General features: G+C 39.9%; 3 protein-coding genes across 3 annotated transcripts; 1 reads left to right on the forward strand and 2 right to left on the reverse strand.

Annotated features, from left to right (window-relative positions):
• Nucleotides 1-5,157: 5,157 nt before the first annotated feature.
• On the reverse strand, nucleotides 5,158-39,547 carry LOC149079426 (tRNA (34-2'-O)-methyltransferase regulator WDR6). Its single transcript, XM_089240148.1, has 24 exons — nucleotides 39,277-39,547; nucleotides 37,407-37,508; nucleotides 35,335-35,419; nucleotides 33,747-33,935; nucleotides 33,457-33,604; nucleotides 33,101-33,322; nucleotides 32,802-32,864; nucleotides 29,970-30,017; nucleotides 29,532-29,624; nucleotides 27,583-27,665; nucleotides 26,412-26,563; nucleotides 24,553-24,680; nucleotides 22,939-23,142; nucleotides 22,208-22,363; nucleotides 21,225-21,299; nucleotides 19,560-19,748; nucleotides 18,872-18,938; nucleotides 18,480-18,545; nucleotides 15,727-15,888; nucleotides 14,764-14,956; nucleotides 12,330-12,643; nucleotides 8,225-8,356; nucleotides 7,909-8,071; nucleotides 5,158-5,334 (listed from the first exon to the last, which is right to left on the reverse strand). Exons 1-24 carry the CDS (start codon nucleotides 39,362-39,364, stop codon nucleotides 5,262-5,264), a joined length of 3,195 nt encoding a protein of 1,064 aa, XP_089096274.1. The 5' UTR covers nucleotides 39,365-39,547; the 3' UTR covers nucleotides 5,158-5,261.
• A 208-nt stretch (nucleotides 39,548-39,755) lies between these two features.
• Nucleotides 39,756-48,832, forward strand: LOC149079427 (ras-related protein Rab-28-like). The gene is made up of 7 exons (XM_089239966.1): nucleotides 39,756-40,022; nucleotides 42,809-42,941; nucleotides 43,281-43,377; nucleotides 45,219-45,307; nucleotides 46,486-46,615; nucleotides 48,150-48,253; nucleotides 48,434-48,832. Exons 2-7 carry the CDS (start codon nucleotides 42,867-42,869, stop codon nucleotides 48,614-48,616), a joined length of 678 nt encoding a protein of 225 aa, XP_089096092.1. The 5' UTR covers nucleotides 39,756-40,022; nucleotides 42,809-42,866; the 3' UTR covers nucleotides 48,617-48,832.
• Nucleotides 48,833-55,982: 7,150 nt separating this feature from the next.
• On the reverse strand, nucleotides 55,983-61,840 carry LOC149079428 (2-aminoethanethiol dioxygenase). The gene has a single exon (XM_089240150.1). The coding sequence runs from the start codon at nucleotides 61,817-61,819 to the stop codon at nucleotides 61,112-61,114; it is 708 nt and encodes a 235-aa protein (XP_089096276.1). The 5' UTR covers nucleotides 61,820-61,840; the 3' UTR covers nucleotides 55,983-61,111.
• Between the last annotated feature and the right edge of the window lie 82,339 nt (nucleotides 61,841-144,179).

Below are 144,179 nucleotides of genomic sequence, written 5' to 3' on the forward strand. Positions count from 1 at the left end.
AATTGAAAATTATTTCTACTTTACCACATGTTTCGGTTCAGAGACATCTATGTATTATTTTTTAAAAGCACATGTTTTCAACATGCTTAGTTTTTTATCAGTGTTGCAAAACATGTAAAAATGTCTTTCTCCTAGCATTAGATAACCAGAAGTAAGGTTTGATCATAAGTTAAAAGGGGGATAAAAAAAAAAGTCTGATTTTTCTCGGTTGCAATATTAAGCTGCAGTGATGTTTCATCTAAAGACTTTGCTTTGAGAGGGTATCTAGTGCTCTAGCAAAACAACGAATAATTACAAATCTGTTGTCCCTCCAAAAACGTAAAGGAAACAAAGAAATAAAAATGCAATTGACAAAAAAAAAGTTCAGAGTATCGGTGCTTGTCCAAGTTGAAAAATGAGATGCCAAAATAGATGGAACATGTTGCGATTGTCAATCATAAATATCAAATTAGTGATGAACTAGCCAAAATGTGCCTCATCAGTTTTTCCTCTCACTAAACATGGTTAAATTTTAATTAAATTTTTTACCATGATTTTTTAACAAACTTCATTGCTGACTATGTGTCATTTATTAGCAAGTGAAGAAGTGTCCCTAAGAATTTTTTTTTGACTTTTTGGTTGAAATTTTTATTTTTTTTTGTCCAATTTCGTGAGAATGACCAACACCATCTATAGCAGAAAGCCTTCGCACAAAGCTCGTGACGTCACCGAAGAAGGTCATCTTACCTATAGCCATTGGATATAGCAAGCTGATGCATGTGGCATCTTTACCCTTTTTTTGGAGTATATCCAATGGAAGTAGGTGACATGACCTTCCATGACATCACAAGCCTCGTGCTGAGGCCTATAGATGGTAACCCATGTGTGATCACTAAATCAGAACCTGAGGGCTGTAATTTTTTTTTTTTTTTTGGAATTCATGTTAATTTCCACTAATGGGAGAAATATGACAATAAGTTCCTAAAAAGTAAAGAAAAAAGTTTTTATAGTTTTTTTTTTTTTTTTTTTTTGCTTCAAGAAAAAGATTAAGCGCGAGCCAAATTTCTCAGGACCCAAATTTATTTTTTTTCGATTTGTCAAGCCCTGACCATAAATTGTTCCCTGGCGGAGGAATGATTTATGGCTTTTGAAACAAGATTCCTTTGAGGGAGGGAGGTTGTCCGTAGTACGAATGACAACTTTGTCAACATTTTTGCCATTTCAAAATGGACAGTGAAGACTAAGTGATCAGGAGATTACAATTTCCTGAAGCTCAAGTTTGGAATAATTTCAAAGCCTTCTTGTAACACTACATATTTTATTTCTCTATTGATTCACCAAGCTCTTTTTGTTGATTCCAAAAACGCATAGGGACTTATTCAATTTTATAACATTTCTGGAGCACCTTGAAAATACTTGAATCAAATATGTTCAGCAGTTCATTTCATATCCCAATCTCTCTAGTGAGTTTTATCAGAACTCTCTCTCTTTCTCTGACAGAACTTTGGGTGGGTCACCAATTCTGGCCTTGCACTGGGACAGAAACATGATGACAGGCAAGTATGCTGGAGACTGGGAGGCAAAAAAAAAAGAAGCAATCTTCTCTCCGGCCTTTTCCAGAGGTGGAGAAGGAATATTTGCTTATTAACTTTTTTTATTGACATTCTGTGCTCAAAAACCCAATTATAGAAAGTTGTTGCACTGTCTCTCCTGATGCCAACAAAGAAAATCCCATGTTTCTAAGTGTGACATTTGCTGAAATATTTGGATTAAAAAATCTGAGAAAAAGTTGGGGAAAAAATGGCATAAAGTAATGGGAAAATGCTTCCCCCCCAATCATGCCATTCTCTCCCTACTTTTGAATTCAAATATCTTTACAAATATTACACTTAGAAACGTGGAATTTCTTTCGTTGTCTTCAAGAGAGACAGGAAAACAACTTTCTAATTGGGTTTTTGAGCACAGGGTGTCTGTACTAATTATTTTATTTTAATACCTATACAGCCCTTTGCAGTATGAATGACATATCTGAGGTCCATACATTGTTTTGACCATCTTTCTAATTGGAAATATGCCTCTAAGATCAACGGTTTGCTAGTAATTTGCGGTGCAGTGTTAGTTGTGCATCCTGTATGATGAGGAGATGGTCTCTCTGGGCAGTCAGTGGTCATGTCTGTCTGTCTGTATAATGAGCATATATAGCCTATACAGCATGTGGACAGTCATAATTTTTGACATACTGGGAGCTGCCCACTAATGTCATTGTATCGCTGCTAGTGTTGCCACTATTTTCTTTCCAAACTTCGTATCAATAGAAAGCTGCCCTTAGAGTTGTGCGACAGATGCAGTTGCATAGGGGCCCCAAATGCTTTATCCGACCCAGCCAATATACAATAACTGATACCATTGTATCGACTTAAATATAATTTTAGTTATATAGTAAAAAAAAAACAAGAGGTGGCTGTGCTACCATCATGAAAATGTTACGAATATTCTAAATAATATTGAAAATTCACAAAGACTATTCATCCCACAAAGGGCCTCACATATAGAAAGGGCAGCCCTGCTGTCGACATCACAATTTTTTTTAGTAAGGAGGAAAAAATGGTAGGCGACTTAGTTTTCGATTCTATTTCTATGGACAATTTCTGTACAAACAGAACTGAGAGCAAAAGAAAGGAGCATTTGGACATGTTAAATATTGAGACCTTTAAAAAAATTATTCCAATTTATCGACGAGGTTGATTTTATATTAAACTTTGTGTGTGTGATTTTGTTTTTAAACTGATAGTGTTTAAATGATAGGTATTATAGTGTATATATTTGTTTATCATCAGAGTTACGTTTAATATTTCACAGGCTGGGAAGAAACCGTCAAAATGTAATAATTGGAAAAAAGGTAGAAAACGAGTAATTGATGCTGAAAGAATGATTTATATCAGTACCACAATTTCTAATATATATATATATATATATCATTTTTATACGAGAGGAGTTAATGAGAGTTACCCAACTATGCAATTTGAATGTGATGATTCTTGGAGCATTAAAAAGGAAGTTTACAGTTCATCAATGTTAGTATCTTTTATTTTGTACTGAGATAACCATTGGCAAGGGGGGAAAAATTGTGTTACCGTAAAATGGGGTAATAATGTGATACTTTTTTTAGGTTAAAGTAGGGCAATAGTAATTGGGCAATATTTTTAAAGAGGCTATAGTTTTTACTATAGTCTCTTTAAAAATTATCACATCAGGCCAAAAGTTTTAGGCAACGTTGTAGCATAACTTAGCTTTCACAGACAAATCATAGTTAAAGAAATTTTTTATCACATAAGGGAAAATGTTTTTGAACATTTCTTTCATCCAAGGTGGAGGTAATAACCTGCCACCTACTTTTTTTGAAGCAATACCCACTGAGTGACACTCCTGGTACATTTTTACCTCATCTAATAGAGCATGTTTTTTTTCGGAGGAAAAATAAATGGGGGGAAAAAACAATAGAAATTTTTTTTTAACACTTTACTGATCCTTTTAAACATCAGAAGAAAATTTGGTGGTTATCGCAAAAAATGTACATAGAATGCACTATAAATTCATTTTTTCAAAGACCATGAATTTCTCATTTCTAAATTTCACAGGGGTGGGGGCAATTGTATTCTTTATCTGAGTCTTTTTGCACTAAAGTTCATCTTCGGGGTTGGGCCAAATGCAAAACTGGCTTTTTCCGTTCATGGCATAGATACAAGCTTCCCCATAATCTCATTAAAATCTGTTATAATTTCACCTGGGTAAAGTCTCTTATATTCCACCAGGACAAAATCTCCTTTTGAGGGAGTTGCTGTGTTAATTGCTGGTTGAGTGACATCGCTTCCTTCTTCTGATATAAATTGTTTGTTTGTCAGTCATTGGCAGTAACTCATCTGCAGCCACCATCATTCCAGACTCGATGGCATTTGAAAAAAAAAAATTGAGTTCCAAAATTGGTGGCACATTAATACCCCCCCCCCCCAAAGTACACTTTATTTGAATTATCGTGCATAGATTATAAATAAAACACCACGGAAATGAGTATTTTGGCGTTATTTATCTTAGAGAGTATGATAAAGAAATAATATATTTATTTGTCCTAAATTATGTGGGCTTGGTCACAGAGGAAGGTTTGCCTAAATTTCGCACATGTAAATAAAGTATAATAATAAATAATTAAGTACATATAGTACATATTAACAATATGTACTTTAAATTTAAAAATTCTACAGATGTAAACAAAACTTAATGCAACTATAACCTCACATTCTGGCATCCCCTAACATAAGCACTAGTCAGTGAACACTCAACTTAGTGTCTAGTTCTACATCCTAGCCCGCAGGATGCACTGAAAGGCTACAAAGCTGAAGTGGCACATTAATACCCCATTTTTCTGTATCTATTTCATTCAAGAAAATGCCACAAGTGAAGTTCTTCCCCCCCCCCCCATATTAAATTGAGTGGAATTTGAGTGCATGTAGGCGCTAAACTTTTTTTATAAATAAAAATAGCATAATTTCAACATTTTCTTTTCACAATGCATACACAGGATGATTCAGAACACTGGTTTTGCCATCTATAGTCGTTTCCATAGTGGATTCCAGAAGGGGTGGCTGATTTCGCAGACACATCAATGATACATTCAAACCCTGTCTATAACAAGCAAAAAATTCCTGGGTCTTGTCCTATCTCATGTACCCTTGACCCTTTAAGCAGCAATGATGAGATATCTCGCCTCCATAAAAGTATCTTATTTTAGCATTGATAGGCCCAAATGTTCTGGAGGGGGAGTACTGTAGTATAGATGGCTCACGCTCCTGGTGATTGTGAAAAAGAACATCAGTTAAAATAGTACCACTGATTTGTTTAAACATGTGTTTTCCTTCTCGTTATATTTCTTTCATGTCGTTAAGTTTAATTAAATAGTTAAGTTTTGATTGTGTTTTATCTTGTCACTACAAGCATCGAATTAGTAAAAATGATTTCTCAATGGGAAAAACTTTCCTATATCCCTTAGTTTGCACCTGCTGAAAATCGAAAGAAAGCCTTAGGTATTTTTTTTAGGGGGGGGGGGGGGGATTTAGTTATTCCTACATTACAGCTTGAAGGGTTAATAGATTGAATATGAGTCAAATTTTCGGTTCCATGTAGTTCGTTGTAATTAGATTTGAATGTATATAAATTTATTTTTCTGTTCATAAAAATAAAAAGGTGCTAATGAGTTTATATCACAGATGAAATTCGAGCTTCACATCCTAAGCTCGTTTCAGGATAAAACTTTGTAGTCCTTCTCCACAAACAATGGCTTTCCACTCTTTTCTTGAATCCCTAGAATGACCAAAGACATTATCTTCAAAAAGTTTTCATAAAAATATGAAAATCTGAATAAACTTTGCAAATGTTATCCTACATAAACCATCACTTTTCAATTAAACACTGAAATGACGGGGTCTGTCCAGCCAAAATTTGGGACTCTTTACAAAATACAAATTAATGAAACCATAAATTTAAAATTTTTTATCTATTGTACAAAATTAACTAGATTGTTTCACATTTCTCATAAAAAATTTAATTTTCACAAAATTATGAATCATTTCCACAGAAGCAGCATCCCAAAAAAAAAGTCTGGACAGACCCCTGGAAATGTGTTGAAGCGCATGGTGGTGATGATTGGTCGATAGCTGTTTCACACACAATTCGCGCATCATAGATGCTACAAGGTTACTTGAAATGAAGCATACGAACTAAGAGCAAAACATTTTATAGTAATAATGAATCACTGATGGTTGCGCCTGTCTCCCCATGTATGTCGGTAATCCAAGTCAATGAGAGAGCGGAAAAATATTTTTATTTTTTTACTTTCTCTATTCGCCAGACAGTACCAGTGCAAGTTTATTACTTGCTGTGGTGGTCCAGTGATCATAGTGACAGACTGGCATCGTGAGGACCCGGGCTTGAACCCCACTGATGCCACAGTGGTGGTCGGCTGAAGTTGGTTTTCTGTGGTTTACAACTTTAAGGCACAATTTTGAGCCGATCTTCCAGTTAAAAGGTCTCGCCACAGAGAGCAACAGGCCTACGATGGTACAAATATTTAATCATCACACTTCACTCATGTTACTTCTGAAATATTGATGGCAGCACTGAAAAATCAGACACAACACTAGATATGCACTCCGACTGTTAGGTACACACATCTACACTTCCGGCACAATGCACTGGGTTGTAAATTGCCCATGGTGATAGACCTGAGTTGTGCTTGGTTTGAAAGAAAAGACAATATACCAGTACTGCCATCTGTTCTCAGGCTGGTTAACTTGATTGTGGTCTCTGCAGTGTAATAGAATAGCAGAAAATATTTTTATTGAACACATTTATGGGACTTGGTGGCTTCTTTCTGTGTTGATAGACAAAATCAGATAATTTTATGTTGTCCTCGGACTGTAATTTAGCAATTACACATAAAATTTCAAGCGCAGATTTTAGTATTTTAGTCATCATAGTGACCTAGAATACGTTCAGTCCTGAACACTGTGAATCTTGCTTTTATTACTGGAACTCGTAGCAGTTTGACATTGAACAGGATACATGACCAGTAAACTTTGGTATAACCATTTGCCTCTTTAGACTTGTTTAAGCAGGGTTCTTTTGTGATTGCTATGAAAGGGTTACTAGCGAAATCTGTTTGATCACTTCCATCACTTTTCCAGACGGAAAAGAAAATGCAATCCAAAATATTAACCTTCTAAATATAAGTTTCAGTTTCTCCCCTCACAGAATTTTCCTTTGACCTTTATCAAGTATTTTACATTCTCCCTGAATTTTTAGGTTGCTGGGAACCCTGTATGAACAAGCAACAACGACCAAGCATGGAAAATAAAATGAATGATATTGAAGAGCCTAATGGAAAGGATGAAAAATTTATTGTTAGACTAAACCTTCCATTCATAAATTCTTGCTCCTTCGGTAAATAGTTGAATGCCTAAAATATGGAGGAGTGATAATTCCTTTGCATGGTACTAACGTAATCATTGTTCTCTTCTTCATTGTTAATGCAGAATTGGTACATCATTATAGCACCACGAAAATTATTCATCAGCAGATTGCTGTTTATTAAATGCAGACATGTAACTGAATCATGTTGTTTATATCAGCACTTCTCAATCTGAGACCATACCCCCCCCCCCCCAGCAGGGCTGTCTTAAGAGCATCATGGGCCCCTGGGCCAAGTGATGTTTTTGAACACTTCTCTCATTTTTGTGAGGCCCTCTCTTCTTGGGGTCCCCCCAGACTGGGTGGACCCATGCGTTAAGATGGCACTGCGCCCCCCCCCAGACCTGGAATAAACTAGGATGGGGGGGGGGGGCTACAAAGAGCCATAAAAAAAAATACAGATGCAAAGAGTTAAAAAATTGTAAGTGAAATACAATAGAAAAAAATATGACTAGATTGTACTCTGGATGACCTAGTCATCCAGATACAGTCTAGAGATCTCATGTTAATGGGAGTGGGGGGCTAATTGATGAGATCTGATGCCATGATTTTCAAGAGTAAGTATAATATGTAAGCAGTAACTTCCAGCTATCGTCCACCTTCCCACTATGTAAGTGGGCTCCAGAACATAATTGCCTATCTGAGAGCTGATGATTTCAAGATGGTCCTGCATAGAACCCCCTCCTACAAGAAAGAAGCTCTCAGGACTCTCCTGATCCAGGAGTCTGAAGATTGATCTTATTTATAAAATTTTGTTCATTATAACTTCACTCAAAAATCAATTCAGTAAGTAGAAAGAGTCTTGTGTCTAGAAGAGGGGGGTCCTAGATAAAACAAAGGAGCCATGAGAAGAAAATAGTGTCCATAAGTGAAAAAACGTTAAGAAACACTGATTCAAATGATACTTACACTTGCATCCAAACTTCCATGTTGATAACATCGGGTATGCAGCAAACTTCTGAACACACAAGCGAAAACTCCATGTGAGCACCAAACCTTCTTAAAAGCCAAATGTTCACTCTTTGGTCTATGGAAACCGATACTACATAGTTATCTGTTAATATTCTGATTCCTGTGGACAGAATTTAGAGGCATTCAAAAGAATTGTATACAAATATAAGGCCAAAACACAGGTAAAAATGCCCAACGTGGTGGTCTTTTCCGTGCACTTTCAATATAAAGTTGTTTTTTTAATTTCTTGAAAAAAAACTGATGAAAGCTGTACCTGTTATCTGCGATGCATGAGCATTTTTTTCCATGCATTTAGTCACAGCCTTGATTCCCAGTTGATTTATACTGAGTAATACTGCAGAGAGTGCATTATCATCGCCACCGGAAGTTATCAACCACAAGTCACCTGAATAAAGAATAGCCATCAAAGTGATCATACAACATTCATTAACAGAAGTGTAATCAGAAACATGTGGAATTAATTGAAGGTTAAACAAGGGGAGGGGGGTAAATAATGTAAGTAGCAAAAAAAATTCAAACACTGTTTTTCACGTGAAAGTGTCAAATGCGCAATGCTTTATAATGTCGTCTACATGAAAAGTACCTGGTAGTCCTCTAAGTATTTCAAAAAAAGGGTGCAAAGAGGTCGCAAATGTGAACGTTTCTACAAATGCACAGTTTTTTTTGCGATTTCTCAATGTTCTCATTTTTAGCATTTACAACACATTTACCCCTTCCTTAAATTATCCTTCTAAATGATTGAAAAATTAGAATATTTTGCCCCCTTAAATAATGAAGAAAAAAGACAAATTTTCTTCATACACAGTGAAAATGCTACATAACGATACACACTATAATGATATTCAGCCACATCAGTGTTTCTTAACCTTTTTTAGCAAGTGACCCTCCTTTGGACAATATTTTATTCTAATGGCCCCTTGTCTTATCCACCCCAAACCTTATCCAGGAGCAAAATCCTTTTTACTTATTGAAATAAATTTAGTCAAACTAAATTTCTAATAAACAAAAATTTTAAGGTCAACCTGGGCCACAAGCGAATGCACAGGGAGCGAAAAATTGGTCTGCCCTATAAAATATGGGACAATAAAACAAGCTTTCATAATAAATCACCCTTCCCAACCTGGATTTGTTCCTACCCTGAGCTAGAATTCAGTTCCTTCTTCTGAGGGGTCTATGCAGGGTTGTCTCAATACCAGATGTTCCTGGGCAAAGTGTTGTTCTAGCATCCCATACTCGACAGGAAGTAACATACATCACTTGAAAGCTTACTTCCTCACAGCAGAATTTTTTTTTACAGCTCTCTGTGGTCCTTCTTAACTACCTTTCACGCATGGGTCTGTCAAGATTTTTTTTGTACGGTCCTGTTTGTGCGAAAATTTTCCTTATTTTTTAGGAAAAGGGTTATTAATTTTGTGAAAAATAAGTAACTTTGCGGGAAGCAAAATAAGTTAATTAATTACAAAAATGAAATGCCAAATTATGGTTTCATTAATTTGTAGTTTGTGAAGGATCCATTTTTCAGACTCAGAATTTTGTGAAGGGTCTGGGAAAACAGATCCAAATTTTAGCTGGACACACATGCCTGCTTTTGTGGTACCTGATTTTCACCTGCAGAATAACCTAGGACCATGGAGGGGACCCAGGTTAACCACACATCTGTATAATGATACTGTTCCCTGATTCTGATGCACTTTGCATAGTGTTAATATATTCCGTCAATTCCTTTCCACACATTTTATGTTCTTTATCTTAAGTCACTTTTTTTTTTCATTTTAAATCTACCACATTTTTTTCCCACCCCGAAAAGGATGAAAATAATATTACTCATATCATTACCATCATCGAGAAATGATTACAAAACTTTATTAATTCACAATCTTTTGAAAAATGAACTTTATCTTTGAACTCTCTTGAAGCTTTTTTAAAGAACTTGGATAGTTGTTTCAATTGTATAACTCAAATTGTAACTCATTTCAATTACAATTATTGGTTGAACAAATGTAATTTTTATTCCTTTCAATACAGGCCCGTCACCAGGGGCAATTATTACTGGAGCAATTTTGAATATAAAATTTATAAAAAAGTGTACTACAGTCAATACTACCCTATCTTATACTTTTGCAAAGTTCCACAATCTTGGAATGGAAGAAATTAAGATAAATAATAAAATAAAATTAATATAATTAACTTAATAAATTTCCAAGACAACTCATTTTGATAATGAAAAGTTGGTTTTATGGGAATAAATACATTGATTGGGGGGGGGGGGGGGGGAGGACAAGAAGTATATATTTTTTTGTGGGCATCTTCTTTCAGCCACCTCGTTGAGCATTTTCCCCATTGTGGCCTTAGTATTTGTATACATATGTTACTACCAAAGCCAGAATAGCAGCTATTTAGCGAATTGCCCGAGAGTTTTGGCTGAAGTCTGATTTGCAGAAATGATTCAGGCTTTGGGCAGCCAATTCACGAAGTGGTTGCAGATCCCTGACCAATGGTCGATGTGCTTATGCAAGATGGTCAGTCTGGGAAGACACCAAATCCCATTTTTTTTCATCGACTATGAGAGATACATTTATAGAAGCTATATTGGATTAGCTCCATGCATAGGCGGAGATTGACTTGGAAGTCTGGGGGGCAAGGTCATTATTGCTGGGGGGGGGGGGGCACGATAATGATGATGTCAATTCATCTATACATATATACATTAGATCAGTCGACTCCACGATTGACTCTGGGCAACTCCACGTTGCCCCCCACGCCCCCCGTATCTCCGCCCATGGCTCCATGTACCAAAAGAGAAATTTGTGAGAAAAACGATATTTTTTTTAATTGTATAGACATGGTTTTTTCTGTCTAATTAAAAAAAAATGATTACAGCATCGTGGCTGTGATTTGATAGGTTGTTATAGCTAACATGGACGTAATTGTCCCAAAAAATTGACAAATGGCAATGATTCCAAATCATGACTTTTCTTTTCTGACTTTGGCTAGGAATCTCCTGCCACTTTGTGAATTGGCTGGCCAAAGTCCAAATAGCAGACATTAGCCAAGTCAATTTACAACAAATTAGTTGCATTTGCAAACTGGCCACTTTTGGGCTTTGGCAGTAACATATACATTGATACCTCAGCCAACAAAGATTATTTGTTCCAGAGTCACGAAAAAAAAATAGCCAAAATCGTATCCAAATCACGTTCGGTAGCCAAAATCTGTGTTAGTTGAAACACAATTTCCCATTGGTTTCTGTGGAAAAATCATTTAATTTGTTCCAGATATAGCCCAAAATTTAAAGGTAAGTTTTTGAAAACCCCAGGAAGCACTATAAAAAAGACAGAAACTGATTTAAGGCAAAAATAAACATCTTAAAAATTGGATAAATGGCAATCTACAAGATCAGAGACTGAAGATCTTTTTATTTTAAAAACTATGTGCACAACCCACACCAGCTTCAGTCTATTAATGCTGGTGTTGGCACAACCTAGTTGCGTTCTTAGGTGTCTCTCTCCATTCATTTGAGTTTTGATCAGCACATCTGTGTCTCATATTTATGCAGATGGAAAAGATCATCTCCTAGAATGTTCAGACTGTTCAGTTTGATGCTAAGAGCCTTCCACTGGAAGAACTTATGCTCTGAAAACATAGGCTCCTTTCAAGGAAACAGATATTTTCTGGATTTCATGCCAAATATGTGTTTCCTTGATGTGTTGGGATGAAAAAAAAGCTATCTACCTCTATTGGCTCCTTTATTTTTCAACACTTCTTTAAATATATAACTGAACCCTTAATTTTAGATGGAATGATTCAAAAACTTTTAGAAACAGAAGTAGAGGTATACCTGGAAAAATATTTCGAAGAGGGCACGACTTGATCTGGTTACAGTGACAGTAATTCTGATGATGATTGGTACTAAAATACAGCTCATGACATGGCTGTTTTATGTTAATGTATGCATTCATATCAATGGAAATGTCCGTTAGCCGAGGCTGAAAAATCATTAAAAAATCTTTATCAGTTGAAAAAGTCGTAAGCTAAGGTATCACTGTATATAGGCTATGGCTTACTCCATTTATCAGGCCACTCTTCTTATGGGGGGTCACATTTTTGCTCGCCCAAAAGTAACCCATAAACAAAGTTTGACTGTACTAAAAGCTATTCAGAAGGGGTGTCAGAATGTAAATTAAAATATACTGTGGAGTGTTTTCCAGTAAGCAGGTTTATGAACCATTATTTTAAAACAAGTTTTCCTGAGAATTTTTGTTCATGAAATTATACAGCCAGAGTTTGACTTTTTTTTAAATAAAGTTAGAGTATGCTATAACAGTTTGAAATGCAGAAATTACAACTAAATAAATTACCTGTTAAATTTTTAGCGTCCAAAGCATTGACTCCAGATTGATGAATCTTAATGCATTTTAATGGCTGTTTAGGAGTTGGACAACCAGTAGTCATGTCACTTTTTTCTTTTCCTATCTGATATAATTTTACTGCGCCATACACATCGTATATCCTTATGCATCCATCATTAGCAGCAGTTGCAATGAACGATGCAGTATTCAATTCGCCACACAGTCGATGATCCAGATTGGATATTTTCAAAATGCAATGATCCCCATGCTTGATTGTAGCCATCAAGTGAATTTTTCGTGTCGTGATATCAAATGAATGAAGTCTGTAAAGAACAAGGAAAATCTATAATAACCGGTTTCATAATTTGATGAAAATATGTCTGATTTTAAATCTAAATGACTTCTACACAACACAAACGAATAATTCAATATCTTGTTGCATAGAGGTGTATGTATTTAATAAAAAGAATGTGACCTCAAAATATAACATAATTAGAGGGCACAATAGTGCCACAAACATGGAGTACTAAAATTATGTTCTTACACTGCAAAAATAATTGTAGAGCATAGGATCTCAGCCTGCCATCATGATATGTGAGATGCTGTTTAATTTGTCTCAGTAAGATCTACAAGTATGTCATAAAAGAAGAGTGAAGGATGAATGTTTGAGAAAATTATGGTGCAAATACACACAAAATTTTGATTTTCATTTCTTGGGTGGGTCAGGGCCACTTGTGAAGATTCAAAAAAGTCTAAAGTGATTAATGCTGAACGTTAAATGTGTAATTTGAAGCGTGTCTAAGGTGGGAATATATGATTTTTACTAACATTGACTCCAAGACCCATTTTGTTATAATATTACAATCGATGATAAAAGCAGTTGAAATATCAAAACTGAAAACATATGCAGCTGATTGAAACTACCAGGATCTTTCTCACTTGTGCGTCGGTGCAAGGGAACAAGGAAAAAAGATACATAAGTGAGAGAGGCATAGTGAATAGCATTATTTACTCATATCTTTGACCGGGAGTGCAGAAAATTGTCTTATAACTGAGAGGGTGCATAACCCCTTCAAACTCTGTTACCACAAGTGCATGGGTTGATTTTTCTTACTGTAAGAATTTTTTCTTTTGACTTCAAGGGGTTAAGCCAGTGTTTCTCAAAGTGTGCATTGCGGCTCCTAGGTGTATTGCTAATATTTGTCATAGCCATAAGTAAACTGGAAATATTGATTTGTGTTCCTATTTATGTTTGAAGTGTTCTTTTATATGTGAAAATATCTACTGAACTATTCTGGGGAGCCGTAGATGAATCAAGAATCGAGCAAGGGAGCTGCTGGTGATAAAAGATTGATAATCACTGGGTTAAGCCCTGACTTAAAAAGATTATGTAAGTTTTGAGTTAGAAATATGGTGAATATTTTAGGGGCTTTCATCGAAGAACAACATTTTAACTTTAGGTGCTGCCTAAAGTTAAACTTTCAGGAGGTTTTAAGATGGCTTCCAGGAGAAAGTGTCATTTATATTACATAAAATTTAGCAATAAAATTCTGGAAAAAGTTATAAGTAAAGATTAATATGCCCTGCATCATCTTGGCTGAAAAAATTTGAAGTGAATTATCTTTTCACAAAATTAATAATTTAAAAAAATTCAAAAAATAAAGATTTGCTGACATTTACGTCTTTAATGAATTTTTTGAGTATCAAAAATGCAAAAAAACACATTTTGAAAATTAAAAAAATTGAATGCTCGGGTCTGTAAGAAATAAGTGAGAGATCACTTATATTATCTTTCTTTGTCTGTTTCCATCAACCATAAACATGATGTATTCATGTTAAAAACTAGGTGGGCATGTCCCGACACAGTCTACATAAATTTTGTTTGTTTGTTCTGTAGCAATGAATTTCGCCATAGTCACGCAAAATTCATATACTTCAATTGAATGCTTAATTTAAAAATAAATTCAATGTGATTTAATAATATTAACAGATCAAGAATTTGGTGAAGAATATGTGATTGAATGCGATTTATAAAAACTTGCAGTATATGCTGAAATATGATTTGACTTGCAGAAAATTCTGTGAAAATTACACTCAGAGCAAAATTAAGTGGTACCTCATGAGTTACTCGTTCTTGAAATTAACAAGATAAAGGTCATATACTTAAAATCAAATTTTTCATATAAAAATAACGCAACCCTCTTAATTAGCTCATCACCATCGAATAGTTGCACAAAAATTATCTTAACGTGGCATGTTTTGCCATGCAATGTTTTTTCCCTTATGTTTCATGTTTGTTAGTGGCAATTTGCAGCATTTAAACACACTTAATGGTTCAGTTTTTCTCTCTCCCAAATTGTATCATTCATAAGTGGAGATGCTAGTAAATTGAGGTGCCACTATATATATAGCTTTCAATGTTTCACATATAAAAGCTTCATACCTTAGGAAACTATCTGAACTAGCTGATGCTATACAATGTGAACCTTCACTGCCATCTAACTGCCACACAGCGACGTCCATATATCGTGTCAGAGGATCCTCGACTGGTTCGAATGAATTCTTCCAAGGTTTTTTCATAGATTTATCAGCATTCCAGAGGAAATCACAGGCCATTTCTTCACTCACCAATTGAGCTAAATAATTGAAAGAATAGTCAGATAAAATGCATAAATCCTATTCACTGTCATTTTAACTATTAAAATTTTTTAAGCTAAAAATATAATGAGACTGCAGCACTATAAGGGCTAGAATTGTACAGGGTGTGCTTAATTGAAGTTTCCTTGCTTGGAGTCATCTACAGCTATATCTAGAAAACTATAAAACTTCTTAAATGTCTCAATAAAAGGATGGGAAAGAAATTGAGAGCAAAATAAATAAATAAATAAATATATATATATATATATATATATACGGACTCCCTTTCACCCACTAGAAGGGTTTTTTCCATGCAAATTGTAATGCATGTGCAAAACTTCTGCACGCATAGAAGACAAAACTGCTTTAGCTTCAAGGCATGGTATCTGAACATCTTCCCCAGAGCTATTTCATTCTAATTTATTCACTGATGAGTATGTTGCTGAATTTATGAGAAAATGCTTTGTTGGTGAATTTTTTTTTTCACTAACACTGTGTGATTCTGCAACAAAAGCAATGTTGAGAATTTTTTTCTTTAATGAGGCTTCGAAAGTTCTCTTCTTTAAAATGTTCCTAAATTTTTGTAATTTTTTGATGGGTAGTTAAAACTGTAGACAGCTCAGAACAGAACTTTATTCTGTAGAACAGTCTCCTAATTATCAATAATTTTTTGCACACTAGAACACACCTTTTGAATACTGTATTTCATGAAGTCAATTAAGCTCAAGCAGGTAAAAATATAGCATTAATATTACTGTACTTGCCACACCTTTTGCTTTATATATCTTCCAAATCATCATCTGTGCTCTTCCACCAACAGACACCATGAGTAAAGAGTCACTTTTGGGTATCTCACATTTAGAAATAGCTCTGATGCTCGATAGATGTCCAGAGATGTTATTCAACAACAGAAATGGTTTTGTGACGTCATCTTGAACAATGGTTAAAGCAAAAATATATAAATGTGCACAGTTTTATAACATTTATAGTTCTGCATAGGACCACACCATTGGCCGCAGCACTTCTGGTGCTGATACTGCATCTCATGTTGCATGGTGTTTTATAAAAGCATGCATTTCTATAATAATGGCTAAAAGTGTGGCTATAAATAATGGCTATAATGATGCAATAAAATTAAGATTTGTTCAATTATTTTTGTTTAAAAGATATTTCTACCAACTCACAACTTTTTTTACAATAAAATCTTACCAGAAAAAACATAAATGTTGGTCTCTTCAACTCTCCTTAAATTCAACAAACTTTGTGGTGATATTTGCAGTTGAGCTCAGATATAGCAAAGTTGAACGAGAACTTAAAAATATTTGTTATAACTGATACACTATAGATACTCAAGTTTAATGAGAGGAATTCACTTGAAACAGCATTTATCAACCTATTTCCATAGATAAATGCTGGAATATGGAAGAGTCTACAAACATGGGACAGACTTCAAACTTTAATTATAATTGAAAAATATGAAAATAATTCACATTCGTCACAAAAAAAACACCAATTAGGCTTGAATAAAGTATTGGACCCATATGCTGTAAGGCAGAGTGTATGCCACAGCTTCTAGGGGTATCACCAACCTGTCAGAGACAGGCTGTCAATACTAATGTGGGTCAGTTCAGTGCTTTGAAGCTGTTCTTTATCAGACTATTCTGGAGAGTTGTGCATAAATGTGCTGAGGCATGGGAGTCAAGGGTTGAAAAAGTTTGAGAACCACTGCCATAAATAAAAGTGGTTACGCTGACCCTCCTTAAGCTCACTGTTGTAGTATTCACATTAAGTTTCTGGAAGGCAAATTTCGATTTTATGGAACTTAATCCAATTTTAAAAAATTCAATTTTCTTCACAAACTGTACTACATCTGATTTTCATGAATATGACAGTTCATTATAAGCAGGGGTGGATCTGAAGCTCGCTGTCAGGAGGGATGATTTAACAAGCATCTTAAAAATTAGTTTCAGTATGTAGTGACCACACATCCCGTACATTCCATGACAGTCCCGTTTTTCTGTTTTTTTCTCCCATCTCGACTTTTCTCAAAAATGTTTCATTTTTTTAGTCAGTTTTCTTGAATTTGTTGTTGCAATACTATCATATAGGATTTCCGAAATTTTATGAATTACTGCTTTTCGCTTGGGAATAGATCTACCCCTGATTATAAGCTATTTATAAACATTATTTGGATATTTTAGATCTATAGATCTATAACATAACATAATTTATTTGTCCCCAGTCAATTTCAATAATACTATACAAATTAGAGTTTACAATTAAATTACATATTTTACAATATTTGACAGAAAATGCAAAAAAGAGAAAGAAAAAATGTTTGAATGGACACGGTAGAAAATAGTTAATTCATAATATGGTGAAGAAAGCTGGGAGAGGGAAGAGAGCAATAGCTAAAAGCTAGTAAAATGCTCTCGACCCTATGACATCTTTGCTCGTGCGATACACGTAAATCTTCTTATTTCTTTTGACCTGAAAGAAAGATAAAAAGAACGAAGTATATCGGCCAAATAGGTGCAAATATATTTATTTATTAAATTGAAAAATGAATTATGGCAACCCAAAGCTGATATAAGAGAATTTCATTCTACTTGGTTTTTTTTTCACTTTAATTCAATGGCAAATTTTTAATAATACAGAGAAAAAGCTAGACAAAAATAACAATTAAAATAAATAGCATCTACACTTGATGTTAACGATCCATATAACCAAATTGAATTATTGTTTCACTTAAATTTACCTGTCGAAATTATTTATTATTTGATATAGAAAGTTTGATATCAGGATAAATTAATTTTTCATTGCGTAATATTTGTTTAAATTTCATTTATTGTCTTCCCATTCATTAATGTGTTAATGTGACATTGCTATTGCAGTACTTTGTTAACCACAGTTAATGAAAAAGAAGGAAAGTTGCTTTCACCAACAAAGGAGTTTATCTGAGTTTCTGTGAAAAGTTCATACTTGTTTGTATAATTAGTTCAGAAGAAGGAGCCAGGAAAAAGAATTAATTTTTTAAGAAAGACCAAGAAAGTCACTTTACAAGGGTCGTTGATAGGGGGGGGGGGGAGATATTGCAAGTTCACTGAGACTGAAAGGGAATCATTATATGATTGATACTTTCTAATATCAAATTTCCTAATAAGGAAGTTCAACTGTTCTTAGAATTCAATTCAATGAAATATGCTAGATCATTATGCTTGTCACCTGGAGAAAATTTTTATTTCACTTGCCTGCAATAAGTAATTTATGCATTTTGTTCATTAATTATACATACATTGAAATTTTTATATAACGATATTCAAAGGACCAGTGAAAGGTATCGTTATAAAGGAGTTATCATCAGGGATGGGAATATATTAACACTATGAAAAGTGCATCAGGACCAGAGAGAATACCGTTTTATAGCTGATTATCATCACAGAAGGTATCATTATATACAATTTTCACTGTATTATTTATATATGTGTGCAATTATATAAAATAAATCTACTGAAAGGATACGACATGAATAGCCAATGAGTTTCAGAGACGGGTCTTCACCACCACAAGCTAAAATAGAGATATCTCCTGAAATAGTAGAAATAACATTAAGTTATTCGATTTGATTTCAATGAGTCAATAAAAAAACTATGGTGACATTAATACACATGTAGATTCTCTTATTCTCTTAAGGAATTTTTTTTTGAAAAGAACGTGTGTATGTTGTGTTGGTAGAATTTCAGCACACTTTAAAAGAGAGAAAAACCTACAGACACACATTTCTAAGAACATAAATGCATGAGGCCTTCTTTTATTCCTTTAGCAATTAAAATCATTCTTTTACATATTTAACTTGATAATGGCAGCATAAAAATATAGTTTTTAATGTAATGATAAAGCTTGAAATTCTTTACCATGTGTCTCATGATTCATGTTAAACAGAAAACATACACAGCAGAATGACATTCCTGAAATTCCATTCTGAAAAACAAAGAACAAGGAATAATTTAACAGTATGTTGTATTGGAAAATTATTGAATACATACATTATTATATGTATTCATTAATTTACCTATACAACATACACAGGTAAATAAAACTTCAGTATTTGATGTTAAGTTCAGAGCGCTAAGTTTTTATGAAGAAAATATATGTGAAGGTTTTTTTAAACAACAACTAGCTGTTGCGAAGATGATTTTTTTTTTGGAAAGAAAGAAAATTCAACTGCCTTTGCGAGGAATCGAGCCCACTTCCTTTCACTTTTCGGGTGAACATCCTAGACCACTAGACTACAAAGGCAATGAATATCTCAATATTTCCTCGGAGATTGTGTGCACTGAACGAGACTGTACAAGAATATATGTAACCGATCAACCTCAATCTGGCTGTATGGCTTGATAGATGAATAGTTGAAAGAAGCTCAGTTAATTGAGCTGTTAAATTCACTGTCATTATAGCTGGGAATATGATTGTCTTATCTTATCTTTACATGTATTAGCTATAGATCAATTACACATGGGTCATGCATGAGCTATAAAAACTCAAAAGCTACTGTTATTTTTTATCAATGCTAAGCATTTAACAGCAGGTGAAAAAACTTACTTGTACCATAGGCAATTTGCACAATGATGATATGCATGATTTGCTGATCATGATCTGCTTCTTCCTGATAGCAGCAAAGAAACAGGAGTTATCATTCAAAAAAGTGAAGTCCCACGATCTGTGTCCTCCACCACAATTAACAGTCATCACAGATCTTTCTTGCTTCTGGTTCCAAGCAACGAATTTTGCCTGACAAAACATATATTAATAAATTGATTTTTAATGGATTGAACAAACACGAACATACTTGAGCAACTGCAATAGACTAGATAATCCAGCCAAGCACTACTGGCCCGTCCAGTGATCTGGCATTTTTAGGTGGGTTTTCTTTGAGCATAGAAAATGTGTCACTGCATCACTTTATGCAGAAGTTTATATTATTTAAATGGAATTTTTCAATTGACTTCCAGTAATCTGGCATATGATATGTTAGATATAGATTAGCGAGAATCTACTGAAGTTTCTGAAATCAAAAATTCATAAATGAGGAAAACATTCAAAGAAATGGTGTATCATTTGGGACAGAGGACTAGTTCATAAAAATGTGTTGGTTCATAAAGTTATGTCTATCATACAAATTACAGTAATACACCAATCATTTGAGCTAATGAGGACCAAACTTACTTTCTATAACCAAAACCTTGGATAATCTGGATATTACAGAATTTTGTCATTAAATAAAATAAATAAAGCCATAAATAGTGGAAATTATTTTTACATAAAGGTAATTTTTAATTCAGAATGCATTAAAACAATTGAATTGATACACAACAGTATTAAGTTACATAAAACACTGAAACAACCCATGTTGCATCTGTAGCTTTACTGTCTCCTAATGCATTTTATCGAACCACCATCAAGGGGAGATTCACTACCTGACTCCACTATATTATTACTATTCAGACCTTCACTACCTGTAAAGCTCTTGTTTACACGATGGGCATTCTGTAAACTAGTTCATTGCCATGCTAAGACTTTTCACTGAACCTGATTTTTTAAAATGAATTTATAATAGTCACTTCGATAATTCGAAACTCTGTTAATACTACTGTATGCATAAACTGAACTTGCACGTAGTTTCCTATTGAGAAAGGGAATGATATTTTCTGTTTCATTCATCTCATACCAAAATAATTAAACTTTAGAAAAGAAAAATTATGAGTTAAGGAATATTTTTTCTTTATATATATATATATATTTTTTTTTTAAGGAATATTTTTTCTTTCGCCACGAAAATAATATTGAAGGGACAACATGAAAACATCAAATTAAACCTGTCATGAACTGACTGTATTTGTAATTGCAGTTGAAGCTTGTTATAATGACCCTCCTACCCAAAATATTTTAGTAAGTTACATCAGGTAGTCCTTATACTGAAAGGAAAAAAAATATAAGATAGTCGTTTTTGGGACGTATTGTACTGACTGTTGTACAGGAACAGTAGTTATAATGCAACATTCCAACATGTACCAATTTGTTAGAAGTTCCGCAAAGGAATATGGACGAGATGCATGTCTGGTTTAGTAGTAGTTATAATGCATGGATTGTTATAACAAGAGCCAACTGTATCATACACTTGTAATTCCTGAGATTGGAGATGAATAAGTGTGCATACATTAAAAAATAAACAATATTCACTGCAAAAAAAAAAAAAAAAAAACTCACAGCATGGAAACCCAACAGAATGAAGCTTTCTTCTCTGAGGATGATCCTTCCAAGCCATTCCAATTCTTTTGTGATCTATAGTGAAAATGAAAAGCTTAAACTCTGTCCTAAAGATGCTCTCAGCATCTGGGACTAGCTAATGATTGTATGTACGTGTAATATACCAACTACTACCAATAAATTAATCATTACTTCCTCAAGTTGCATAAAAATATTATTTATTTACAGGTATAACAAATATACATGAGAATATATTAAAATTAATATCTTTATGCAAGTAATCTCGTTGAGTGAGAGAGGGATAGCGAAAGCTATATGTAATACAAGGGTTCAAGACACCCTCTAGCTCTGATCATCTTAAGCTTCTCCATCTGATTCACAAGTATTTCCTCAGTCCTCAAAACTGGCACAGAAAAAAAAACAACCACTAATTCAAACCAAAATACCAATTATTTCTGCCCCCTTAAAATCAATGCTTCCTCGTTCTATTTTTTCCCTGCCTTCCCTAATTGCTTCCGTTCCCCAAAACATCACACCTCCACCCTCTTCAAATCCCATTCTAGAATCCCCAAATGGAATCTCACTGTCGTCCTGATGGCTACATTCTGATTAGCAAATCTGCCTGATATACCTTCTCAAGATACCACTACCCAAAGGGCAGGGTCAATTCTGAACACCCACACAAGGTGTTGCTTCCAACACCTTGTGCATAGGTGTCTTACCTATTTCTTAATACGGAATTTGCTCATTTCTGAATTCCCAACCTAATTCCCAGATTGTCTGGCGTCATAAATATAAATATTAAAAATATTCTGAAAAGCTTTTATTAAAATTAAGTGATTAAGGTGAATTAAATATTAATTAATAGTTCTACCAATTTTGTAATTAGCTAGCGAGTAGCTTGTTACAACTTGATTGTTATAAATATAAAATTAGCAGGTTTATAAGCAAACGAGTTTATTTTAATAAATAAACACACTGACCTTCACATGGTGCAGTTTATGTACTGTGCCTCGTGACACCTGGTAAGAAATCAACTTGCCATCTGTTCCAGAACTTAGCAGGAAGCCATTTTGAAATTTAAAATCCGATATTCCATTTTTTCTGTGAATGTTGAGGTATGTCTTGTCTGGCATTTGCTGAAAAAGTATTTGCCAATATAAAATAACGAAAAGGCATATCCTAAAGCATTAAAATTAACCACCAATAATGTGAATCACACTAGGTTTTTGCGCTGCATCATTCAAGGATCAGTGCTTTGTTGAAAGGCAGAAGTGGGTTTGAATTTTTACTCAACATTTCTTCATTTTCAGTTGATTAACATATCATCAAGCCAATTAATGATCTTCATCCACCAATTTAATAAAGAGGATTTTCATATTATATTAATATAAAACCTGAAAAAAACCTTAAGTAATCTTGTCGAGTAATAGATGTCCTAGAATTGAAATAGTTTGTGATTTCGGACATTTATCTAGATAGATGTTAGGTGTATGTGTGCATGATTCAGTAATACCATAGCATTAACACTAGATGAGCAACTATACTTATTATTTTGAGTTCTAATAATACAAGGTGTCTGCGGCTTTGGTAAATTTGTAAATGAGTGTGCAGGAAGTTTACTGAGTATGTGTATCAATACGTATATGATCTGATATACACACGCACATCCAAAGGGATGAATAGATAAAGTCAAGGAATAATAGTGAATTACCTTTCCGTTATGCTGTTCACTACTCGAGACGTTATAATAAAAGTGAGCGCTTCCACTTCTGTCTCCAACAACAAGAATATCTTCAGATTCAAGTAAGATGCTGACAGTAGACCACCAGTGTACCTTGGCTTTCAGCAAATAGAAGTCATACATCGGGGTAAAGCAAAAGTTACCTTCAGCGATTATCTCTATTTTCCATAGAACCTACCCTATGCAAAATAAAGCAGATTAAATCACACAAGACAGAAGAATATTAAAGGGTTACATTCTCTTGTTTTTATTAATGGGAATGATGAAGAAATCACAATTGAATGCTAAAAGATCTAATATGATTATTTAGTATTTATTGTCTTATCATTTATCAATTTTTCTAGGACCATAGTCATATGGCCGAGAAAATCTGTGGTTATTTTTATGTTCAAAGAAAGGAAAAAATCCTTCAAAGCAAATCTTGAGGGGCTTTTTTATTTTTTTCATGCGATAAAGTGTATAATTTTTCTTTCATTTTTATTTCCAAATGTGGCTGTTATTTGGAAGTTCTTGTTTGGAGGCTAACTTAATGTTAATCCAATGGGATGCATCCTGTTCCAAAAGACTGTTCAAGTATTACATCAGCAAACTTTTAGTCATTTTTGACCCCCCCCCCCCCGTTATCAGCAAAACTCTGATTCTCTTTCGCCACCTCTTGTGAACAAAATTTCGTAATCTCTTCTCCCTACCTCCTAACGTATATCCCCGAGATGTATGCGCGGGGGGGGGGGGGCATAGAGAGGTCCGTGTCCCCCCTCCCAGATGATGAAATTATTTTTTAATGCATAAAAATATATTTTTTTAAAATTAAAATTTCAAAAGGGAGTACCATTATATGTTATTATAATCAATTTCTGTTCATTTCAATGACCCACCCTCTAAGACACTGTATGGTAAATCCTTGGCCCACAGACCAAATGTGGCCTGCCCTCCAAATCTAATTTTGTACAAAATGAACTAAGTGGCACATTCACAGATGGTTTAAGTGACCCGTAGCATAATTCAAAAGCATTTAAGTAGCCCACAGCAGATTTTCAGATCACTCAAGTAGGCCAGAACACTCAAGTGATCCGTGGCACATTTAGAGATCCCCTGAGTGACATGCAGAACAGTTTTAGAGCACTAAAGCAGCCCTCCCCCAGTGCGATTCTACATCACTCAAGTTACCTACTACACATTCCCAGATAACTTAAAGTGATTCACAGCATAATTACGGATCATTTGAGTGATGCGTGACACAGTTCCAGAGCACTTTGATCCATGAAACATTTAGAGATCACTAAAGTGGCTCTGTAGGGCACTTATCAATAGGGAGAATGTTACTTCAAGTGCACAGAAACTATCAAAAGGTTTTTTCTCGTTTTCGGCACACCAAGTAAGATGTCATTAAGAATATTTCATATTTTTATAAAGGGTGGTAGATGACATAAACATTATTCTACTCCTTCCCCCTTGTCATCGAAAGTCAGAAAATCAGAAACCACCCCCTTCCGCTGCTGGCGTAACACTTGAATGACCCCCCCCCCCCCCAAGAAAATGTGACTGTTCAGAGATTACAGTTATGGGAGGTTTTAATGTACTTACCATGTCACCATGTAATCCACAAACTAGAAATTTATCAGCTTGATGACTAACCCAATGAATATTATTAATTTTTGAGTCACACACTTTTTCTCTCTTAAGAGGTACAAACTCAAACTTGTTTTCAAATCCTGGAAACAGACATGTATAACATTAGTAAATAATAACATCACAAAAAAGACGAGCCGTACAAAAGAGAAAAGAAAATGACACTGAAGGTACGAAAAATACATAAAATTACTTATTACAACTTATCTTTTCTGTTCAGAAAAATATTGTACACTTTTTGGTTCCTTCTTACAAAATAAATAGCCAAAATATTTAATTTGAGTGTGAGAGTACCTTTGTGGGGTAGTTCTCAATGGAAAAAGGATTTTATTGAATGTTTTCATAAAATTTGTACACATTTGATGGTGTTTGAAATTTTAAACTCTTGCGTAACTGTAGAGAATAAAAATTACATTCTTCAACCTACATACAAAGATGCAATAGTCACAAAAAAAGAACAATGTTCCCTCTAATTTTTATTTTACATGCCAGGTATGTTTGATAGGCAGAGATCAACTTGAAAGTCTGGGGGTGGGGGGGGGGGCATAGCAATGATTTAATCATCAAAGACGGAGCAGATACATCTAATGTATATGCATATATATGAGCTTACTTCACCAAACACCAACTCTGGCCATATCACAATATTGCAATTTGCTGCCATTAGTGAGATGGGTTGGAAGTGAAGGCACTGTCTATCGGATGCCGCCTCGAGTTCGTTAGGGAATATATATGAGCTGACATCATCATTATTGCTGCTCCCCCCAAAAACCATCATATCAGTATCTCCAGTATCTTTGCCCCTGCATGTTTTTTCTGAGTGCAGAATGGCACTACACTGTATTCATCTACAGCAGTGTTATTCAAAGTGTGTGTCACCTCGGGGGCATAACCAATCTTTTTCAAGGACGTCCAGAGGAGCTGGCAACAGTAATGTGAGCCTGCACAGTGCTTTGAAAAGGCCTCTTGTCTAGACTGCTCTGGAGAGCCACAGATAAATGATGTCTGGGCAAAGGAGCCATCAGTTGAAAAAGTTTGAGGACCACTGACTTATGGTGTATTTTGTGATTTTACATGCACAGAAGCATTTTTATCATGCATGGTCTCACACGTTAGCAGCTTAGAGGGAACTATGGTCAGAAGGTAGAGAAATCTAGGTGATTAATAGTGGCTGTGATAAGAAAAACCTCTCTCGGGAAAGAGGTCAGAGAGATCCAGAGCTTACATAATTACATTAGCAATACCATCATGAAGCATAAGAACACCTAGTAGAAGTGAGCTATTGCGATCAAGTGGTTTTTTTAATGACCAGTAGAAGTTATGCTATGTTATGCATATGAATTGATGTTCACAGACAAAATGGAATTCATTATTATACCAAAAGTCATACAAGATTGGGATTGGTACAAAAAAAAAAGAACAATGTTCCCTCTAATTTATATTTTACATGCCAGATATGTTTGCATAGGCAGAGATCAACTTGAAAGTCTGAGGGTGGGGGAGGGGCATGGCGATGATTTAAAATACAGCTCATCTTATGCACGCTCTCTTCTGTTAGATTTGTATAAAATGCCTCCAGAAATGCCAAATATATGTCAGTGTTGACTGTGAACGTGGAGGAACATTGAGCCAATGATATGTTTGACAAGAGACAGCGATAAGATAGAGTTTATCTACACTATGTTAGGAAAGTAAGGTATGCTGGGCTTTTTGTGTACAACATCTACTACAATGAAATAATTTATTCAATATTGTGCATAGTATAACTTAAATGAGTTGTTTTTGTTTCAATGAATCTGAACACCTTAACTTACTTATGGCATATAAGCATATAATGCCCTGTAGACTGCCAACAAGCAAGAAGTTATTACAATTGGAAAGAGCTGGAACACAGTAAGATTTGAATGCATCATCAAAATGTTCATACATTAGGGAATAGTCATTTCCATCATACATCAAAAACTTTCTGGAAAAAATATAAGGAATACTTCGTCAATGAGTCTAGCTGATTTGAAGTGATAAAATTTTTATGTATTCTGATGGGAAAAATCAATTAATTCAAACACAAAAATTATAAGCTAATTACTAGGGCTCGGGTTTTCATGCCCTAAAGATGAAAAATCATTGCTGATAGGTTAAAAAACCTTAATTTACCAATCAGCAATGATGTTTCATCTTTAGGGGCATAAAAATCCGAGCCCTACTAATTACATATAATGATGACCATCAAAACAAAATTTTTTTAACAAAATTTAGAAATGAACTAAAAATACAGTCATCAAACAGATCTTCAATATCTGATATGATCATCAACAATTTGACTATCAGAAAATTGGTTATACACAGTCTTTTTAAGATATTTATGAAATCAGAGAGAGAGATGTGTATCAAAATTCATTTATAACTAATTTTGGATGTTTCAGAGTCCAATTCTGGCAACTTTGGTAAGTAACAAGATAATGAATATTCAATTAAGAAAAATTTAATTTCTGATCAACTGAATTCTGGAGCAACTTGAGATAAAATCTCTACCATTGTAGCACCAATTTTTGACGGCCCTGCTCTTCCTCCACCAATTTATTCCCTTCTCGACAATCCTTTTAAAAATACTTTTTTTCTAATTGCTTCATTTTGATGCAGGTGAAGGAATAGCTGGATTTTATGCCATAATATAATTTCAAATTTTTATTGGCCTTTCATCTTAGATTTGCACCCTTCCCAGAAAGGACAGAAATCATTTTAACTGATTTTTTTTTGGTCAATAAGAATTTTTTTCACCCTTGCACCTCAGATTTGATGCCCTTACTAGAGCAGAAATAATTTTCCATAATTTTTTTGCCCTTTTAATTTGGTTTCGGTAACCCCCTCCCCCTTCCCGAAGTGGCACAGGTCACACAGCCCAAGAGCTAGTCCTGAATGAATTCCAAAAATGTTAAAACTCTGCAATATATATATAAAACTAATTAAAAAATTACTTGTACTCACCCCTCATCAGTGATCACAAACAAAATCAGGTGATTCTTCAGAGTTATGAACAAAAGATTGCGTGGAAAATCAACACAATGATCCTAAAGTAAAGAATGTGGTAGTTTGAATTCCTTTTCATGCGGAAAAATGTAATTAAAATAATACAGTAGAACCTCCTTATAACAGACTTTGCTTATAATGGGCAGTTGAAAAAAACGAATGGTAATAAAGGATGCTTATTTTCATCTGACAAGCTTGAAACTAATTCTGAGCACTTAAAAAGTATCATCTTGTTTAAAAAGCATCTCTAAGCAAGCAATCAAACATAGATCATTGTGTTTTTTTTGTGTGTAAACAGGATCCAGATTATACATATGGATATTCCAGATTCTATCACGTATAATACAAGATTATTGTGCGATTATCTACACAAGAACAATGGTACAATTATGGACTGATTAACTGTGGATGATTTACAATTACAATTTTCATCCCAGCTTTCTTATTGTATATACAGGGTGATTATAAAAAAACTATCCCGACATATGGGCCCCTAACTATCATACCATTCATAGAAACTGAATGAAATTTTGGCATAAGGTATTTTGATGTATGCGCTCAAGAATGATATGGAAAACAACAGTGTCACTCTAACAGTTATGGTTACAGTGAGAAAATTTCGAAAATATCAAATGGCAACGCCAAGTTATTTGTATTGGAATGTGATCTCCATTGTGAAAAACACTAAATAGCGTTGGAATGGCAACTGTAGCATGAAAATCACCGGCGGTAGATAGGCTAAAAGTGAGGACAACCAATAAGGACAGAGAAGCAGCATAAAATAAAGCATTTTATTGTGTTTCACAAATTTTCCACATGACCTTGTGGAGGACTAATCAGGCTGGGATCTCAGCCGAAGAAACGGTGTGACGAATGAAACGAACATTAATGCTCTGGTGCACGGCAAAGTCGTTTTTACTTTTTCCTTGCCTAGCTCCCTCCGGGGATTTTCATGCTACAGGTGCCATTCCAACGCTATTTAGTGTTTTTCAGTATGGAGATCGCATTCCAATACAAAAAACTTGGTGTTGCCATTTGTTATTTTCGAAATTTTCTCACTGTAACCGTAACTGTTAGAGTGACACTGTTGTTTTCCATATCATTCTTGAGCGCATACATCAAAATACCTTATGCCAAAATTTCATTCAGTTTCTGTGAATGGTATGATAGTTAGGGGCCCATATGTCGGGATAGTTTTTTTATAATCACCCCGTATATGTGTATATGACAAAAAAAAAAGAAGTTATTTTCATATAAATTAATAAATTTTCAGATGCACCCCCCCCCCCCCATCTTTCGGGAAAAAGCTTCAATATCTCTCTGAGATGGGAAGCTGGGTGTGTCTGGTCCTTCAATATTTAATGCATACACACAAGTAAGTCATTTTTATCCTGTCGGTCTATATTTCTTACAGGAGGACAGAGTGGTAGAGTGGTCATTGTAATGGATTTGCATTGCGAGAACCCAAGTATGAACCCTACTGGCACCACAGTGGTAGTCGGCTGAAGTTGGTTTTCTGTGGTTCCCAACTTCAAGGCGCATATGCGAGCCGATCTTCCCATTAAAAAGTCTTGCCACAGAGAACAACAGCCCTACAATGCTACACGCAGCCAATCACTTCACTCCCAATTTTAAATATAGATGACATCACTAAACATTCACAACACCACCATATACAGGCTCAGACTGTTTTGTATACACACTCACACTTCCGGTGCAACTCAATTAGTAGTAAATTGCCCATGACGATAGACTGGAGTTGCTCTTAGTTTGAAAGAAAGAAAAAAGTTCAGAATACATAATTTTTGAAGAGTGTGAATTTCTTAACTTTTGAGTGTATATAAAAGATTTGAATTTCACAAATAAAAACAAAGCAATATGTAATCATTCAGTTATACTATACACACCTTTTGGTCAATAGCTAATAGTTTAATGAAGCCATCTTGGAAGCATTCTTGGACACCCCAAAAAAGAACAGCAGAATCGCTACCTCCTGTAGCCTTGATGAAAACATAATATGAAAAATTAGACAAACTCTCCATAGCTTTGCGATTTACATCAAAACTTATATCTTTAATGCAGCAAAGCATAACATAATAAGTCATAATTTATAATAGGTGCAAGAAGTAGCATTCTAAGTTAATACACAATCAATTCAAATGATTACCTAGGTTTTTAATGCATTTCAAGCAATATTATTACAGTAAATTTTTTATAGTGTTGCGATAATGAAAAAAAAAAGGAAAATGAAAAATTTCAATGTATTGAGAAAATTCATAAGGGAAAAACTGTCAGTATAAAGACAGTAGTAATGTGAAAAATAATCAATTATAGAGAAAACTTACTGCCAATGTACCATCCTGATTGACGTCAATGCACCAAACACTGCCACCCTGAAATGTTAAAATAAAAATTGAACAAAGAAAACTGTATTTACCAATTACCAGGGAAAAAAACTGAGGAATTTTGATTAACAAGAGGGAATGAGTCTAGAGTCACCTCAGATATACACACACACAATCTTTGTTAAACACCCTTTTTTAACACAAACACTATATAGAGCTTTTCTCGGAAATGCTGGAATTTATTTATGGTGGCTTTAAGTGAGTGAAAGTAGAAGTGCTATGATGCAATACTGACATTGCCAAATCTATAAGGTGTAATGATTTTTCAATCAGAAGCAGCTAGTTTACAGCCCTTACGAGAGTGGGTGGAGGCTTGGTTAATGAAGGTTCTGCAGGGTTCAAACTCAAAAAATAGAAAAAATAAGACAGCGGGTGGTGCCCCCCTCCCACAAACAACATAATCACAGTGCAATAAAACAAATCACTCAAAAAAAAAATTTTCTCCATAGCACTATTTCAGTATCCTACTAAATTTACTCGAGCCTAAGCAGACAGAAATGACTTTGTAACAAAAACAGTTTCGGGCCAAAAACACATGCTAGCAACTACAGATAATTCTTTTCTGTCTCACCCCACAATACACAGCATTCTTCTTTTTTTCAAAGAGCCTCCCACAGCCCAGTCTGTCAACTCTATTTCTTGCAAATTATGAAGACATGTAAATTTTTTAAGAATGATACTCCTTCAAGACCATTTCCAAAAGCACAGTGCAAAATGTGTAAATTACAATGTCCAATTTAAATAAGTGAAGGTGAGCTGGATATTCAATTTTCATTAATAGCAGTAAATTGTAATATAGTGATATGGCCAGAGTTGGTGGTTGGTGAAATAGTTGCTGTACAATGAATAGTCCAAGACCATGAAGTAGTGAACACAAAAATTATTTTTTCTATCCAGACAGAAGTTTCTAATGACTACCCAAAACATTGACATAAAATGAGTTTTTGAACTCCTAAACTTTGCAAAAGAAAAATTAATAAACCAAAGGACCTACATAAACTTCCAAAATAATCTGAAAAAAAAAAAATGTTTGTTTTGGCAGGCAAAATCATTAATTGTAATTTAATACATTTGTATTATTTGGCAGTATTTCAATATGTGATTCCCTTTTCATTCACAAAAAAAATTACACAAATTTTGTAGACAGGATTTGGTAAAAAAAAAAAAGGAAAAGCAGGACAAAACCTAGACAGTAGGACAAAAATATGAAATTTTACTGAAAAGTATCTGCCACATACTAGAAATTTTTAAATTTTTTAAAAACAAAATTGAAGACTTCTAGGTAGGATTTGAATCGGGTGTATAGTCTTGTTAAAAAATATATATACTGTATATATTTGCGTATAAGCTGACCCCAGAACTTGAGAACCAACAAAATGGCAAAAATTAAAAACCTTTACATAAGCAAACTTGTTTAAAAATTGACACATTTTAGAGAGAAAAAAAATGTTTCTAAGATATAAAAGCTACAACGAAAAATAATCAAAACTTTGGGGTGTGGTAGCCCAGGTGGAAAAGATACTTGCCTAAAGTATCAAAGGATGTTTGGAGGTGTAGCCTGTTCAATACCCAGTTTGTCCTTGTCAGAAACTCCTGATACAGGGGTACAACAGAAATAGCAACATGACCACAGAAAAAGATTGCTACTGCAGGGAGTCCCCACAGCAGGAAGTTAGTACATCAACCTCTTGGTGAGTAAAACAAAAGTTGCTGTTCGGAATTGGCAATAAATTGTAGGTCCCGGTCTAATTAGTCCTTGCATGTAGAAAATTACAGTGATGCAACAAAAATGATAAAATCTTTGAAATATTTTTCTTCCTCCCATTTATTCAGCCAACACTTTAGGAGACAGAGATAATATGTCTTCTTCTATCATATTAATGATTACCACATCGGCAAGAAGGTATGGGTGTACAATATTTCATCCATGCCTCCTGCTATCCAGATATGCAAGATGGCTACAGTTGAAGGGCCATAAACTAGTGTACTAATCACATTTTGTGCATTGATACATTTTTGGAAATGTCTTTCATGCACAGCCATCTTAATGCCTGGGCTCACCTGAGTCCTGCTTAGGGCTCTTGGTGCATTATAAGTCTTAGATGACCTTGCATACCAATTACTGTCATATTTAGAGAGTGCATTGCTCTGGCCGGGGACCCCATAAGGCTGTGGGAATACAGTTCCATTTTTGTGGACCGGGTAGAACCCATTTTGCAGGCCCAAAGTAGTACATCCCTGCTGTAAGGGGAGAAGGGGTGTTGGTAAAACTTGGGTTGAATTTTTCTCCTGAAAACCTAACTTGTGTATAATATAGGTAGGCTGGCTGACCGCTCCCCTTCAAACAAATATAGAAACAAATTTTTGAACAAAAAAAGACTGATTCTTAAGTATATACAGTCGCTGATGTAAGTGGGAAAAGGGGGAAGGGCTGAGCCAAAATTTTTGTGCAGTGGAAAATTAGACCCCCCCCCCCCTTCCTTAGCTTGAGAAAATTCTGCATACACCTCTGTACACAGTATATAATATTTTTGCTCCTAGCACTTTTTTAGCGCTTCATCAAGCATTTTCTTCTAGTCATCAGATGCTGGGTTCAAATGAACAGAATATGTGTGCTCAAGCTACTTTTCAAGAAGTGAATGAACAGAAAGTCATGAATAAAGTTATGGCCAATATTGGGAAGAACAAGCTGCCACATGCATCACTAAGAGACTGATAATATATAGACAAACATTATCACAAATAACAAATGAAAATGATATTGATGTATACTTTATGACATTTCTCCTTCCGCACAAGTGATCCATCATTTCCCCAGAAACAAATACTGGAATCCTGAAATCATGCATCAGAAATATTAAAATTTTACAAAAGTAAAAAAGTAGAATATTAGTTCTATGATGCTACCAAACTATTAGGCTATACGTTTCCAAAAAGCAGACATTGAAGAGATATTAGGAGCGACAATGATCCAGTTATCTATATATCCATAATATTAAATCACTCTCAATCCTATATATTTCATTTATGTGAAGAGCAAACTTAGTATGAAGCAATAGAAAATTTACTACCTCGCCAACGCTTATTAAATTCTTCTCGAGGATCACAGATGTCCAAACACGAGCTTCATGGCCATAAAGGATATGAACAAGACTAAATTCTCCTTCTGTCCAATAACTAAGTGTAGTATCTGATACATCACCAGTGAATTTCCATACTCTCAAGCTACGATCATCAGAACTTGAACATAACAATTTGCGATTTTCATTGAATGTGATTGAAAAAATAACACCCTACATAGGAATAAAAAAAAAAAAAATCAAAATTACACACAAACGATAAAGATTAATAATGAGCAACCATCTTAAAATGCTGATAGCAATTTCATAGCGTGCCATGTGAATATTTAGATTATTTTCTAGACCACCTGGTGCCCAGTGAGTTGATGGAATGGCAGATTCCTTTCATCGATGCACGATGCTGAATTTGTAGACCAAACAAGAATTTCCTTGAATACTGTTCCGCATGCTACAACGAATACTTCCTTGAAACTACTGAGAATTTTGGCAGAATATCTGAATTATTGGTTAGAGATATTTTCATGATTATAAAGAATTTTTTTAAAGTTTCAACTAAAGTCAAGAGCATTGATTTTTTGAAAAAAAAAAGAAAAAAGATAAGCACTGACAATGAAAAAACACCATCGTAGAAGGATACAATATGCATTTTGAAGCACAATGGTACTCAGAAACTTTTTCCAGCGTCTTCCAGTTCCAAAAGATGACACAGTTATGAGCTGTAATAACAGCTATAAGATCTGTACTTTGGTAATGCGAATCTGATTCTAGAAAACATATGTCATGAATCCAGTCTCCTGTATTGATGACATCTGTGACTGGCCTGAATCTGAAATAAAAATATGCATTTTGATTTTATGACAAAAGATTGGCATGTGGCTAAATCAAGTGAAGTAAACTATTTTTGTTTAAAATTCCTGAATACAAAACACAATTGGGTTAAAAAATTGATGGAGGTTGCGAGCAAAATGTATTTGCAAAAACTGTTAATAGAGGAAAATTTCAAGCATGGAAAGATTCACAGTAAATCCTCGTTACATTATCCCTCATGTTAGAAGATGAAGGAAAAGTGAGATATACTAGAAGAACGATACTTCTGATGGCTTTATCTGGGTTCAAATGTTAATTTTTTACAGTAGTTCAAATACAAGGTGAGAAATATTTGAGTGTGTTATAACAAGGAGCTATTGCATTACAGTTCATAAAATTTGTAAATAAGCAGGTTCAAAAATTTTCATGAGTCATATACGGGGTGATTATAAAAAACTATCCCGACATATGGGCCCCTAACTATCATACCATTCACAGAAACTGAATGAAATTTTGACATAAGGTATTTTGAGGTATGCGCTCAAGAATGATATGGAAAACAACAGTGTCACTCTAACAGTTACGGTTACAGTGAGAAAATTTCAAAAATATCAAATGGCAACACCAAGTTTTTTGTATTGGAATGCGATCTCCATACTGAAAAACACTAAATAGCGTTGGAATGGCACCTGTAGCACAAATTTTTAAATCAAATATCTAAGCAAATATTTATTGTGCTTAGAAACATAGGATTTTTTTTTGTTGGCTTCAAGAAAGACAATACAACTGCTTCAAGGATCAATGGTTCCCAAGCTATTCCAGGATAAAAGGACTTTCCTATGCACCATGTATAGGCATTTCACTAAATATGAAATTGATTTCTGTAAATCTGTGTGTATTCTCAATACAGATCTATTATTTTAGACTGATCTCTGCCAGATTTTGTACATGCAGTTGAACACAGATTCAACAAATCAGATGAAACATAAATTTGTATTTGTTATAAATCAAGTAAAATCATGTTAAGATCAACATAAACATAAACACAGTTTGTTACGTTAGGGCAGAGGTCTTCAACCTTTTTCTAGTCGTGAGCACTGCCTTCACTCATGATCAAAAGAAGAACACCCTTACAGCAAGTTTGGCATACAAATGCATGAAATCAGGATGATTTCAATCCTTGGATGCAATGTGTAAAAAGTGTTTAATTGGAATTGTTGGAAGTGCTCGAGAGCATGAAATCGGACACAAGCATCGAGCACTGTGGTGCTTACGAGTAACAGGTTGAAGATGCCTGCTTTAGGGTCTGACTATATATGTCAGAACTGGAATTAAAGACTTGTTGATTATAAAAATAGAAAATATTTATTTTCTTGAGCTGTAATCTTCAATAAACATTAGGTGAAATCTCTACTCACTGAAAAGATGTTGAAGAAAAAAATTCATAAACCCTGAAGACTTTATCTCCATAAATAAGGATTTGACTGACTTCTTCTGTAGAAACTACAAGAAAATAAAATAAATTTCTTCAAGTACACTTTATTACACAGTATGCTGAATAAATAAGCAATTTTTTACTTGCATTTATTGAACATGACAGTTTCAAAATAAGCACAATGTTACCTTTGAACTTTGCATGTACATACATGCATTATATTCATTTATATTTAATATTATTTTATAACCTCGTATTATAAATTCCCATTAGACATCTGGCCATTGTGAGAATGGATAATTTAATAATGGATCAAATGAATAATACATAGCTGCCAACTTTGGAGAATGAGACCTACAGACTTTTTTGCATTGATCCAAATAACGTAAAAAATCCCAGATAAATATAAAAAAGGATTTTTTGAAAACCCCAGGCTGAGATTTTTCATTTTAAAAAGTGAAATAATAAATATTTTTTCTCTTTTTTTAAAATGTAATACCATGCTAGTCATTGCCAATTTGCACAAAGTCGCTATTTATCACCAAAAAATAGGTAAACTTACTTGGCATCACTATACACTCAAATCAAAATCACGGAATCAAAAATGTCATTTTAACCCCTTATTAGGCTGCATTGCTCTCAAGCAACACAAGTTTCTTATATTTTTTAAATAAAGGCATGTTACATTTTTGAGCTCATTTTGGCATTCATGCTTCTGAACAACTCCTAAACATTCAATTTTTACTTGTGAGCTGTTCGTGAAATTTCGATAATTACCAGTAGAATGGTTCAAAGGTACACGTGTCTCCTTTTTCTTGACAAGCCAAGCAAGAATGATTTTTGACCCTTGAATTTTAGAGGGAAATACCATGCATGGATGACACATATTGCTGTGCATGCCCCAACAATGATAGATAAATTGAAATAGCAAACAATAAATGACATTTTTATACTATTCAAATCTATGCATGAGTGCAGCTTTAATAGCAATACTCAATTCTATAACCCACTCTCCATCTCTCACACACACCTCTGACATATAGTGTGTTCTCCTGAATTGAAACATTCCATATTTTTTAAATATTGACAATAATGTTTTTTCTCATGTAATAGCATTCAGGGTACCTCATTTGTTTAATATAATCCCTCAAAATATTTTCCCTCTGGATATTTCAATGCTTACCAATTAAACAGCAAATGGTATATACATTAGGGTGCCAAACCAAACGTGAATCTAATTTGCAATCACCCAAATAGGTTATTACCAGAAGCGCATTTATGGTTTCGTCGCCTGTGGGCTGCAAGAAATTTGCTGCCCTTCTCCAATTCTATTCTAATTTCCTTGACAACACTTTCCCTGAATTTGCCAAGCTCTGCTGTATCCTGCTTGGCCTCTCCTCCCACTCCTGCAAGTACACCTATGTCTCCTCTTATGCTCACACACTCCCTAAGTCATGCTTTTAGTCATTCACATGCTTGCACACTTTTTTTTGGTCACCCACATACTTGCTATAGGAAGTTGCTCTTTTTTGGTTGCTCACTGACATGGTTCCTTGCTTTATTATAGGTCACTCTTTTGATATTTACACATTTACACATGCTCTATGTCACTCTTTTGGGCATTCACATGTTTGCTCATGCTCAAAGTCACTCTTTTGGGTATTCACATGTTTGCTCATGCTCAAAGTCACTCCTTCAGTCACTCACTTAGTCTCTTACTGTCTAAGACCAAGTGAATTTATTGAGGTTTATGTAAATTTTTCTGCCCTTCACCCATTCCAACTTTCTTGGCACTCATTCTTCAAATTTGCCACCCTTTCAAACTTGCCACCCTAAGCTATAGCCCCCCCCCCCCTGTAAATACACCACCATTATACATGTACACATTTATAATCTCCCCCCCCCCCCATTATGTACAACATATTGTATTTGCAATGATACTAGGCGCTGGATCACTTCTGAGAACATTCATTGTGAATGGTTACATAATGAGTTTAGCCCAATAAACACAAATACAGCTTTATGATTCAATGAGAAAGAAGAAAAAAAGATTACAATGTTTGATCCCATGTACAGAATGTATGCCTGAGAAAATTGTTTCAGTTCCTACATGCTTCTTCCGTTTCCAATCATAGCAATATATCATACTTCCTTGCCCTAAAATATATAATAAAAACATGGTACTATTAACTTAGCATTTGTTGTGAAAAAGAAATTCCTCAAGATGTAGAATCATTGCAAATTTGAAAACAAGAATTTATATGTACAGTAGAACTTCATTATAATGGACTAATAAGGGGAAAATTTAATCAGTTCTAACGATAATCTTTAGATTTGTTATAGTTTATAACAAAAAAATTCTTCTGGGGACGCAATATGCAATAAAATGTACATCTATGAAAGTTCAGTAGTTACATATATGGGGCGTGATATGACACTTTGCAATCATGTGAGAATCATGCTGGACTCTCAACATGAGGATCCAGGTTCAAACCTTGTTGCCCTGCAGTGGGGGTTAGCTGAAATTGGTTTTCAGCAGTTTTCCAACTTTGAGGCATGAAAATTTGAGTCAGTCTCTCATTAAAAAAAAGTCTCTCCGCAGAGAGCAGACAGACCTACAAGATCCACAACATAATAATAACATGAAAATTCAAGCATTTACCATATTTACTTCAAAATATGGAAGCTAGATGGAGGTACCAGCAACAACACAAAACAAGCACAATTCTGACAATATGAATATGTTAAGGCCACACATACACTCAGAATATAGGTTCTGACAGGTATAAATTCAAAGAAATTTCGTAGAGGAATATTTATGAGGGAGTTAAGTCACTAGTATATATGAATAGTGTCTATAATATATCAAATGGAAAGCAGCCTTCAACATAGGCTGAGATTGAAAAAAAAAGATGTGTACGTATACACTACTACTAAACCAGACATGCACCTTGTCTATATTCCTCTGCGGAACTTCTAACGAATTGGTACCTATTGGAATGTGAGTGTGTGCATGCATGTAGTGAAACTTCCGTGAAGTTTGTTTCTGTGTAATGTTTGTTATGTGTAGTGCTGCCATCTGATATAAATTTTTCTGAAAATGCATGAAGTGTGATGACCAAATAGTATACCATTATAGGCTTTTTTCTCTTTGCGACATGACCTCTTAATGGGAAGATCAGCTCACATCTTTGCCTCAAAGTTGGGAACCACAGAAAACCAACTGTGCCAACGTATATACACTGTATGAATCTTAATTTTTTTTCCCAGCTACTTTAGCGCATTTCCAACCAGTGAAGTTGAGTGGGAAATGAAGGTGCCATCTATCGGTGTTCGCTATGGGCTCAGTAGGTAAAGAACTTGTTTCTGATGTTCTGCCTTGGATTTGAACCCGTGGACCTTGATGGTAACCTTCACATTTTTCGGGCCGTTAAGTTTAGATTTGTTAGTTATCTGTTATAACAAGGTTCTACTGCATATCAAAAATGACAGTTTAGGTCACCAATTTTTTCTACAATCATCTACTATTGTCTTGTAGCAGTTACAGGAGATGCCCCTTCACAAGGAAAAGTGTGTATTATTGGCATGCACCCCCCCCCCTACAGCAAGGCCCAAAGGCTGAAATCTTCGGCAGGCTTTTGATAGTGAATTTGTAGTATAAAATTATGTCGGGGGGGGGGATAGGCACGAGCCCTGTAAGCCCCATCCTTGTAGAGGGGGACTGTAATAACGAATACCTGTTAAAGTGCTAGATGCCCTCTACGTTAAAGATCGCAGCCTATGGGTCAGGCTCTAGGATGTGGGAGCCTTTGGATAGCACGCGCAATCACAAACATTGGTACGACATATTGATCAATGAATTGTATATTAAATGTTGCATTATCTATAAATTTTATTTCCCTAACGTAAATTAAAATCCTCATACCTATGAGTAGAAAATCGGCAACAAACTTGACAGTTTTAACGTGAGTGCTCAAAGCAACTTGCTGCACCTCCCAGTTATAATTATCCATTACGAATTATCACAAAGCTAATTATTTATGATGAAAAATAATTATATAAAATGAACGAATAAAAAGCTAAATCATTTTGTTTACGCTTGTCTTGGATCATATTTAATTTGTAAGAGCCCCTAAAAATTGTACGAGCCTAATTGTTAATCACGTTTGTTTATTAACTAGCTCAAGAAAGTGTATAGTAAACAAAGAGAGCAAGGACTCCCTTCTCAAAGCAGGAATATTTGTTTCATTTTTTTTATATGATCATAAACATTGTGACCATACAACCTGATGGATTGACCATGGAACGTATTTTTTTACAACGAAATATGGTCAACTTTTAGCTCAGCCACTTTCCGAGAGAAACCGGCTCTATATAACGACTCATGAACGAATCGTATACCTGAATTCGTAACCATGGTAACCCTTAAAGTATGCCTTTATGTAAACAAATAAAAAGTTTATTTTTAAGTTGGTTGACGAGTTGACTCAAGCTTAGTGGTAAAAAGTGACTCAAACTTTAGAGCTTGATAGCTCATGAAGGAAAATAGTGAAGTTTTCGCATCTGATTTCAAAATTTGAGTTTAAAAATTCAATAAATTAAGAAAAATCACTTTTTTTTTTGTAAAAAATCTTGTATTGAATGTAAGTTTGAAACTGCGGTGATCGAAAGGTATGAAGTGTGCTCCTTACTATATTCTATCAATGTTTCATGTTATTCATGCCATTGCTTGTCATGTTTATTTTTTACTTGAATTCACAGATCATATTCAATTTCGTACAAGATATTACTTATTATAATGATCTTGTCGCTTTGAACAAGTTGTTAGGACTGACATTAGAACATCCTGAGATGTGAGAGGCTGGGAAGTGTTTGAATTATCTATCTTGTATGTTTTGTCCATTGTGTCAAATGGGCAAATTCCCATCTTTGATTTTGCACTTTTCCCAATGGAAAAGGTAACGACGAAAAAGATATGAGTCCTCAGACTCGATACTTCGAACCAACAAACAACGACAGCTTAACATCATTCCTGAAAATATGTGTAGAAACTTCAGCATTTAAAAAATACATACAACATCATGACTGCCAAAAAAAAGTAACAATTTCATGAACTGCAAAATCTATACAAGCTGTATAAAACAGCCTTTTTGAGACTACCTCTTTGAGAATATTTTCAGGAGAATGACATCAAATTGGTTGGTTCATGTTCTATTACCAGTAATGATGTTCGAAACCCCTTGCGAGAATAAATATTTTTTGGATCCTTGGCACATTTCTTAGTACTGTTTCATCCAAGTAGTCTTTTGGGCATCAGCGAGACCATCTTTTGGGCATAAAGACAATTTCCTTTACTGAAGGTTAGTGTGAAGGATCATGGAGAATGATCCTGTGAATTAATCCTCAGGTTCCTTCCCAATATCATGTAAGGGCTCCATAATGGCAAAGGCTTGTTCTGCAGCTCAAGTCTACAACATACTTGCCTACAGTATGAAAGAATGTTTGTGTTAGTCTGTGATACTCAATCAACCCGTGGCAGAATCTTTTGTTGCATAGAGGTACAACAGAAATGCCCCAGTAGCACAACGATATAGTACAATATCTGGACCATATCGTTATATATCGAAATGTCAGAGGAATATCAGATGTCATAACTATGATATAGAACGATCTTGTGCTATATGGTGCAAATTATTTATGATGTTAATTGATCAAGTCTTTAATTTTTCAGTCGAATATGTATTTGATTCCATGTGAATAATCTCTACTTTGAAGGACAACAACTTGGGACAATAAATTATTTTAATATAGTTTGAAAAACATAGATCTATATCATGAACCGGACAAAGATCTATATCAGATTCTCGATATAGACCTGATATAGATCTTTCAAAGAAGACATAGTTCTATATCCTCAACATGACATACATCTATATCGTGAACCTGACAAAGATATATATCAGATACACAATATGCTGATATATCAACATATTGTGTCCATTTAAATAAAAATATTGCCTTCAAATAAAAATTTGGAGAAAATTTAAAGTCGAGCGTACAATTTTTTGTTTGAATGGAAATTAAAAACGTTTGAATGAATAATTTTTCATAAGAAATTTTGATTTTAATAGGATTAATTATGTTGATATATAAAAATCATTTCATCAGTTATAATTGAATCCTTACTGTGTATGTTTTACATCGTAGATGTTGGTATTTTAGTAGGGAGCAACAACTTATCCACCGTAACTTTAATTGCCACTTTATAATTGCACATATTTTTTTAAGTTAGAAAAATTTGCTCTTGTTTTTGTTGTATATGTGTGTTTTTCTTAAAACTATTTATTATTTATTTTTTCACTTTGATGTGTTTTCATTTTTCACCATACTTTGAGAGTTTTAACTTTTTTGTGTTGCATATTTTTATTATGTTTTATTAGCATAAATTAATAATTTTAAATAAATAATTAATATACTACACAATACATTAATTTGTTTCTTGTGTTATAATTTCCTTATTTATAATATAATTTTTTCAATTATCTGCCTCAAAATGATAAATATATCTCACTATTTCTCTATTTTGTAATTTTTGAGTGCATACATATGAAAATGAATAAATTTAATTGAAAACACAAATAAAACAAACCATTACTTGTAAACTAATGTGATAATAACATCCTGTAGTCAGTTCTGTTGTGGTGGGTTGGTAAGATGCGGAGTTACAGATGGGAAGGGTTCAGGGTACATGGGTTCAAACCCACCCACCTACAGAAAAATACACCTTTTTTTTTCCTTCTGAAAGGGCGCCATCTATCGTCCAAAATTTGAAGTATTTGAATATATCATATTCACGATATAGATCTATTTATCTCTGACTATGCCTTTTTTAGCCAGAACGATATCGTGACCTGATATAGATCTATATTGGAAACTGAAATTTTACGATATAGATCTATATCTTTGTGCTACTTGGGTGGTGAAACTAATTGAAAAAGCCTTTTTTTCACCCTTTAAACTCAGATTTGGTGCCCCTTCTGGAGTGGAGCCTAGTATGGCAAAGGTCAAGAGCCTCCCCTGCTTGGTATATATAATATGCATAGAGAGATACAGAAAAGAAGGGACAATACCTCAATATCAAAGATGTGCACCGGTGACCTAAATAAATATATATACACATTAACATAATCATCGTGTGCCCTCTCAGACATTGAAAAGTCTATTTGCACCTATAATCTTGACACTAACCCTCTTGATTCAAGTCTGGAGGAAGGTTTCAAAAGGTATGTTTAATGCTCAAAAGGACTCCTCTTCTTGCCCCTGAATTCCTTATCACGCTAACACTTTCTAGATTTACAGCACCCAAATCTCAGTCACCTTCGCATCATTTGTTCATTTATTGATGTGTGATATCATATGTTATATTATATATTTTTATCACATTTTATCTCATTCAGGTCTGAATAGACATATCCAGGTATGCTTCGATGATTCTGGATTACATTTCTCACTCCAATGGCTTCGGATCATCATCATACTGGTGATAGACAATTCAAGTTTGTGCTTATCGGAGATCCATGTACCGGCAAGGTCATTCAATCTTTTGAATATTGATTACTGATTGAACTGCATATGCTTTTTTCAGTGAATTGAATATTGATTAAATCCCCAACCGACGGGACCCGATACAACATGCAATGTGGGGTTAGATTGGTAGGAGGGAATGCAATGGGATAGAAGCATTCTCTGAGATACAGTGTGATGAAGCAAATATGGTTGGGAGACTTTGATTTAGATAATTTATAATGTGTGAGCATAAACAGAGACAGAAACCACTGCAATGCGGTTACATTACAGTGGATTCTGTCTGTTTAAAAAACTTGAAATCAGTCATACATTAACAGTATTGTGCATTTATATGTTTTTCAGACATCCATAGCTCAAAGATTTAGTCAAGATACATTTGATAAACAATATCGTCAAACTGCTGGCGTGGATTTCTTTCTTAAGCGTGTCACTTTGCCAGGTAAATGGACATATTGCTTCTCTCTCAAGTGATGCCTAATTTATTTACTATTGACTTTATGCATCCCCCAATCTAGGAGCACACAGCAAAGAAGAATTATTCAGTAGTGTTTGGAGTGAAATGCAATGTCATGACCTACTTCTGTAAGAGGTAGCTGGCTGTAAATCATCGGAAGATGATACACCAGGGCTGTGGTCGTTGGTTATGGGAATTTGACATACCAGTCTTATCAGCATCATGGACCCTGGTTTCCACACCATTTTATAAATGAATGAAAAAACAATTTTAAAATCAATAAAAATTCAAAGTGATTTCAGAAGTGATAGAAAAATTCATAGTTATCAGAATCAATAAAAAATTCAGAATTAATAAAAAGATAATTTCGAAATTAATAAAAAAATAATAATGCCAGAAATATTTAAAATCATAATGCTAGAGAAAAAAAAAGTAATTTGAGAATTAATAAAAATTCATAATAAACAAAGAAACAATTTAAGAATTTATAAAAAAAAGTAATTTGTTAGAATATTATTTAAAAGTAATGAGTGTAAGGCTAGGATTTCTATGCTCTAAAAATTTCTAAGATATGCTCTATAAAAGAAAAGAAATAATTTTGGAATTATTTCTTATTTCTTTCAATTTTTTGCATTTATGCTTTTAAAAATGGTAATTATGCCCTATAAAATGATAAATATGTCCTAAAAAATTTTTCATTCCTATCTCAAATAATATTACTTTTGGCAAAATGATGACAATACTTCTAACTAAACTATAAACTATTTTGAACCATTATTTATTGAATGAAAAAATATTCATTTCAAGCAAAAATTTCCCTATTGTGTAAGTTTTACCCCTACTAATTCAGAATTAATATACTGCCATCTATAGTTAAAAATACCTAGCCAAGTACTGTATTTAGCTTTAGAAAAGCATTGCACAAAATTAAAAAAAAAAATGTTTAGATAATTCTTTTTATTTGATAAAACTCTGTATCTGATAAAATTCCCACAAATGTTAAAAAGTCCCCCCACCTCCATTTATCAAATTTTTAGCCAGTTTTTCCCACGAGTCACCATCATCAGATGATTAATTTATTTACAGCCACACACCAGTGTCGTTGAGGGGCTAGTATTTTTACGCTGTAAAAATTCAATGTCATCGCTGATTGATTGAAGAACCTGAATTTTGGGGTTTTTTTTACCAATCAGCAACAACGTTTAGTTTTAAGTGCATAAAAATCCTAGCCCTAAGAGCTCTTACCAAAGGCGGGAATCGAAAAAACCAGTCTGAATCGGGATTGGAATACCGAGGAAATAATTTACCTTCTATCGAAAATTATGAAATATGCAAAATATGGCTTAAAATTTTGTAAATGCATTATCAGGTAAAAATAGCGAAATATACAAAAAAATAAAAATATGCAAAGAAGAAATTCGAGCCCTGGAAATGAGGAATATAATTTTAATTACCAAAAAAGTAATGTCAGAATTAATGAAAAATAAAATGCTAGAATTAATGAAAAATAAAATGCTAGAATTAATGAAAAATAAAATGCTAGAATTAATGAAAAAATGTCAGAACTAAATTAAAGAAATAATTTCAAAATTAATGAAAGTCTCAATAATGGTTTTTGTGGCCCACCTATTAAGAAACTGTTGGAGATGTTATTGAAGATGAACATTTCAACTAAACCATTTGTGATATTATCAACCATAATATGAGATTGTAGAATTTGTCTTTGAATTTTATTTGTTGATTCCTTCCATCTGATTACTACTATTACTGTTCACAATACATATTTTTTCTCAGCATTTTATTAACAATTCTTCCTTTAAAATTAGGTGCTTTCAATGTCACGGCTCAGCTGTGGGATGTTGGTGGACAATCCTTAGGAGGTCAGATGCTCGACAAATACCTCTATGGAGCAAACGTAAATGATTTTTCTTGAAAAAAAAAAAAAGAACAATACTTTATCAGATTTGCTTTCCAATGTTAAAAACTGGAATTTTTATGTGTTGAAACAAGTGTTGCCAAATAAAACTGTAATGAGAGTTCCCTGACAGTAAAATACATATGCAATTTTAAAGCCACCTCCTTGGACCTTAGAACAGAGATCTCATTGTTTTGCAAACCATATTATACCTTTCTAAAAAAAAATCGAGCTGTGATAGACAATCATTTTCAGTGTCCTTCGTTTCAGCATTCGAGGCAAATTGTAACCATTACAGATGATTTTCAGGGGTGTAGTGGGTAAGTAAATGGCTAATTCAGCATCTTATGCCACAGTGCATGAAATAAAAAAGGCAGAAAGGTTGTGTCTCTAGTGCTTTAGATGGTAGCATGCTTGCTCGGTTTGCAAGAGGGCCCCGGGTTCGAATACCAGCAGTGACCAGATCACTTTTCTTTCCAACTTCACCTCGGCATAATATCCTGAAAATATCCGTTTCCTTGAGATGTTCTAATACTTCTCAACAGAGGTTCGAGAGATTGTTTGCTGGAACACAAATGAGTTTATCATACATATTATCCTGTAACAATAGAAAATGTATGCTCAAATAGGGTACAGCAATAGACGTCACAATACCAGATTGTTTGGCAGCAACTCTGTGTACAATATTTATACATTGGTAGCCATAGGCGTACGCAGAATTTTCTCGGGGGGTTTAAATTTGTTTTCTTCTCAATGAGGGGTTTTTAAGTTTTTTCCTGCAAAATAACATTATAATCTTGGATTGGGGGGGGGGGGAGTGAGGACCCCCCTTTCCCCCTGCATTCGCCAATGTTGGTAGCTAATGTCAATTTCATTGGAAGCTGTTTTTGGCTATCTTTTCAAAGCAGAGGAAGAACTAAAATACTGCATACTGATCTGATGGATTCCTCTATCCAAACCTGTATCCTGATGATATAATGCACCATACATTTAGTGTGTGCATTTTTCATCTTTAGTCTTTCATCTATGCGAAATTCCCAAACATTGACATTAAAGTGCATACTTTAAATTCATATGTGGTTGCCAAACAATGAAATGAAAATTACACTATGATAGCATTGTGATTCATGTGTTAGTTTTATTTTCCGAAAGCAAATTAATGTAGTTTTTGTTTCCAGGTTATCATGTTTATTTACGACATCACATGTCTCAGTAGCTTTGAGAGCCTACATAAATGGATAGATGTCGTCCATCAAATATTTCGTGAAGATCCAGTCTTGCCACATTATGCTCTTATTGGAAATAAAAGTAATGAAGGCTTATATGTGAATATATCAATTTTAATCCATTTAAAGATGCCTTCTGTCATTTGATAATTTTTTTTCTATCATGTTAATTTTCTACACAATTATACCAACACTTAGTTTTTAGTTGATTCCGAATGGCTTTTTTATTCTAGTAACATATTGGCAGGACTTGACAAATCTCAGATCACTACAACATTGTTTGGGTCCACCAACTGGCTGCTTTAGCTCTTGAGAACCACCCAACCTCACAATTGTCCTGCACGGTCACTACAATAACTAAAAAATTGGTATTTTTCACACATAAAAACTTTTCTATATTTTAGAACAGTAAACTTTTGTGAAGCACTGCTCTCTTGGCCATGTCATTATTTTCCCGCAGCTCCCCAGAATAGTTCAGAACAGTGTTTTAAAAAAATTTACCCATGGCTCTCTTTAGACAATATATTTTATCGTGGCTTTTTTTTCTATCCAGGTCCCCCCCCCCCCATCATCTAGGAGTGACACTCTTCCAGCGTATGATGTTTTGTGTAACTTTAAAGTGAATAAAATTTTTATAAACGAATGGATGGTCTCCACTGGATTTCAGTCACTTTTTGTCTAGTGGAGTTTCTTTGAAGGGCTGTCTCAATATTATGGGTCCCGGTCAAAATGATGTTCTGGGGGCCCAGTACTCAGCTAAAAGTACCTTACATCCAGGCTTCTCAAACTATGAGCTGCGGCAGCTTAACAAAGGTTTGTTTGAAAAGATCCTTTGTTGAACTGCTATGGGGAGCCTTGGATAAGCGTTTATTAAGATAAGGGGCAACATGGGTGGAAAACATTTGAGAACCCCTGGCTTACATATTTATTTGCTCATATTTCAAAATCATAGAACCAGATCGCATCATGATTTGATCCCCCTAAGCCAGATGGGCCCATGTGTTACGACAGTCATGGCTCTGTGGGCAGTCCTGCCAGATTCACACTTTATCCCACCATACAGTATTTCACTTCTTCACAGCTCTCTGTGACCCATTCAAGTATCATGCTTCTCCTTTCACTTGATTTTTATCCATGGGTCCCTTAGAAAATCCCAGGACTGCAAGAGGGAGGTTTGTGCATGTCCTTAGGTTCAGTAACACAGGCCTAGAAAAGAACCACCTAAAAGTACTGAATTAGCACACATCAAATAAACCAACTTCCCTGACAAAGGTTAATGATGTCCCAAGGAACTTTCGAGAACCACTGTTTTGTGGGAGTTATTCTGAGGTGTCTAAAAGGAATGTGGTTCTGAAATTTATTTCTGCTAACAAACCTTTTCCAAGGTTGTATATTGGTCATTGAAAAGATGCAGCACACTTGTCTTGTATTTTCAGTTAAATAAATCGCCGGATTCCCTAAGTTCACCCCCTCCCCAAGTAGATGATATCTAAGCAATTAAGAAAAATTTACTTCTCTGCTTTATATCATCTGCATTTTCGGACATATATTTTTTGACTCTCTCTTATATTTTCTTACAAATCCAAATATTAAATTTTGTCTTTATGCACTTGCAGTTGATTTGGAACATATGAGAACAGTGAAATCTGAAAAGCATTTGAAGTTTGCTCAAGACAATGGAATGAGTGCTCATGGAGTTTCTGCCAAAACTGGTGAATCGGTGAGGTTTTTTAAAATTAATTTCTTCTCATTTGCCTATTGCATAAAATTTAATAAGTTGAAATGAGTTAAGATGGCGATTACAGAGATGTAATTTTTTTTTTTTCATTTTAAATTTCATCACATATGTTTAAACAGAAGTGGTAACATTTGTGTACATGTAATTACTTTTCTTCGACAGGTAAATTTATGTTTTCAAAAGACAGCGGGAGAGTTGCTCGGCATTAGGTTAACTAGATCAGAACAAGAGAATGCTCAGCCCGTCGTCAAAGCAGAGATAACACAGAACCCAACTGTGCCACCTATCAGCCATGAAACAGTCCCTTTAAATACCATGAAGACATCAGCATGTGTTATACAATGAAAAAAAAAATCACTGGTACCAGAGTAGGTTTTCATTTAAAGTTGTGGCATAGTCATTGTTCTGATGTGTGCACTGTCAACAGCACGTTTTGCTTTTTGTATGTTTAGTATCATTATCTGTATATGGTGGTGACCAATATTGTTTTCTACAGTGCAATGACAAAATAATATGCTATCATACATAGTTCTGTAACTTATTAAATTTACTGTGTTCTACAAAAATTCTGTATATGAGGATTGGAGTATTTTCAGCAGAGACAAATCATTGTGATAACCCACAGTAATAGTATCATTGCCGTAGTGATGATATAGTCTAAAATATCATTTTGCTATACGCAGGAAAGTCCTTTCAACTTGAAATCTACAACTATATGCAACTTAGACAATGGTACAGTAAAGTGATTACAGCCAATCAGATAGAGCTTTTATTACACATTAAGAAATTTATTCTGTAATATTTGGAATGAAATTCTTCATGTTTGGTATTTTTTGAGTTAGAAAAAAAAATGCAAAAGAATACAGAGCTGGTAGTAAAAAGTGGCAAAAACAGGGCTCCCACTCAAAAAATGAGATAAAGTAGGAAAACGCAGGACTAAAAAGTAGGATGGGGGGAAGGTAACCCCCTTAGACAACATAATCATAGCATAATGAAATGCAAATCATAGCAACATAATCATAGCAAAAAAAAAAATTTAATTTTGAATTAACTTTTTTTTCCCCTAGCACTATTTCAGTCAAGCCAAAACAAAATGACCCCAGTAGGATGGGGGAAGGTAACCCCCTTAGACAACATAATCATAGCATAATGAAAAAAAATTCCTAAAAAAATTTTTTTTTGCAAAAAAAAAAAATTTAATTTTGAATTAACTTTTTTTTTCCCCTAGTACTATTTCAGTCAAGCCAAAACAAAATTACAAATGACTTGGTTACAAAACCAATTTTTGGCCAAAACAGTGCACTAGCAACCACAGATAATTCTTTGCTGTCTCTCCTCATATATATTACATTCTTTTTTGGAGTCTTCCAAAGTGAAGAGCTTGTCAAAACTCTCTTCGACAAGGCACAGCAAATTTTGAAGACATAAGTTTTTTAAGAATGAGGCACCTTCGAGACCACTTTCGAAAGCACAATGCAAAATGTGTAAATTACAAGATCCAACGTAAATAAGGCAAGGTGAACCAGATAGTTTTACTGCGTTGTTCATCATTTTTAAATTTTACTGTTTTGTTCACATTTTACTGTTCAATGCCAGTGTAATCATTTTTGACAAATGAAGCACTTCCATTTCTAGCTCTTTGCTGAGCATTGTAAATATTGTTTATGCCTCTTCATGCCTTAAAAATACAGAAGACAACTGAATGCTATTGGGTAGCATCAGAATCACCAAACCTATAATACGCCTATGTATCCAACTGCTTTGAAATGCAAATTGTTTCACCTATTTGCACCATAATTTTGAATGATGAAAGTTACTGTCCAAGACCATGAAGTAATAAATACAAAATCATTTTTCCATACAGACAAAAGTTTTTAATGAGCACTATACTTGTTGAACCCTCAAACTAAGCAAATGAAAAATTAATCAACCAAATGGTCTACATACACCCCCCTCAAATAACCTTAAAAATGATACAATTTCTGCTTTGGCAGAATCATTAATTGCATTCTCCAACATTTGTAATATTTGGCAATATATAAATAGTTTCCTGCTCAATTAAAATCAATTACACAAATTTTGTCGATAGGATTTGATAGAAAAGTAGGACAAAAACTAGAAAGTAGGACAAAACCGAAAAAGTAGGACAAAACCGAAAAAGTAGGACATTTTACCAAAAAGTAGGACAAGTGGGAGTCCTGCAAAAATCAAGGAAATGATACGTAGATCATGCTCACAATTGTATTAATTTCATTCAAATTGAATCAATTCTCGGTTGCAAAATACGGTGGTCTACAAGGAGTGTTGTTCGATTTTCTCGATTAACACTTCCCATTCAAGAATTTATGTTATGCTGGTCTTTGTTTTAGCATGAGTTGCTGTGTAGGTGCTCTTTCCATGGTACTGGGCATGAGCAGTGCTCACTATTAAAAAAAATTGAAGATCTTTGCATCAGTGTAGTGTGATATTAGTTAATGTGCAAATAGGTGATTATGTATCATTCTAATGATCCGTCCAACCATATAATTGATGTGGAGAGCCATAGACTGTGACCGTTACATAAATAATAATTACCCTGTATGTGCTGGTGTATAAGCTGACCCTCAAAAATCAGTGCATTTTAGATGAAAAAATTCATATTTTTTTCATGCAATAAAAGTTAGTGAAAAATGGTTCAGACTTTCTAATCCACTTCTCCTTATTCTCTGAGCTCTACAACGAAGAGGCCAAGTTTTCGTACAGTGTGGCATCTTTGTTTTCATATTCAACTGTGCTGTTATTGCAGTTGTCATTTTCAAAAGAGGATGTCCTTTATAGTCCCAGCCATCACATTTCTGACACTGTACAACACTTTTTAAAGGATTTGATGATGACTTTGGTGAAAACAGCATTCCACACCTCGTGAACTTAATGGCACACTACGCCTATGTCTGGTTTCTGTAAGGCACTCTTTTTCTTGTTTCTTCATCTTCGGAATTTATTCAGTCTATAAATTCCTCCAATAATTTTTAAAATAGCTTGTTGATGCTGATCTAGACTTTTTTTTCCAAACCAAGTGCAACTCAGGTCTATCGCCGTGGGCAATTTACTACCTAGTGAGTTGTGCCAGAAGTGTGAGTGTACTTAAGTCTGAGTGGGTATCTAGTGTTGTGTCGGATTTTTCACTGCAAAATCTATGTTAATCCACTAGGTATTAAAGCCAACAATGTTTTTGATTTTTTTTGCTCTGGCTTAATATAATCGGTTCTCTGAGGTTCGAATAGCTACAAAAAACACTATACTGATTAGAGACATCATCTAAAGTAGCCCAAAGACATCACAGATATTTAAGCTACTTCACCACATAGCTGCATGCCATTTACTACCATTTATGAGTTGGGTTGGAAATGAAGGCGTCATCCATCGGTAGGCCTCAAGAACATTTAGGAAAAAAAATTGTGTCTATATTCTTCCAGTTCAAACCTGGGACATGAAGGCAACCTTCACTGTGGTAGACAAGTATCTTACCACCATGCCATTTGCGCACTGGATTTTCAAGCTATCCATCTAGCTATATGATTTTGTGAACTGGGGGGATCAATAGTTTCTCCTCAAAAACCGACCCATGTACAATACAAGCCGACCTTTCCCTAAATTAAAGAACAAAATGTTTAACAAAAAAACTCAGCTTATACACGAGTATATAAAGTATTTATGAAATTATTTTGTAGGGCTAACTAAGAGCAACAATATTTTTGTGAATCACTGTTTATCATGCATAATGTTTGAGCCTTTTTCCTAAATTTAGTGCAGGTACATAATTTTTTCCTTAAGCCATTTTCAATTGCATGAGCTTAATAGACATGCACGTTTATTCAGCTTCAGTGTTAAAGTCCATGAGTGTTGGAAGTGTTTCAGACTGAGTTTCAAACAGAAAATTCTGATTTGTGAATTAATTCTGAGGAGGTGGACACCACTTTAAAAAAAAATCAATGCAAAGTTCTCAAACACTTTCATCACCTGTGGCTCTGAAACCACTGATAGTATTTCTTTCAAGAATATCCGTCATCCAGCGATAAGGGGAAAAGTAATCAACCAATTAAATCCCCATAGATCATTTAGCGATGATTTACAGCCAGCTATTTCTTAGAGAGTCAGTGTCATGGGAAAGTCACATAATGAGATAAGTCACGGGAGAGTCACAGAATGAGAAAAAAATGATAGGAGTCACGAAATAAAAAAAGGCATGGAATTTTTTAAGGATCAATTTTCAGATTTTCCTCCCGTAAGGTTTTGCGCTTGATATTATTCCTGCAAACTATGGTCTCTTATTGGGCTTCTCATTGTGAATGCCAAATAGATACCTGCAATCATGCAGTTAAAAAAGGTTACCTCAGCAAGTAGCAGAAACAACTGTGATTTCTATTTTCGACTGTCATTGTGCCAAATTGAGATGAAATATTTGATTTCCCAAGCAAAAGAGATATTTTGCCAAATAATTTTTCTAATGCCTTCAAATTTTTCGTTGACCAGTGTTCAACTTTTTTTTACAACTGTGAACTGATGAAATTAATTGAATAATTTTGCAGACTGGCGAAATGGAGGAAATAATTTGCGAACCACCACAAAATAGAAATAAATGGGAGAAATAATTTTTGCAGACCAGCAAAAAATAAACACAGTGAAACCTTGATATGATACTCTGTGGACCAAGGGAAAAATATTGTTGTAGAGGGATTATTGTTATCAGAGGTGCCGACATGAAAAAAACATTGGGGGGGGGGGGGGGGACTTAAAATTTCCAGTCGCCCCATACATATGGGACTGAAGCCCAATGTAAGAGGGAGAGGGTGCTTTTTGCATTGTATATTAATTAATTATAAGGGGGCTGACAAGTGTTCTGGCACCTATGATTATTTCATCGAGTGCCAGTAGTTTAACATTATACTATAGGCATTTCCCAGCAACACTTGGAAAAATATTGTAGAAGAATTTATCGGTATATCAGTTATCATTTGTAACGAGGTTTCACCCGGCGAATAGAAATAATTTTCATACCGGCACAAAATAAATAGGAAAAATAATTTATGGATTGCCAAAAAAAGGAGGGGGGGGGAATAATTTACAGACTGGCAAAAAAAAAACCTGCAAAAAAAAGAGAAATAATTCACAGGTCTGCTGATGGAATAAAAACCAATATAAAATAAAAAAGACGGTATATTTAATAAATCTAAACTTATGTAACGGCAACTTCCTATGGACAGGCAACAATCCACAGTTGAACATCCTCAAAGCAGAATTTTTTACACTGTTTTGCAATGAGCCTATGGCTGACTGGAAATGTTCTGTATTAAAAATCACCATAGAAAAAACTGGTGGCAGATAGCAGCACTACACATAACAAGCATTACACAGAAACAAACTTCATGTCAGGTTTCACTACGTGTACACACACATTCCAACATGTACCAATTTGTTAGAGGTTCCGCAGAGGAATATGGACGAGGCACATGTATGGTTTAGTAGTAGTAAAAATCACCATGCATAAAAAAAAATCACCTGCCACTGTGATGCTCGAGTAGTCATAATGACGGATCGCTAGGTCGCGGGCTCACAACAGCGCCACAGTGGTGGTCAGCTGAAGTTGGTTTTCTGTGTTTCTCAGGAGTGAATATGAGCTGATCTCCCCGTTAAAAAGTCTTGTTACAGAGAGCAACATGCCTACAAATGGTACAAATATTCAATCATTACACTTCACTTCTGAAATATAGATTGCAGCACTGAAAAATCAGACATGACCTAGATATGCACTCAGACTGTTAGGTACACACACTTACACCACAACTCACTAGGTAGTAAACTACCCTTGGCGATAGACCCGAATTGTGCTCAGTTTGAAAGAAAAGTAAAAATCACCATAATAGTATTTTCTACATTATTTTTAAAATTCTTCCAGATTTTGGAATATTCTGCTTTGGGGTTGAACACTGTGGTAGACCATAAGGAAAAATAGTCGTATTTACAAAATTAAAAGGCCAGAAATATAGACACAAATTTGAGTATTAAAATCAAGATGAAAAGAGCTTATTAGAGCAATTTGTGATTTAAATGAGGTAGAAAAAGGAGAAAATTTAAGGGTTGATTGCCTGTCGGCTACACAAAGTTTGCCATCTTTGGAATATAGCCGATATATATACACCTTCAAATCACTCTTTTGGTCAATCACATGCTTGCACATTTTCTCGATCAATCACTGACTTGGTCCTTTGCTCTTTGGAGGTCACTCTTTGAACTTTCACATGCATGTTCTGGTTCACTCACATGCTTGCAAACTTTCCAGGTCATTCTTTTGGGGTCTTTCATAGACCTGGTCCCTTCCTCTCTAGGTCTCTTCTTGTCATTTACATGACCAGATACACACCACCTGCTCATATCTTTTTATTGAGACAGAGTGGCGGGCCATGTTCTAGTTAGCAGGAGAGGTCATTCACATGTTAGCACACTGTTTTGATCACACACATGCTCACACAAAATCTCTAGGTTTTTTTTTTTTTGTCTCTGTCACTAATTTGGTCACACACTGAAGTAGTCGCCTGCTCTCTATGCAATGGAAGATTTATAGTTTTACTGTCTGTGAACTATACACATTTCTTTTGGCCCTTCTCCCATTCAACTAACTAACCAATCATTTTTCAAATTTAGCGCAAGATAAGCTCTTTGTAAATATGCTTCTGCTCGCGAGGATCAATTTTCTTTTTTGTTGCAACACTGGAAAGACTCGTAGCCTCCAAAATCGTTTATAGCAGAAGGCTGCAGCAATGCATTCTCAATTGGTCTGGTTTGGGAGGGAAAAACCCACCCGAGGAATGGGCCACTTCATTCATCCATCATGATAAATCAGTTTGAACAGGTTCCACCTGATCTTAACACATTCACATCAGGAAACAAAAATTCTGGTTTAAAAAAAAAGCGTTGTTGAGAAATGAGAATTATAGTTTTGCGCATGTTGAAATACAATGAAACCTTGTTACAATGATACTCGATATAACGATAAATTCTCCTACAAAGACATTTTTTCGAGTCTAGTTTAGAAATAAATGCCTATAATCTAAATGTTAAAAACTTATGCCTCATGATATATAAAAATCTCTCTACAAAGATTTTTTCCTCAGTCTACCTTTATCAGGAGTCCAGCCAAAATTTTGGTCCGTTTTCAAGACACTTTGCAAAATTCTTGATCTGAAAAATGAACCATTCACAAAATAATAATGAAACCATAAATTCTGCATTTCATTTCTGATAGATTAACTAGATTATTTCCTTTCCCACAAAAAAATAAGAGAAATTTTTACAAAAACAGATTCCTGTTTATATCGAAGTTTCACTGTATCTTTATATCACTAAAATACCCTGATTTATATGAAAGTTTCGAGAAAAATAGTCAGATGTGAATGTGTTAATAGGCACATATAGTATATTAATGTGAAAACAAACACAACAGAAATCTAAAATCTTGCCATACCAGAAACGTTCCTCAAATATCTATAATAATGTGATCCTCATGCATTCCCAAGAGATCTGTATGATCGGTCCAGGGAATTTGTTAGTGCACATCTATGCCCGAACCCAGACCTGCAGTCAGTGGCTAGCTCCCCCAACCACTGGACTGTCAGGTGGCAAATTTCAAACATACAATTATAAAACTTTATACTCTCTTTAACACAGAAAACAATAAGATTCATGATTTCTTTTACTTTTGATATAATTACATATATATTTGCAATAAATTATCATATGAAATCACTTAAATATATCACTGATATAAGCATACCAATTTCGCACATGTAAAGAGTATCGCACAATATATTTTTTCACCAATTTCTACAATATTTCTTTGAATTATATACACATTAAATACTTTCATATCATTAAATCACTTTACAAACAAAATTAAATTCTGAGGTAACGTTTATAAGAATGTCTAGATAGATAGTTAAGAGTCATTTCAGGAATATTGTCCGATCATTTAGCCGGGATTACATTATCTATCTATCCCGGGAGGGACAGAGCTTGGGTCGTGACTGGTCTGTCGGGATTACATTATAAGTTTGATAAACAATATTTTATAAAACTTAAATAAAAACCATTAATAAGCCTATTGGTTACATTCACTCAAATGTAACCAATATGTTTATTGGTTGAATTTTTCAAGTTTTATAAAGGAATTTTGATGGAGTAATACCGGCCTTATAGAGAAACTGTCAATGAAAATTTACAATCACATATCGCAATGAGTCAAAGGAATGATGGACAACCAGAATTTTGGGTTAATTCCCAATATACGATATAGTTTTTTTTTTCTCGCCAATACCATCTCCTCTGGCACATTTTTAAAGGTTATTGGGCATTCTTATCGTTCCCCAATAACCCTAGCACACAGTCCCCAAAATCGGGTCTGATGATTAAAAAAAAAAAGTCACCAAACAGCAGTATGTCTTATACTGGGAATTTACCAAAACTGATTTTCATGTTGACAGCGACGCCTACAGCACTTTTTAATTTTATTATAGCTGTAGGTATCACTCTGTGCAATAATTTCCTGAAGCAAGGCTTCATAAATTGAGAAAAAAAATCAACCAACCAAATCTAGGCACAAATAAAATATTTCAGGAGCGAAACATTTTTTCTGCTCAAGATAGTGATTACATTTATGAAATTTTAGGTGTCTGTCAATGTTTCAGTCACATTGGGAGAACCTAGGATTCGCCAAACTCTTTTGAAACACTTTTAAGACATTGAAATATTGTCTGCGATACGGCAGAATATATAGGAACATAGTAGAAAGGATCAAATAACTTGGCTATATTAACAAGACTTGCTGCGAATTTGAGCACCTTAAAATACACGTGTACCACCAGATTAGATTTAGCAATGCCCCCCCACCCAGGAAAAGAGGGGTCTATTTCTTTGTGGGGGGGGGGGGGCAAACCCTCTTGCATGTAGTAATGCAGGAGAGTCAATTATGCGGAGGGGAAAATGTGAGCTGATCCAGAAAGGATAAATTAAGTTGGCTCCATATTACTGCGCGATTGTTGTCAGAGTGTGGTTTGCTGAGCAACGTTGACAAGTTATGAGATAAGTCACGAGTCGATGTCTCTAAGAGCAGTGGTTCTCACAGTGTGAGCCGTGGCTCCTTCAGACATTGCAGTGAGTTGTCATTAGTGTGTGCCCATTCAATGCCATTAAGCGATTCTTTGTTAGATTATTCCAGGCAGCCGTGATTACATGTCTGCTAGGGCAAGGGTAGAGACAGGTTGGTGAGTGGTATGGTTTCATTTATTTTTGTAAGTGGAGGGCCTGGTCAGAAACAAGACTAACAGCAAATGAATGGGGGAAAGGGAAACGACTAATCACTCTCGGCCAGGTATGTCAGTGGCTGGTGATTGAGGAAACACTGCTTTAGAATAAGGGGTTGTGAGACTTTTTTAGTTCGAGGGTCACATATGCAGTATTTCTGTCATGAGCCAGAAACTCATGTGTGGTTATATATATACATCATTTGACCCATATTTTATGGGATATTCCCGTAATTTGTGCTGTCTGAACTTTTTACATATAAAATGTCCCATTTCCCCCCTCAATTTCAACAAGGCTCAGTTCAATTTTTGAAATTAAGATCATTTTCAAGATATTGAATTACATTGTGATAATTATGGCTCTACTTAAAATTACTCATATATATTCATCTCCCATACACATATTTCTTGTGAATTACATTTTGACTTGCTCTTAACTAATTACAACCAGGATTGCTTGTGTCTTAGCACAAATCAATAACTCTTAACGTAACATATGATTCAGTTAATTCCCAATATATGGTTTCTTTTTTTGCCAAGAAGATTCTGACTGCACCAATGATTGACAAATCAAACAAAAAATAATTTCAGGCATTAGCCAAATTTCTTAGGAGCCAACAATGATTATAATCACAAGAAAAACGGTCCAGAATAATTTTGTTTTTTTTAAAAACTTTTCTGAGACTTCATATACTTTCCATACAAAGAGTCATATAAGATAAAAGGCAACACACTGTCATGAAAACAGAAAATTTTAGGCACTAATAAAAATTTTGGAGTCGCTTGGGATTAGTAAAGCCCAGAGATACGCAAAAACAGCAACATGTCGCCAGCATAATCTGCGCAGCATATTGAAAGGTTCCTATTGTCCTGCCGTATCACTGATCAAAAAAAAGCCAGATCAGGTCTGGCGATAAAAAAGGATTCACCAAACAATAGTATTAATTATGTTGAGAATTTACCCATTTATTCATTCCTGTGGTCAATTCCTAACATAGAGTAAGTTTTTTGACTATACTAGAACACAGTGACATGTCGGTTAATTTTCCATAAGCTTGGACAGCGCCAATGTGGTACCTTTTTTCCACGCCAAAATTGACAGCCAAATCAGAATTTGCTAGTTTCTGCAGCCCTTTATTAATTATATTAACTAACCAAATAACTTGTTAATTCAATTTTTTGTAGTTTTTGCATTTCCCGCCATATTTGTATTATCATATATCAGATTTCTTTGCCTATTCAGCAACTGCTTGACCACAAAAAAAAGTTCATGCATTAGCACTGACTATGCTTACAGAAAATGAACTGATATGTGACCAACACCATCCTCTCTGGCACATTTTTTAAATGCTTATAGTTCTGTGGTCAACCTAAGAAAATAGCACCAAATTAGGTCTGGCAATATTAAAATAGTTACCAAGCAGCAGTATTCTATATCAAGGAAACAAGTTATTTTCCGGATATGATACTGAGGTGAACTTGGAAAGAAAAGACATCACGTCTCCGCCGGGACATGAACCCAGGCCCTCTTGCATATCAGGCAAGAATACTACCATCTACACCACTGGAGACATAACCCTGCCTTCGTTATTTCATGCCCTGTGGCGTGAGGCGCTGAAGTAGAGGCATTAGTAGCCTCTATTAACTTCAGGAAATAGCCCCCGGGTGGGACGGTTTAAAGTGAGATAGATGGCTTTTTTCTCAACCCGAGATATCATGGAAACAGTTGTTTTCTGGATATGATGCTGAGGTGAACTCGGAAAGAAAAGTCACCAGGAGGAGACGTGATGACGTTTCTTTCCGAGTTCACCTCAGCATCATATCCAGAAAACAACTGTTTCCTTGATATCTCGGGCTGAGAAAAAAAGCCAGTATTCTATATGTTGGGATTCGCCACTGGCACCTTTCTCCTACTGTTGTACAAAGGTTGGACACACACCTGCTCGACTCATCCATTCTCGTTTTTAGAAGATTATAATCAGGGCTGGCCAAATCAGAAGAATTAGTATTGGTACCTAAAGTTTTCTTGTGCAGTTACCAAATTGAAGGCTGAGAACAGCACACGTTGTTTGGAATTTATAGCAGTATATCATTCAACATGAAAGAGGGTCACCATGCCCTGAAAAAGTAAAAAGTGGTACAGATGCATTATAATCCAAATCGCCAAGGGCACCATAAGTCACCAAGCAGACATAATGGTGCCAGGTTAACTAGTAACGTGGGCTATTCAAATGGCATCTTCCTTTGTGTAATAGTATTTGAAATAGAATCATTTCGTTCTCCATTGTCTAAACGTCTCATTGTCTTCTCACTAGAATCATGTTTCCACAAAGTTCTAATTTTCCGATATATTTATTATTTTTTGTAACTTCTGTCCTTCCGTTTTCAGTGCCATAAGGAAATATCATTATTTTAGTTTACTAATATTTTAAAGAGTCTGGATGCCCAGTGACTTGTGCCCGGATCGGTTTATTTTTCGGAGTCCTGGTTTTAACTTTTTTTTTTTTCTGGAGAATATTTATTTTTACAACTAGGACTGTAGTTTTATTTAAGAGGGAATTCCTAAACGAGTCTGGATACTCAGAGAAACTTATACTCAGGCCCATCATTTGGGGGACATTGCCCATCCCTGGCTTTTGAAAATACACTAAAAATGGTGTATATATATACACATATAAAATTATAAATACATTGAGTACATGTTCCTCGCCCTCTCTGGAAAAAGTTAAAATGACGGCCCTGCTTATAGCTGTATCGATTTATTTTGAAGAGAGTTCAGGTTTTATTTTTTTTAATACTGAGAATATTTATTTGTAATATTATTGTTGGTTTCAACTTTTACGTTTTAAACGGTTTTTTTTTTGGCGTCTGTAGTCAGTCACAGCCCTGGTGACTTTCCCTCCGGCCCAAGGACGTGTCTGGCGCCGAAAAAACCAGTCACCAAGGGATCTGGATTATATTGCATTTGTTCCAAAGAAGCATTTTTAAGCACCCTATTCTTTCGGTAAAAATTTTTTTCTGGCACCTAGATTTTTTTTTTGTGTGATTTGTCAAGCCTTGCTATAATCACGGAAAATTTGCAGAGGATCAATGGAACTTTAACAAATCCACAAAATTGCATACATACACAAACAATCCTTACACAAGATTAAATTACAACTGAACCCCACTATTGTCCATCCACCCGATGTGCCAACCTTACGCAGTGTCAGAAATTTTGAGAACAAAAAAAAATCCTTTTGTAGGGAAGATTAACACACGTTAAACGATGAATTGATATAATATCAAACTCGTTAAGTGCTGGTGAGGTTAAATCGGGGTGGGGGGTTGACGACATTTTCTCTTCTTCCATACCTCTTAGCTACCGCACAAACACACACAACCAATACATATATATATTATCGTCATCGAAATAGTTATGGGAAGGAGATAATACACACATGCCCATAGAGGGCGTGACTACAAAAAAAAAAAAGAGGTCAGATGGCGAACATCTACATTGTGCTTAGAAGTCAACCGGAGGACCATGATACGGCGCAGAATCACACCAAAAGTCACCAGGTGGCACAGTTTTTAATAACCAGGTTCGGACCTCGGATTCAGAGGAGGTCGTTTCGAAGGGTATGTAATAGTGACAATCCCTCTCCTTCATGTCGTACGGTGGCGCGAGGATGTCGATGAAAGCCGCCGGACCACTGACGGCGTGGATCTCGTGGTAGTTGCCTTTCGTGGGGCTCAGTATGCAGGGCTCGTCACCCTCGCCGACGTCCAGGGAGTCGTGCTTCTCGACCGGTATCAGCAGCTTCTCCTCGGTCGGCTTCAGCTTACGGCTCACGTCCCTAGGCACCCGGACGTTGTTGTGTTGGAGGGCGCTGTACGAATGTATCTGGACGCGGCCCTCGATCACCTTGAGCACGCCGTGCATACCGGGATGGTCGTGGAGCGGTATCCTCGCGCCGTGCTTCAGCACGAAGATGCCCATAGAGAATTTGGAGTTCTCCGTCACTTCTATGTAAGTGACTGGAGCTCTGGACCTAGTCCTCAAACTCTGGTCGGAGGATAACACGGACTTGCTGAGGTTGACGTCCTTGGCTCGCAGCTGGCTGATCGAGCGGACCAGCTTCGACAGACACTCCGAAAACGTCTCTTCCGTCAGGCTCCTGGCGAAAGTCGATTGAGCTTGACGAGCGACTACCTCTACAAGAGCCGCCATGATTGTTTTCCTCCTTGCTTCATGTGCAACATATTCTGGACCGCTGTAGAGGTCTGGGACCGATCAGCAGACGACAGGTCCAACTCCTTTGGCCATACATTTTGTGGAGCCAGTACGGGACATCTAAAAGTGTATACTGACCATATTTCTTCGAAAAAAAAAAGGTTGACTTAATTCACAAATACCGGACATTGCCAATTATCACCAAAAAGTTGCCAAATTACAGCACCATCGCCAATAACGGCGGAAAATGTTCAAAAACAACCCAAATAGCTATGAAGAAATGGTATTTATTCGGCCTGAAAAATATACTGAGAAATTGAATTTTCTGGATGTTAATGCCGAAACATATTTGGAAAGAAAAGTGATTTGTCTCTTTCGGGAATCGAACCCGGGTCCCCCTTGCATACCGGGACTGTGCTAACCAATGCATCAGGGAAGCGGATTTGATTCCCGGAGGAGACAAATCACTTTTAACATCCAGAAAATTCAATTTCTCAGTATATATTTCAGGCCGAAAAAATACCATTCATACAAAAACGCCAACTGGGGCGAAAATTGCTGTTATTAAGGGAGGCTGCTGACTCCACTCAGCGCTTCACGCTACTAATGCGTGTTATGAGGAATTGAAAAATGTGTCTCTGGTGTATTGGTTAGCGCACTTGCCCGGTATGCAAGGGGGACAAATCACTTTTCTTTCCAAATATCAGTTTCGGCATTAATATCCAGAAAATTCAATTTCTCAACCCAAATAGCTGTGCGCCCCGACTTCCTAGAGCAGGGTCCCCAGGCTGGGATATTTGGCAGGCCCCAAGAAAGAATTTTCACTGGCCCTTCCACAATGAATTTATAGCATAAAGAAAAAATGATGGTAATTGTGAGGGGCGGCATGAGCTTACCTGCCGCCCGATTGCAAAGGCTCACGCGCCTCCCTCTACAAACGACATAGGTGGGAGGTTGAGAGGACTTTTGCCTACGGGACCTTGGAATAAACCTAATTCTTTATGGACAAAAAATCACACACCGTTGTTGATCAAGAACACCGTTGTTCGTGACCTACATCACGTTTTTGAAGAAATTGTCCCGTTTGTAAAAAAGTTCTGCTTTGTAGGTCTAGAACTATTTTACCGTTCTTACTTATTGCCTGGTAAGTCAATTCACAAAACATTACGATTGGTTAGCCTGCATGGCTAACCAATGGCTAAGGTGACTGGATAGGAATAAAAAAAAAGAATTCTACGTCTATTATATTGATTTTTAATTCCACCACCTTTTTCTCAGCCACCTCGTTGGGCATTTTGCCTGTTGTATTTGTATTTGATTTTTAATGAGGATGTAATTTGAGTCAATCACTCCTAATCTACAAGCGATAAGTTGCCAAATCAGCAAAACTCAGAGAAATCAAGCCATATTTTAAAGTTGATTTTAAATTAATTTGAATTCACTTTGATGTGCTACTTAAAAATAATAAAATAAGCATATTTGTAATATAAACATGCTATTTTCCCCTCAATACATAAAATAAGTTACAATTCTTTCAATAAAACAGTGATTGATCTCTGCCATGTTGCAATAATTCTCCAAACTTGGGACAGAAAATGTGAGCGATCAGAAATATTTCAGGATTAATTTATAATTAATTCAAGATTTAACTAGCTCCGTTAGTTAGAAATCCTGTAGTTATGCATCATTTCTTCTAAATTATGCGGAATATAAAAAGAAAATGATTTCATATTTTAAAATCACGTAACTCTTGTGCCTAAACACAACACAAAATTATGGCGCCAAATGTCGTCCGCTATTTCCCACCGATTTTTTTTATTCCCATTTTTTCTCTCATTTAGTTCTTATTCTTATTTAAAAACATTACCACAAATATGATTTTGAAAAAATTTAACACACAAAATAATTAAATTTCACTTACTCCTCACGGACAAGCTCCGTTTCTCGGTGAGAACTTGGCGCTAATGCAGTTCACGATCTATTTCTCACATCGATGTTTATCACGCTGGAAATCTTTTTATCCGAATTTAAACTTTACGGAAGCCGAACAACAAGGCATTCTCGCAGTTATTTTGTAAAAAATGACAAAACGATCTAAAAATAATAAAAAAAAGGAAGAATTTGTAGAGAGCCTATGGTAGGATAACATTGCGCATCTCTGCGGAAAGGTGCAAAATGGCGGATGACTCGGCCTCCCATATAGAAATTGAACCCATAGCATCCTATGTTACACCTGTACCTTCTGTCGCCCTCCCTGGAAAATTCCATCACCCACCAGGGGCGATATTACCAACTTTGGGAAACAGGCTTACACTTATCCTACAAATATCATTATGTATATCTGAGGATGACACACACACATTTTGGAAAGAAAGAAAATTCAAGTGTCCCTGGGGAAAATCGAACCCACGTTCTTTCACTTCCCGGGTGAAGGCCCTAGATAAATAGACTACAGAGGGAACGAAACTCTCTATCTTTCCTTGCAGTTGATGTACACTGGTCCCGTTCAGTGCACACGCTGAATTGCGTCCGGCCGTCCATGTACGGTCCCGTCCAGTGCCCACGAGCCCCAAAGAAAGATTAAGATATTCATTCCCTCTGTAGTCTAGTGATCGAGGGCGTTCATCCGGGAAGTGAAAGAACGTGGGTTCGGTTCCCCGCAGGGACAGTTGAATTTTCTCTCTTTCCAAAAAGATATTGTAGCGACCTCTACTTGAACTTTCACCGATTGCGGAAAAATTATGACGTCGCACTTCGCAATTTTCTGGTGCGAATATTTGTTGCCTAGCAACACGAGTTGCGATAAAAAATCGAATGTTTTTCTTCGCAGTCGGCAAGCAACCATTGTCATGTGATGTCTTTCTTTTTATGTGTCCGTACCAAATTAAACATGTATTATATAAAACCTTCTGATTGTTATTATATTTAATAATGGAGCTCAACAACCGGTCCTACAGATAGGCGCCTACACACCGGTGCCCTGCATCGGTCCCTAAACTGGGTGCCTAAACTGGCGACGCCGGACGTGATTTCGAACAGCGCCATGATTTCGAACAGCAAGCTTCTCAAGGTAAGCGAGTAATCGTTTCCTCCGTTCCAAATGGACAATCCGCCGAATGCCGATCGCGTCGCTATAAAGCCGCCTCCATTTTGGAGAAACAATCCAAACTTGTGGTTTATCCAACTAGAAGCACAATTCTCGATCGCAGCTATAACTGCCGATGCTACGAAGTTCAACCATACTATCGCTGGTATCGATGCCGATATTTTATCGACAGTCCAAGATTTAGTTCTAGAACCTCCCCAGCAGAATAAATACGACGCGTTGAAGACACGATTGATTCAGGTTTACGCGGAGAGCGAATCATCGAAAATCCGTACGCTACTGCAAGGTTTAGAACTGGGAGATCAAAAACCATCGCATCTGCTTGCCCGAATGCGTGAGCTTGCCGGACGTAACTTTAGTGATGACTTGCTGAAATCGTTGTGGTTAGCGCGACTCCCCGCTAACGTCCAAGCTATACTAGCTGCTTCGAGCGAAGGGCTTCCACAACTCGCTTCGATGGCAGATAAAATCGCTGAGTTGGCCATTCCAAATATCTGTTCAGCATCCGGTCGACCTGAGAACGCAATCAGCCAGTCACTGGAGCAACAAGTCGCAGCTCTGACCAAAGAGTTGAGTGAGCTGAAGGCCGCTATTCACACTTCACAGCGACAGCCTAGACCTCGATTCGACCATCGTCATCGCGAACGGTATTCTCGCTCGCGATCCCACAGCCGAGCCCAATACAAACAAGCTGAAAATGGCTTCTGCTTCTATCACACCAGTTTCGGAGCTCAGGCTAAGAAATGTCAACAGCCCTGCTCCTTCAAAACCTCACCGGGAAACTAATAAGGCAGTCGTCCACCGGCCAAGGCCACGGCTGCCAATTCGTCGACAGAGTCATACTGGCCGATCCTTCCACCAACTGGACTTTTTGATCGACACGGGCGCTGATGTGTCAGTCGTCCCGCGAACTGTCGTCAATACCCACAAGAAACCCGAGAAGTCGATTCTTACAGCCGCCAATGGTTCCTCTATCTCAACTTACGGTACCAAACTTCTAACATTGAATTTGAACCTCCGAAGGACATTTGCTTGGCCGTTCATCATAGCCGACGTAACCCGACCAATTATTGGTGTAGATTTTCTATCTGTTAGTCGATAGCAAACATCATCGCCTCATCGATGGAACGACCTTGCTATCTGCCACTTGTTCCATTGCAAGAAACATCGCAGCTCCATCTTTTTGCTTGAACGGTATCGATCTATTATCATCGCCATATCGGGATATAGTCAAAGAGTTTCCTGATATTCTCCGTCCACACATCCAAAATAAGAAAATTAAAGAGCACAATATCAAGCACTTCATTGAGACTACAGGTCCACCAGTTTTTGCCCGACCTCGACGGCTTTCCACGGAAAAGTTGAAAGTTGCGCGAAAAGAGTTCGAGTTCATGATGCAACAAGGACTTTGTCAGCCTTCGAAGAGCAGTTGGTCTAGTCCACTCCATCTAGTGCCAAAGAAATCTGGCGACTGGAGACCGTGTGGAGACTATAGAGCACTAAACAAAATCACAGTTCCTGATCGTTACCCGATTCCTTTCCTCACAGATTGCTCGCACATTCTCCACGGAACGACAATATATTCCTCAATCGACCTGATTAGAGTGTATCAACAAATTCCAGTGCACGAGCCGGATATTCCAAAAACAGCAATTACTACGCCGTTTGGACTCTTCGAATTTCCGTATATGACCTTTGGATTACGCAATGCAGCGCAGACCTTCCAGAGATTCATGAATACGATCCTACAAGGATTGGAATTCGTATTCTGTTATTTAGACGATATCCTGGTAGCTTCTCCAGACGAGCAAACTCATCTCCAACACTTACGTGAAGTATTCAGTCGACTTGACGAATACGGACTGTGCATAAATGTGCCAAAATGCATATTTGGCGTCCCGACCATCAAATTCTTGGGATATGAAATTAGCAAGAATGGACTCAAACCGTTATCCGCCAAAGTAGATGTCATCAAGAACTTTATGCAACCCACTTCCGCCACTTCCTTGCGCCGATTTCTGGGCATGTTGAATTTTTACCACCGGTTCATAACTAAGTGTGCGGACCTGCAGCGACCACTCACCGCTATGTTAGCAGGTCATGCGAAAAACAGCCGGAAACCACTCAATTGGACTCAACAAGCTTCACAAGCCTTCACCGATGTCAAGGAAGCGCTATGCAACGCCACTTTGCTCGTTCATCCAAAGCCAAACGCGCACATTTCTCTCGTAGCAGATGCATCGGACAATGCCATCGGTGCAGTGTTACAGCAAGAGCATGACGGTGTGATCCAACCCCTCAGTTTTTTCTCTCGCACACTCTCCCAGTCTCAAGTAAAATACAGTGCGTATGACAGAGAACTTCTAGCTATTTATAGCGCAGTTAAACATTTCAAATGCCAGCTAGAAGGACGTCATTTTACCATTTATAGTGACCATCGTCCATTGATGTATGCCTTCAAACAAGACCCGAACAAAGCTTCGCCTCGACAACTACGGCAATTAAATTATATCGCAGAATTTACTACTGATATCAGGTATATTCCCGGACCAAACAATGTAGTTGCTGACACTTTGTCACGCATCGCAACTATTGCTTCTCCATCACCAATCGACTACGATGCGATTGCCGACTCTCAATGTGACGATGAATTACGTGAACTCCAACAAAGCTCATCATTGAAAATCGTCAAACTGCGTTTGCCGGACAGTAATATAACGAAGCACTTGTTTTGTGACATTTCTACGGGACACATTCGTCCTTATATTCCAGAATCACACAGAAGACAAGCTTTTGAATCACTCCATACGCTTTCTCATTCAGGTATCAAAGCTACTACCAAGTTGGTTTCTCAACGCTTCATCTGGCGCAACCTCAAAAAAGATTGTCAGGCGTGGACTAGAGCATGCATTGCATGCCAACGTTCTAAAGTTCACCGACACACTCGTTCCGCTCTGGCCGAATTCAAAGTACCAAACAATAGATTTCAACACATCAATCTCGACATAGTTGGCCCATTGCCATTATGCCAAGGCTCACGGTACCTCCTAACGATAATAGACAGATATTCCAGATGGATCGAAGCCGCATATGCCAGACCAAACTGCCGAAACAGTCGCCAAAGCCCTAATTGCGACCTGGTTTGCCAGATTTGGCATACCACAGAAGATTACCACAGACCAAGGAAGACAGTTTGAGAGTCATCTTTTCCAAACCTTAAGCAGATACCTCGGATTCCAACATCACAAGACGAACGCATATCATCCTCAGGCGAATGGACTCATCGAGAGACAACACCGATCTCTGAAAGCTGCCCTAAGATGCCGAATCCAATCCCATGCAGCTTGGGTTGACGCTCTTCCATTAGCACTACTAGGCCTGAGATCAGCAGTGAAAGAAGATTTAGGATGCTCCTCCGCCGAAATCCTCTACGGATCACCATTGCAACTGCCTGGCGAATACTTCTCCGCAATACCAGACATCAAACAGTCCGATTTCGTCCATCAACTTCAAAAACTAATGCGTTCAATGAAACCCATACCTACAACAACTCACGGATCTACGCCAACATATGTTCCTACATGTCTACAATCCGCATCTCATGTCTTCCTGCGTAACGATGCACCACACTCTGCCTTGCAACCAACGTATCAAGGCCCATTTCTGGTCAAAGATCGACGAGATAAATTCTTCGACATCGACTTCAACGGGACATCCAGGAGAATCTCCATCGATCGGTTGATCCCAGCTTTCTTAAGTGACCAGCATACCCAAGTGCCTACGACGTCACCCGTCCATCCAAGTACAGTACCAGCAACTGTGACTCGTTCCGGTCGTCATGTCCACTTCCCCGACAGATACTCGACCACGACATTTCGTTGACACTGGGGGGGGGGGAGTGTGTAGCGACCTCTACTTGAACTTTCACCGATTGCGGAAAAATTATGACGTCGCACTTCGCAATTTTCTGGTGCGAATATTTGTTGCCTAGCAACACGAGTTGCGATAAAAAATCGAATGTTTTTCTTCGCAGTCGGCAAGCAACCATTGTCATGTGATGTCTTTCTTTTTATGTGTCCGTACCAAATTAAACATGTATTATATAAAACCTTCTGATTGTTATTATATTTAATAATGGAGCTCAACAACCGGTCCTACAGATAGGCGCCTACACACCGGTGCCCTGCATCGGTCCCTAAACTGGGTGCCTAAAATATCTTCGCATCAGCCAACTGTTAAAAACCTCTTTGTATTATGTATACACTGCTGGCCACCGTAAATGCAACACCCTGAAGGAAGCATGCAAATAATATGAAATTTACAACATGCATTAGCGGAGGTGAGATATGCAAATGATTAGAATTTCAGCGCAGACGCACATCACGCGCGCCTGTGGCGCCACTTCAAAGCGCTATTTAAGGCTTGGAGATTTCGACGATTTGAAGTACGGCAATTGTGTTTTTCTTGTGGTTTTTAAAAAAAAAACGATCAATTATGCCTCGTAGAAAACAGCGATCATCTTTTGATCAAGTATCCGAGTTCGACAGAGGAAGGATAGTGGCCTACCGAGATTGTGGATTATCTTTCAGGGAAATCGGTAGTCGTGTTGGACGAAACCAAACAATTGTAATGCGGATATGTGATCGTTGGATGCAGGAGGGTACGACGGACCGACGTGTTCGATCGCATCCACCTCAGTGCACCACTTCACGTGATGACAGGCGTATTGTGCGTATGGCAATGATGGATCGCTCAGCCACATCACGAACCATAGCACAGCACATTCAGTCTGTACCGCATCATCCAGTGTCTGCGCGTACCATTCGACGCCGTTTACAGCAGAGTGGTCTGTCCGCAAGACGTCCATTGCTTCGTCTACCCTTGACGCAGAACCCCAGACGTCTCCGCCGCCAATGGTGCGATGAAAGAAGGATGTGGACGGTACAATGGAATGAAATTGTCTGATCTAATGCTTGTAGTAACGACATAAAACGTAATGAAAACTTAACGATTTAATATACGAAAGAAACATAACGAGAAGGATGACACGTGTATACAAATCGGTGGTATAATTCCAACTGACATTTTTTCTTTTTTTTTTACAATCACCAGGAGCGTGAGGAGGGTGCGCCATCTATACAGATAAGAACGCACTACATGTCTTTACTGACGAGTCACGCTTCTGTCTGCAACACCACGATGGTCGGATTCGAGTCTGGAGACACCGTGGGGAGAGGATGCTGAACAGCTGCGTTATGCACCACCACACTGGTCCTGCACCGGGTATTATGGTATGGGGCGGTATTGGATATCACTCTCGTACTCCTCTAGTACGCATTGCCGGTACTTTAAAAAGCCAGCGCTACATCTCCGAGGTGTTTGAGCCAGTTGTCCTTCCTTACCTTCAGGGCTTGCCCACAGCCATATTTCAACAGGATAATGCGCGACCACACGTGGCACGCATTATCCAAAGGTTCTTCGTCAATCGCCAGATTGAATTGCTTCCCTGGCCAGCTCGCTCTCCAGATCTCTCGCCGATAGAAAACATGTGGTCCATGGTTGCTCAACGATTGATCCAGATTACATCCCCAGCTGCCACACCAGATCAACTTTGGCAACGCGTGGAAGCTGCTTGGTCTGCTGTACCCCAAGAACACATCCAAAGTCTCTTTGAATCAATGTCGAGGCGTGTGGCAGCGGTGATCTCCAACAATGGCGGCTACTCTGGCTACTGATGTTGGCAGGAACCACACTTCACAGAAGTCTATAAATTTAATCATTTGATGCTTGGTCAACATGTTATCTACGAAATAAATATTGTTGCGATATCTCTTGTCTTTCTTGGTGTTGCAATTTGGGTGGCCAGCAGTGTATATACACAAAAGTCGCCTCGTTATAACGAGGTAATTTTTATTAATAAATTGATTTTAAAGGGGTTCTTGGTGCTCCTATTCTTCTTTCGCCTTTATTTGACCGGTCTGGAAAAATTAATATCTGAGGGCACCAAAATATTCATCGCCACTGTGATAGAATACATTGTTTCTGCTATTATACAGTCCCAGGCCCCTTCACTGTTCCCTCAAGTTTTCTCAACAAACACTTTCGTCGTCAGACTGGCTCAAAAGTGTGATGTCATGGGAAATTTTAGTATTATAATTTTTTTTAAATTTGGTGTCCGATTGAAGTTTAACCTACCACTTCTTCCAACCTGCCGCTCGGGTGCACCGCACCCCTTGCACCGTCGCTTAAGCCGGCCCTGTCTCGAGTCCCAGATCTGCAGCCCTGTCAACCTTGCCCATGACTGGGTTCATGTTTTTTAAACTAACGATTCCAACCCCCCACCCTCCAAGTTTGAAAAGATTTTCGATAAAGTTGGTTTGCGTTGAATCGAGAGTTGACAGAATATTATTCAAGGATTTATGCATCAATCGAGAGAGTTCAGAATATTTTTTTCCCTCACAAATCGATTCCACTTTTTTCTAAAAGGGCACCAAATCCGAAGTGAAAGGGAGAAAAAAATTAAAAAAAGTTATTTGTGTCCGCTGTAGGAGGGGCACCAAGTTTGGGGTAGAAAGGGCGACAAAAATTGGGGAAAATTATTTCTACCCTTTCTAGTAGGAGCGAGAAATCTGACGTAAAAGGGTGAAAGAAATTACAGGAAATTATTTCTGCCGACATTAGGAGGGAAGTCATATCCGAGCTGGAAAAAATTTGGAAAACTTACTAGTGATCGCTCTAGAAGGGCGTGTCAAGTCGGAGGTAAAAGGGCGAAAAAATTGGAAAATGATTTCTGGCCGTTGAAGGAACACCAAATCCAAGGTATCAAGGAAAAAAAATTAAGGCATAAATAAAATCATATGTTATGAAATTAAATATCGCTGTTCCTTTGAGCGCATCAAAACGAAGGGATTAAAACAAAGTTTTTTCTTAACTCGGGGTGGGCGGGACACAAAAAAAAAAAGGTCCAGTTCGGGAAGTTCGGCTGAGTGAAACGTAAGTATCTGGATTTCAAAATTCCAACAAACCATACATACTCATTGAACATTGAACGACCGGACCTATATAAAAAAAAAATCTGGTTCCATTATCCAGAAGTAGAACCATACGAAAGCAATTCATGATGCAAGAAAGGAAAAAGTTATACAATAAATTTTCCTATAAATGCTTGAGGACGTTGATCGTAAAATGTATTTCAAGGAACTTTATAGTTTGGCAGTGTTATATTTCTCTGGCAGGCCAGTGGATAGCTCTACAGCCGGACACTCACCCGAACGTAATGGATGGTGCAATTGCGGTGAACTATCAACTTTAGATGCCTGTGAAGAGAGTGGACGTACATTATTCACGAGATATTTCATATCAAGTCCGCCACCTTGCTCTTCGACCACATCCTCATCACACGTAAAGCAAATCCTGTAACTAGCAGGACCGGTGACATCAAGTTTCTCTGCAGCGTGTGGTCGCATATTGTTTGCTAGATATTTCGTCGCAAAAGACCAGCTGTCTATCTGTTCTGTCGGATCCACATCACAGCAAAAGGAGGTCTTGCAATTCGAAACATCTATTTCGAATTTCTCCACAGTGAGTGGTCGGACATTGCTGAGCAGATATTTTGCTGGCAGGCCAGCGCATATCCCTAGCACAGGACACTCATCAGCGGAGAGAGTATCACCGATGAGTGCAGAGTTGTCATCCAGTGCGTTCTCTACAGGGAGTGATTGTATGTTTCGTACGAAGTACTTCTGTCCCAAGTTTGGAGAATTATTGCAACATGGCAGAGATCAATCACTGTTTTATTGATATTGTTATTCTCCAGATATTTCGCTGGCAGAACAGGCTGGTTTTTCATCTCCGCACCCTCATCAGAGACGAGTGGCATTTGATGAGCCAACACATCACCTTCAGGCATATCTGCAGCGTGTGGTCGCACATTGTGTGCAAGGTATTTCACTGCAAGGCCCTCATCACAAAGAGAGCTGTGGTTACGCATAGGGCCATCACGGTCACGTTTCTCTGAAGCGATTGGTAGCAAGTTATGTACTAAGTATTTCGCTTCCAGGCCGACACTTTCGGTCGGATGGTCATTACAGAGAGGGGGACCATAGTAGGATGCCCAGCCAAGCACATTAGAATTCTCTACGGTGAGAGCTTGCACGTTGTTCATTAGATATTTCTCTGGAAGGCCAGCACTTGTTTGCATATTATTAACCAGATACTTGGCCTCCAGACCAACACCTGCCTGTTGAGCGGGACACTCACGAGAGAGAAGAGGGATTTGATTACGTGGCGAGTCATCAACGCAAGCAAGAGACCGCACGTTGTGTGTGAGATATTTCTCTGGCAGGCCAGTGGATAGCTCTACAGCCGGACACTCACCCGAATGTAAGGGATGGTGCAATTGCGGTGAACTATCAACTTTAGATGCCTGTGAAGAGAGTGGACGTACATTATTCACGAGATATTTCATATCAAGTCCGCCACCTTGCTCTTCGACCACATCCTCATCACACGTAAAGCAAATCCTGTAACTAGCAGGACCGGTGACATCAAGTTTCTCTGCAGCGTGTGGTCGCATATTGTTTGCTAGATATTTCGTTGCAAAAGACCCGATGTCTACCTGTTCTGTCGGATCCACATCACAGCAAAAGGAGGTCTTGCAATTCGAAACATCTATTTCGAATTTCTCCACAGTGAGTGGTCGGACATTGCTGAGCAGATATTTTGCTGGCAGGCCAGCGCATATCCCTAGCACAGGACACTCATCAGCGGAGAGAGTATCACCGATGAGTGCAGAGTTGTCATCCCCTGCGTTCTCTACAGGGAGTGATTGCATGTTTCGTACGAAGTATTTCGCTGGCAAGCCAGCTGATACTTGTTTAGCCTGACTTATTTCCTGTAAAGATGCGACAGAACCAGACGATTCCGATATCTCGCAGGAATTTATCAACTTTCCCCCAGATGGTTGTATATTGGGTAGTAGATATCGCTCAGGCAAACCGGGGTTTTCCCACTCGATAGATACATCCAAATCGGGGGTGATACTGGTGGTATCATCATCTTCCTGATCAAAGTCACCTTCATCAAGGAAGAGTCGGCGTACGATATCTCTAGTTCGAATACGTGGTGGAGACCATCCTGCCGGACCTCCAGGCAACGAGGTCTTCCTCTTCGGACAGTAGGTTCCCACCAGAGACATTGCCATAATAATACGAGTTCACAGATAACGTTGTGAAAAATTAAAAAGGTCGACTCCCGGCCGAATTCGAATAAACGATAAATCGAATAGGCAAAAACAGCGAGGAGCCGAGAACGAGGGCGAAGACGGAGTTCTTTATATACCCTGTAGGCGAAAATTTTCCTGGAAATACCGGGAAATTTCCTAGAATTTTTTAGAAGGTTTTCTGGGAAATCTCCAAAGAGTTCCCGGAAATTTTCCAAAAAACATTCGAAAAAATTCTCGGAATTCCCGAAAAAAATTTTGGAATCAGCGTGGAATTGAACTGTGTTTGAGCAACCGTTACTATGTAAACGATGTTGATAGAAAAAAAAATCTGGTTCCATTATCCAGAAGTAGAAACATACGAAAGCAATTCATGATGCAAGAAAGGAAAAAGTTATACAGTAAATTTTCCTATAAATGCTTGAGGACGTTGATCGTAAAATGTATTTCAAGGAACTTTTCAGTTTAAACAAAACACAAAAAGTTCCATTTCTGAGACCTCCAGGTGAAAAGCAATGCACGGGAAGAAAAAATGTACTTCGCGTGTCAGAGATTAACCCTGGGGATCAGTTGCCTGCAACTGAACTGGGCAGGCAACGATCGTAAAAAAAAAGAGAAAATGGAAAACAATCGAACAGTTCAAAGAAGTAGGAAACTCATTTCGTCAAAATTTCGAACTCAAATTTTTTTCCATCTTTTTTTTTTTTTTTTTTTTGTATTTTGAATTTTTTTTTTTTGCTTTTTTCTCTCTTCGATTTCACTCGAACGTCCAGCTATATTCACTAGAGTTTCGTTGAAACTCCATTACATCCCACTCTACGGTTCCAAGAAACATTCTTGGAATCACGAGCATCATCAGTAAACGTAGCATATTTCCAAAGCGCTTCTATCAGTCATGGGCATATCCGCTTCCTCTCACTAACCCATGTCATAATACCGCAGAGGAAATGGCGTTGAGCTACGTGGTTCACCAGAATCGTCGGTGATATCCAAATCCCAGATGGGAGAACATTCATAAGCAATATGCCTGCTGCATAAGCTTATATGCTGATGTTCTGGCGAAATATCTAATTCTGATCGTGCTATGCCATCTAACTCGAAAAGGTAAGATTTTCGCAAGTTATTCTCCAGATATTTCGCTGGCAGAACAGGCTGGTTTTTCATCTCCGCACCCTCATCAGAGACGAGTGGCATTTGATGAGCCAACACATCACCTTCAGGCATATCTGCAGCGTGTGGTCGCACATTGTGTGCAAGGTATTTCGCTGCAAGGCCCTCATCACAAAGAGAGCTGTGGTTACGCATAGGGCCATCACGGTCACGTTTCTCTGAAGCGATTGGTAGCAAGTTATGTACTAGGTATTTCGCTTCCAGGCCGACACTTTCGGTCGGATGGTCATTACAGAGAGGGGGACCATAGTAGGATGCCCAGCCAAGCACATTAGAATTCTCTACGGTGAGAGCTTGCACGTTGTTCATTAGATATTTCTCTGGAAGGCCAGCACTTGTTTGCATATTATTAACCAGATACTTGGCCTCCAGACCAACACCTGCCTGTTGAGCGGGACACTCACGAGAGAGAAGAGGGATTTGATTACGTGGCGAGTCATCAACGCAAGCAAGAGACCGCACGTTGTGTGTGAGATATTTCTCTGGCAGGCCAGTGGATAGCTCTACAGCCGGACACTCACCCGAATGTAAGGGATGGTGCAATTGCGGTGAACTATCAACTTTAGATGCCTGTGAAGAGAGTGGACGTACATTATTCACGAGATATTTCATATCAAGTCCGCCACCTTGCTCTTCGACCACATCCTCATCACACGTAAAGCAAATCCTGTAACTAGCAGGACCGGTGACATCAAGTTTCTCTGCAGCGTGTGGTCGCATATTGTTTGCTAGATATTTCGTTGCAAAAGACCCGATGTCTACCTGTTCTGTCGGATCCACATCACAGCAAAAGGAGGTCTTGCAATTCGAAACATCTATTTCGAATTTCTCCACAGTGAGTGGTCGGACATTGCTGAGCAGATATTTTGCTGGCAGGCCAGCGCATATCCCTAGCACAGGACACTCATCAGCGGAGAGAGTATCACCGATGAGTGCAGAGTTGTCATCCCCTGCGTTCTCTACAGGGAGTGATTGCATGTTTCGTACGAAGTATTTCGCTGGCAAGCCAGCTGATACTTGTTTAGCCTGACTTATTTCCTGTAAAGATGCGACAGAACCAGACGATTCCGATATCTCGCAGGAATTTATCAACTTTCCCCCAGATGGTTGTATATTGGGTAGTAGATATCGCTCAGGCAAACCGGGGTTTTCCCACTCGATAGATACATCCAAATCGGGGGTGATACTGGTGGTATCATCATCTTCCTGATCAAAGTCACCTTCATCAAGGAAGAGTCGGCGTACGATATCTCTAGTTCGAATACGTGGTGGAGACCATCCTGCCGGACCTCCAGGCAACGAGGTCTTCCTCTTCGGACAGTAGGTTCCCACCAGAGACATTGCCATAATAATACGAGTTCACAGATAACGTTGTGAAAAATTAAAAAGGTCGACTCCCGGCCGAATTCGAATAAACGATAAATCGAATAGGCAAAAACAGCGAGGAGCCGAGAACGAGGGCGAAGACGGAGTTCTTTATATACCCTGTAGGCGAAAATTTTCCTGGAAATACCGGGAAATTTCCTAGAATTTTTTAGAAGGTTTTCTGGGAAATCTCCAAAGAGTTCCCGGAAATTTTCCAAAAAACATTCGAAAAAATTCTCGGAATTCCCGAAAAAAATTTTGGAATCAGCGTGGAATTGAACTGTGTTTGAGCAACCGTTACTATGTAAACGACGTTGATAGAAAAAAAAATCTGGTTCCATTATCCAGAAGTAGAAACATACGTAAGCAATTCATGATGCAAGAAAGGAAAAAGTTATACAGTAAATTTTCCTATAAATGCTTGAGGACGTTGATCGTAAAATGTATTTCAAGGATCTTTTCAGTTTAAACAAAACACAAAAAGTTCCATTTCTGAGACCTCCAGGTGAAAAGCAATGCACGGGAAGAAAAAATGTACTTCGCGTGTCAGAGATTAACCCTGGGGATCAGTTGCCTGCAACTGAACTGGGCAGGCAACGATCGTAAAAAAAAAGAGAAAATGGAAAACAATCGAACAGTTCAAAGAAGTAGGAAACTCATTTCGTCAAAATTTCGAACTCAAATTTTTTTCCATCTTTTTTTTTTTTTTTTTTTTTGTATTTTGAATTTTTTTTTTTTGCTTTTTTCTCTCTTCGATTTCACTCGAACGTCCAGCTATATTCACTAGAGTTTCGTTGAAACTCCATTACATCCCACTCTACGGTTCCAAGAAACATTCTTGGAATCACGAGCATCATCAGTAAACGTAGCATATTTCCAAAGCGCATCTATCAGTCATGGGCATATCCGCTTCCTCTCACTAACCCATGTCATAATACCGCAGAGGAAATGGCGTTGAGCTACGTGGTTCACCAGAATCGTCGGTGATATCCAAATCCCAGATGGGAGAACATTCATAAGCAATATGCCTGCTGCATAAGCTTATATGCTGATGTTCTGGCGAAATATCTAATTCTGATCGTGCTATGCCATCTAACTCGAAAAGGTAAGATTTTCGCAAGTTATTCTCCAGATATTTCGCTGGCAGAACAGGCTGGTTTTTCATCTCCGCACCCTCATCAGAGACGAGTGGCATTTGATGAGCCAACACATCACCTTCAGGCATATCTGCAGCGTGTGGTCGCACATTGTGTGCAAGGTATTTCGCTGCAAGGCCCTCATCACAAAGAGAGCTGTGGTTACGCATAGGGCCATCACGGTCACGTTTCTCTGAAGCGATTGGTAGCAAGTTATGTACTAGGTATTTCGCTTCCAGGCCGACACTTTCGGTCGGATGGTCATTACAGAGAGGGGGACCATAGTAGGATGCCCAGCCAAGCACATTAGAATTCTCTACGGTGAGAGCTTGCACGTTGTTCATTAGATATTTCTCTGGAAGGCCAGCACTTGTTTGCATATTATTAACCAGATACTTGGCCTCCAGACCAACACCTGCCTGTTGAGCGGGACACTCACGAGAGAGAAGAGGGATTTGATTACGTGGCGAGTCATCAACGCAAGCAAGAGACCGCACGTTGTGTGTGAGATGTTTCTCTGGCAGGCCAGTGGATAGCTCTACAGCCGGACACTCACCCGAATGTAAGGGATGGTGCAATTGCGGTGAACTATCAACTTTAGATGCCTGTGAAGAGAGTGGACGTACATTATTCACGAGATATTTCATATCAAGTCCGCCACCTTGCTCTTCGACCACATCCTCATCACACGTAAAGCAAATCCTGTAACTAGCAGGACCGGTGACATCAAGTTTGTCTGCAGCGTGTGGTCGCATATTGTTTGCTAGATATTTCGTTGCAAAAGACCCGATGTCTACCTGTTCTGTCGGATCCACATCACAGCAAAAGGAGGTCTTGCAATTCGAAACATCTATTTCGAATTTCTCCACAGTGAGTGGTCGGACATTGCTGAGCAGATATTTTGCTGGCAGGCCAGCGCATATCCCTAGCACAGGACACTCATCAGCGGAGAGAGTATCACCGATGAGTGCAGAGTTGTCATCCCCTGCGTTCTCTACAGGGAGTGATTGCATGTTTCGTACGAAGTATTTCGCTGGCAAGCCAGCTGATACTTGTTTAGCCTGACTTATTTCCTGTAAAGATGCGACAGAACCAGACGATTCCGATATCTCGCAGGAATTTATCAACTTTCCCCCAGATGGTTGTATATTGGGTAGTAGATATCGCTCAGGCAAACCGGGGTTTTCCCACTCGATAGATACATCCAAATCGGGGGTGATACTGGTGGTATCATCATCTTCCTGATCAAAGTCACCTTCATCAAGGAAGAGTCGGCGTACGATATCTCTAGTTCGAATACGTGGTGGAGACCATCCTGCCGGACCTCCAGGCAACGAGGTCTTCCTCTTCGGACAGTAGGTTCCCACCAGAGACATTGCCATAATAATACGAGTTCACAGATAACGTTGTGAAAAATTAAAAAGGTCGACTCCCGGCCGAATTCGAATAAACGATAAATCGAATAGGCAAAAACAGCGAGGAGCCGAGAACGAGGGCGAAGACGGAGTTCTTTATATACCCTGTAGGCGAAAATTTTCCTGGAAATACCGGGAAATTTCCTAGAATTTTTTAGAAGGTTTTCTGGGAAATCTCCAAAGAGTTCCCGGAAATTTTCCAAAAAACATTCGAAAAAATTCTCGGAATTCCCGAAAAAAATTTTGGAATCAGCGTGGAATTGAACTGTGTTTGAGCAACCGTTACTATGTAAACGATGTTGATAGAAAAAAAAATCTGGTTCCATTATCCAGAAGTAGAAACATACGAAAGCAATTCATGATGCAAGAAAGGAAAAAGTTATACAGTAAATTTTCCTATAAATGCTTGAGGACGTTGATCGTAAAATGTATTTCAAGGAACTTTTCAGTTTAAACAAAACACAAAAAGTTCCATTTCTGAGACCTCCAGGTGAAAAGCAATGCACGGGAAGAAAAAATGTACTTCGCGTGTCAGAGATTAACCCTGGGGATCAGTTGCCTGCAACTGAACTGGGCAGGCAACGATCGTAAAAAAAAAGAGAAAATGGAAAACAATCGAACAGTTCAAAGAAGTAGGAAACTCATTTCGTCAAAATTTCGAACTCAAATTTTTTTCCATCTTTTTTTTTTTTTTTTTTTTGTATTTTGAATTTTTTTTTTTTGCTTTTTTCTCTCTTCGATTTCACTCGAACGTCCAGCTATATTCACTAGAGTTTCGTTGAAACTCCATTACATCCCACTCTACGGTTCCAAGAAACATTCTTGGAATCACGAGCATCATCAGTAAACGTAGCATATTTCCAAAGCGCTTCTATCAGTCATGGGCATATCCGCTTCCTCTCACTAACCCATGTCATAATACCGCAGAGGAAATGGCGTTGAGCTACGTGGTTCACCAGAATCGTCGGTGATATCCAAATCCCAGATGGGAGAACATTCATAAGCAATATGCCTGCTGCATAAGCTTATATGCTGATGTTCTGGCGAAATATCTAATTCTGATCGTGCTATGCCATCTAACTCGAAAAGGTAAGATTTTCGCAAGTTATTCTCCAGATATTTCGCTGGCAGAACAGGCTGGTTTTTCATCTCCGCACCCTCATCAGAGACGAGTGGCATTTGATGAGCCAACACATCACCTTCAGGCATATCTGCAGCGTGTGGTCGCACATTGTGTGCAAGGTATTTCGCTGCAAGGCCCTCATCACAAAGAGAGCTGTGGTTACGCATAGGGCCATCACGGTCACGTTTCTCTGAAGCGATTGGTAGCAAGTTATGTACTAGGTATTTCGCTTCCAGGCCGACACTTTCGGTCGGATGGTCATTACAGAGAGGGGGACCATAGTAGGATGCCCAGCCAAGCACATTAGAATTCTCTACGGTGAGAGCTTGCACGTTGTTCATTAGATATTTCTCTGGAAGGCCAGCACTTGTTTGCATATTATTAACCAGATACTTGGCCTCCAGACCAACACCTGCCTGTTGAGCGGGACACTCACGAGAGAGAAGAGGGATTTGATTACGTGGCGAGTCATCAACGCAAGCAAGAGACCGCACGTTGTGTGTGAGATATTTCTCTGGCAGGCCAGTGGATAGCTCTACAGCCGGACACTCACCCGAATGTAAGGGATGGTGCAATTGCGGTGAACTATCAACTTTAGATGCCTGTGAAGAGAGTGGACGTACATTATTCACGAGATATTTCATATCAAGTCCGCCACCTTGCTCTTCGACCACATCCTCATCACACGTAAAGCAAATCCTGTAACTAGCAGGACCGGTGACATCAAGTTTCTCTGCAGCGTGTGGTCGCATATTGTTTGCTAGATATTTCGTTGCAAAAGACCCGATGTCTACCTGTTCTGTCGGATCCACATCACAGCAAAAGGAGGTCTTGCAATTCGAAACATCTATTTCGAATTTCTCCACAGTGAGTGGTCGGACATTGCTGAGCAGATATTTTGCTGGCAGGCCAGCGCATATCCCTAGCACAGGACACTCATCAGCGGAGAGAGTATCACCGATGAGTGCAGAGTTGTCATCCCCTGCGTTCTCTACAGGGAGTGATTGCATGTTTCGTACGAAGTATTTCGCTGGCAAGCCAGCTGATACTTGTTTAGCCTGACTTATTTCCTGTAAAGATGCGACAGAACCAGACGATTCCGATATCTCGCAGGAATTTATCAACTTTCCCCCAGATGGTTGTATATTGGGTAGTAGATATCGCTCAGGCAAACCGGGGTTTTCCCACTCGATAGATACATCCAAATCGGGGGTGATACTGGTGGTATCATCATCTTCCTGATCAAAGTCACCTTCATCAAGGAAGAGTCGGCGTACGATATCTCTAGTTCGAATACGTGGTGGAGACCATCCTGCCGGACCTCCAGGCAACGAGGTCTTCCTCTTCGGACAGTAGGTTCCCACCAGAGACATTGCCATAATAATACGAGTTCACAGATAACGTTGTGAAAAATTAAAAAGGTCGACTCCCGGCCGAATTCGAATAAACGATAAATCGAATAGGCAAAAACAGCGAGGAGCCGAGAACGAGGGCGAAGACGGAGTTCTTTATATACCCTGTAGGCGAAAATTTTCCTGGAAATACCGGGAAATTTCCTAGAATTTTTTAGAAGGTTTTCTGGGAAATCTCCAAAGAGTTCCCGGAAATTTTCCAAAAAACATTCGAAAAAATTCTCGGAATTCCCGAAAAAAATTTTGGAATCAGCGTGGAATTGAACTGTGTTTGAGCAACCGTTACTATGTAAACGATGTTGATAGAAAAAAAAATCTGGTTCCATTATCCAGAAGTAGAAACATACGAAAGCAATTCATGATGCAAGAAAGGAAAAAGTTATACAGTAAATTTTCCTATAAATGCTTGAGGACGTTGATCGTAAAATGTATTTCAAAGAACTTTTTAGTTTAAACAAAACACAAAAAGTTCCATTTCTGAGACCTCCAGGTGAAAAGCAATGCACGGGAAGAAAAAATGTACTTCGCGTGTCAGAGATTAACCCTGGGGATCAGTTGCCTGCAACTGAACTGGGCAGGCAACGATCGTAAAAAAAAAGAGAAAATGGAAAACAATCGAACAGTTCAAAGAAGTAGGAAACTCATTTCGTCAAAATTTCGAACTCAAATTTTTTTCCATCTTTTTTTTTTTTTTTTTTTTGTATTTTGAATTTTTTTTTTTTGCTTTTCTCTCTCTTCGATTTCACTCGAACGTCCAGCTATATTCACTAGAGTTTCGTTGAAACTCCATTACATCCCACTCTACGGTTCCAAGAAACATTCTTGGAATCACGAGCATCATCAGTAAACGTAGCATATTTCCAAAGCGCTTCTATCAGTCATGGGCATATCCGCTTCCTCTCACTAACCCATGTCATAATACCGCAGAGGAAATGGCGTTGAGCTACGTGGTTCACCAGAATCGTCGGTGATATCCAAATCCCAGATGGGAGAACATTCATAAGCAATATGCCTGCTGCATAAGCTTATATGCTGATGTTCTGGCGAAATATCTAATTCTGATCGTGCTATGCCATCTAACTCGAAAAGGTAAGATTTTCGCAAGTTATTCTCCAGATATTTCGCTGGCAGAACAGGCTGGTTTTTCATCTCCGCACCCTCATCAGAGACGAGTGGCATTTGATGAGCCAACACATCACCTTCAGGCATATCTGCAGCGTGTGGTCGCACATTGTGTGCAAGGTATTTCGCTGCAAGGCCCTCATCACAAAGAGAGCTGTGGTTACGCATAGGGCCATCACGGTCACGTTTCTCTGAAGCGATTGGTAGCAAGTTATGTACTAGGTATTTCGCTTCCAGGCCGACACTTTCGGTCGGATGGTCATTACAGAGAGGGGGACCATAGTAGGATGCCCAGCCAAGCACATTAGAATTCTCTACGGTGAGAGCTTGCACGTTGTTCATTAGATATTTCTCTGGAAGGCCAGCACTTGTTTGCATATTATTAACCAGATACTTGGCCTCCAGACCAACACCTGCCTGTTGAGCGGGACACTCACGAGAGAGAAGAGGGATTTGATTACGTGGCGAGTCATCAACGCAAGCAAGAGACCGCACGTTGTGTGTGAGATATTTCTCTGGCAGGCCAGTGGATAGCTCTACAGCCGGACACTCACCCGAATGTAAGGGATGGTGCAATTGCGGTGAACTATCAACTTTAGATGCCTGTGAAGAGAGTGGACGTACATTATTCACGAGATATTTCATATCAAGTCCGCCACCTTGCTCTTCGACCACATCCTCATCACACGTAAAGCAAATCCTGTAACTAGCAGGACCGGTGACATCAAGTTTCTCTGCAGCGTGTGGTCGCATATTGTTTGCTAGATATTTCGTTGCAAAAGACCCGATGTCTACCTGTTCTGTCGGATCCACATCACAGCAAAAGGAGGTCTTGCAATTCGAAACATCTATTTCGAATTTCTCCACAGTGAGTGGTCGGACATTGCTGAGCAGATATTTTGCTGGCAGGCCAGCGCATATCCCTAGCACAGGACACTCATCAGCGGAGAGAGTATCACCGATGAGTGCAGAGTTGTCATCCCCTGCGTTCTCTACAGGGAGTGATTGCATGTTTCGTACGAAGTATTTCGCTGGCAAGCCAGCTGATACTTGTTTAGCCTGACTTATTTCCTGTAAAGATGCGACAGAACCAGACGATTCCGATATCTCGCAGGAATTTATCAACTTTCCCCCAGATGGTTGTATATTGGGTAGTAGATATCGCTCAGGCAAACCGGGGTTTTCCCACTCGATAGATACATCCAAATCGGGGGTGATACTGGTGGTATCATCATCTTCCTGATCAAAGTCACCTTCATCAAGGAAGAGTCGGCGTACGATATCTCTAGTTCGAATACGTGGTGGAGACCATCCTGCCGGACCTCCAGGCAACGAGGTCTTCCTCTTCGGACAGTAGGTTCCCACCAGAGACATTGCCATAATAATACGAGTTCACAGATAACGTTGTGAAAAATTAAAAAGGTCGACTCCCGGCCGAATTCGAATAAACGATAAATCGAATAGGCAAAAACAGCGAGGAGCCGAGAACGAGGGCGAAGACGGAGTTCTTTATATACCCTGTAGGCGAAAATTTTCCTGGAAATACCGGGAAATTTCCTAGAATTTTTTAGAAGGTTTTCTGGGAAATCTCCAAAGAGTTCCCGGAAATTTTCCAAAAAACATTCGAAAAAATTCTCGGAATTCCCGAAAAAAATTTTGGAATCAGCGTGGAATTGAACTGTGTTTGAGCAACCGTTACTATGTAAACGATGTTGATAGAAAAAAAAATCTGGTTCCATTATCCAGAAGTAGAAACATACGAAAGCAATTCATGATGCAAGAAAGGAAAAAGTTATACAGTAAATTTTCCTATAAATGCTTGAGGACGTTGATCGTAAAATGTATTTCAAGGAACTTTTTAGTTTAAACAAAACACAAAAAGTTCCATTTCTGAGACCTCCAGGTGAAAAGCAATGCACGGGAAGAAAAAATGTACTTCGCGTGTCAGAGATTAACCCTGGGGATCAGTTGCCTGCAACTGAACTGGGCAGGCAACGATCGTAAAAAAAAAGAGAAAATGGAAAACAATCGAACAGTTCAAAGAAGTAGGAAACTCATTTCGTCAAAATTTCGAACTCAAATTTTTTTCCATCTTTTTTTTTTTTTTTTTTTTGTATTTTGAATTTTTTTTTTTTGCTTTTCTCTCTCTTCGATTTCACTCGAACGTCCAGCTATATTCACTAGAGTTTCGTTGAAACTCCATTACATCCCACTCTACGGTTCCAAGAAACATTCTTGGAATCACGAGCATCATCAGTAAACGTAGCATATTTCCAAAGCGCTTCTATCAGTCATGGGCATATCCGCTTCCTCTCACTAACCCATGTCATAATACCGCAGAGGAAATGGCGTTGAGCTACGTGGTTCACCAGAATCGTCGGTGATATCCAAATCCCAGATGGGAGAACATTCATAAGCAATATGCCTGCTGCATAAGCTTATATGCTGATGTTCTGGCGAAATATCTAATTCTGATCGTGCTATGCCATCTAACTCGAAAAGGTAAGATTTTCGCAAGTTATTCTCCAGATATTTCGCTGGCAGAACAGGCTGGTTTTTCATCTCCGCACCCTCATCAGAGACGAGTGGCATTTGATGAGCCAACACATCACCTTCAGGCATATCTGCAGCGTGTGGTCGCACATTGTGTGCAAGGTATTTCGCTGCAAGGCCCTCATCACAAAGAGAGCTGTGGTTACGCATAGGGCCATCACGGTCACGTTTCTCTGAAGCGATTGGTAGCAAGTTATGTACTAGGTATTTCGCTTCCAGGCCGACACTTTCGGTCGGATGGTCATTACAGAGAGGGGGACCATAGTAGGATGCCCAGCCAAGCACATTAGAATTCTCTACGGTGAGAGCTTGCACGTTGTTCATTAGATATTTCTCTGGAAGGCCAGCACTTGTTTGCATATTATTAACCAGATACTTGGCCTCCAGACCAACACCTGCCTGTTGAGCGGGACACTCACGAGAGAGAAGAGGGATTTGATTACGTGGCGAGTCATCAACGCAAGCAAGAGACCGCACGTTGTGTGTGAGATATTTCTCTGGCAGGCCAGTGGATAGCTCTACAGCCGGACACTCACCCGAATGTAAGGGATGGTGCAATTGCGGTGAACTATCAACTTTAGATGCCTGTGAAGAGAGTGGACGTACATTATTCACGAGATATTTCATATCAAGTCCGCCACCTTGCTCTTCGACCACATCCTCATCACACGTAAAGCAAATCCTGTAACTAGCAGGACCGGTGACATCAAGTTTCTCTGCAGCGTGTGGTCGCATATTGTTTGCTAGATATTTCGTTGCAAAAGACCCGATGTCTACCTGTTCTGTCGGATCCACATCACAGCAAAAGGAGGTCTTGCAATTCGAAACATCTATTTCGAATTTCTCCACAGTGAGTGGTCGGACATTGCTGAGCAGATATTTTGCTGGCAGGCCAGCGCATATCCCTAGCACAGGACACTCATCAGCGGAGAGAGTATCACCGACGAGTGCAGAGTTGTCATCCCCTGCGTTCTCTACAGGGAGTGATTGCATGTTTCGTACGAAGTATTTCGCTGGCAAGCCAGCTGATACTTGTTTAGCCTGACTTATTTCCTGTAAAGATGCGACAGAACCAGACGATTCCGATATCTCGCAGGAATTTATCAACTTTCCCCCAGATGGTTGTATATTGGGTAGTAGATATCGCTCAGGCAAACCGGGGTTTTCCCACTCGATAGATACATCCAAATCGGGGGTGATACTGGTGGTATCATCATCTTCCTGATCAAAGTCACCTTCATCAAGGAAGAGTCGGCGTACGATATCTCTAGTTCGAATACGTGGTGGAGACCATCCTGCCGGACCTCCAGGCAACGAGGTCTTCCTCTTCGGACAGTAGGTTCCCACCAGAGACATTGCCATAATAATACGAGTTCACAGATAACGTTGTGAAAAATTAAAAAGGTCGACTCCCGGCCGAATTCGAATAAACGATAAATCGAATAGGCAAAAACAGCGAGGAGCCGAGAACGAGGGCGAAGACGGAGTTCTTTATATACCCTGTAGGCGAAAATTTTCCTGGAAATACCGGGAAATTTCCTAGAATTTTTTAGAAGGTTTTCTGGGAAATCTCCAAAGAGTTCCCGGAAATTTTCCAAAAAACATTCGAAAAAATTCTCGGAATTCCCGAAAAAAATTTTGGAATCAGCGTGGAATTGAACTGTGTTTGAGCAACCGTTACTATGTAAACGATGTTGATAGAAAAAAAAATCTGGTTCCATTATCCAGAAGTAGAAACATACGAAAGCAATTCATGATGCAAGAAAGGAAAAAGTTATACAGTAAATTTTCCTATAAATGCTTGAGGACGTTGATCGTAAAATGTATTTCAAGGAACTTTTTAGTTTAAACAAAACACAAAAAGTTCCATTTCTGAGACCTCCAGGTGAAAAGCAATGCACGGGAAGAAAAAATGTACTTCGCGTGTCAGAGATTAACCCTGGGGATCAGTTGCCTGCAACTGAACTGGGCAGGCAACGATCGTAAAAAAAAAGAGAAAATGGAAAACAATCGAACAGTTCAAAGAAGTAGGAAACTCATTTCGTCAAAATTTCGAACTCAAATTTTTTTCCATCTTTTTTTTTTTTTTTTTTTTGTATTTTGAATTTTTTTTTTTTGCTTTTCTCTCTCTTCGATTTCACTCGAACGTCCAGCTATATTCACTAGAGTTTCGTTGAAACTCCATTACATCCCACTCTACGGTTCCAAGAAACATTCTTGGAATCACGAGCATCATCAGTAAACGTAGCATATTTCCAAAGCGCTTCTATCAGTCATGGGCATATCCGCTTCCTCTCACTAACCCATGTCATAATACCGCAGAGGAAATGGCGTTGAGCTACGTGGTTCACCAGAATCGTCGGTGATATCCAAATCCCAGATGGGAGAACATTCATAAGCAATATGCCTGCTGCATAAGCTTATATGCTGATGTTCTGGCGAAATATCTAATTCTGATCGTGCTATGCCATCTAACTCGAAAAGGTAAGATTTTCGCAAGTTATTCTCCAGATATTTCGCTGGCAGAACAGGCTGGTTTTTCATCTCCGCACCCTCATCAGAGACGAGTGGCATTTGATGAGCCAACACATCACCTTCAGGCATATCTGCAGCGTGTGGTCGCACATTGTGTGCAAGGTATTTCGCTGCAAGGCCCTCATCACAAAGAGAGCTGTGGTTACGCATAGGGCCATCACGGTCACGTTTCTCTGAAGCGATTGGTAGCAAGTTATGTACTAGGTATTTCGCTTCCAGGCCGACACTTTCGGTCGGATGGTCATTACAGAGAGGGGGACCATAGTAGGATGCCCAGCCAAGCACATTAGAATTCTCTACGGTGAGAGCTTGCACGTTGTTCATTAGATATTTCTCTGGAAGGCCAGCACTTGTTTGCATATTATTAACCAGATACTTGGCCTCCAGACCAACACCTGCCTGTTGAGCGGGACACTCACGAGAGAGAAGAGGGATTTGATTACGTGGCGAGTCATCAACGCAAGCAAGAGACCGCACGTTGTGTGTGAGATATTTCTCTGGCAGGCCAGTGGATAGCTCTACAGCCGGACACTCACCCGAATGTAAGGGATGGTGCAATTGCGGTGAACTATCAACTTTAGATGCCTGTGAAGAGAGTGGACGTACATTATTCACGAGATATTTCATATCAAGTCCGCCACCTTGCTCTTCGACCACATCCTCATCACACGTAAAGCAAATCCTGTAACTAGCAGGACCGGTGACATCAAGTTTCTCTGCAGCGTGTGGTCGCATATTGTTTGCTAGATATTTCGTTGCAAAAGACCCGATGTCTACCTGTTCTGTCGGATCCACATCACAGCAAAAGGAGGTCTTGCAATTCGAAACATCTATTTCGAATTTCTCCACAGTGAGTGGTCGGACATTGCTGAGCAGATATTTTGCTGGCAGGCCAGCGCATATCCCTAGCACAGGACACTCATCAGCGGAGAGAGTATCACCGATGAGTGCAGAGTTGTCATCCCCTGCGTTCTCTACAGGGAGTGATTGCATGTTTCGTACGAAGTATTTCGCTGGCAAGCCAGCTGATACTTGTTTAGCCTGACTTATTTCCTGTAAAGATGCGACAGAACCAGACGATTCCGATATCTCGCAGGAATTTATCAACTTTGCCCCAGATGGTTGTATATTGGGTAGTAGATATCGCTCAGGCAAACCGGGGTTTTCCCACTCGATAGATACATCCAAATCGGGGGTGATACTGGTGGTATCATCATCTTCCTGATCAAAGTCACCTTCATCAAGGAAGAGTCGGCGTACGATATCTCTAGTTCGAATACGTGGTGGAGACCATCCTGCCGGACCTCCAGGCAACGAGGTCTTCCTCTTCGGACAGTAGGTTCCCACCAGAGACATTGCCATAATAATACGAGTTCACAGATAACGTTGTGAAAAATTAAAAAGGTCGACTCCCGGCCGAATTCGAATAAACGATAAATCGAATAGGCAAAAACAGCGAGGAGCCGAGAACGAGGGCGAAGACAGAGTTCTTTATATACCCTGTAGGCGAAAATTTTCCTGGAAATACCGGGAAATTTCCTAGAATTTTTTAGAAGGTTTTCTGGGAAATCTCCAAAGAGTTCCCGGAAATTTTCCAAAAAACATTCGAAAAAATTCTCGGAATTCCCGAAAAAAATTTTGGAATCAGCGTGGAATTGAACTGTGTTTGAGCAACCGTTACTATGTAAACGATGTTGATAGAAAAAAAAATCTGGTTCCATTATCCAGAAGTAGAAACATACGAAAGCAATTCATGATGCAAGAAAGGAAAAAGTTATACAGTAAATTTTCCTATAAATGCTTGAGGACGTTGATCGTAAAATGTATTTCAAGGAACTTTTTAGTTTAAACAAAACACAAAAAGTTCCATTTCTGAGACCTCCAGGTGAAAAGCAATGCACGGGAAGAAAAAATGTACTTCGCGTGTCAGAGATTAACCCTGGGGATCAGTTGCCTGCAACTGAACTGGGCAGGCAACGATCGTAAAAAAAAAGAGAAAATGGAAAACAATCGAACAGTTCAAAGAAGTAGGAAACTCATTTCGTCAAAATTTCGAACTCAAATTTTTTTCCATCTTTTTTTTTTTTTTTTTTTTTGTATTTTGAATTTTTTTTTTTTGCTTTTTTCTCTCTTCGATTTCACTCGAACGTCCAGCTATATTCACTAGAGTTTCGTTGAAACTCCATTACATCCCACTCTACGGTTCCAAGAAACATTCTTGGAATCACGAGCATCATCAGTAAACGTAGCATATTTCCAAAGCGCTTCTATCAGTCATGGGCATATCCGCTTCCTCTCACTAACCCATGTCATAATACCGCAGAGGAAATGGCGTTGAGCTACGTGGTTCACCAGAATCGTCGGTGATATCCAAATCCCAGATGGGAGAACATTCATAAGCAATATGCCTGCTGCATAAGCTTATATGCTGATGTTCTGGCGAAATATCTAATTCTGATCGTGCTATGCCATCTAACTCGAAAAGGTAAGATTTTCGCAAGTTATTCTCCAGATATTTCGCTGGCAGAACAGGCTGGTTTTTCATCTCCGCACCCTCATCAGAGACGAGTGGCATTTGATGAGCCAACACATCACCTTCAGGCATATCTGCAGCGTGTGGTCGCACATTGTGTGCAAGGTATTTCGCTGCAAGGCCCTCATCACAAAGAGAGCTGTGGTTACGCATAGGGCCATCACGGTCACGTTTCTCTGAAGCGATTGGTAGCAAGTTATGTACTAGGTATTTCGCTTCCAGGCCGACACTTTCGGTCGGATGGTCATTACAGAGAGGGGGACCATAGTAGGATGCCCAGCCAAGCACATTAGAATTCTCTACGGTGAGAGCTTGCACGTTGTTCATTAGATATTTCTCTGGAAGGCCAGCACTTGTTTGCATATTATTAACCAGATACTTGGCCTCCAGACCAACACCTGCCTGTTGAGCGGGACACTCACGAGAGAGAAGAGGGATTTGATTACGTGGCGAGTCATCAACGCAAGCAAGAGACCGCACGTTGTGTGTGAGATATTTCTCTGGCAGGCCAGTGGATAGCTCTACAGCCGGACACTCACCCGAATGTAAGGGATGGTGCAATTGCGGTGAACTATCAACTTTAGATGCCTGTGAAGAGAGTGGACGTACATTATTCACGAGATATTTCATATCAAGTCCGCCACCTTGCTCTTCGACCACATCCTCATCACACGTAAAGCAAATCCTGTAACTAGCAGGACCGGTGACATCAAGTTTCTCTGCAGCGTGTGGTCGCATATTGTTTGCTAGATATTTCGTTGCAAAAGACCCGATGTCTACCTGTTCTGTCGGATCCACATCACAGCAAAAGGAGGTCTTGCAATTCGAAACATCTATTTCGAATTTCTCCACAGTGAGTGGTCGGACATTGCTGAGCAGATATTTTGCTGGCAGGCCAGCGCATATCCCTAGCACAGGACACTCATCAGCGGAGAGAGTATCACCGATGAGTGCAGAGTTGTCATCCCCTGCGTTCTCTACAGGGAGTGATTGTATGTTTCGTACGAAGTATTTCGCTGGCAAGCCAGCTGATACTTGTTTAGCCTGACTTATTTCCTGTAAAGATGCGACAGAACCAGACGATTCCGATATCTCGCAGGAATTTATCAACTTTCCCCCAGATGGTTGTATATTGGGTAGTAGATATCGCTCAGGCAAACCGGGGTTTTCCCACTCGATAGATACATCCAAATCGGGGGTGATACTGGTGGTATCATCATCTTCCTGATCAAAGTCACCTTCATCAAGGAAGAGTCGGCGTACGATATCTCTAGTTCGAATACGTGGTGGAGACCATCCTGCCGGACCTCCAGGCAACGAGGTCTTCCTCTTCGGACAGTAGGTTCCCACCAGAGACATTGCCATAATAATACGAGTTCACAGATAACGTTGTGAAAAATTAAAAAGGTCGACTCCCGGCCGAATTCGAATAAACGATAAATCGAATAGGCAAAAACAGCGAGGAGCCGAGAACGAGGGCGAAGACGGAGTTCTTTATATACCCTGTAGGCGAAAATTTTCCTGGAAATACCGGGAAATTTCCTAGAATTTTTTAGAAGGTTTTCTGGGAAATCTCCAAAGAGTTCCCGGAAATTTTCCAAAAAACATTCGAAAAAATTCTCGGAATTCCCGAAAAAAATTTTGGAATCAGCGTGGAATTGAACTGTGTTTGAGCAACCGTTACTATGTAAACGATGTTGATAGAAAAAAAAATCTGGTTCCATTATCCAGAAGTAGAAACATACGAAAGCAATTCATGATGCAAGAAAGGAAAAAGTTATACAGTAAATTTTCCTATAAATGCTTGAGGACGTTGATCGTAAAATGTATTTCAAGGAACTTTTTAGTTTAAACAAAACACAAAAAGTTCCATTTCTGAGACCTCCAGGTGAAAAGCAATGCACGGGAAGAAAAAATGTACTTCGCGTGTCAGAGATTAACCCTGGGGATCAGTTGCCTGCAACTGAACTGGGCAGGCAACGATCGTAAAAAAAAAGAGAAAATGGAAAACAATCGAACAGTTCAAAGAAGTAGGAAACTCATTTCGTCAAAATTTCGAACTCAAATTTTTTTCCATCTTTTTTTTTTTTTTTTTTTTTTTGTATTTTGAATTTTTTTTTTTTTGCTTTTTTCTCTCTTCGATTTCACTCGAACGTCCAGCTATATTCACTAGAGTTTCGTTGAAACTCCATTACATCCCACTCTACGGTTCCAAGAAACATTCTTGGAATCACGAGCATCATCAGTAAACGTAGCATATTTCCAAAGCGCTTCTATCAGTCATGGGCATATCCGCTTCCTCTCACTAACCCATGTCATAATACCGCAGAGGAAATGGCGTTGAGCTACGTGGTTCACCAGAATCGTCGGTGATATCCAAATCCCAGATGGGAGAACATTCATAAGCAATATGCCTGCTGCATAAGCTTATATGCTGATGTTCTGGCGAAATATCTAATTCTGATCGTGCTATGCCATCTAACTCGAAAAGGTAAGATTTTCGCAAGTTATTCTCCAGATATTTCGCTGGCAGAACAGGCTGGTTTTTCATCTCCGCACCCTCATCAGAGACGAGTGGCATTTGATGAGCCAACACATCACCTTCAGGCATATCTGCAGCGTGTGGTCGCACATTGTGTGCAAGGTATTTCGCTGCAAGGCCCTCATCACAAAGAGAGCTGTGGTTACGCATAGGGCCATCACGGTCACGTTTCTCTGAAGCGATTGGTAGCAAGTTATGTACTAGGTATTTCGCTTCCAGGCCGACACTTTCGGTCGGATGGTCATTACAGAGAGGGGGACCATAGTAGGATGCCCAGCCAAGCACATTAGAATTCTCTACGGTGAGAGCTTGCACGTTGTTCATTAGATATTTCTCTGGAAGGCCAGCACTTGTTTGCATATTATTAACCAGATACTTGGCCTCCAGACCAACACCTGCCTGTTGAGCGGGACACTCACGAGAGAGAAGAGGGATTTGATTACGTGGCGAGTCATCAACGCAAGCAAGAGACCGCACGTTGTGTGTGAGATATTTCTCTGGCAGGCCAGTGGATAGCTCTACAGCCGGACACTCACCCGAATGTAAGGGATGGTGCAATTGCGGTGAACTATCAACTTTAGATGCCTGTGAAGAGAGTGGACGTACATTATTCACGAGATATTTCATATCAAGTCCGCCACCTTGCTCTTCGACCACATCCTCATCACACGTAAAGCAAATCCTGTAACTAGCAGGACCGGTGACATCAAGTTTCTCTGCAGCGTGTGGTCGCATATTGTTTGCTAGATATTTCGTTGCAAAAGACCCGATGTCTACCTGTTCTGTCGGATCCACATCACAGCAAAAGGAGGTCTTGCAATTCGAAACATCTATTTCGAATTTCTCCACAGTGAGTGGTCGGACATTGCTGAGCAGATATTTTGCTGGCAGGCCAGCGCATATCCCTAGCACAGGACACTCATCAGCGGAGAGAGTATCACCGATGAGTGCAGAGTTGTCATCCCCTGCGTTCTCTACAGGGAGTGATTGTATGTTTCGTACGAAGTATTTCGCTGGCAAGCCAGCTGATACTTGTTTAGCCTGACTTATTTCCTGTAAAGATGCGACAGAACCAGACGATTCCGATATCTCGCAGGAATTTATCAACTTTCCCCCAGATGGTTGTATATTGGGTAGTAGATATCGCTCAGGCAAACCGGGGTTTTCCCACTCGATAGATACATCCAAATCGGGGGTGATACTGGTGGTATCATCATCTTCCTGATCAAAGTCACCTTCATCAAGGAAGAGTCGGCGTACGATATCTCTAGTTCGAATACGTGGTGGAGACCATCCTGCCGGACCTCCAGGCAACGAGGTCTTCCTCTTCGGACAGTAGGTTCCCACCAGAGACATTGCCATAATAATACGAGTTCACAGATAACGTTGTGAAAAATTAAAAAGGTCGACTCCCGGCCGAATTCGAATAAACGATAAATCGAATAGGCAAAAACAGCGAGGAGCCGAGAACGAGGGCGAAGACGGAGTTCTTTATATACCCTGTAGGCGAAAATTTTCCTGGAAATACCGGGAAATTTCCTAGAATTTTTTAGAAGGTTTTCTGGGAAATCTCCAAAGAGTTCCCGGAAATTTTCCAAAAAACATTCGAAAAAATTCTCGGAATTCCCGAAAAAAATTTTGGAATCAGCGTGGAATTGAACTGTGTTTGAGCAACCGTTACTATGTAAACGATGTTGATAGAAAAAAAAATCTGGTTCCATTATCCAGAAGTAGAAACATACGAAAGCAATTCATGATGCAAGAAAGGAAAAAGTTATACAGTAAATTTTCCTATAAATGCTTGAGGACGTTGATCGTAAAATGTATTTCAAGGAACTTTTTAGTTTAAACAAAACACAAAAAGTTCCATTTCTGAGACCTCCAGGTGAAAAGCAATGCACGGGAAGAAAAAATGTACTTCGCGTGTCAGAGATTAACCCTGGGGATCAGTTGCCTGCAACTGAACTGGGCAGGCAACGATCGTAAAAAAAAAGAGAAAATGGAAAACAATCGAACAGTTCAAAGAAGTAGGAAACTCATTTCGTCAAAATTTCGAACTCAAATTTTTTTCCATCTTTTTTTTTTTTTTTTTTTTTTGTATTTTGAATTTTTTTTTTTTTGCTTTTTTCTCTCTTCGATTTCACTCGAACGTCCAGCTATATTCACTAGAGTTTCGTTGAAACTCCATTACATCCCACTCTACGGTTCCAAGAAACATTCTTGGAATCACGAGCATCATCAGTAAACGTAGCATATTTCCAAAGCGCTTCTATCAGTCATGGGCATATCCGCTTCCTCTCACTAACCCATGTCATAATACCGCAGAGGAAATGGCGTTGAGCTACGTGGTTCACCAGAATCGTCGGTGATATCCAAATCCCAGATGGGAGAACATTCATAAGCAATATGCCTGCTGCATAAGCTTATATGCTGATGTTCTGGCGAAATATCTAATTCTGATCGTGCTATGCCATCTAACTCGAAAAGGTAAGATTTTCGCAAGTTATTCTCCAGATATTTCGCTGGCAGAACAGGCTGGTTTTTCATCTCCGCACCCTCATCAGAGACGAGTGGCATTTGATGAGCCAACACATCACCTTCAGGCATATCTGCAGCGTGTGGTCGCACATTGTGTGCAAGGTATTTCGCTGCAAGGCCCTCATCACAAAGAGAGCTGTGGTTACGCATAGGGCCATCACGGTCACGTTTCTCTGAAGCGATTGGTAGCAAGTTATGTACTAGGTATTTCGCTTCCAGGCCGACACTTTCGGTCGGATGGTCATTACAGAGAGGGGGACCATAGTAGGATGCCCAGCCAAGCACATTAGAATTCTCTACGGTGAGAGCTTGCACGTTGTTCATTAGATATTTCTCTGGAAGGCCAGCACTTGTTTGCATATTATTAACCAGATACTTGGCCTCCAGACCAACACCTGCCTGTTGAGCGGGACACTCACGAGAGAGAAGAGGGATTTGATTACGTGGCGAGTCATCAACGCAAGCAAGAGACCGCACGTTGTGTGTGAGATATTTCTCTGGCAGGCCAGTGGATAGCTCTACAGCCGGACACTCACCCGAATGTAAGGGATGGTGCAATTGCGGTGAACTATCAACTTTAGATGCCTGTGAAGAGAGTGGACGTACATTATTCACGAGATATTTCATATCAAGTCCGCCACCTTGCTCTTCGACCACATCCTCATCACACGTAAAGCAAATCCTGTAACTAGCAGGACCGGTGACATCAAGTTTCTCTGCAGCGTGTGGTCGCATATTGTTTGCTAGATATTTCGTTGCAAAAGACCCGATGTCTACCTGTTCTGTCGGATCCACATCACAGCAAAAGGAGGTCTTGCAATTCGAAACATCTATTTCGAATTTCTCCACAGTGAGTGGTCGGACATTGCTGAGCAGATATTTTGCTGGCAGGCCAGCGCATATCCCTAGCACAGGACACTCATCAGCGGAGAGAGTATCACCGATGAGTGCAGAGTTGTCATTCCCTGCGTTCTCTACAGGGAGTGATTGTATGTTTCGTACGAAGTATTTCGCTGGCAAGCCAGCTGATACTTGTTTAGCCTGACTTATTTCCTGTAAAGATGCGACAGAACCAGACGATTCCGATATCTCGCAGGAATTTATCAACTTTCCCCCAGATGGTTGTATATTGGGTAGTAGATATCGCTCAGGCAAACCGGGGTTTTCCCACTCGATAGATACATCCAAATCGGGGGTGATACTGGTGGTATCATCATCTTCCTGATCAAAGTCACCTTCATCAAGGAAGAGTCGGCGTACGATATCTCTAGTTCGAATACGTGGTGGAGACCATCCTGCCGGACCTCCAGGCAACGAGGTCTTCCTCTTCGGACAGTAGGTTCCCACCAGAGACATTGCCATAATAATACGAGTTCACAGATAACGTTGTGAAAAATTAAAAAGGTCGACTCCCGGCCGAATTCGAATAAACGATAAATCGAATAGGCAAAAACAGCGAGGAGCCGAGAACGAGGGCGAAGAAGGAGTTCTTTATATACCCTGTAGGCGAAAATTTTCCTGGAAATACCGGGAAATTTCCTAGAATTTTTTAGAAGGTTTTCTGGGAAATCTCCAAAGAGTTCCCGGAAATTTTCCAAAAAACATTCGAAAAAATTCTCGGAATTCCCGAAAAAAATTTTGGAATCAGCGTGGAATTGAACTGTGTTTGAGCAACCGTTACTATGTAAACGATGTTGATAGAAAAAAAAATCTGGTTCCATTATCCAGAAGTAGAAACATACGAAAGCAATTCATGATGCAAGAAAGGAAAAAAAGTTATACAGTAAATTTTCCTATAAATGCTTGAGGACGTTGATCGTAAAATGTATTTCAAGGAACTTTTTAGTTTAAACAAAACACAAAAAGTTCCATTTCTGAGACCTCCAGGTGAAAAGCAATGCACGGGAAGAAAAAATGTACTTCGCGTGTCAGAGATTAACCCTGGGGATCAGTTGCCTGCAACTGAACTGGGCAGGCAACGATCGTAAAAAAAAAGAGAAAATGGAAAACAATCGAACAGTTCAAAGAAGTAGGAAACTCATTTCGTCAAAATTTCGAACTCAAATTTTTTTCCATCTTTTTTTTTTTTTTTTTTTTTTGTATTTTGAATTTTTTTTTTTTTGCTTTTTTCTCTCTTCGATTTCACTCGAACGTCCAGCTATATTCACTAGAGTTTCGTTGAAACTCCATTACATCCCACTCTACGGTTCCAAGAAACATTCTTGGAATCACGAGCATCATCAGTAAACGTAGCATATTTCCAAAGCGCTTCTATCAGTCATGGGCATATCCGCTTCCTCTCACTAACCCATGTCATAATACCGCAGAGGAAATGGCGTTGAGCTACGTGGTTCACCAGAATCGTCGGTGATATCCAAATCCCAGATGGGAGAACATTCATAAGCAATATGCCTGCTGCATAAGCTTATATGCTGATGTTCTGGCGAAATATCTAATTCTGATCGTGCTATGCCATCTAACTCGAAAAGGTAAGATTTTCGCAAGTTATTCTCCAGATATTTCGCTGGCAGAACAGGCTGGTTTTTCATCTCCGCACCCTCATCAGAGACGAGTGGCATTTGATGAGCCAACACATCACCTTCAGGCATATCTGCAGCGTGTGGTCGCACATTGTGTGCAAGGTATTTCGCTGCAAGGCCCTCATCACAAAGAGAGCTGTGGTTACGCATAGGGCCATCACGGTCACGTTTCTCTGAAGCGATTGGTAGCAAGTTATGTACTAGGTATTTCGCTTCCAGGCCGACACTTTCGGTCGGATGGTCATTACAGAGAGGGGGACCATAGTAGGATGCCCAGCCAAGCACATTAGAATTCTCTACGGTGAGAGCTTGCACGTTGTTCATTAGATATTTCTCTGGAAGGCCAGCACTTGTTTGCATATTATTAACCAGATACTTGGCCTCCAGACCAACACCTGCCTGTTGAGCGGGACACTCACGAGAGAGAAGAGGGATTTGATTACGTGGCGAGTCATCAACGCAAGCAAGAGACCGCACGTTGTGTGTGAGATATTTCTCTGGCAGGCCAGTGGATAGCTCTACAGCCGGACACTCACCCGAATGTAAGGGATGGTGCAATTGCGGTGAACTATCAACTTTAGATGCCTGTGAAGAGAGTGGACGTACATTATTCACGAGATATTTCATATCAAGTCCGCCACCTTACTCTTCGACCACATCCTCATCACACGTAAAGCAAATCCTGTAACTAGCAGGACCGGTGACATCAAGTTTCTCTGCAGCGTGTGGTCGCATATTGTTTGCTAGATATTTCGTTGCAAAAGACCCGATGTCTACCTGTTCTGTCGGATCCACATCACAGCAAAAGGAGGTCTTGCAATTCGAAACATCTATTTCGAATTTCTCCACAGTGAGTGGTCGGACATTGCTGAGCAGATATTTTGCTGGCAGGCCAGCGCATATCCCTAGCACAGGACACTCATCAGCGGAGAGAGTATCACCGATGAGTGCAGAGTTGTCATTCCCTGCGTTCTCTACAGGGAGTGATTGTATGTTTCGTACGAAGTATTTCGCTGGCAAGCCAGCTGATACTTGTTTAGCCTGACTTATTTCCTGTAAAGATGCGACAGAACCAGACGATTCCGATATCTCGCAGGAATTTATCAACTTTCCCCCAGATGGTTGTATATTGGGTAGTAGATATCGCTCAGGCAAACCGGGGTTTTCCCACTCGATAGATACATCCAAATCGGGGGTGATACTGGTGGTATCATCATCTTCCTGATCAAAGTCACCTTCATCAAGGAAGAGTCGGCGTACGATATCTCTAGTTCGAATACGTGGTGGAGACCATCCTGCCGGACCTCCAGGCAACGAGGTCTTCCTCTTCGGACAGTAGGTTCCCACCAGAGACATTGCCATAATAATACGAGTTCACAGATAACGTTGTGAAAAATTAAAAAGGTCGACTCCCGGCCGAATTCGAATAAACGATAAATCGAATAGGCAAAAACAGCGAGGAGCCGAGAACGAGGGCGAAGAAGGAGTTCTTTATATACCCTGTAGGCGAAAATTTTCCTGGAAATACCGGGAAATTTCCTAGAATTTTTTAGAAGGTTTTCTGGGAAATCTCCAAAGAGTTCCCGGAAATTTTCCAAAAAACATTCGAAAAAATTCTCGGAATTCCCGAAAAAAATTTTGGAATCAGCGTGGAATTGAACTGTGTTTGAGCAACCGTTACTATGTAAACGATGTTGATAGAAAAAAAAATCTGGTTCCATTATCCAGAAGTAGAAACATACGAAAGCAATTCATGATGCAAGAAAGGAAAAAAAGTTATACAGTAAATTTTCCTATAAATGCTTGAGGACGTTGATCGTAAAATGTATTTCAAGGAACTTTTTAGTTTAAACAAAACACAAAAAGTTCCATTTCTGAGACCTCCAGGTGAAAAGCAATGCACGGGAAGAAAAAATGTACTTCGCGTGTCAGAGATTAACCCTGGGGATCAGTTGCCTGCAACTGAACTGGGCAGGCAACGATCGTAAAAAAAAAGAGAAAATGGAAAACAATCGAACAGTTCAAAGAAGTAGGAAACTCATTTCGTCAAAATTTCGAACTCAAATTTTTTTCCATCTTTTTTTTTTTTTTTTTTTTTTGTATTTTGAATTTTTTTTTTTTTGCTTTTTTCTCTCTTCGATTTCACTCGAACGTCCAGCTATATTCACTAGAGTTTCGTTGAAACTCCATTACATCCCACTCTACGGTTCCAAGAAACATTCTTGGAATCACGAGCATCATCAGTAAACGTAGCATATTTCCAAAGCGCTTCTATCAGTCATGGGCATATCCGCTTCCTCTCACTAACCCATGTCATAATACCGCAGAGGAAATGGCGTTGAGCTACGTGGTTCACCAGAATCGTCGGTGATATCCAAATCCCAGATGGGAGAACATTCATAAGCAATATGCCTGCTGCATAAGCTTATATGCTGATGTTCTGGCGAAATATCTAATTCTGATCGTGCTATGCCATCTAACTCGAAAAGGTAAGATTTTCGCAAGTTATTCTCCAGATATTTCGCTGGCAGAACAGGCTGGTTTTTCATCTCCGCACCCTCATCAGAGACGAGTGGCATTTGATGAGCCAACACATCACCTTCAGGCATATCTGCAGCGTGTGGTCGCACATTGTGTGCAAGGTATTTCGCTGCAAGGCCCTCATCACAAAGAGAGCTGTGGTTACGCATAGGGCCATCACGGTCACGTTTCTCTGAAGCGATTGGTAGCAAGTTATGTACTAGGTATTTCGCTTCCAGGCCGACACTTTCGGTCGGATGGTCATTACAGAGAGGGGGACCATAGTAGGATGCCCAGCCAAGCACATTAGAATTCTCTACGGTGAGAGCTTGCACGTTGTTCATTAGATATTTCTCTGGAAGGCCAGCACTTGTTTGCATATTATTAACCAGATACTTGGCCTCCAGACCAACACCTGCCTGTTGAGCGGGACACTCACGAGAGAGAAGAGGGATTTGATTACGTGGCGAGTCATCAACGCAAGCAAGAGACCGCACGTTGTGTGTGAGATATTTCTCTGGCAGGCCAGTGGATAGCTCTACAGCCGGACACTCACCCGAATGTAAGGGATGGTGCAATTGCGGTGAACTATCAACTTTAGATGCCTGTGAAGAGAGTGGACGTACATTATTCACGAGATATTTCATATCAAGTCCGCCACCTTGCTCTTCGACCACATCCTCATCACACGTAAAGCAAATCCTGTAACTAGCAGGACCGGTGACATCAAGTTTCTCTGCAGCGTGTGGTCGCATATTGTTTGCTAGATATTTCGTTGCAAAAGACCCGATGTCTACCTGTTCTGTCGGATCCACATCACAGCAAAAGGAGGTCTTGCAATTCGAAACATCTATTTCGAATTTCTCCACAGTGAGTGGTCGGACATTGCTGAGCAGATATTTTGCTGGCAGGCCAGCGCATATCCCTAGCACAGGACACTCATCAGCGGAGAGAGTATCACCGATGAGTGCAGAGTTGTCATCCCCTGCGTTCTCTACAGGGAGTGATTGTATGTTTCGTACGAAGTATTTCGCTGGCAAGCCAGCTGATACTTGTTTAGCCTGACTTATTTCCTGTAAAGATGCGACAGAACCAGACGATTCCGATATCTCGCAGGAATTTATCAACTTTCCCCCAGATGGTTGTATATTGGGTAGTAGATATCGCTCAGGCAAACCGGGGTTTTCCCACTCGATAGATACATCCAAATCGGGGGTGATACTGGTGGTATCATCATCTTCCTGATCAAAGTCACCTTCATCAAGGAAGAGTCGGCGTACGATATCTCTAGTTCGAATACGTGGTGGAGACCATCCTGCCGGACCTCCAGGCAACGAGGTCTTCCTCTTCGGACAGTAGGTTCCCACCAGAGACATTGCCATAATAATACGAGTTCACAGATAACGTTGTGAAAAATTAAAAAGGTCGACTCCCGGCCGAATTCGAATAAACGATAAATCGAATAGGCAAAAACAGCGAGGAGCCGAGAACGAGGGCGAAGACGGAGTTCTTTATATACCCTGTAGGCGAAAATTTTCCTGGAAATACCGGGAAATTTCCTAGAATTTTTTAGAAGGTTTTCTGGGAAATCTCCAAAGAGTTCCCGGAAATTTTCCAAAAAACATTCGAAAAAATTCTCGGAATTCCCGAAAAAAATTTTGGAATCAGCGTGGAATTGAACTGTGTTTGAGCAACCGTTACTATGTAAACGATGTTGATAGAAAAAAAAATCTGGTTCCATTATCCAGAAGTAGAAACATACGAAAGCAATTCATGATGCAAGAAAGGAAAAAGTTATACAGTAAATTTTCCTATAAATGCTTGAGGACGTTGATCGTAAAATGTATTTCAAGGAACTTTTTAGTTTAAACAAAACACAAAAAGTTCCATTTCTGAGACCTCCAGGTGAAAAGCAATGCACGGGAAGAAAAAATGTACTTCGCGTGTCAGAGATTAACCCTGGGGATCAGTTGCCTGCAACTGAACTGGGCAGGCAACGATCGTAAAAAAAAAGAGAAAATGGAAAACAATCGAACAGTTCAAAGAAGTAGGAAACTCATTTCGTCAAAATTTCGAACTCAAATTTTTTTCCATCTTTTTTTTTTTTTTTTTTTTTGTATTTTGAATTTTTTTTTTTTTGCTTTTTTCTCTCTTCGATTTCACTCGAACGTCCAGCTATATTCACTAGAGTTTCGTTGAAACTCCATTACATCCCACTCTACGGTTCCAAGAAACATTCTTGGAATCACGAGCATCATCAGTAAACGTAGCATATTTCCAAAGCGCTTCTATCAGTCATGGGCATATCCGCTTCCTCTCACTAACCCATGTCATAATACCGCAGAGGAAATGGCGTTGAGCTACGTGGTTCACCAGAATCGTCGGTGATATCCAAATCCCAGATGGGAGAACATTCATAAGCAATATGCCTGCTGCATAAGCTTATATGCTGATGTTCTGGCGAAATATCTAATTCTGATCGTGCTATGCCATCTAACTCGAAAAGGTAAGATTTTCGCAAGTTATTCTCCAGATATTTCGCTGGCAGAACAGGCTGGTTTTTCATCTCCGCACCCTCATCAGAGACGAGTGGCATTTGATGAGCCAACACATCACCTTCAGGCATATCTGCAGCGTGTGGTCGCACATTGTGTGCAAGGTATTTCGCTGCAAGGCCCTCATCACAAAGAGAGCTGTGGTTACGCATAGGGCCATCACGGTCACGTTTCTCTGAAGCGATTGGTAGCAAGTTATGTACTAGGTATTTCGCTTCCAGGCCGACACTTTCGGTCGGATGGTCATTACAGAGAGGGGGACCATAGTAGGATGCCCAGCCAAGCACATTAGAATTCTCTACGGTGAGAGCTTGCACGTTGTTCATTAGATATTTCTCTGGAAGGCCAGCACTTGTTTGCATATTATTAACCAGATACTTGGCCTCCAGACCAACACCTGCCTGTTGAGCGGGACACTCACGAGAGAGAAGAGGGATTTGATTACGTGGCGAGTCATCAACGCAAGCAAGAGACCGCACGTTGTGTGTGAGATATTTCTCTGGCAGGCCAGTGGATAGCTCTACAGCCGGACACTCACCCGAATGTAAGGGATGGTGCAATTGCGGTGAACTATCAACTTTAGATGCCTGTGAAGAGAGTGGACGTACATTATTCACGAGATATTTCATATCAAGTCCGCCACCTTGCTCTTCGACCACATCCTCATCACACGTAAAGCAAATCCTGTAACTAGCAGGACCGGTGACATCAAGTTTCTCTGCAGCGTGTGGTCGCATATTGTTTGCTAGATATTTCGTTGCAAAAGACCCGATGTCTACCTGTTCTGTCGGATCCACATCACAGCAAAAGGAGGTCTTGCAATTCGAAACATCTATTTCGAATTTCTCCACAGTGAGTGGTCGGACATTGCTGAGCAGATATTTTGCTGGCAGGCCAGCGCATATCCCTAGCACAGGACACTCATCAGCGGAGAGAGTATCACCGATGAGTGCAGAGTTGTCATTCCCTGCGTTCTCTACAGGGAGTGATTGTATGTTTCGTACGAAGTATTTCGCTGGCAAGCCAGCTGATACTTGTTTAGCCTGACTTATTTCCTGTAAAGATGCGACAGAACCAGACGATTCCGATATCTCGCAGGAATTTATCAACTTTCCCCCAGATGGTTGTATATTGGGTAGTAGATATCGCTCAGGCAAACCGGGGTTTTCCCACTCGATAGATACATCCAAATCGGGGGTGATACTGGTGGTATCATCATCTTCCTGATCAAAGTCACCTTCATCAAGGAAGAGTCGGCGTACGATATCTCTAGTTCGAATACGTGGTGGAGACCATCCTGCCGGACCTCCAGGCAACGAGGTCTTCCTCTTCGGACAGTAGGTTCCCACCAGAGACATTGCCATAATAATACGAGTTCACAGATAACGTTGTGAAAAATTAAAAAGGTCGACTCCCGGCCGAATTCGAATAAACGATAAATCGAATAGGCAAAAACAGCGAGGAGCCGAGAACGAGGGCGAAGAAGGAGTTCTTTATATACCCTGTAGGCGAAAATTTTCCTGGAAATACCGGGAAATTTCCTAGAATTTTTTAGAAGGTTTTCTGGGAAATCTCCAAAGAGTTCCCGGAAATTTTCCAAAAAACATTCGAAAAAATTCTCGGAATTCCCGAAAAAAATTTTGGAATCAGCGTGGAATTGAACTGTGTTTGAGCAACCGTTACTATGTAAACGATGTTGATAGAAAAAAAAATCTGGTTCCATTATCCAGAAGTAGAAACATACGAAAGCAATTCATGATGCAAGAAAGGAAAAAAAGTTATACAGTAAATTTTCCTATAAATGCTTGAGGACGTTGATCGTAAAATGTATTTCAAGGAACTTTTTAGTTTAAACAAAACACAAAAAGTTCCATTTCTGAGACCTCCAGGTGAAAAGCAATGCACGGGAAGAAAAAATGTACTTCGCGTGTCAGAGATTAACCCTGGGGATCAGTTGCCTGCAACTGAACTGGGCAGGCAACGATCGTAAAAAAAAAGAGAAAATGGAAAACAATCGAACAGTTCAAAGAAGTAGGAAACTCATTTCGTCAAAATTTCGAACTCAAATTTTTTTCCATCTTTTTTTTTTTTTTTTTTTTTTGTATTTTGAATTTTTTTTTTTTTGCTTTTTTCTCTCTTCGATTTCACTCGAACGTCCAGCTATATTCACTAGAGTTTCGTTGAAACTCCATTACATCCCACTCTACGGTTCCAAGAAACATTCTTGGAATCACGAGCATCATCAGTAAACGTAGCATATTTCCAAAGCGCTTCTATCAGTCATGGGCATATCCGCTTCCTCTCACTAACCCATGTCATAATACCGCAGAGGAAATGGCGTTGAGCTACGTGGTTCACCAGAATCGTCGGTGATATCCAAATCCCAGATGGGAGAACATTCATAAGCAATATGCCTGCTGCATAAGCTTATATGCTGATGTTCTGGCGAAATATCTAATTCTGATCGTGCTATGCCATCTAACTCGAAAAGGTAAGATTTTCGCAAGTTATTCTCCAGATATTTCGCTGGCAGAACAGGCTGGTTTTTCATCTCCGCACCCTCATCAGAGACGAGTGGCATTTGATGAGCCAACACATCACCTTCAGGCATATCTGCAGCGTGTGGTCGCACATTGTGTGCAAGGTATTTCGCTGCAAGGCCCTCATCACAAAGAGAGCTGTGGTTACGCATAGGGCCATCACGGTCACGTTTCTCTGAAGCGATTGGTAGCAAGTTATGTACTAGGTATTTCGCTTCCAGGCCGACACTTTCGGTCGGATGGTCATTACAGAGAGGGGGACCATAGTAGGATGCCCAGCCAAGCACATTAGAATTCTCTACGGTGAGAGCTTGCACGTTGTTCATTAGATATTTCTCTGGAAGGCCAGCACTTGTTTGCATATTATTAACCAGATACTTGGCCTCCAGACCAACACCTGCCTGTTGAGCGGGACACTCACGAGAGAGAAGAGGGATTTGATTACGTGGCGAGTCATCAACGCAAGCAAGAGACCGCACGTTGTGTGTGAGATATTTCTCTGGCAGGCCAGTGGATAGCTCTACAGCCGGACACTCACCCGAATGTAAGGGATGGTGCAATTGCGGTGAACTATCAACTTTAGATGCCTGTGAAGAGAGTGGACGTACATTATTCACGAGATATTTCATATCAAGTCCGCCACCTTGCTCTTCGACCACATCCTCATCACACGTAAAGCAAATCCTGTAACTAGCAGGACCGGTGACATCAAGTTTCTCTGCAGCGTGTGGTCGCATATTGTTTGCTAGATATTTCGTTGCAAAAGACCCGATGTCTACCTGTTCTGTCGGATCCACATCACAGCAAAAGGAGGTCTTGCAATTCGAAACATCTATTTCGAATTTCTCCACAGTGAGTGGTCGGACATTGCTGAGCAGATATTTTGCTGGCAGGCCAGCGCATATCCCTAGCACAGGACACTCATCAGCGGAGAGAGTATCACCGATGAGTGCAGAGTTGTCATTCCCTGCGTTCTCTACAGGGAGTGATTGTATGTTTCGTACGAAGTATTTCGCTGGCAAGCCAGCTGATACTTGTTTAGCCTGACTTATTTCCTGTAAAGATGCGACAGAACCAGACGATTCCGATATCTCGCAGGAATTTATCAACTTTCCCCCAGATGGTTGTATATTGGGTAGTAGATATCGCTCAGGCAAACCGGGGTTTTCCCACTCGATAGATACATCCAAATCGGGGGTGATACTGGTGGTATCATCATCTTCCTGATCAAAGTCACCTTCATCAAGGAAGAGTCGGCGTACGATATCTCTAGTTCGAATACGTGGTGGAGACCATCCTGCCGGACCTCCAGGCAACGAGGTCTTCCTCTTCGGACAGTAGGTTCCCACCAGAGACATTGCCATAATAATACGAGTTCACAGATAACGTTGTGAAAAATTAAAAAGGTCGACTCCCGGCCGAATTCGAATAAACGATAAATCGAATAGGCAAAAACAGCGAGGAGCCGAGAACGAGGGCGAAGAAGGAGTTCTTTATATACCCTGTAGGCGAAAATTTTCCTGGAAATACCGGGAAATTTCCTAGAATTTTTTAGAAGGTTTTCTGGGAAATCTCCAAAGAGTTCCCGGAAATTTTCCAAAAAACATTCGAAAAAATTCTCGGAATTCCCGAAAAAAATTTTGGAATCAGCGTGGAATTGAACTGTGTTTGAGCAACCGTTACTATGTAAACGATGTTGATAGAAAAAAAAATCTGGTTCCATTATCCAGAAGTAGAAACATACGAAAGCAATTCATGATGCAAGAAAGGAAAAAAAGTTATACAGTAAATTTTCCTATAAATGCTTGAGGACGTTGATCGTAAAATGTATTTCAAGGAACTTTTTAGTTTAAACAAAACACAAAAAGTTCCATTTCTGAGACCTCCAGGTGAAAAGCAATGCACGGGAAGAAAAAATGTACTTCGCGTGTCAGAGATTAACCCTGGGGATCAGTTGCCTGCAACTGAACTGGGCAGGCAACGATCGTAAAAAAAAAGAGAAAATGGAAAACAATCGAACAGTTCAAAGAAGTAGGAAACTCATTTCGTCAAAATTTCGAACTCAAATTTTTTTCCATCTTTTTTTTTTTTTTTTTTTTTTGTATTTTGAATTTTTTTTTTTTTTGCTTTTTTCTCTCTTCGATTTCACTCGAACGTCCAGCTATATTCACTAGAGTTTCGTTGAAACTCCATTACATCCCACTCTACGGTTCCAAGAAACATTCTTGGAATCACGAGCATCATCAGTAAACGTAGCATATTTCCAAAGCGCTTCTATCAGTCATGGGCATATCCGCTTCCTCTCACTAACCCATGTCATAATACCGCAGAGGAAATGGCGTTGAGCTACGTGGTTCACCAGAATCGTCGGTGATATCCAAATCCCAGATGGGAGAACATTCATAAGCAATATGCCTGCTGCATAAGCTTATATGCTGATGTTCTGGCGAAATATCTAATTCTGATCGTGCTATGCCATCTAACTCGAAAAGGTAAGATTTTCGCAAGTTATTCTCCAGATATTTCGCTGGCAGAACAGGCTGGTTTTTCATCTCCGCACCCTCATCAGAGACGAGTGGCATTTGATGAGCCAACACATCACCTTCAGGCATATCTGCAGCGTGTGGTCGCACATTGTGTGCAAGGTATTTCGCTGCAAGGCCCTCATCACAAAGAGAGCTGTGGTTACGCATAGGGCCATCACGGTCACGTTTCTCTGAAGCGATTGGTAGCAAGTTATGTACTAGGTATTTCGCTTCCAGGCCGACACTTTCGGTCGGATGGTCATTACAGAGAGGGGGACCATAGTAGGATGCCCAGCCAAGCACATTAGAATTCTCTACGGTGAGAGCTTGCACGTTGTTCATTAGATATTTCTCTGGAAGGCCAGCACTTGTTTGCATATTATTAACCAGATACTTGGCCTCCAGACCAACACCTGCCTGTTGAGCGGGACACTCACGAGAGAGAAGAGGGATTTGATTACGTGGCGAGTCATCAACGCAAGCAAGAGACCGCACGTTGTGTGTGAGATATTTCTCTGGCAGGCCAGTGGATAGCTCTACAGCCGGACACTCACCCGAATGTAAGGGATGGTGCAATTGCGGTGAACTATCAACTTTAGATGCCTGTGAAGAGAGTGGACGTACATTATTCACGAGATATTTCATATCAAGTCCGCCACCTTGCTCTTCGACCACATCCTCATCACACGTAAAGCAAATCCTGTAACTAGCAGGACCGGTGACATCAAGTTTCTCTGCAGCGTGTGGTCGCATATTGTTTGCTAGATATTTCGTTGCAAAAGACCCGATGTCTACCTGTTCTGTCGGATCCACATCACAGCAAAAGGAGGTCTTGCAATTCGAAACATCTATTTCGAATTTCTCCACAGTGAGTGGTCGGACATTGCTGAGCAGATATTTTGCTGGCAGGCCAGCGCATATCCCTAGCACAGGACACTCATCAGCGGAGAGAGTATCACCGATGAGTGCAGAGTTGTCATTCCCTGCGTTCTCTACAGGGAGTGATTGTATGTTTCGTACGAAGTATTTCGCTGGCAAGCCAGCTGATACTTGTTTAGCCTGACTTATTTCCTGTAAAGATGCGACAGAACCAGACGATTCCGATATCTCGCAGGAATTTATCAACTTTCCCCCAGATGGTTGTATATTGGGTAGTAGATATCGCTCAGGCAAACCGGGGTTTTAACACTCGATAGATACATCCAAATCGGGGGTGATACTGGTGGTATCATCATCTTCCTGATCAAAGTCACCTTCATCAAGGAAGAGTCGGCGTACGATATCTCTAGTTCGAATACGTGGTGGAGACCATCCTGCCGGACCTCCAGGCAACGAGGTCTTCCTCTTCGGACAGTAGGTTCCCACCAGAGACATTGCCATAATAATACGAGTTCACAGATAACGTTGTGAAAAATTAAAAAGGTCGACTCCCGGCCGAATTCGAATAAACGATAAATCGAATAGGCAAAAACAGCGAGGAGCCGAGAACGAGGGCGAAGACGGAGTTCTTTATATACCCTGTAGGCGAAAATTTTCCTGGAAATACCGGGAAATTTCCTAGAATTTTTTAGAAGGTTTTCTGGGAAATCTCCAAAGAGTTCCCGGAAATTTTCCAAAAAACATTCGAAAAAATTCTCGGAATTCCCGAAAAAAATTTTGGAATCAGCGTGGAATTGAACTGTGTTTGAGCAACCGTTACTATGTAAACGATGTTGATAGAAAAAAAAATCTGGTTCCATTATCCAGAAGTAGAAACATACGAAAGCAATTCATGATGCAAGAAAGGAAAAAGTTATACAGTAAATTTTCCTATAAATGCTTGAGGACGTTGATCGTAAAATGTATTTCAAGGAACTTTTTAGTTTAAACAAAACACAAAAAGTTCCATTTCTGAGACCTCCAGGTGAAAAGCAATGCACGGGAAGAAAAAATGTACTTCGCGTGTCAGAGATTAACCCTGGGGATCAGTTGCCTGCAACTGAACTGGGCAGGCAACGATCGTAAAAAAAAAGAGAAAATGGAAAACAATCGAACAGTTCAAAGAAGTAGGAAACTCATTTCGTCAAAATTTCGAACTCAAATATTTTTCCATCTTTTTTTTTTTTTTTTTTTTGTATTTTGAATTTTTTTTTTTTGCTTTTCTCTCTCTTCGATTTCACTCGAACGTCCAGCTATATTCACTAGAGTTTCGTTGAAACTCCATTACATCCCACTCTACGGTTCCAAGAAACATTCTTGGAATCACGAGCATCATCAGTAAACGTAGCATATTTCCAAAGCGCTTCTATCAGTCATGGGCATATCCGCTTCCTCTCACTAACCCATGTCATAATACCGCAGAGGAAATGGCGTTGAGCTACGTGGTTCACCAGAATCGTCGGTGATATCCAAATCCCAGATGGGAGAACATTCATAAGCAATATGCCTGCTGCATAAGCTTATATGCTGATGTTCTGGCGAAATATCTAATTCTGATCGTGCTATGCCATCTAACTCGAAAAGGTAAGATTTTCGCAAGTTATTCTCCAGATATTTCGCTGGCAGAACAGGCTGGTTTTTCATCTCCGCACCCTCATCAGAGACGAGTGGCATTTGATGAGCCAACACATCACCTTCAGGCATATCTGCAGCGTGTGGTCGCACATTGTGTGCAAGGTATTTCGCTGCAAGGCCCTCATCACAAAGAGAGCTGTGGTTACGCATAGGGCCATCACGGTCACGTTTCTCTGAAGCGATTGGTAGCAAGTTATGTACTAGGTATTTCGCTTCCAGGCCGACACTTTCGGTCGGATGGTCATTACAGAGAGGGGGACCATAGTAGGATGCCCAGCCAAGCACATTAGAATTCTCTACGGTGAGAGCTTGCACGTTGTTCATTAGATATTTCTCTGGAAGGCCAGCACTTGTTTGCATATTATTAACCAGATACTTGGCCTCCAGACCAACACCTGCCTGTTGAGCGGGACACTCACGAGAGAGAAGAGGGATTTGATTACGTGGCGAGTCATCAACGCAAGCAAGAGACCGCACGTTGTGTGTGAGATATTTCTCTGGCAGGCCAGTGGATAGCTCTACAGCCGGACACTCACCCGAATGTAAGGGATGGTGCAATTGCGGTGAACTATCAACTTTAGATGCCTGTGAAGAGAGTGGACGTACATTATTCACGAGATATTTCATATCAAGTCCGCCACCTTGCTCTTCGACCACATCCTCATCACACGTAAAGCAAATCCTGTAACTAGCAGGACCGGTGACATCAAGTTTCTCTGCAGCGTGTGGTCGCATATTGTTTGCTAGATATTTCGTTGCAAAAGACCCGATGTCTACCTGTTCTGTCGGATCCACATCACAGCAAAAGGAGGTCTTGCAATTCGAAACATCTATTTCGAATTTCTCCACAGTGAGTGGTCGGACATTGCTGAGCAGATATTTTGCTGGCAGGCCAGCGCATATCCCTAGCACAGGACACTCATCAGCGGAGAGAGTATCACCGATGAGTGCAGAGTTGTCATCCCCTGCGTTCTCTACAGGGAGTGATTGCATGTTTCGTACGAAGTATTTCGCTGGCAAGCCAGCTGATACTTGTTTAGCCTGACTTATTTCCTGTAAAGATGCGACAGAACCAGACGATTCCGATATCTCGCAGGAATTTATCAACTTTGCCCCAGATGGTTGTATATTGGGTAGTAGATATCGCTCAGGCAAACCGGGGTTTTCCCACTCGATAGATACATCCAAATCGGGGGTGATACTGGTGGTATCATCATCTTCCTGATCAAAGTCACCTTCATCAAGGAAGAGTCGGCGTACGATATCTCTAGTTCGAATACGTGGTGGAGACCATCCTGCCGGACCTCCAGGCAACGAGGTCTTCCTCTTCGGACAGTAGGTTCCCACCAGAGACATTGCCATAATAATACGAGTTCACAGATAACGTTGTGAAAAATTAAAAAGGTCGACTCCCGGCCGAATTCGAATAAACGATAAATCGAATAGGCAAAAACAGCGAGGAGCCGAGAACGAGGGCGAAGACGGAGTTCTTTATATACCCTGTAGGCGAAAATTTTCCTGGAAATACCGGGAAATTTCCTAGAATTTTTTAGAAGGTTTTCTGGGAAATCTCCAAAGAGTTCCCGGAAATTTTCCAAAAACATTCGAAAAAATTCTCGGAATTCCCGAAAAAAATTTTGGAATCAGCGTGGAATTGAACTGTGTTTGAGCAACCGTTACTATGTAAACGATGTTGATAGAAAAAAAAATCTGGTTCCATTATCCAGAAGTAGAAACATACGAAAGCAATTCATGATGCAAGAAAGGAAAAAGTTATACAGTAAATTTTCCTATAAATGCTTGAGGACGTTGATCGTAAAATGTATTTCAAGGAACTTTTTAGTTTAAACAAAACACAAAAAGTTCCATTTCTGAGACCTCCAGGTGAAAAGCAATGCACGGGAAGAAAAAATGTACTTCGCGTGTCAGAGATTAACCCTGGGGATCAGTTGCCTGCAACTGAACTGGGCAGGCAACGATCGTAAAAAAAAAGAGAAAATGGAAAACAATCGAACAGTTCAAAGAAGTAGGAAACTCATTTCGTCAAAATTTCGAACTCAAATTTTTTTCCATCTTTTTTTTTTTTTTTTTTTGTATTTTGAATTTTTTTTTTTTGCTTTTTTCTCTCTTCGATTTCACTCGAACGTCCAGCTATATTCACTAGAGTTTCGTTGAAACTCCATTACATCCCACTCTACGGTTCCAAGAAACATTCTTGGAATCACGAGCATCATCAGTAAACGTAGCATATTTCCAAAGCGCTTCTATCAGTCATGGGCATATCCGCTTCCTCTCACTAACCCATGTCATAATACCGCAGAGGAAATGGCGTTGAGCTACGTGGTTCACCAGAATCGTCGGTGATATCCAAATCCCAGATGGGAGAACATTCATAAGCAATATGCCTGCTGCATAAGCTTATATGCTGATGTTCTGGCGAAATATCTAATTCTGATCGTGCTATGCCATCTAACTCGAAAAGGTAAGATTTTCGCAAGTTATTCTCCAGATATTTCGCTGGCAGAACAGGCTGGTTTTTCATCTCCGCACCCTCATCAGAGACGAGTGGCATTTGATGAGCCAACACATCACCTTCAGGCATATCTGCAGCGTGTGGTCGCACATTGTGTGCAAGGTATTTCGCTGCAAGGCCCTCATCACAAAGAGAGCTGTGGTTACGCATAGGGCCATCACGGTCACGTTTCTCTGAAGCGATTGGTAGCAAGTTATGTACTAGGTATTTCGCTTCCAGGCCGACACTTTCGGTCGGATGGTCAGTACAGAGAGGGGGACCATAGTAGGATGCCCAGCCAAGCACATTAGAATTCTCTACGGTGAGAGCTTGCACGTTGTTCATTAGATATTTCTCTGGAAGGCCAGCACTTGTTTGCATATTATTAACCAGATACTTGGCCTCCAGACCAACACCTGCCTGTTGAGCGGGACACTCACGAGAGAGAAGAGGGATTTGATTACGTGGCGAGTCATCAACGCAAGCAAGAGACCGCACGTTGTGTGTGAGATATTTCTCTGGCAGGCCAGTGGATAGCTCTACAGCCGGACACTCACCCGAATGTAAGGGATGGTGCAATTGCGGTGAACTATCAACTTTAGATGCCTGTGAAGAGAGTGGACGTACATTATTCACGAGATATTTCATATCAAGTCCGCCACCTTGCTCTTCGACCACATCCTCATCACACGTAAAGCAAATCCTGTAACTAGCAGGACCGGTGACATCAAGTTTCTCTGCAGCGTGTGGTCGCATATTGTTTGCTAGATATTTCGTTGCAAAAGACCCGATGTCTACCTGTTCTGTCGGATCCACATCACAGCAAAAGGAGGTCTTGCAATTCGAAACATCTATTTCGAATTTCTCCACAGTGAGTGGTCGGACATTGCTGAGCAGATATTTTGCTGGCAGGCCAGCGCATATCCCTAGCACAGGACACTCATCAGCGGAGAGAGTATCACCGATGAGTGCAGAGTTGTCATCCCCTGCGTTCTCTACAGGGAGTGATTGCATGTTTCGTACGAAGTATTTCGCTGGCAAGCCAGCTGATACTTGTTTAGCCTGACTTATTTCCTGTAAAGATGCGACAGAACCAGACGATTCCGATATCTCGCAGGAATTTATCAACTTTCCCCCAGATGGTTGTATATTGGGTAGTAGATATCGCTCAGGCAAACCGGGGTTTTCCCACTCGATAGATACATCCAAATCGGGGGTGATACTGGTGGTATCATCATCTTCCTGATCAAAGTCACCTTCATCAAGGAAGAGTCGGCGTACGATATCTCTAGTTCGAATACGTGGTGGAGACCATCCTGCCGGACCTCCAGGCAACGAGGTCTTCCTCTTCGGACAGTAGGTTCCCACCAGAGACATTGCCATAATAATACGAGTTCACAGATAACGTTGTGAAAAATTCAAAAGGTCGACTCCCGGCCGAATTCGAATAAACGATAAATCGAATAGGCAAAAACAGCGAGGAGCCGAGAACGAGGGCGAAGACGGAGTTCTTTATATACCCTGTAGGCGAAAATTTTCCTGGAAATACCGGGAAATTTCCTAGAATTTTTTAGAAGGTTTTCTGGGAAATCTCCAAAGAGTTCCCGGAAATTTTCCAAAAAACATTCGAAAAAATTCTCGGAATTCCCGAAAAAAATTTTGGAATCAGCGTGGAATTGAACTGTGTTTGAGCAACCGTTACTATGTAAACGATGTTGATAGAAAAAAAAATCTGGTTCCATTATCCAGAAGTAGAAACATACGAAAGCAATTCATGATGCAAGAAAGGAAAAAGTTATACAGTAAATTTTCCTATAAATGCTTGAGGACGTTGATCGTAAAATGTATTTCAAGGAACTTTTTAGTTTAAACAAAACACAAAAAGTTCCATTTCTGAGACCTCCAGGTGAAAAGCAATGCACGGGAAGAAAAAATGTACTTCGCGTGTCAGAGATTAACCCTGGGGATCAGTTGCCTGCAACTGAACTGGGCAGGCAACGATCGTAAAAAAAAAGAGAAAATGGAAAACAATCGAACAGTTCAAAGAAGTAGGAAACTCATTTCGTCAAAATTTCGAACTCAAATTTTTTTCCATCTTTTTTTTTTTTTTTTTTTGTATTTTGAATTTTTTTTTTTTGCTTTTTTCTCTCTTCGATTTCACTCGAACGTCCAGCTATATTCACTAGAGTTTCGTTGAAACTCCATTACATCCCACTCTACGGTTCCAAGAAACATTCTTGGAATCACGAGCATCATCAGTAAACGTAGCATATTTCCAAAGCGCTTCTATCAGTCATGGGCATATCCGCTTCCTCTCACTAACCCATGTCATAATACCGCAGAGGAAATGGCGTTGAGCTACGTGGTTCACCAGAATCGTCGGTGATATCCAAATCCCAGATGGGAGAACATTCATAAGCAATATGCCTGCTGCATAAGCTTATATGCTGATGTTCTGGCGAAATATCTAATTCTGATCGTGCTATGCCATCTAACTCGAAAAGGTAAGATTTTCGCAAGTTATTCTCCAGATATTTCGCTGGCAGAACAGGCTGGTTTTTCATCTCCGCACCCTCATCAGAGACGAGTGGCATTTGATGAGCCAACACATCACCTTCAGGCATATCTGCAGCGTGTGGTCGCACATTGTGTGCAAGGTATTTCGCTGCAAGGCCCTCATCACAAAGAGAGCTGTGGTTACGCATAGGGCCATCACGGTCACGTTTCTCTGAAGCGATTGGTAGCAAGTTATGTACTAGGTATTTCGCTTCCAGGCCGACACTTTCGGTCGGATGGTCAGTACAGAGAGGGGGACCATAGTAGGATGCCCAGCCAAGCACATTAGAATTCTCTACGGTGAGAGCTTGCACGTTGTTCATTAGATATTTCTCTGGAAGGCCAGCACTTGTTTGCATATTATTAACCAGATACTTGGCCTCCAGACCAACACCTGCCTGTTGAGCGGGACACTCACGAGAGAGAAGAGGGATTTGATTACGTGGCGAGTCATCAACGCAAGCAAGAGACCGCACGTTGTGTGTGAGATATTTCTCTGGCAGGCCAGTGGATAGCTCTACAGCCGGACACTCACCCGAATGTAAGGGATGGTGCAATTGCGGTGAACTATCAACTTTAGATGCCTGTGAAGAGAGTGGACGTACATTATTCACGAGATATTTCATATCAAGTCCGCCACCTTGCTCTTCGACCACATCCTCATCACACGTAAAGCAAATCCTGTAACTAGCAGGACCGGTGACATCAAGTTTCTCTGCAGCGTGTGGTCGCATATTGTTTGCTAGATATTTCGTTGCAAAAGACCCGATGTCTACCTGTTCTGTCGGATCCACATCACAGCAAAAGGAGGTCTTGCAATTCGAAACATCTATTTCGAATTTCTCCACAGTGAGTGGTCGGACATTGCTGAGCAGATATTTTGCTGGCAGGCCAGCGCATATCCCTAGCACAGGACACTCATCAGCGGAGAGAGTATCACCGATGAGTGCAGAGTTGTCATCCCCTGCGTTCTCTACAGGGAGTGATTGCATGTTTCGTACGAAGTATTTCGCTGGCAAGCCAGCTGATACTTGTTTAGCCTGACTTATTTCCTGTAAAGATGCGACAGAACCAGACGATTCCGATATCTCGCAGGAATTTATCAACTTTCCCCCAGATGGTTGTATATTGGGTAGTAGATATCGCTCAGGCAAACCGGGGTTTTCCCACTCGATAGATACATCCAAATCGGGGGTGATACTGGTGGTATCATCATCTTCCTGATCAAAGTCACCTTCATCAAGGAAGAGTCGGCGTACGATATCTCTAGTTCGAATACGTGGTGGAGACCATCCTGCCGGACCTCCAGGCAACGAGGTCTTCCTCTTCGGACAGTAGGTTCCCACCAGAGACATTGCCATAATAATACGAGTTCACAGATAACGTTGTGAAAAATTAAAAAGGTCGACTCCCGGCCGAATTCGAATAAACGATAAATCGAATAGGCAAAAACAGCGAGGAGCCGAGAACGAGGGCGAAGACGGAGTTCTTTATATACCCTGTAGGCGAAAATTTTCCTGGAAATACCGGGAAATTTCCTAGAATTTTTTAGAAGGTTTTCTGGGAAATCTCCAAAGAGTTCCCGGAAATTTTCCAAAAAACATTCGAAAAAATTCTCGGAATTCCCGAAAAAAATTTTGGAATCAGCGTGGAATTGAACTGTGTTTGAGCAACCGTTACTATGTAAACGATGTTGATAGAAAAAAAAATCTGGTTCCATTATCCAGAAGTAGAAACATACGAAAGCAATTCATGATGCAAGAAAGGAAAAAGTTATACAGTAAATTTTCCTATAAATGCTTGAGGACGTTGATCGTAAAATGTATTTCAAGGAACTTTTTAGTTTAAACAAAACACAAAAAGTTCCATTTCTGAGACCTCCAGGTGAAAAGCAATGCACGGGAAGAAAAAATGTACTTCGCGTGTCAGAGATTAACCCTGGGGATCAGTTGCCTGCAACTGAACTGGGCAGGCAACGATCGTAAAAAAAAAGAGAAAATGGAAAACAATCGAACAGTTCAAAGAAGTAGGAAACTCATTTCGTCAAAATTTCGAACTCAAATTTTTTTCCATCTTTTTTTTTTTTTTTTTTTTTGTATTTTGAATTTTTTTTTTTTGCTTTTTTCTCTCTTCGATTTCACTCGAACGTCCAGCTATATTCACTAGAGTTTCGTTGAAACTCCATTACATCCCACTCTACGGTTCCAAGAAACATTCTTGGAATCACGAGCATCATCAGTAAACGTAGCATATTTCCAAAGCGCTTCTATCAGTCATGGGCATATCCGCTTCCTCTCACTAACCCATGTCATAATACCGCAGAGGAAATGGCGTTGAGCTACGTGGTTCACCAGAATCGTCGGTGATATCCAAATCCCAGATGGGAGAACATTCATAAGCAATATGCCTGCTGCATAAGCTTATATGCTGATGTTCTGGCGAAATATCTAATTCTGATCGTGCTATGCCATCTAACTCGAAAAGGTAAGATTTTCGCAAGTTATTCTCCAGATATTTCGCTGGCAGAACAGGCTGGTTTTTCATCTCCGCACCCTCATCAGAGACGAGTGGCATTTGATGAGCCAACACATCACCTTCAGGCATATCTGCAGCGTGTGGTCGCACATTGTGTGCAAGGTATTTCGCTGCAAGGCCCTCATCACAAAGAGAGCTGTGGTTACGCATAGGGCCATCACGGTCACGTTTCTCTGAAGCGATTGGTAGCAAGTTATGTACTAGGTATTTCGCTTCCAGGCCGACACTTTCGGTCGGATGGTCATTACAGAGAGGGGGACCATAGTAGGATGCCCAGCCAAGCACATTAGAATTCTCTACGGTGAGAGCTTGCACGTTGTTCATTAGATATTTCTCTGGAAGGCCAGCACTTGTTTGCATATTATTAACCAGATACTTGGCCTCCAGACCAACACCTGCCTGTTGAGCGGGACACTCACGAGAGAGAAGAGGGATTTGATTACGTGGCGAGTCATCAACGCAAGCAAGAGACCGCACGTTGTGTGTGAGATATTTCTCTGGCAGGCCAGTGGATAGCTCTACAGCCGGACACTCACCCGAATGTAAGGGATGGTGCAATTGCGGTGAACTATCAACTTTAGATGCCTGTGAAGAGAGTGGACGTACATTATTCACGAGATATTTCATATCAAGACTGCCACCTTGCTCTTCGACCACATCCTCATCACACGTAAAGCAAATCCTGTAACTAGCAGGACCGGTGACATCAAGTTTCTCTGCAGCGTGTGGTCGCATATTGTTTGCTAGATATTTCGTTGCAAAAGACCCGATGTCTACCTGTTCTGTCGGATCCACATCACAGCAAAAGGAGGTCTTGCAATTCGAAACATCTATTTCGAATTTCTCCACAGTGAGTGGTCGGACATTGCTGAGCAGATATTTTGCTGGCAGGCCAGCGCATATCCCTAGCACAGGACACTCATCAGCGGAGAGAGTATCACCGATGAGTGCAGAGTTGTCATCCCCTGCGTTCTCTACAGGGAGTGATTGCATGTTTCGTACGAAGTATTTCGCTGGCAAGCCAGCTGATACTTGTTTAGCCTGACTTATTTCCTGTAAAGATGCGACAGAACCAGACGATTCCGATATCTCGCAGGAATTTATCAACTTTCCCCCAGATGGTTGTATATTGGGTAGTAGATATCGCTCAGGCAAACCGGGGTTTTCCCACTCGATAGATACATCCAAATCGGGGGTGATACTGGTGGTATCATCATCTTCCTGATCAAAGTCACCTTCATCAAGGAAGAGTCGGCGTACGATATCTCTAGTTCGAATACGTGGTGGAGACCATCCTGCCGGACCTCCAGGCAACGAGGTCTTCCTCTTCGGACAGTAGGTTCCCACCAGAGACATTGCCATAATAATACGAGTTCACAGATAACGTTGTGAAAAATTAAAAAGGTCGACTCCCGGCCGAATTCGAATAAACGATAAATCGAATAGGCAAAAACAGCGAGGAGCCGAGAACGAGGGCGAAGACGGAGTTCTTTATATACCCTGTAGGCGAAAATTTTCCTGGAAATACCGGGAAATTTCCTAGAATTTTTTAGAAGGTTTTCTGGGAAATCTCCAAAGAGTTCCCGGAAATTTTCCAAAAAACATTCGAAAAAATTCTCGGAATTCCCGAAAAAAATTTTGGAATCAGCGTGGAATTGAACTGTGTTTGAGCAACCGTTACTATGTAAACGATGTTGATAGAAAAAAAAATCTGGTTCCATTATCCAGAAGTAGAAACATACGAAAGCAATTCATGATGCAAGAAAGGAAAAAGTTATACAGTAAATTTTCCTATAAATGCTTGAGGACGTTGATCGTAAAATGTATTTCAAGGAACTTTTTAGTTTAAACAAAACACAAAAAGTTCCATTTCTGAGACCTCCAGGTGAAAAGCAATGCACGGGAAGAAAAAATGTACTTCGCGTGTCAGAGATTAACCCTGGGGATCAGTTGCCTGCAACTGAACTGGGCAGGCAACGATCGTAAAAAAAAAGAGAAAATGGAAAACAATCGAACAGTTCAAAGAAGTAGGAAACTCATTTCGTCAAAATTTCGAACTCAAATTTTTTTCCATTTTTTTTTTTTTTTTTTTTTTGTATTTTGAATTTTTTTTTTTTTGCTTTTTTCTCTCTTCGATTTCACTCGAACGTCCAGCTATATTCACTAGAGTTTCGTTGAAACTCCATTACATCCCACTCTACGGTTCCAAGAAACATTCTTGGAATCACGAGCATCATCAGTAAACGTAGCATATTTCCAAAGCGCTTCTATCAGTCATGGGCATATCCGCTTCCTCTCACTAACCCATGTCATAATACCGCAGAGGAAATGGCGTTGAGCTACGTGGTTCACCAGAATCGTCGGTGATATCCAAATCCCAGATGGGAGAACATTCATAAGCAATATGCCTGCTGCATAAGCTTATATGCTGATGTTCTGGCGAAATATCTAATTCTGATCGTGCTATGCCATCTAACTCGAAAAGGTAAGATTTTCGCAAGTTATTCTCCAGATATTTCGCTGGCAGAACAGGCTGGTTTTTCATCTCCGCACCCTCATCAGAGACGAGTGGCATTTGATGAGCCAACACATCACCTTCAGGCATATCTGCAGCGTGTGGTCGCACATTGTGTGCAAGGTATTTCGCTGCAAGGCCCTGATCACAAAGAGAGCTGTGGTTACGCATAGGGCCATCACGGTCACGTTTCTCTGAAGCGATTGGTAGCAAGTTATGTACTAGGTATTTCGCTTCCAGGCCGACACTTTCGGTCGGATGGTCATTACAGAGAGGGGGACCATAGTAGGATGCCCAGCCAAGCACATTAGAATTCTCTACGGTGAGAGCTTGCACGTTGTTCATTAGATATTTCTCTGGAAGGCCAGCACTTGTTTGCATATTATTAACCAGATACTTGGCCTCCAGACCAACACCTGCCTGTTGAGCGGGACACTCACGAGAGAGAAGAGGGATTTGATTACGTGGCGAGTCATCAACGCAAGCAAGAGACCGCACGTTGTGTGTGAGATATTTCTCTGGCAGGCCAGTGGATAGCTCTACAGCCGGACACTCACCCGAATGTAAGGGATGGTGCAATTGCGGTGAACTATCAACTTTAGATGCCTGTGAAGAGAGTGGACGTACATTATTCACGAGATATTTCATATCAAGTCCGCCACCTTGCTCTTCGACCACATCCTCATCACACGTAAAGCAAATCCTGTAACTAGCAGGACCGGTGACATCAAGTTTCTCTGCAGCGTGTGGTCGCATATTGTTTGCTAGATATTTCGTTGCAAAAGACCCGATGTCTACCTGTTCTGTCGGATCCACATCACAGCAAAAGGAGGTCTTGCAATTCGAAACATCTATTTCGAATTTCTCCACAGTGAGTGGTCGGACATTGCTGAGCAGATATTTTGCTGGCAGGCCAGCGCATATCCCTAGCACAGGACACTCATCAGCGGAGAGAGTATCACCGATGAGTGCAGAGTTGTCATCCCCTGCGTTCTCTACAGGGAGTGATTGCATGTTTCGTACGAAGTATTTCGCTGGCAAGCCAGCTGATACTTGTTTAGCCTGACTTATTTCCTGTAAAGATGCGACAGAATCAGACGATTCCGATATCTCGCAGGAATTTATCAACTTTCCCCCAGATGGTTGTATATTGGGTAGTAGATATCGCTCAGGCAAACCGGGGTTTTCCCACTCGATAGATACATCCAAATCGGGGGTGATACTGGTGGTATCATCATCTTCCTGATCAAAGTCACCTTCATCAAGGAAGAGTCGGCGTACGATATCTCTAGTTCGAATACGTGGTGGAGACCATCCTGCCGGACCTCCAGGCAACGAGGTCTTCCTCTTCGGACAGTAGGTTCCCACCAGAGACATTGCCATAATAATACGAGTTCACAGATAACGTTGTGAAAAATTAAAAAGGTCGACTCCCGGCCGAATTCGAATAAACGATAAATCGAATAGGCAAAAACAGCGAGGAGCCGAGAACGAGGGCGAAGACGGAGTTCTTTATATACCCTGTAGGCGAAAATTTTCCTGGAAATACCGGGAAATTTCCTAGAATTTTTTAGAAGGTTTTCTGGGAAATCTCCAAAGAGTTCCCGGAAATTTTCCAAAAAACATTCGAAAAAATTCTCGGAATTCCCGAAAAAAATGTTGGAATCAGCGTGGAATTGAACTGTGTTTGAGCAAACGTTACTATGTAAACGATGTTGATAGAAAAAAAAATCTGGTTCCATTATCCAGAAGTAGAAACATACGAAAGCAATTCATGATGCAAGAAAGGAAAAAATTATACAGTAAATTTTCCTATAAATGCTTGAGGACGTTGATCGTAAAATGTATTTCAAGGAACTTTTTAGTTTAAACAAAACACAAAAAGTTCCATTTCTGAGACCTCCAGGTGAAAAGCAATGCACGGGAAGAAAAAATGTACTTCGCGTGTCAGAGATTAACCCTGGGGATCAGTTGCCTGCAACTGAACTGGGCAGGCAACGATCGTAAAAAAAAAGAGAAAATGGAAAACAATCGAACAGTTCAAAGAAGTAGGAAACTCATTTCGTCAAAATTTCGAACTCAAATTTTTTTCCATTTTTTTTTTTTTTTTTTTTTTGTATTTTGAATTTTTTTTTTTTTGCTTTTTTCTCTCTTCGATTTCACTCGAACGTCCAGCTATATTCACTAGAGTTTCGTTGAAACTCCATTACATCCCACTCTACGGTTCCAAGAAACATTCTTGGAATCACGAGCATCATCAGTAAACGTAGCATATTTCCAAAGCGCTTCTATCAGTCATGGGCATATCCGCTTCCTCTCACTAACCCATGTCATAATACCGCAGAGGAAATGGCGTTGAGCTACGTGGTTCACCAGAATCGTCGGTGATATCCAAATCCCAGATGGGAGAACATTCATAAGCAATATGCCTGCTGCATAAGCTTATATGCTGATGTTCTGGCGAAATATCTAATTCTGATCGTGCTATGCCATCTAACTCGAAAAGGTAAGATTTTCGCAAGTTATTCTCCAGATATTTCGCTGGCAGAACAGGCTGGTTTTTCATCTCCGCACCCTCATCAGAGACGAGTGGCATTTGATGAGCCAACACATCACCTTCAGGCATATCTGCAGCGTGTGGTCGCACATTGTGTGCAAGGTATTTCGCTGCAAGGCCCTCATCACAAAGAGAGCTGTGGTTACGCATAGGGCCATCACGGTCACGTTTCTCTGAAGCGATTGGTAGCAAGTTATGTACTAGGTATTTCGCTTCCAGGCCGACACTTTCGGTCGGATGGTCATTACAGAGAGGGGGACCATAGTAGGATGCCCAGCCAAGCACATTAGAATTCTCTACGGTGAGAGCTTGCACGTTGTTCATTAGATATTTCTCTGGAAGGCCAGCACTTGTTTGCATATTATTAACCAGATACTTGGCCTCCAGACCAACACCTGCCTGTTGAGCGGGACACTCACGAGAGAGAAGAGGGATTTGATTACGTGGCGAGTCATCAACGCAAGCAAGAGACCGCACGTTGTGTGTGAGATATTTCTCTGGCAGGCCAGTGGATAGCTCTACAGCCGGACACTCACCCGAATGTAAGGGATGGTGCAATTGCGGTGAACTATCAACTTTAGATGCCTGTGAAGAGAGTGGACGTACATTATTCACGAGATATTTCATATCAAGTCCGCCACCTTGCTCTTCGACCACATCCTCATCACACGTAAAGCAAATCCTGTAACTAGCAGGACCGGTGACATCAAGTTTCTCTGCAGCGTGTGGTCGCATATTGTTTGCTAGATATTTCGTTGCAAAAGACCCGATGTCTACCTGTTCTGTCGGATCCACATCACAGCAAAAGGAGGTCTTGCAATTCGAAACATCTATTTCGAATTTCTCCACAGTGAGTGGTCGGACATTGCTGAGCAGATATTTTGCTGGCAGGCCAGCGCATATCCCTAGCACAGGACACTCATCAGCGGAGAGAGTATCACCGATGAGTGCAGAGTTGTCATTCCCTGCGTTCTCTACAGGGAGTGATTGTATGTTTCGTACGAAGTATTTCGCTGGCAAGCCAGCTGATACTTGTTTAGCCTGACTTATTTCCTGTAAAGATGCGACAGAACCAGACGATTCCGATATCTCGCAGGAATTTATCAACTTTCCCCCAGATGGTTGTATATTGGGTAGTAGATATCGCTCAGGCAAACCGGGGTTTTCCCACTCGATAGATACATCCAAATCGGGGGTGATACTGGTGGTATCATCATCTTCCTGATCAAAGTCACCTTCATCAAGGAAGAGTCGGCGTACGATATCTCTAGTTCGAATACGTGGTGGAGACCATCCTGCCGGACCTCCAGGCAACGAGGTCTTCCTCTTCGGACAGTAGGTTCCCAACAGAGACATTGCCATAATAATACGAGTTCACAGATAAGGTTGTGAAAAATTAAAAAGGTCGACTCCCGGCCGAATTCGAATAAACGATAAATCGAATAGGCAAAAACAGCGAGGAGCCGAGAACGAGGGCGAAGACGGAGTTCTTTATATACCCTGTAGGCGAAAATTTTCCTGGAAATACCGGGAAATTTCCTAGAATTTTTTAGAAGGTTTTCTGGGAAATCTCCAAAGAGTTCCCGGAAATTTTCCAAAAAACATTCGAAAAAATTCTCGGAATTCCCGAAAAAATTTTGGAATCAGCGTGGAATTGAACTGTGTTTGAGCAACCGTTACTATGTAAACGATGTTGATAGAAAAAAAAATCTGGTTCCATTATCCAGAAGTAGAAACATACGAAAGCAATTCATGATGCAAGAAAGGAAAAAATTATACAGTAAATTTTCCTATAAATGCTTGAGGACGTTGATCGTAAAATGTATTTCAAGGAACTTTTTAGTTTAAACAAAACACAAAAAGTTCCATTTCTGAGACCTCCAGGTGAAAAGCAATGCACGGGAAGAAAAAATGTACTTCGCTTGTCAGAGATTAACCCTGGGGATCAGTTGCCTGCAACTGAACTGGGCAGGCAACGATCGTAAAAAAAAAGAGAAAATGGAAAACAATCGAACAGTTCAAAGAAGTAGGAAACTCATTTCGTCAAAATTTCGAACTCAAATTTTTTTCCATCTTTTTTTTTTTTTTTTTTTTTGTATTTTGAATTTTTTTTTTTGCTTTTTTCTCTCTTCGATTTCACTCGAACGTCCAGCTATATTCACTAGAGTTTCGTTGAAACTCCATTACATCCCACTCTACGGTTCCAAGAAACATTCTTGGAATCACGAGCATCATCAGTAAACGTAGCATATTTCCAAAGCGCTTCTATCAGTCATGGGCATATCCGCTTCCTCTCACTAACCCATGTCATAATACCGCAGTGGAAATGGCGTTGAGCTACGTGGTTCACCAGAATCGTCGGTGATATCCAAATCCCAGATGGGAGAACATTCATAAGCAATATGCCTGCTGCATAAGCTTATATGCTGATGTTCTGGCGAAATATCTAATTCTGATCGTGCTATGCCATCTAACTCGAAAAGGTAAGATTTTCGCAAGTTATTCTCCAGATATTTCGCTGGCAGAACAGGCTGGTTTTTCATCTCCGCACCCTCATCAGAGACGAGTGGCATTTGATGAGCCAACACATCACCTTCAGGCATATCTGCAGCGTGTGGTCGCACATTGTGTGCAAGGTATTTCGCTGCAAGGCCCTCATCACAAAGAGAGCTGTGGTTACGCATAGGGCCATCACGGTCACGTTTCTCTGAAGCGATTGGTAGCAAGTTATGTACTAGGTATTTCGCTTCCAGGCCGACACTTTCGTTCGGATGGTCATTACAGAGAGGGGGACCATAGTAGGATGCCCAGCCAAGCACATTAGAATTCTCTACGGTGAGAGCTTGCACGTTGTTCATTAGATATTTCTCTGGAAGGCCAGCACTTGTTTGCATATTATTAACCAGATACTTGGCCTCCAGACCAACACCTGCCTGTTGAGCGGGACACTCACGAGAGAGAAGAGGGATTTGATTACGTGGCGAGTCATCAACGCAAGCAAGAGACCGCACGTTGTGTGTGAGATATTTCTCTGGCAGGCCAGTGGATAGCTCTACAGCCGGACACTCACCCGAATGTAAGGGATGGTGCAATTGCGGTGAACTATCAACTTTAGATGCCTGTGAAGAGAGTGGACGTACATTATTCACGAGATATTTCATATCAAGACCGCCACCTTGCTCTTCGACCACATCCTCATCACACGTAAAGCAAATCCTGTAACTAGCAGGACCGGTGACATCAAGTTTCTCTGCAGCGTGTGGTCGCATATTGTTTGCTAGATATTTCGTTGCAAAAGACCCGATGTCTACCTGTTCTGTCGGATCCACATCACAGCAAAAGGAGGTCTTGCAATTCGAAACATCTATTTCGAATTTCTCCACAGTGAGTGGTCGGACATTGCTGAGCAGATATTTTGCTGGCAGGCCAGCGCATATCCCTAGCACAGGACACTCATCAGCGGAGAGAGTATCACCGATGAGTGCAGAGTTGTCATCCCCTGCGTTCTCTACAGGGAGTGATTGCATGTTTCGTACGAAGTATTTCGCTGGCAAGCCAGCTGATACTTGTTTAGCCTGACTTATTTCCTGTAAAGATGCGACAGAACCAGACGATTCCGATATCTCGCAGGAATTTATCAACTTTCCCCCAGATGGTTGTATATTGGGTAGTAGATATCGCTCAGGCAAACCGGGGTTTTCCCACTCGATAGATACATCCAAATCGGGGGTGATACTGGTGGTATCATCATCTTCCTGATCAAAGTCACCTTCATCAAGGAAGAGTCGGCGTACGATATCTCTAGTTCGAATACGTGGTGGAGACCATCCTGCCGGACCTCCAGGCAACGAGGTCTTCCTCTTCGGACAGTAGGTTCCCACCAGAGACATTGCCATAATAATACGAGTTCACAGATAACGTTGTGAAAAATTCAAAAGGTCGACTCCCGGCCGAATTCGAATAAACGATAAATCGAATAGGCAAAAACAGCGAGGAGCCGAGAACGAGGGCGAAGACGGAGTTCTTTATATACCCTGTAGGCGAAAATTTTCCTGGAAATACCGGGAAATTTCCTAGAATTTTTTAGAAGGTTTTCTGGGAAATCTCCAAAGAGTTCCCGGAAATTTTCCAAAAAACATTCGAAAAAATTCTCGGAATTCCCGAAAAAAATTTTGGAATCAGCGTGGAATTGAACTGTGTTTGAGCAACCGTTACTATGTAAACGATGTTGATAGAAAAAAAAATCTGGTTCCATTATCCAGAAGTAGAAACATACGAAAGCAATTCATGATGCAAGAAAGGAAAAAGTTATACAGTAAATTTTCCTATAAATGCTTGAGGACGTTGATCGTAAAATGTATTTCAAGGAACTTTTTAGTTTAAACAAAACACAAAAAGTTCCATTTCTGAGACCTCCAGGTGAAAAGCAATGCACGGGAAGAAAAAATGTACTTCGCGTGTCAGAGATTAACCCTGGGGATCAGTTGCCTGCAACTGAACTGGGCAGGCAACGATCGTAAAAAAAAAGAGAAAATGGAAAACAATCGAACAGTTCAAAGAAGTAGGAAACTCATTTCGTCAAAATTTCGAACTCAAATTTTTTTCCATCTTTTTTTTTTTTTTTTTTTTTGTATTTTGAATTTTTTTTTTTTGCTTTTTTCTCTCTTCGATTTCACTCGAACGTCCAGCTATATTCACTAGAGTTTCGTTGAAACTCCATTACATCCCACTCTACGGTTCCAAGAAACATTCTTGGAATCACGAGCATCATCAGTAAACGTAGCATATTTCCAAAGCGCTTCTATCAGTCATGGGCATATCCGCTTCCTCTCACTAACCCATGTCATAATACCGCAGAGGAAATGGCGTTGAGCTACGTGGTTCACCAGAATCGTCGGTGATATCCAAATCCCAGATGGGAGAACATTCATAAGCAATATGCCTGCTGCATAAGCTTATATGCTGATGTTCTGGCGAAATATCTAATTCTGATCGTGCTATGCCATCTAACTCGAAAAGGTAAGATTTTCGCAAGTTATTCTCCAGATATTTCGCTGACAGAACAGGCTGGTTTTTCATCTCCGCACCCTCATCAGAGACGAGTGGCATTTGATGAGCCAACACATCACCTTCAGGCATATCTGCAGCGTGTGGTCGCACATTGTGTGCAAGGTATTTCGCTGCAAGGCCCTCATCACAAAGAGAGCTGTGGTTACGCATAGGGCCATCACGGTCACGTTTCTCTGAAGCGATTGGTAGCAAGTTATGTACTAGGTATTTCGCTTCCAGGCCGACACTTTCGTTCGGATGGTCATTACAGAGAGGGGGACCATAGTAGGATGCCCAGCCAAGCACATTAGAATTCTCTACGGTGAGAGCTTGCACGTTGTTCATTAGATATTTCTCTGGAAGGCCAGCACTTGTTTGCATATTATTAACCAGATACTTGGCCTCCAGACCAACACCTGCCTGTTGAGCGGGACACTCACGAGAGAGAAGAGGGATTTGATTACGTGGCGAGTCATCAACGCAAGCAAGAGACCGCACGTTGTGTGTGAGATATTTCTCTGGCAGGCCAGTGGATAGCTCTACAGCCGGACACTCACCCGAATGTAAGGGATGGTGCAATTGCGGTGAACTATCAACTTTAGATGCCTGTGAAGAGAGTGGACGTACATTATTCACGAGATATTTCATATCAAGACCGCCACCTTGCTCTTCGACCACATCCTCATCACACGTAAAGCAAATCCTGTAACTAGCAGGACCGGTGACATCAAGTTTCTCTGCAGCGTGTGGTCGCATATTGTTTGCTAGATATTTCGTTGCAAAAGACCCGATGTCTACCTGTTCTGTCGGATCCACATCACAGCAAAAGGAGGTCTTGCAATTCGAAACATCTATTTCGAATTTCTCCACAGTGAGTGGTCGGACATTGCTGAGCAGATATTTTGCTGGCAGGCCAGCGCATATCCCTAGCACAGGACACTCATCAGCGGAGAGAGTATCACCGATGAGTGCAGAGTTGTCATCCCCTGCGTTCTCTACAGGGAGTGATTGCATGTTTCGTACGAAGTATTTCGCTGGCAAGCCAGCTGATACTTGTTTAGCCTGACTTATTTCCTGTAAAGATGCGACAGAACCAGACGATTCCGATATCTCGCAGGAATTTATCAACTTTCCCCCAGATGGTTGTATATTGGGTAGTAGATATCGCTCAGGCAAACCGGGGTTTTCCCACTCGATAGATACATCCAAATCGGGGGTGATACTGGTGGTATCATCATCTTCCCGATCAAAGTCACCTTCATCAAGGAAGAGTCGGCGTACGATATCTCTAGTTCGAATACGTGGTGGAGACCATCCTGCCGGACCTCCAGGCAACGAGGTCTTCCTCTTCGGACAGTAGGTTCCCACCAGAGACATTGCCATAATAATACGAGTTCACAGATAACGTTGTGAAAAATTAAAAAGGTCGACTCCCGGCCGAATTCGAATAAACGATAAATCGAATAGGCAAAAACAGCGAGGAGCCGAGAACGAGGGCGAAGACGGAGTTCTTTATATACCCTGTAGGCGAAAATTTTCCTGGAAATACCGGGAAATTTCCTAGAATTTTTTAGAAGGTTTTCTGGGAAATCTCCAAAGAGTTCCCGGAAATTTTCCAAAAAACATTCGAAAAAATTCTCGGAATTCCCGAAAAAAATGTTGGAATCAGCGTGGAATTGAACTGTGTTTGAGCAACCGTTACTATGTAAACGATGTTGATAGAAAAAAAAATCTGGTTCCATTATCCAGAAGTAGAAACATACGAAAGCAATTCATGATGCAAGAAAGGAAAAAGTTATACAGTAAATTTTCCTATAAATGCTTGAGGACGTTGATCGTAAAATGTATTTCAAGGAACTTTTTAGTTTAAACAAAACACAAAAAGTTCCATTTCTGAGACCTCCAGGTGAAAAGCAATGCACGGGAAGAAAAAATGTACTTCGCGTGTCAGAGATTAACCCTGGGGATCAGTTGCCTGCAACTGAACTGGGCAGGCAACGATCGTAAAAAAAAAGAGAAAATGGAAAACAATCGAACAGTTCAAAGAAGTAGGAAACTCATTTCGTCAAAATTTCGAACTGAAATTTTTTTCCATCTTTTTTTTTTTTTTTTTTTTTTTTTGTATTTTGAATTTTTTTTTTTTGCTTTTCTCTCTCTTCGATTTCACTCGAACGTCCAGCTATATTCACTAGAGTTTCGTTGAAACTCCATTACATCCCACTCTACGGTTCCAAGAAACATTCTTGGAATCACGAGCATCATCAGTAAACGTAGCATATTTCCAAAGCGCTTCTATCAGTCATGGGCATATCCGCTTCCTCTCACTAACCCATGTCATAATACCGCAGAGGAAATGGCGTTGAGCTACGTGGTTCACCAGAATCGTCGGTGATATCCAAATCCCAGATGGGAGAACATTCATAAGCAATATGCCTGCTGCATAAGCTTATATGCTGATGTTCTGGCGAAATATCTAATTCTGATCGTGCTATGCCATCTAACTCGAAAAGGTAAGATTTTCGCAAGTTATTCTCCAGATATTTCGCTGGCAGAACAGGCTGGTGTTTCATCTCCGCACCCTCATCAGAGACGAGTGGCATTTGATGAGCCAACACATCACCTTCAGGCATATCTGCAGCGTGTGGTCGCACATTGTGTGCAAGGTATTTCGCTGCAAGGCTCTCATCACAAAGAGAGCTGTGGTTACGCATAGGGCCATCACGGTCACGTTTCTCTGAAGCGATTGGTAGCAAGTTATGTACTAGGTATTTCGCTTCCAGGCCGACACTTTCGGTCGGATGGTCATTACAGAGAGGGGGACCATAGTAGGATGCCCAGCCAAGCACATTAGAATTCTCTACGGTGAGAGCTTGCACGTTGTTCATTAGATATTTCTCTGGAAGGCCAGCACTTGTTTGCATATTATTAACCAGATACTTGGCCTCCAGACCAACACCTGCCTGTTGAGCGGGACACTCACGAGAGAGAAGAGGGATTTGATTACGTGGCGAGTCATCAACGCAAGCAAGAGACCGCACGTTGTGTGTGAGATATTTCTCTGGCAGGCCAGTGGATAGCTCTACAGCCGGACACTCACCCGAATGTAAGGGATGGTGCAATTGCGGTGAACTATCAACTTTAGATGCCTGTGAAGAGAGTGGACGTACATTATTCACGAGATATTTCATATCAAGTCCGCCACCTTGCTCTTCGACCACATCCTCATCACACGTAAAGCAAATACTGTAACTAGCAGGACCGGTGACATCAAGTTTCTCTGCAGCGTGTGGTCGCATATTGTTTGCTAGATATTTCGTTGCAAAAGACCCGATGTCTACCTGTTCTGTCGGATCCACATCACAGCAAAAGGAGGTCTTGCAATTCGAAACATCTATTTCGAATTTCTCCACAGTGAGTGGTCGGACATTGCTGAGCAGATATTTTGCTGGCAGGCCAGCGCATATCCCTAGCACAGGACACTCATCAGCGGAGAGAGTATCACCGATGAGTGCAGAGTTGTCATCCCCTGCGTTCTCTACAGGGAGTGATTGCATGTTTCGTACGAAGTATTTCGCTGGCAAGCCAGCTGATACTTGTTTAGCCTGACTTATTTCCTGTAAAGATGCGACAGAACCAGACGATTCCGATATCTCGCAGGAATTTATCAACTTTCCCCCAGATGGTTGTATATTGGGTAGTAGATATCGCTCAGGCAAACCGGGGTTTTCCCACTCGATAGATACATCCAAATCGGGGGTGATACTGGTGGTATCATCATCTTCCTGATCAAAGTCACCTTCATCAAGGAAGAGTCGGCGTACGATATCTCTAGTTCGAATACGTGGTGGAGACCATCCTGCCGGACCTCCAGGCAACGAGGTCTTCCTCTTCGGACAGTAGGTTCCCACCAGAGACATTGCCATAATAATACGAGTTCACAGATAACGTTGTGAAAAATTAAAAAGGTCGACTCCCGGCCGAATTCGAATAAACGATAAATCGAATAGGCAAAAACAGCGAGGAGCCGAGAACGAGGGCGAAGACGGAGTTCTTTATATACCCTGTAGGCGAAAATTTTCCTGGAAATACCGGGAAATTTCCTAGAATTTTTTAGAAGGTTTTCTGGGAAATCTCCAAAGAGTTCCCGGAAATTTTCCAAAAAACATTCGAAAAAATTCTCGGAATTCCCGAAAAAAATTTTGGAATCAGCGTGGAATTGAACTGTGTTTGAGCAACCGTTACTATGTAAACGATGTTGATAGAAAAAAAAATCTGGTTCCATTATCCAGAAGTAGAAACATACGAAAGCAATTCATGATGCAAGAAAGGAAAAAATTATACAGTAAATTTTCCTATAAATGCTTGAGGACGTTGATCGTAAAATGTATTTCAAGGAACTTTTTAGTTTAAACAAAACACAAAAAGTTCCATTTCTGAGACCTCCAGGTGAAAAGCAATGCACGGGAAGAAAAAATGTACTTCGCTTGTCAGAGATTAACCCTGGGGATCAGTTGCCTGCAACTGAACTGGGCAGGCAACGATCGTAAAAAAAAAGAGAAAATGGAAAACAATCGAACAGTTCAAAGAAGTAGGAAACTCATTTCGTCAAAATTTCGAACTCAAATTTTTTTCCATCTTTTTTTTTTTTTTTTTTTTTGTATTTTGAATTTTTTTTTTTGCTTTTTTCTCTCTTCGATTTCACTCGAACGTCCAGCTATATTCACTAGAGTTTCGTTGAAACACCATTACATCCCACTCTACGGTTCCAAGAAACATTCTTGGAATCACGAGCATCATCAGTAAACGTAGCATATTTCCAAAGCGCTTCTATCAGTCATGGGCATATCCGCTTCCTCTCACTAACCCATGTCATAATACCGCAGTGGAAATGGCGTTGAGCTACGTGGTTCACCAGAATCGTCGGTGATATCCAAATCCCAGATGGGAGAACATTCATAAGCAATATGCCTGCTGCATAAGCTTATATGCTGATGTTCTGGCGAAATATCTAATTCTGATCGTGCTATGCCATCTAACTCGAAAAGGTAAGATTTTCGCAAGTTATTCTCCAGATATTTCGCTGGCAGAACAGGCTGGTTTTTCATCTCCGCACCCTCATCAGAGACGAGTGGCATTTGATGAGCCAACACATCACCTTCAGGCATATCTGCAGCGTGTGGTCGCACATTGTGTGCAAGGTATTTCGCTGCAAGGCCCTCATCACAAAGAGAGCTGTGGTTACGCATAGGGCCATCACGGTCACGTTTCTCTGAAGCGATTGGTAGCAAGTTATGTACTAGGTATTTCGCTTCCAGGCCGACACTTTCGTTCGGATGGTCATTACAGAGAGGGGGACCATAGTAGGATGCCCAGCCAAGCACATTAGAATTCTCTACGGTGAGAGCTTGCACGTTGTTCATTAGATATTTCTCTGGAAGGCCAGCACTTGTTTGCATATTATTAACCAGATACTTGGCCTCCAGACCAACACCTGCCTGTTGAGCGGGACACTCACGAGAGAGAAGAGGGATTTGATTACGTGGCCAGTCATCAACGCAAGCAAGAGACCGCACGTTGTGTGTGAGATATTTCTCTGGCAGGCCAGTGGATAGCTCTACAGCCGGACACTCACCCGAATGTAAGGGATGGTGCAATTGCGGTGAACTATCAACTTTAGATGCCTGTGAAGAGAGTGGACGTACATTATTCACGAGATATTTCATATCAAGACCGCCACCTTGCTCTTCGACCACATCCTCATCACACGTAAAGCAAATCCTGTAACTAGCAGGACCGGTGACATCAAGTTTCTCTGCAGCGTGTGGTCGCATATTGTTTGCTAGATATTTCGTTGCAAAAGACCCGATGTCTACCTGTTCTGTCGGATCCACATCACAGCAAAAGGAGGTCTTGCAATTCGAAACATCTATTTCGAATTTCTCCACAGTGAGTGGTCGGACATTGCTGAGCAGATATTTTGCTGGCAGGCCAGCGCATATCCCTAGCACAGGACACTCATCAGCGGAGAGAGTATCACCGATGAGTGCAGAGTTGTCATCCCCTGCGTTCTCTACAGGGAGTGATTGCATGTTTCGTACGAAGTATTTCGCTGGCAAGCCAGCTGATACTTGTTTAGCCTGACTTATTTCCTGTAAAGATGCGACAGAACCAGACGATTCCGATATCTCGCAGGAATTTATCAACTTTCCCCCAGATGGTTGTATATTGGGTAGTAGATATCGCTCAGGCAAACCGGGGTTTTCCCACTCGATAGATACATCCAAATCGGGGGTGATACTGGTGGTATCATCATCTTCCCGATCAAAGTCACCTTCATCAAGGAAGAGTCGGCGTACGATATCTCTAGTTCGAATACGTGGTGGAGACCATCCTGCCGGACCTCCAGGCAACGAGGTCTTCCTCTTCGGACAGTAGGTTCCCACCAGAGACATTGCCATAATAATACGAGTTCACAGATAACGTTGTGAAAAATTAAAAAGGTCGACTCCCGGCCGAATTCGAATAAACGATAAATCGAATAGGCAAAAACAGCGAGGAGCCGAGAACGAGGGCGAAGACGGAGTTCTTTATATACCCTGTAGGCGAAAATTTTCCTGGAAATACCGGGAAATTTCCTAGAATTTTTTAGAAGGTTTTCTGGGAAATCTCCAAAGAGTTCCCGGAAATTTTCCAAAAAACATTCGAAAAAATTCTCGGAATTCCCGAAAAAAATGTTGGAATCAGCGTGGAATTGAACTGTGTTTGAGCAACCGTTACTATGTAAACGATGTTGATAGAAAAAAAAATCTGGTTCCATTATCCAGAAGTAGAAACATACGAAAGCAATTCATGATGCAAGAAAGGAAAAAGTTATACAGTAAATTTTCCTATAAATGCTTGAGGACGTTGATCGTAAAATGTATTTCAAGGAACTTTTTAGTTTAAACAAAACACAAAAAGTTCCATTTCTGAGACCTCCAGGTGAAAAGCAATGCACGGGAAGAAAAAATGTACTTCGCGTGTCAGAGATTAACCCTGGGGATCAGTTGCCTGCAACTGAACTGGGCAGGCAACGATCGTAAAAAAAAAGAGAAAATGGAAAACAATCGAACAGTTCAAAGAAGTAGGAAACTCATTTCGTCAAAATTTCGAACTGAAATTTTTTTCCATCTTTTTTTTTTTTTTTTTTTTTTTTTGTATTTTGAATTTTTTTTTTTTGCTTTTCTCTCTCTTCGATTTCACTCGAACGTCCAGCTATATTCACTAGAGTTTCGTTGAAACTCCATTACATCCCACTCTACGGTTCCAAGAAACATTCTTGGAATCACGAGCATCATCAGTAAACGTAGCATATTTCCAAAGCGCTTCTATCAGTCATGGGCATATCCGCTTCCTCTCACTAACCCATGTCATAATACCGCAGAGGAAATGGCGTTGAGCTACGTGGTTCACCAGAATCGTCGGTGATATCCAAATCCCAGATGGGAGAACATTCATAAGCAATATGCCTGCTGCATAAGCTTATATGCTGATGTTCTGGCGAAATATCTAATTCTGATCGTGCTATGCCATCTAACTCGAAAAGGTAAGATTTTCGCAAGTTATTCTCCAGATATTTCGCTGGCAGAACAGGCTGGTGTTTCATCTCCGCACCCTCATCAGAGACGAGTGGCATTTGATGAGCCAACACATCACCTTCAGGCATATCTGCAGCGTGTGGTCGCACATTGTGTGCAAGGTATTTCGCTGCAAGGCTCTCATCACAAAGAGAGCTGTGGTTACGCATAGGGCCATCACGGTCACGTTTCTCTGAAGCGATTGGTAGCAAGTTATGTACTAGGTATTTCGCTTCCAGGCCGACACTTTCGGTCGGATTGTCATTACAGAGAGGGGGACCATAGTAGGATGCCCAGCCAAGCACATTAGAATTCTCTACGGTGAGAGCTTGCACGTTGTTCATTAGATATTTCTCTGGAAGGCCAGCACTTGTTTGCATATTATTAACCAGATACTTGGCCTCCAGACCAACACCTGCCTGTTGAGCGGGACACTCACGAGAGAGAAGAGGGATTTGATTACGTGGCGAGTCATCAACGCAAGCAAGAGACCGCACGTTGTGTGTGAGATATTTCTCTGGCAGGCCAGTGGATAGCTCTACAGCCGGACACTCACCCGAATGTAAGGGATGGTGCAATTGCGGTGAACTATCAACTTTAGATGCCTGTGAAGAGAGTGGACGTACATTATTCACGAGATATTTCATATCAAGTCCGCCACCTTGCTCTTCGACCACATCCTCATCACACGTAAAGCAAATCCTGTAACTAGCAGGACCGGTGACATCAAGTTTCTCTGCAGCGTGTGGTCGCATATTGTTTGCTAGATATTTCGTTGCAAAAGACCCGATGTCTACCTGTTCTGTCGGATCCACATCACAGCAAAAGGAGGTCTTGCAATTCGAAACATCTATTTCGAATTTCTCCACAGTGAGTGGTCGGACATTGCTGAGCAGATATTTTGCTGGCAGGCCAGCGCATATCCCTAGCACAGGACACTCATCAGCGGAGAGAGTATCACCGATGAGTGCAGAGTTGTCATTCCCTGCGTTCTCTACAGGGAGTGATTGTATGTTTCGTACGAAGTATTTCGCTGGCAAGCCAGCTGATACTTGTTTAGCCTGACTTATTTCCTGTAAAGATGCGACAGAACCAGACGATTCCGATATCTCGCAGGAATTTATCAACTTTCCCCCAGATGGTTGTATATTGGGTAGTAGATATCGCTCAGGCAAACCGGGGTTTTAACACTCGATAGATACATCCAAATCGGGGGTGATACTGGTGGTATCATCATCTTCCTGATCAAAGTCACCTTCATCAAGGAAGAGTCGGCGTAGGATATCTCTAGTTCGAATACGTGGTGGAGACCATCCTGCCGGACCTCCAGGCAACGAGGTCTTCCTCTTCGGACAGTAGGTTCCCACCAGAGACATTGCCATAATAATACGAGTTCACAGATAACGTTGTGAAAAATTAAAAAGGTCGACTCCCGGCCGAATTCGAATAAACGATAAATCGAATAGGCAAAAACAGCGAGGAGCCGAGAACGAGGGCGAAGACGGAGTTCTTTATATACCCTGTAGGCGAAAATTTTCCTGGAAATACCGGGAAATTTCCTAGAATTTTTTAGAAGGTTTTCTGGGAAATCTCCAAAGAGTTCCCGGAAATTTTCCAAAAAACATTCGAAAAAATTCTCGGAATTCCCGAAAAAAATTTTGGAATCAGCGTGGAATTGAACTGTGTTTGAGCAACCGTTACTATGTAAACGATGTTGATAGAAAAAAAAATCTGGTTCCATTATCCAGAAGTAGAAACATACGAAAGCAATTCATGATGCAAGAAAGGAAAAAGTTATACAGTAAATTTTCCTATAAATGCTTGAGGACGTTGATCGTAAAATGTATTTCAAGGAACTTTTTAGTTTAAACAAAACACAAAAAGTTCCATTTCTGAGACCTCCAGGTGAAAAGCAATGCACGGGAAGAAAAAATGTACTTCGCGTGTCAGAGATTAACCCTGGGGATCAGTTGCCTGCAACTGAACTGGGCAGGCAACGATCGTAAAAAAAAAGAGAAAATGGAAAACAATCGAACAGTTCAAAGAAGTAGGAAACTCATTTCGTCAAAATTTCGAACTCAAATTTTTTTCCATCTTTTTTTTTTTTTTTTTTTTTGTATTTTGAATTTTTTTTTTTGCTTTTCTCTCTCTTCGATTTCACTCGAACGTCCAGCTATATTCACTAGAGTTTCGTTGAAACTCCATTACATCCCACTCTACGGTTCCAAGAAACATTCTTGGAATCACGAGCATCATCAGTAAACGTAGCATATTTCCAAAGCGCTTCTATCAGTCATGGGCATATCCGCTTCCTCTCACTAACCCATGTCATAATACCGCAGAGGAAATGGCGTTGAGCTACGTGGTTCACCAGAATCGTCGGTGATATCCAAATCCCAGATGGGAGAACATTCATAAGCAATATGCCTGCTGCATAAGCTTATATGCTGATGTTCTGGCGAAATATCTAATTCTGATCGTGCTATGCCATCTAACTCGAAAAGGTAAGATTTTCGCAAGTTATTCTCCAGATATTTCGCTGGCAGAACAGGCTGGTGTTTCATCTCCGCACCCTCATCAGAGACGAGTGGCATTTGATGAGCCAACACATCACCTTCAGGCATATCTGCAGCGTGTGGTCGCACATTGTGTGCAAGGTATTTCGCTGCAAGGCCCTCATCACAAAGAGAGCTGTGGTTACGCATAGGGCCATCACGGTCACGTTTCTCTGAAGCGATTGGTAGCAAGTTATGTACTAGGTATTTCGCTTCCAGGCCGACACTTTCGGTCGGATGGTCATTACAGAGAGGGGGACCATAGTAGGATGCCCAGCCAAGCACATTAGAATTCTCTACGGTGAGAGCTTGCACGTTGTTCATTAGATATTTCTCTGGAAGGCCAGCACTTGTTTGCATATTATTAACCAGATACTTGGCCTCCAGACCAACACCTGCCTGTTGAGCGGGACACTCACGAGAGAGAAGAGGGATTTGATTACGTGGCGAGTCATCAACGCAAGCAAGAGACCGCACGTTGTGTGTGAGATATTTCTCTGGCAGGCCAGTGGATAGCTCTACAGCCGGACACTCACCCGAATGTAAGGGATGGTGCAATTGCGGTGAACTATCAACTTTAGATGCCTGTGAAGAGAGTGGACGTACATTATTCACGAGATATTTCATATCAAGACCGCCACCTTGCTCTTCGACCACATCCTCATCACACGTAAAGCAAATCCTGTAACTAGCAGGACCGGTGACATCAAGTTTCTCTGCAGCGTGTGGTCGCATATTGTTTGCTAGATATTTCGTTGCAAAAGACCCGATGTCTACCTGTTCTGTCGGATCCACATCACAGCAAAAGGAGGTCTTGCAATTCGAAACATCTATTTCGAATTTCTCCACAGTGAGTGGTCGGACATTGCTGAGCAGATATTTTGCTGGCAGGCCAGCGCATATCCCTAGCACAGGACACTCATCAGCGGAGAGAGTATCACCGATGAGTGCAGAGTTGTCATCCCCTGCGTTCTCTACAGGGAGTGATTGCATGTTTCGTACGAAGTATTTCGCTGGCAAGCCAGCTGATACTTGTTTAGCCTGACTTATTTCCTGTAAAGATGCGACAGAACCAGACGATTCCGATATCTCGCAGGAATTTATCAACTTTCCCCCAGATGGTTGTATATTGGGTAGTAGATATCGCTCAGGCAAACCGGGGTTTTCCCACTCGATAGATACATCCAAATCGGGGGTGATACTGGTGGTATCATCATCTTCCTGATCAAAGTCACCTTCATCAAGGAAGAGTCGGCGTACGATATCTCTAGTTCGAATACGTGGTGGAGACCATCCTGCCGGACCTCCAGGCAACGAGGTCTTCCTCTTCGGACAGTAGGTTCCCACCAGAGACATTGCCATAATAATACGAGTTCACAGATAACGTTGTGAAAAATTAAAAAGGTCGACTCCCGGCCGAATTCGAATAAACGATAAATCGAATAGGCAAAAACAGCGAGGAGCCGAGAACGAGGGCGAAGACGGAGTTCTTTATATACCCTGTAGGCGAAAATTTTCCTGGAAATACCGGGAAATTTCCTAGAATTTTTTGGAAGGTTTTCTGGGAAATCTCCAAAGAGTTCCCGGAAATTTTCCAAAAAACATTCGAAAAAATTCTTTGAATTCCCGAAAAAAATGTTGGAATCAGCGTGGAATTGAACTGTGTTTGACCAACCGTTACTATGTAAACGATGTTGATAGAAAAAAAAATCTGGTTCCATTATCCAGAAGTAGAAACATACGAAAGCAATTCATGATGCAAGAAAGGAAAAAGTTATACAGTAAATTTTCCTATAAATGCTTGAGGACGTTGATCGTAAAATGTATTTCAAGGAACTTTTTAGTTTAAACAAAACACAAAAAGTTCCATTTCTGAGACCTCCAGGTGAAAAGCAATGCACGGGAAGAAAAAATGTACTTCGCGTGTCAGAGATTAACCCTGGGGATCAGTTGCCTGCAACTGAACTGGGCAGGCAACGATCGTAAAAAAAAAGAGAAAATGGAAAACAATCGAACAGTTCAAAGAAGTAGGAAACTCATTTCGTCAAAATTTCGAACTCAAATTTTTTTCCATCTTTTTTTTTTTTTTTTTTTTGTATTTTGAATTTTTTTTTTTTTGCTTTTCTCTCTCTTCGATTTCACTCGAACGTCCAGCTATATTCACTAGAGTTTCGTTGAAACTCCATTACATCCCACTCTACGGTTCCAAGAAACATTCTTGGAATCACGAGCATCATCAGTAAACGTAGCATATTTCCAAAGCGCTTCTATCAGTCATGGGCATATCCGCTTCCTCTCACTAACCCATGTCATAATACCGCAGAGGAAATGGCGTTGAGCTACGTGGTTCACCAGAATCGTCGGTGATATCCAAATCCCAGATGGGAGAATATTCATAAGCAATATGCCTGCTGCATAAGCTTATATGCTGATGTTCTGGCGAAATATCTAATTCTGATCGTGCTATGCCATCTAACTCGAAAAGGTAAGATTTTCGCAAGTTATTCTCCAGATATTTCGCTGGCAGAACAGGCTGGTGTTTCATCTCCGCACCCTCATCAGAGACGAGTGGCATTTGATGAGCCAACACATCACCTTCAGGCATATCTGCAGCGTGTGGTCGCACATTGTGTGCAAGGTATTTCGCTGCAAGGCCCTCATCACAAAGAGAGCTGTGGTTACGCATAGGGCCATCACGGTCACGTTTCTCTGAAGCGATTGGTAGCAAGTTATGTACTAGGTATTTCGCTTCCAGGCCGACACTTTCGGTCGGATGGTCATTACAGAGAGGGGGACCATAGTAGGATGCCCAGCCAAGCACATTAGAATTCTCTACGGTGAGAGCTTGCACGTTGTTCATTAGATATTTCTCTGGAAGGCCAGCACTTGTTTGCATATTATTAACCAGATACTTGGCCTCCAGACCAACACCTGCCTGTTGAGCGGGACACTCACGAGAGAGAAGAGGGATTTGATTACGTGGCGAGTCATCAACGCAAGCAAGAGACCGCACGTTGTGTGTGAGATATTTCTCTGGCAGGCCAGTGGATAGCTCTACAGCCGGACACTCACCCGAATGTAAGGGATGGTGCAATTGCGGTGAACTATCAACTTTAGATGCCTGTGAAGAGAGTGGACGTACATTATTCACGAGATATTTCATATCAAGACCGCCACCTTGCTCTTCGACCACATCCTCATCACACGTAAAGCAAATCCTGTAACTAGCAGGACCGGTGACATCAAGTTTCTCTGCAGCGTGTGGTCGCATATTGTTTGCTAGATATTTCGTTGCAAAAGACCCGATGTCTACCTGTTCTGTCGGATCCACATCACAGCAAAAGGAGGTCTTGCAATTCGAAACATCTATTTCGAATTTCTCCACAGTGAGTGGTCGGACATTGCTGAGCAGATATTTTGCTGGCAGGCCAGCGCATATCCCTAGCACAGGACACTCATCAGCGGAGAGAGTATCACCGATGAGTGCAGAGTTGTCATCCCCTGCGTTCTCTACAGGGAGTGATTGCATGTTTCGTACGAAGTATTTCGCTGGCAAGCCAGCTGATACTTGTTTAGCCTGACTTATTTCCTGTAAAGATGCGACAGAACCAGACGATTCCGATATCTCGCAGGAATTTATCAACTTTCCCCCAGATGGTTGTATATTGGGTAGTAGATATCGCTCAGGCAAACCGGGGTTTTCCCACTCGATAGATACATCCAAATCGGGGGTGATACTGGTGGTATCATCATCTTCCTGATCAAAGTCACCTTCATCAAGGAAGAGTCGGCGTACGATATCTCTAGTTCGAATACGTGGTGGAGACCATCCTGCCGGACCTCCAGGCAACGAGGTCTTCCTCTTCGGACAGTAGGTTCCCACCAGAGACATTGCCATAATAATACGAGTTCACAGATAACGTTGTGAAAAATTAAAAAGGTCGACTCCCGGCCGAATTCGAATAAACGATAAATCGAATAGGCAAAAACAGCGAGGAGCCGAGAACGAGGGCGAAGACGGAGTTCTTTATATACCCTGTAGGCGAAAATTTTCCTGGAAATACCGGGAAATTTCCTAGAATTTTTTAGAAGGTTTTCTGGGAAATCTCCAAAGAGTTCCCGGAAATTTTCCAAAAAACATTCGAAAAAATTCTCGGAATTCCCGAAAAAAATGTTGGAATCAGCGTGGAATTGAACTGTGTTTGACCAACCGTTACTATGTAAACGATGTTGATAGAAAAAAAAATCTGGTTCCATTATCCAGAAGTAGAAACATACGAAAGCAATTCATGATGCAAGAAAGGAAAAAGTTATACAGTAAATTTTCCTATAAATGCTTGAGGACGTTGATCGTAAAATGTATTTCAAGGAACTTTTTAGTTTAAACAAAACACAAAAAGTTCCATTTCTGAGACCTCCAGGTGAAAAGCAATGCACGGGAAGAAAAAATGTACTTCGCGTGTCAGAGATTAACCCTGGGGATCAGTTGCCTGCAACTGAACTGGGCAGGCAACGATCGTAAAAAAAAAGAGAAAATGGAAAACAATCGAACAGTTCAAAGAAGTAGGAAACTCATTTCGTCAAAATTTCGAACTCAAATTTTTTTCCATCTTTTTTTTTTTTTTTTTTTTGTATTTTGAATTTTTTTTTTTTTGCTTTTCTCTCTCTTCGATTTCACTCGAACGTCCAGCTATATTCACTAGAGTTTCGTTGAAACTCCATTACATCCCACTCTACGGTTCCAAGAAACATTCTTGGAATCACGAGCATCATCAGTAAACGTAGCATATTTCCAAAGCGCTTCTATCAGTCATGGGCATATCCGCTTCCTCTCACTAACCCATGTCATAATACCGCAGAGGAAATGGCGTTGAGCTACGTGGTTCACCAGAATCGTCGGTGATATCCAAATCCCAGATGGGAGAATATTCATAAGCAATATGCCTGCTGCATAAGCTTATATGCTGATGTTCTGGCGAAATATCTAATTCTGATCGTGCTATGCCATCTAACTCGAAAAGGTAAGATTTTCGCAAGTTATTCTCCAGATATTTCGCTGGCAGAACAGGCTGGTGTTTCATCTCCGCACCCTCATCAGAGACGAGTGGCATTTGATGAGCCAACACATCACCTTCAGGCATATCTGCAGCGTGTGGTCGCACATTGTGTGCAAGGTATTTCGCTGCAAGGCCCTCATCACAAAGAGAGCTGTGGTTACGCATAGGGCCATCACGGTCACGTTTCTCTGAAGCGATTGGTAGCAAGTTATGTACTAGGTATTTCGCTTCCAGGCCGACACTTTCGGTCGGATGGTCATTACAGAGAGGGGGACCATAGTAGGATGCCCAGCCAAGCACATTAGAATTCTCTACGGTGAGAGCTTGCACGTTGTTCATTAGATATTTCTCTGGAAGGCCAGCACTTGTTTGCATATTATTAACCAGATACTTGGCCTCCAG

This window comes from Pholcus phalangioides, unplaced genomic scaffold, assembly GCF_987345545.1.
Source record: "Pholcus phalangioides strain wild (caught in Gottingen) unplaced genomic scaffold, Ppha-v1.0 ptg000012l_1, whole genome shotgun sequence".
Lineage (NCBI taxonomy): Eukaryota > Metazoa > Arthropoda > Arachnida > Araneae > Pholcidae > Pholcus > Pholcus phalangioides.

What these genes read in the sequence shown, in the direction of transcription:
- LOC149079428 (XM_089240150.1), bottom strand. Translation starts at nt 61,819, where the DNA reads ATGGCGGCTCTTGTAGAGGTAGTCGCTCGTCAAGCTCAATCGACTTTC.
- LOC149079426 (XM_089240148.1), bottom strand. Translation starts at nt 39,364, where the DNA reads ATGGATAATTATAACTGGGAGGTGCAGCAAGTTGCTTTGAGCACTCAC. An exon ending in GCAAATTGCCTATGGTACAA is followed by an intron (nt 18,939 to 19,559) that starts GTAAGTTTTTTC and finishes TTTGTTTTTCAG; the next exon opens with AATGGAATTTCAGGAATGTC. An exon ending in ATGGAAGTTTGGATGCAAGT is followed by an intron (nt 5,335 to 7,908) that starts GTAAGTATCATT and finishes TGGTCATTCTAG; the next exon opens with GGATTCAAGAAAAGAGTGGA.
- LOC149079427 (XM_089239966.1), top strand. Translation starts at nt 42,867, where the DNA reads ATGGCTTCGGATCATCATCATACTGGTGATAGACAATTCAAGTTTGTG. An exon ending in TAAGCGTGTCACTTTGCCAG is followed by an intron (nt 43,378 to 45,218) that starts GTAAATGGACAT and finishes CTTTAAAATTAG; the next exon opens with GTGCTTTCAATGTCACGGCT. An exon ending in TGCTCTTATTGGAAATAAAA is followed by an intron (nt 46,616 to 48,149) that starts GTAATGAAGGCT and finishes ATGCACTTGCAG; the next exon opens with TTGATTTGGAACATATGAGA.